General features: G+C 39.6%; 1 protein-coding gene across 3 annotated transcripts; it reads left to right on the top strand.

The window, feature by feature from the left end:
- The first annotated feature begins 5,197 nt into the window (after window positions 1-5,197).
- Window positions 5,198-118,268, top strand: TTBK1 (tau tubulin kinase 1). 3 transcript variants are annotated; one of them, XM_081940763.1, is made up of 17 exons: window positions 5,198-5,419; window positions 13,430-13,528; window positions 20,718-20,879; window positions 40,760-40,907; window positions 49,997-50,070; window positions 51,134-51,274; window positions 55,076-55,180; window positions 68,171-68,236; window positions 70,106-70,198; window positions 70,710-70,835; window positions 72,743-72,897; window positions 74,118-74,340; window positions 74,786-74,961; window positions 77,109-77,667; window positions 94,810-95,064; window positions 110,281-111,890; window positions 113,908-118,268. In XM_081940763.1, exons 3-17 carry the CDS (start codon window positions 20,772-20,774, stop codon window positions 114,308-114,310), a joined length of 4,242 nt encoding a protein of 1,413 aa, XP_081796889.1. In that variant the 5' UTR covers window positions 5,198-5,419; window positions 13,430-13,528; window positions 20,718-20,771; the 3' UTR covers window positions 114,311-118,268. The 3 variants fall into 3 exon arrangements, with proteins under 3 accessions (XP_081796889.1, XP_081796890.1, XP_081796891.1); XM_081940764.1 differs by lacking the exons at window positions 5,198-5,419; window positions 13,430-13,528; window positions 94,810-95,064; XM_081940765.1 differs by lacking the exons at window positions 5,198-5,419; window positions 13,430-13,528; window positions 20,718-20,879; ... (2 more) ...; window positions 51,134-51,274; window positions 55,076-55,180 and adding an exon at window positions 66,361-66,434.
- Window positions 118,269-125,182: the final 6,914 nt, after the last annotated feature.

Here is a 125,182-nt window from a genome sequence, read left to right as displayed (position 1 = left end):
ACAACATGAAGAATCTTTTTAAAATAAATGCTTCATCTGAAGAGCCTCAGTGCTATTGTATCTTCTTTTAAATAGCAGAGAATAACGTATACTTCCAGAAAGCCAAATCAATTTTAACAGCATCTGTATAAGTATAGTCTGAAATGTAACACTACAAATAGTGTACATCATCTGTTTGCAGTTTGCTGCAAGGAGGAAAATTGCTGGGAGGCAGAGGCAGATTCCCCCCCCCCCTTGTTTTTCTCCACAAATGCTAAGTGTGTCTTATACTTCAGAGTGTCTTATACTCTGAAAAATATGGTATATATCACTTGTCAGCTCATAAGGAGAGAAGGCATTAGTGATAGGTAAAACATGTTTTTGAAATATTTTAGAGAAAAATATATATAGCTTGCTGTTCTGACCCCCGCCCCCCACACCTATGAATAAACCAGAATACAGGCTTGGCTGTTTGCCACTATTTAATTACTGAGATAACGAATCCTTTGGCTGAGGGCCCAGACAACTCACGTTCAATAGAGTAGCTTTGTAGCAACCCAGATAGTTCAAATGAAACAACGCAAATAGTCCAAACGAACAGACACGGCTAGAATACACAGATAGATTTTCTTAACTACTAATTCGAACGGTTGTTTCCTGCAAATGTCCCCTCCCAACGCCTCACCTATAATCTCTCTTGGAAGGGGCCAATTCACAACCACCTGTGCTTAATCATCTTCTGTGAGTCTGCCTACGGAGTTGCAGCTTCCGTTTCTCAGCCCTTCTCAATCTAGCGTCAGGGACAAACTGCCTTTGATCCTCCCCACTGCTCCATGCCTCAGGTGCCTCCTGGTGGCCAACCAGCCTCTCTGGTCCCTGCTCTGAGTCTGAACCCTGCACAGGGTCCTCCACATCATCCAGGTCAGACTCATATGGTTCCTCGCTATCCAAGTCCATCAGCAGCTCAACCGGATCCTGCTGGGCCACAACAGCTTGCGTACATTAAAAATAAGACATTGTAAAGGTGCTCTTTGTTACCCTCCCCCCTTTCAAAAATGCATATATAGGATATTTGGAGCACAAACCTTTGTTTTGAATTAACAAATCAGATAATACATTTCAAACAACCAACATTGAGAATCATTGGCTAGATTTGCACATGCTGAGCCATTGTTAAATGATGGTTGACTAAGGCACAATTAAGGTTTTACACACCTTATGAAAGCATAAGCCATTTTTATAAGCCACAATACATGGGTTCACATACTGCTCTTAAATAAACTACATTAAATTTGGTATAATATATGAACTCAGCCCCTTAATGGCTTGGTTGAATACCATTGTTCTGATGAAAACTAGAAATGCAGCCTTTCTTAGAAAAATGTCCATAAAATATCAGTTTAAAAAATGGTTCAAGAATGCCCTAATATGAGAGTTTGTAAAGAAGAATCCATGCCTACTAAGAAAATGTCTTGAATACCATCGCTCTGAGGGGTGTGGTTGAAAACCTGGAGGCATGCAGATGTGAAACTATATGCTGGAAGAAGATACCAGCGCATCATATGAACAGTACGGTTTTGAGATGTATGGATTCTCTAACAGCTATATTGAATGACGTGAAATGTACTAACAATGATACCAAGAATGCACATGTAAAAAAAAAAGACCTTTTATTGTGAAGGGAGAAGCAAACATCACCTGTTACAGGGAAAACAATAGACTTCAACCTCTTGTGAGGGGGCAGGATGCCCATTTTGCAGTTGTGGGATTGAATTGGTTGTGCTCTTGGTCACGTACTCATGTCTGACAGGATATGTGGATTGTCTGTAAGGAACCTTGATTCTTTGAATGGTGATAATTAACTCCTTATGTGTACTTTTACGTGTAACTAATTATCTTTTGGTGCTTTAGACTTTCATGTGTATTGAATAAATAGGGTGTGCTGGGCTTTGCTCGGGGCTACCTATCCCAAGGACAATCCTTGTGCCCAGTCTCTTTCATGGGTAGCCGGGAAAATCACCACAGCAGTGATATATCAATCTTTACAATCAACAGTGGACTTGATACCTACATGTCTACTCTAGACAAAACTTGCATTTACCCCCTTGGGTAATTAAGCCCCTTATTTGGGACTTAATTACCCATGGGGGTAACTCTCTCCAGGCAAAAGATTATTGGAGTGGTGGGTGAACTTTTTAAGAGCTGTCAGATCTGAAGTATCAGGGCAATTAAAATGTCCAAGTAGGAGGTTACGCCCCAACAAAGAGAAATTTAAAAGAACTTTCTGACGGTGGTTTAGGAAAATTGAAGAGGGTGGATGTGTCAAAACAAAGAAAAGGGAGAAGGCAGGGACAGAGAATGGGACAAGAGATTTACTAGGAAAAAATCAGACAATTAGAAATTGTTATATGGGAAAATACAAAGCTAAGATAAGGGGTTTATTCCTAAATATGGCAATAAAATGGAGTTGCTAACTGGTTGAATATGATATTGGAAAGATAATTAAACAAAGATTAAAATATATGGAATATGGACAAATATGAAACAGATGGGGAGATTGTGAAGCAGAGGTCTGTGATTCACTTTTATACATGATAATTAAACTGAATTGCTAATCGATTGAATATGACAATAGGACAATTAAGCATGGTTAAAATATATGAAACATGGACATATAGAGAACTTTTAAGATGATGAACAAAGTGAGATATGTACCTCTTGTTATTCTATATAGTAGATTAAGGGAATTGTAATGAACATTGAACAGTAAGGATTATTATTTGAAGACAATTAAGGGTGATCTAAGATATGGTAAAATGGAGAGGGAACATGAAATATACTTACAGTGGGAAACCATTGAGATTTAAAGACAGAAGCACAAATTGGGGGGGTGTAAGGATGTATAATTATATAAATATAATAATGAAAATAGCTAGGAATTGTAACCAGGTCTTCACCTCGGCAAAACTAGGCTGGGGAGGGAGGTGTTAAAGACACAATGACTATATATGTATACTTTTTTGTTCTATTTCTTTAAAAAAAGGAGGAAGATATATGTTAAAATTAAATATGTAAATTGAAAAGGAACTATAAATACCATCAACATAAAATGGAGATCACTCAGAAGCTGAAATACACCAAGCAAATGAGATGGAGAGTGTGAAGCAGAGGAGAGAGGCAAGGGAAGAAGAGAGGGATAGGAGAGAGGGTAGGATGGGGGGAAGAAGAGGAGAAAGGAGGAGTGGAAAGGGGAGAGAGGAGAAGGAGAGAGGAAGGGGAAGTGGAGAAGAGAAAAATGACAGAGGGAAGAAAGGAGGTTGGGAGGGGGAGGAGAGAAGGAGAAGAAAGTGATGGATAAGGTACAAATATGGTGTATGGAGAGCAGAAGAGCCAATAATTGTTTTTGGGAGTTGATGGTAAGATGAATTGATGTAAACATTTAATAATACAATACGATGTTGGCTATGTAATAGCCATGTGATTATATGTTATGAAAATGAAAAAAACAAAAAACTTTAAAAAATAAAATGTCCAAATTTGAGTGGACAGCTAATTAAATTTTTCTATACCTAGAGGCTGTTATGTGTATGTTTCCTGCACTATATTGTAGATCCATAGTAATTTAAAGGAAAGAATGTGTTAGTAAACATGGTTTCAAGAAATATCTGCTGCTTGAATACCATCTATAGAACATTTTGTACAATTTTTGAGTAATAATTTGATGTAAATTTTACAGATTTAGTCCACATACTTATTGCTGTATTGAAATTTTATCGCTAAAGTTTAGCATCTATTTATCATAGATTTTAATGTCTATCCGTCTTCATATCTCTATTCCATAAGCATCTATGATGTCCATTGGCAATGTGATGGGATCAATTTTTTTTTACTACCAGTTCTGTGGGTGTGGCTTGGTGGGGATAGCAGGGGAAGGTTACTACAAATTCCCCATTTCCTCCTGATCAGCTGGGACTTGGGAGGCAGAGAATAGATGGGGGCAGTGCCAGTCAGAGGTGGTATTTACAGGTTCTCCGAACTACTCAAAATTTCTGCTACTGGTTCTCCAGAACTTGTCAGAACCTGCTGAATACCATCTCTGATTGGCAAGGAGGCTTTGACTATTTTACTGCTTTTTAATTTTTTGCAGATTTCATTGATTGTCCTGTTACCCAGTTTCAATGTAGGAAAAACCTTCCAATTTACTAGATAGTCCTCAACTTACAACTACTTGTGTAGTGACCATTCAAAATTACAACAGCATTGAAAAAAGGGGTTTATCAGTCTTCACGCTTACAACCATTGCAGCATCCAGTCATGTGATCAAAATTAGGACGCTTGGCAACTGACATGTTTTTATGAGAGTTGCATTGTCTTAGGGTCATGTGATCACCATTTGTAATGTTCCGGCCAGCTTCTGACAGTCAGTAGAAGCCAGATTTCCTTACTGATCGCATGACTCATTTAACAACGGCAGTGATTTGCTTAATAACCATGGCAAAGAAACATTGTAAAATGCAACAACTCACTTAAGAACTGCCTCAGTAACAGAAATCTGGGGCTCAGTTGTGGTCCTCGGGGGAAGACTTGCCTGTACAAGTACAGATATTGGGGACATAATTCCCATAATTAAAAATAAAATTAATAAATATATGTGCTTTATTTTTAAGGGCATTTAATAATGAATGAATGAGTTATGAAAATACTTGAGGGATAAAACAGAGAAATAGGTTGAAAGAAACTTTTGTTCCTTCGGTCACCTCAGCAAGCGAAAGCCCTAGTAGGAGTGAGTTGATGGAACTATTAGCGCATGGTGTGCTGGAGCATCAGGATTTCCCATTTATCAGAGGCTAATCATATCCGGTCAGCAACAATCCCAGATAAGAGCAAATAAGTACAGACAATCCTAACGGGTTGTGATGTGAGGTTTGGAGTTTTGCAGTCCAGACATACTAGCCCTAGTTACTCTTAAAAGGCAAGGCAGAAAAGGCTCGGAGGGTTTGAAGGAGGGTTCATATCGGTGCCCCCCGCACGAGGCACTTCGTGCAACGGCGCGCCCGCACCGTAGAGAGGCAGCCCTGTCGTGGCGCGTGGAATCCACGGGAGATCCCGAAGGAAGCCGGCAAGGTAGGGCGGGGCGACGCTGCGGAGGCTGGAGCTGATGTCAGGCACGGCGGCGGCCGCTGCTGCTTCTGCGCGTAGTGCATTGTGGGCGAATCCCGCTAGCGGAGCCTCCTCCTCCTCCTCCCTTCTGCCGCCGCGGACCCATCCCGAGGCCGGTGCGGGAGGGAGGAGGATGCTCACCGGGCGGCCCCCACAGGAGGAGGCAGCAGCTTTCCAGACGGTCCCAGGCAAGGCAGGGAGCCACGCGCCGGTGCCGCACTGACCGAGGGCAGCTGGTAGAGGATGCACCACCCTCGCCAACGGCTGCGGCAAGGACCAGGTGAGCGCCGAGGGGACGGGCTGGCCTGCCCGGAGATTGGGGGATTTTTGAGGCGGGACTACGGCCCCGCTATCCCCCTAATCGAACACTTGGGGGAGCAAGGAGGGGGCTGGGGCCCAGGAGGTAGGGCCGTGCCTGGACCCCTCCTCTGAAGTGTGGCCTAGTGGTGCATTTTGGGAGTTGTAGTTCTCTCTCTCCTTCGAGGGGGTGGGGGGCAGAGACGGAGACTGGAGGCTCGGCGTGGCGGGGATCTTAACCTCCCAGGATGCCTCGGGGTTGGATTGACGGTGTGTTCGGCCAGTCGCGGTTCGGAGCAGCCCCTGAGTGGGGTGGAAACGGCCGAAGGCTGGAAGCGTGTTTGGACGAACTGCAGTGCAGGCAGAGGGTGGAGTGGGAGGGGGGAGGCGAGGGGGCGGAGCTTTTGAAGGGCGGGCCTCGTGGTCTACCTGAGATGCTGTGGGCGGGGCTCTGAGGTTGACTTTTGTCGTCCTGGGAAACGCTTAGACGGTGGGGTGGAAGTAAATGGAAGCGCCTGAGCATCTTTTTTTAAAAAAAAACAATGATGGGTGTGTAGACGGAGAACATGAGTCATTGGTCTGAGTTGGGACCGCTCGGGTGAAATAATCATATAAAGTTTTTGTATGGAAGATCTGCCCTTTTCCAAAAAAGTGGAACTGTTATTTCTTTCTTAGTGGCTTTGGAAATTTTCAGACATTCCAGAAATCTCTACTTTTTGGAAAACTTACATTAACTTTATGAAAAGAAGAAAATGGTGATGTTCAGATTGCTGGGTGTGCACACACACTCACCTTTCCTCAAATTTGCTTGAAGTAGATATGCCCCTGTATGCCATTTCAAACGTAACCCAATTTGTTAATAGGAGCATATTTTTAAAATGATTATTCCTGGACGGATGCACAGACTGCTGCTTTAAATAAATGTTGAAAGATACGATTGGATTTTGCAAAAAAGGCTGGGATTGGAGATTAGGAAATTATGGTGGAGTATTAATGGCAAATTTACTTAGATGTGGTGACTTTTTCTCCCTGATTCCTTTGAGTTGTTCTTAGGAGGGGGGATGCAGATATGACAGAAAGGCTTTGCAGCTTGAGCTGAATAGATAGCATAGTTTTGTTTGGGATGAAATTTCTGATTATCTAATAACAAAACTTTTATGTGACAGTAACAGTTTAGTCTCAGGTTCTTCATACTTTTAGATTGAAGTTTTGTATTTGCAAATGAGAACATTTCTTTTATTATTCCATTAGGTACTATAAACCATTGTTATCTCCTTTTTTTAGATCAATTTCTTTTTATCATTAATCATCTGTTCTTATTTTTATACATCAGTTTTATTTGGAGTGGTTTCTAATCTGTTATCTCTTCTAAAATACAATATTTCACTACACATATGTCTTGCAGATACAGTTGTCTGCAGTGATACACAATCTTGTCACTTCTTAAGTTTTGAATGTCATAGTTCTGCGTTTGGGAGAAAGTTATGTTAAATATTTGTAATTTTGTTGCCAGCTTCATATATTTCAAGGCATAATCTAGAGATTTGGTCACTGTGAGAATATAATTGGATCCTGGATCACCCTGCTCAGTGTTTTATTGTGACAGTTCTGATTGAGAAAGAAGTTTAAGTAATCCAGGAAATTGAATTTTCATTTCAAGAAATTTATGTTTTGTTGTGGGTAGATATTATGATATAGAGACATTAGAACATTTGAAAGATGATTTGAACCAGACAATTTAGGCCAGGATTTCATACAAACCTTGATTAATTTGATGATTTCTTAAATTTTTATGTTAGATTATTAAATACAGAATTTAAATTTGTTTATTTAAATATGCTAGGGACTGAATTTGAGATAGCAGAAAATATTTGTCATTAAAATCAGTTTTTTAAAAAAGATTCTGATACTGTTAAAGGAATTATTGATGCTATATGCAGTGATTGGCACGTTTATGCTAATGTCCCAGTATGGTATTTCCAGACACTAAAGTAATTGAAAATTAAACTGCAAACTTCATAGTGTTATATAAACCTCAGGTTATTAACATTTAGACTACAATGCCATTCTGAGTGTGCAATCTCAAAAATAATTTTGTAAAACTCTAATAGCATTCTAAAATGATTTACAAACTAAAAATGTTTGATTAGAACAATATTTTTCCTGAAATTATAAGAAACTGTGTTCTATAGAGGAATATCAAACACAGTATTTTGCCTGAAGGTGGCCTTCTAAAATTTTGGGCAGAGGTTTTCCTAGCTTTGATGGCAAAGTCAAGGGCTGAATTTGATCCCTTTAGATATGAAACACTGTATATTATATCTCTGACCTGCAACTTCTAATAACTGGAAGCTTATGCATTAGAACATTGTACTAATATTAATGTGTTTACAGCAAACATAGACACATTTTCTCTTGTTCCTCTAGAAGGCCGGTCCAATCAATATAATTGATTGCTAAGGAGCTTATATCAAAAGAAAGTGCATAAATAACGCATCAAATTCATGTCATTTGGTGATATTCATTTAAATAGATGGCTTAAAAAGATTGGCCAATATAATAAAATGTATGGTATCATAGAGCCAGCTTACCTAATGAAATACTCCAGTTTTTATCCAAAAGACTATTGGTAGTATTTTAATTTTTATTATTTCTAATATGAAATCATCTGCCAAAACGTCTATATAATGCTACAAGGTGTTATATGTTTTCTTATGTTTTGGGAATATAGACATACTCCTCTTCTTAAAAATACGTTTCTCAGTTTTTATATTTTTACTGCTTTTACTAACCGTCAAGTTAAATTACCGTATTTTTTCAGAGTATAAGATGCACCGGAGTATAAGATGCACCAAGATTTTGAAGAGGCAAATTTAAAAAAAAGTAGGTAGGTAGATAGAGGGATAGAGAGGGAGAGAAAGAGAGAGAAATACAGTAGGTAGGTAGGGAGAGAGAGTGTGTGTAGTAGGTAGGTAGATAAAGGGATAGAGAGAGAGAAATGGAGAGATAGAGAGAGTGTAGGTAGGTAGGTAGAGGGATAAGGAGAGAGAAATAGAAAGAAATAGAGAGAAATGCAGTAGATAGGGAGAGAGAGAGAATAGGGAGGTTGGTAGGTAGAGGGATAGAGAGAGAGAAATAGAGAGAGAAATACAGTAGATAGGGAGAGAGAATAGTTAGGTAGGTAGATAAAGGGATAGAGAGAGAGAAATAGAGAGAGAAAGAGATAGAGAAATACAGTAGGTAGGTAGAGAGAGAGAGTGTGTGTGTAGGTAGGTTAGGTAGAGGGATAGAGAGAGAGAAATAGAGATAGAGAGAAATACAGTAGATAGGTAGGTGTTTCTACTGGCACAGCACTTGATCAATGTAATTCTCATCAATCAGTGAAAGAGGTTTCCAAAGGGGGGAAAAAGTGTTTGCACTCTGTAAACCTCCCAAAAACAGCCCGTTTTTTTTCTCCCAAAAAAGGAATGAATATGAATATCGGGAGGGGGGGGGCTTGCAATTTTTATTTTTATTTTTTAAAAATTGATTTTTATCCACCCTGGAAACCATCACTTGATAACAATTTCCAAAGCATATGAGCAGAAAGATGCTGTTGTGTGGGCTTCTATTAACATTTAGTCATCCATTCTAGAAAGCAGAATCCTGGGCTAGATCTGCTTTGGTTTGAACTAGGATGGTTGTTACAATCTTGTCACTGCTTTTGGAAACAACCCCATCAATTCAAAGCTGTATTCAGAGAGATAAATATAGTAACAAGTAGCCTGTGTAGAGACTTGAAGAAGCAATTCACTTTGTGCATTTGATGAAACTCCTTCAGTGTTCCTTCACAAAGTGGAACCTTCTTGTGAATATTGCATTCTGCAATGATTGAAACAACCATTTTGCTGGCTTTGGACACTTTTCTGTGTATTTCTGTGTTTTTTTTCCTGGTAAGAAAGCCACCCTCTTTGATCCTTTAATTAATGGTATTTGAGGTAGAGTACCTTCCTTTCCCACTTTACAACACTACTTTACTTAAGTGATTGCAGCTGAAATGGTTCTGCAATATTTTATTCATTTATAGTACATTTTATCCTTCTTACTGTAGAAGCATTTTGAAGTGTTATACTATAAGGCAGTGTACACTTTGAAAATGATCTGGAAGGAGTGCTTTGGACTAGAACTGTGAACTGTTTTCTTACAATGGTTCCATTTTTTTCCCCAGGCTTGAATCTGGTTCAAGAATATTTTGGCATGTTTTAGATAAGGACTGTCAAATTCAAGGCCCGGGAGGGGGGGGGTCAGACGCGGCCTGCAGGGTGTTTAGATCTGGCCACGGGGCCACCCTGGAAACAGCAGAGGCCTGTGGTGCCTCCTGAGCTCCATTTTAGCTGACAGAGGGTTGCAGGAGCTTGTTGCAGTCAAAAACGGAACTTGAGAGCCCATTTTTGCTGGTAGTGCTTGGACCTCCACAGGTGCCCCGACACAAGTGACATTGTGCTGGACATGTCCACCTTGGCGGTGCCCACCCGGGGCCCCCAAGGTCAAACACAACCCTGATGTGGCCCTCAATGAAATAGAGTTTGACACCCCTGTTCTACTTGTTTCCTTGCACAGATTATTTTTCTTGATGATTTTCAACAACTTGATATTATCATATCTTGCTTGAGCATAGGAAATTTTTACTGAATTTAAAGAGTAATATACATGAATAGGAGTAAATTGTTAATCTTATCGAGGCTTATATTCATTAACATCAGAGTAGGATCTCATAATTTACAGAATTTCCTTTTGATTTTCTCACACTGATTGTTTCAGTGATAGATTTGATTGAAAAGTCATGTTTAATTTCACTTAAAATTAATCTGTGGGAAAAGCCAGGTTAGTTATTAGACAAAACAACAATGCTTTTCACTAATATTTTTCATTTCTTGAATTACCAGTTCTTAATGATATTCTGATCCTGCTCTTGATAGCCCTCAATGAATTATTTGTCCATGATTATCTAGGAAAATTATATTTTATGACCTTCGGCCAAGTAGACGAAATATTTTTATCAAACAAAGCAAACATTGATTAGCGGGTTTTGGAAATTAATAAAAGTGATGGTGGAAATGGTAAGCTTACATTGTTTACCAGAAATGCCAGCTTCATAGCCTATTTCTTTAAAGCTGCAGTTAGGTGCATGAGGGAATATGTTATATTTCTTTCTTTATATAAAGCTCATACAGTATGTGTGGGATGCATGAGGAAGGCAAGCATCCCCTTTTCAATACTACCAGAAATGTCAGAGTAGTTACTTGTAGCAACTAAAAGATGGAAAATCTTAGTCATGAATTTCAAAATTCTGTTACTTTACCCTACAGGAATAAAGGGTATTTTTGGAATTCATGCTACTTCTCTTTTTTTGGTCTTGCCCTACCACAAAAAGCTGGGAATAGCATAGCATAGCATAGCATAGCATAGCATAGCATAGCATAGCATAGCATAGCATAGCATAGCATAGCATAGCATAGCACAGTGGTCGGCAAGCCGCGGCTCGCGAGCCACATGCGGCTCTTTACACACTTTAATGCGGCTCTTCTGTGTGCCGGGCGCCTGCTCCCCTCCCTCCTCTCGGGCGGCCGCCCCAAAAGTCAGGACTCTGCAGCTAGCCTCTGTCAGTGCGCGCCCTGTGTGCAGCCCCGGCGGCCGGCTCCACACAGCTCCAGTCGGGTCAACTGTTCCCTCTAAGGTGCGCGTCTGCGCGGCCGCGCACGTCCCTAGAGTACGCCGTGCAGTAATTTCTAAGTGCCGCACAGCGCCAGCGTCGCGTACGGTCTCCAGCCAGCTCCAACTAAAAGCAGTTCATTGCCGCCTGACTAGTGACTTCAGGATTCTCCTTAATCAGTGTAGGTCAGAAATAAAAAAGGGAAAGGGGCACTTCAAAACAAGCGCCCCTTTCCCTTTTTTCTTTTCGACCCACAATGATTAGGGAGGATCCTGAAGTTGGGCGGGGACGAGAAGCAAGGAGGGAGAAAAAGAAACGGAGGCTAAGGAGCCCCCCGCCCCCTCCCAGCAAAAATCTAACCGGGGAGCCGGGCGGGCAGTAGCAAATTAGCCGATCACGCCGCGTGATCGGTTAATTTGCTACTGCCCACGCGGCGTGATCGGCTAATTTGCTACTGCCCGCCCGGCTCCCCGGTTAGATTTTTGCTGGGAGGGGGCGGGGGGAAGCTCCTTGGCCTCCGATTCTTTTTCTGCCTCCTCGCTTCTCAGCCCCGCCCGACTTCAGGATCCTCCCTAATCATTGTGGGTTGAAAAGAAAAAAGGGAAAGGGGCGCTTAAAGTTTCAAAATATTGGAGCAAAATATCGCTTCAGAGGCAACAGTTCTCATGGGGAGTTAGCCCTGGAGTTTCACTGCCCCACCCGGTCAAGCCTCGCTTTCCGCGCATGCCGCGTGATCAGCTAATTTGCTACTGCCCGCCGGCTCCCTGATAAGATTTTTGCGGGGGGGGGGAGAAGCTCCTTGGCCTCCGTCTCTTTTTCTCCCTCCTCGCTTCTCAAAAACTTATTGAAACTAAAAACAGTGTACCATCCTATGTATTTTCAGTTTTAAAAATGTGGCTCTCAAAATAAATTTCAATCGTGGTTTTGGCGAGATTTGGCTCAGTTGAAAAGAAGGTTGCCCACCACTGGCATAGCATAATAATAAAAACTTGTCAGAGTGTCTGTCTGCCCCGCTTTATACTAAACAAAGTTAAGGTGCAGCTATTTTGAGTTTCTTATGCTAGTGTACCCTTTTTCAGAACCGAATTGTCTTTTATCCTTTCAACAATTCTTTGGTCCCTTCCAATTGCTAGATCTACATTGTGCTTGTTATACTCATTCTTATAATTCCATCCAGTAACATTAAGTCCACTGGGACCTACATAATCAAATCTGTTTCCCTAAATTCTGAAATCAACAGATTTTACTGAGATGGTCTGATCCCTGATGACTATATGAAATTTTTTGTTTTATGTTTTTAACCATGTAGTCGTGTCCGACTCTTGGTGACTTTATAGGCAGTGCTCTCCAGTTTACCCTGTCAAGCACAGCTTCTTTCAATTGTTGAATGTTCAACTTCCTATCAGTTACCGAGTCAGTGTGTTCTTTACTTGCCCCTAATTTGTCCATTCCTAGTATCATTGCCTTCTCCAATGAATTTGGAATTTACCTTGCCTTAAATATTTAATTTCTCATTCTAAAATAAAATATTTCATCCAAAATGTTTCAGGAGGATTTTGGGGAAATCATTCATAGATGTTTCATTAGGATCTCTCATAAAATCCTATGTATGACTCAGCATTTGCCAAATAAAATCTTGCTTGACAGCACCTATAAATGCTGTGGGGAAAGGAGATGCAAGCATTGTATGTTATTTCTTTGTAGCACTGGGCAGGCAGGCAGAACTGAAGTGGGAAAGCTGATTTCAAGTGAGTGAGGGTGCACATGTTGCAATTAGGTAGCACCTCCTTAAAACTGAATAGATCTTTTTGTGTGTTGCAGCAACCTTGTGGGTTGCAAATTCTTTAGGAGTTGTTGACAGGTGCTGTGTGAATGCCCTGGATATGCTGAATATTTTTTCCTCTTTAGATCTAGGCTGTTCCTCAGTTCTTCTTTGCTTTGGGTATATCAAAGCAGCTGCCAAGATTCTCCTATGTTGCAGTGGGATATAAATTCACTAAATAAATAAAATATATGTCTTGATAATCAGCTCTGATTAATATTTTAGTGGTTTAATGGAGAATTCATGACACCCCCCCCCCCAAAATAAAATAAAATACTGATATTAGGAAAGGATCTGGAAACAGTGTTTATTAATACTGGAGATTCTGTATCTTCAATACTTGTTATGTATGTAAAAACAGATATATTTCAATGTGTGATGTGACAGAGCTAATGATGATAGTACTATTTGAATGTAGTATTCCAAGTTTATACAGGCTAAAGCTCTTTTCCTGATCTGTGAATTCTGCATTTTTCCAGAGCTTGAATCCTGTGATGTAAGAAATTTCTAAGGGGAAAGTCTTTCCTGAGTTCAATGAGAAGCAGACATCCCAGAGGACAGGAGGCCAAACAGCAGAGGTAGGAACTATAGCTGTTATTTGATCGGAATTTTGTTATTTGATTAGAATGTTATTTCATTGGAATTTTGAGAGATATTCAAATATTTTTCAATATTTTTACTTGAGAAATAAATATATCAAGATCAAGATTGAAATCGCTGCTCTCCTCCTGTTTCTACGACCTAATGTTAAGATTTGAAATATTTTATTGGTTGTCAGCTTTAGAGGTTTTTTTGTGAGGGTTACATTTGTTCTTGTGACCTTTAAAATAATGTGTGTGTCAGAAGACATAGTAATAGTAGGGACAGAAAATATAATTGTGCTATGGTGATGCCAAATGGTAATTTCAATGAATTTCATGTTGATAATTGATACAATATGGTAGCTTACATAAGATTTGGCAATGTGGCAACAGCCAAAGAGTCTGCAGCATCTGTAGATGGCATCTCATGTAGAGAAGGTGTGTATATATGTGGATGTGAGGATTAGATTTTGTCCCACTTTAAAATCATACTTGTATGTGCCCCTGTTTTTGCATAATGGTGCCTGGTACTGAAAAGATTGCTGATTCCTGAGGTAGTTTGGATTTAGACTGAGGATATTTGATTTTAAACCTTCACTTGGCTTTAAGACTACCTAGGTTCCCATAACCATTCAGCTTACCATATAAGGAAAAGCTGAATAAAAATATGCTACTATGTGTCTAAAGAAGGCTAGCATGTAAATGTGAAATTTGTCTTGCAATGTGTGTGTGGTCAGTGAAAAGTCATGATGATTGCTGGAACTGTAGTTGAGGGTTTGCTTTTAATCCTCATCTTCAGAAGCTTTCAGAATATTTTAGTTTTCTTTAAACCCTTTCTGTTTTTTATATTCTGGGCAAGTAGAGAAAGCATTGCTTTGCATTTTGGGAGGATGACTTAGATCCTTGCAACTTTCTACTGTTTGTCCCCTTTATTCTGAGAGGGAATAAATCTTATCAAAATCCTTTCAGCATGCTGGGAATTTTCATTCTGCTCTACAAATAGGTGTCCAGTATAAGGTTTGTATTAATTATTACATACTTTAGGAATACTATACTCCTTTTAAATGGTCAAATAACAGGTATGGTATACAATCTGTGATAGTGGTAGAATCATGGTTTCCAATAACTTGAATAAATATTGCTTATTCTAATTCATAGGCTTCCTGAGGTGAGGATGTATCCTGAAATAACCTGGGATACTGCAGTTCTCCAGCACAAAGCACTTTAAAGTGTTTCACAGGACCTTTAGTAAGATGGTGAGAGTGTTTTCCGTAGCTTTTGTTTGATGAATGGAGGCCATAGAGCATTCTGAAGAGATTTTGGATGTTACTGTCTATATTTTGGCTACAGCAGACTTCATCTGACAGAGTCTTTAGTGCTGAACGCCGTAGACTCCATATTTAAAGCTTTTTTTTCCTTAAAGATACAACGTGGAACAATTTTCCTAGGCCCTAATTGTTCTGAGTTTATAATTAAGTGATTTATGCAGCACTTGAATTTGAATTACAGCGTGACTTGACAGAGAGCTACTAATTATATAAAACAGGGTTATAACCTGCATTTGTTTAGCTGTCCTCCATGTAGGGGGCATCAGCTGATTGCTGTACTGAAAATAATACTCTAGAGGGTTTTTTAAAAAAAAACTCAACTTTTTTTCCTGCCTGTTCTATTCAACTGCCTGTTTTAACCTAATTATTTCTATTGTATATGGTGTTCCAATTTAGTTCCTAAAGAAGCAGCTGCTACTGATAATCACCAATGGTGTTAGCTTTCTCACTAGGACACCAGAAAAGCAAACAATTTTAATACCTCAATGTTTTGGCTTATTGTAATACATGAGCTTGATGCCAGGTAGAGAAATTCTTCTGACATCCTATGAATATAGACAAGCAAATCAACAAAAGTAGTTGCAATAAAAATGGAAAACCAAAATTATACTGAAATGTCCCAGACTGTGTTCTAATATAGAAAAGGAAAAGTCAAATGGGATTGCATTTTCTAGCTAGCTGATGACAGAGACCATATCCATGGATAGTTTCCTAAAAATTAATGATATCAGTTTTCTAATGTCTACCTTCCATTACCTCTATTCTCTGAAAGTATTTTTGGATTAAATCTATATATCTTAAGTTATGGAAAACTAGAATTAGTGTGTCTGAGAGAAAGGTTTTAAAAGACTTATTCTCCAAATTCTCTTCTCAATGTTTGCCTACTTTTCTTTCTGACTGCAAGAAATATTTTTCAATCTGCAAGTTTAGCTTTTGAAATGGCAGGTGGTTGCTGGGGTGCTTGAAATGCTGAGCTGGGTGAATGAGTATCCACATCCAATCTTTGATGTGGTTAGCTGTGATTATTATAAGAATGCACCAAGAATATAGAAAATCTAAAAAAGAGACAAATATGCCACATCATGCATTAGCAGTCCATTGACAATTCAGCATTTTAACCCTATTCAAGTGTATTGGAATTTCTGGTCCTGAATTGTTGGAAGTTGGTGAGGCTGGAAACTTTGCTGGAGATTTCAAAGGGTATGTTAGACGCAAGGATTAAATTGACATTCCTATATAGCCTAAAGGGATAATGCGATAAACTTGCTAGCTGTTACTGAGCTAAGAAAAAGAGCATACTGCTTCATGCTTTAGTTCAACGGACAAAAATAGTAGAATGACTTAACTTTTTAAATATGCTTAAGTTCTTGAACAGCCTGAAAATGCTGATAACCAAATTGCTTCTAAGATATGGTTGGCCCAAGCCAGTCCTGATTTGTATGTTTATGTGTGAGTGTGTGTGAAAGAGGGAGAGAGTTTAGTAAACACTTTGGCCTAATAAATGCATGCTAAATCAGGATTTTCAACTATTTGGTTGAACAAGGTGTGCTGGTCTAATTTGCATATATAATATGAAGAATCGGTTTACACATCAAGCTAAATCCAAAACAATAAAATCACATTATTGTTTAGATATTAACCAGGCCATTGGGTAATTTTGCTTATGAATCTCATAAGGTGCAGTGCATGTTGCAGCTTAGTTTCATGAATGATTTTGTTTGTGGACATTTAGTTAATTCATAAAGCAACAGAGCCAGCAAAGGGATTTAAAAAAAAAAAAAAGAACTTAAAATTTGTACTTCTTAGTGTTGGCTTACTAACCCTTTTTGTCAATTGGAAACAGAATTGAATGCAATTACTTTGGCTTCACAAGTATCTTTTATGTTGGGAATAAAAATATTTCTTATTCTGCTTTTCAAGTAAAACAAAAACAGGTACCAAAATCATTTCAAGAAACAGCAAACTACAAATATTAAACTCAGTTCATCAATAACCCAGTAAAAATAATGTAACAATATTATAGAAACCATATTATAAAAAAGAAGTCATGATAATTAAACATATGCGAATAGTTGTATTAAAACAGCAAAAAAGGCGTAAGAAGAGAAATTGGCTACTTCCAAAGGGTCTTTTTTGTTTGTTTTAAGCTTCGCATGAGCAGCATTTGGCTGACCTTACTTAGGCTGAGAAGCTGAACTATTCAAGCTTAGTTAATAATTGATTGGGAAACTATCAAGGCATCATCACTGGGAGTTGGGTGTTATTCAACCAGAACATTTTAACCACTTTTTAATTTGTTCTTTTCTTAAAATTTAGTTTGGTTTAGCCTTGGAACAAGGGCTTCCTTGGAGAAGATTCAGTAGTACCGATGTTGCTACTAGAAAAAACAAGCTCATAATGCCTCTACTATTTACATATTGCTATTTGTAAATGTGGTCTTACAGAGTTGCACTTCAGATGCTTGATTGAGTGATTACTGTATTATGTGCAGAAGGAAATTATACTACGTTGATTAGAGTTTAAAGTAGTAACCAGCATTTGGAATAATTGAGTAGGCAGCTATTGTAGAATAAAACAGTACTGGAGTAAAATGTTCTATAAGCCAGACTCTGTCAAATTCCTCATGGCAGTGCTTTCTATAAGGATGATTCAGTCCTCCCCTCCCTTTTTAGTTTCCAGTTGACAGCTGCAAAACAGCTTGTTGGTGCTTTGCTGTCTTTTGGAATATAGACATTCATGGAGCTTGGGAATCCCAGTAAGTTGCTTGTTACTACCATGTTTTTCTAGGAAACCTATTACAGAAAAAAAGAGGGCTATTGGCTTACTGGTAATGGAAAATTCAATATATTCTTTCACTGTGAGTAGGATAATTTTAATTCCCAAATCACCATTTCCCAAACTCTGATTGTTATTAACTGTAGATTTCTACACAAGTTAAAATCTCCAAAAGTTCATTAAGGGCAGTCATGTGGGAACATAATATAATAATCTAGAGATTTAAAAAAATCTGTATTTTAGCCAATCATTGCATTTTAACTTGTTTGATGAGCAAATTAGGATAACATACTTAATACAATTCAGCCTCATAAACAATAACTATTTTGGAGTTCATTGAGGCACAAAACCATGTAAAACACAACAAAACAAATTAAAACAAAGCAAATTATGATTGCTACATGAATTACCGTATTTTTCGGTGCATAAGACGCTCCGAAGTATAAGATGCACCTAGATTTTGGGGAGGAAAACAAGGGAAAAATATCTGCCTCCCAGCAATTTGCCTCCTTGCAACAAACAGTACAGGCAATATACACTGTTTGTAGTGTTATATTTCAGACTATAGTTGTACAGATGCTATTAAAATTGATGTGCTTTCTGGAAGTATAGTTATTCTCTGCTATTTAAAATAATAGCACTTTTTAAAACAATAGCACTGGGCGTCTTCAGATCAAGCATTTATTTTAAAAAGCTTCTTCATTTTGTTAAGTTGTCTAGAATAATAATAAAGCAGTCTTTAAAAAATAAGTCTAATAATTTGAACATTCTATAGGCATTTATAGTTGTTGACTTACCTCCTTGCAGCAAACAGCCTGATTAGCACAAGAGAAAAAAATCTGCTTCTGCCTCCCAGCCTCTGCCTCATGGAGCAAACAGCAAGTTTCACTTTCAATTTCTCCCAATCATCAGCTGTTTCAGGCTGCAATGATCGCTATAGCTTATTGAAGCCTCCGCAAGCACCGCTTGCTGCAAAGAGGTAAATTGCTGGGAGGCAGAGACCAAAGGGTTGGGCCGGTGGGTTGGTAGGGCTACATTCAGTGTATAAGATGCACCCAAATTTTCACCCTCCTTTAAGGGGGGAAAATGTGCGTCTTATACTCCGAAAAATACGGTAGTATGAAATTCTGAGGAGCTTAATGAGAAGATGAACAGTTGGAGAACTGGTTCCCATCTCCATTATTAATAACTTGCATCTTTTTCATCCATTCTTCCAGTCCGTGCTGAAGATACTACACAACTAAATTTTGAAAAGAAAGTTAAATGCAGCAACATATTTCAATTTATGGAAAATAATTACCATCCTTAATTGTTCATGAGTTTCTTTAACAATTCAGAAAGCCCGTTTACGCTAAAGAGTTTTAACTTCATTTAATTTATTTTCAAAATGTAATATGCCTAGTTGCTCTGATTTTTTAAATAAAAAAATTGAACATATTAATTTTAAGCCATTCATGCCAAACAATGCAAACACATTTGGTTGAACTGGTAGACTCTTGCTTTCTGGATTATCATCTCAATCCAATTCAAGAAGAAGCAAAAATAGGAGAAATGTGTGTTTCTGTCATTCAAAGGATAGTTTCCCTATTATTTTTGATGAACTAACTGCCCCCCCACTGAAAAGATGGGGAATCCCACATGCTAAAAGAGTCTGCATATATGATAGAGGATATTTAGTTTTCCAATTGAAAAACAAAGCATTTTTAAAAATTTTGAAACCAACAATTCTTGCAAATTTATCCAGTTATATTCTGGCTGTTTATTGCTACAAAACATTTTATGATACACTCTTCCATACATTATGATTAGTATGAGAATTGTAACAATCAGAAGAGATGAACTATAATTTTTCTTTTGCACATGCAGTTTAACTTCATTTGTTTTTTTTTAAAAACACCAAAAGTTTATAATAATCTTGAATGCAGTTACATATGTAATAGAGGAAGAAACAGATGAGATAGTGCAAGATCACCTTGCTGTAAGGAATGATTTGCAGTGAAATTGTTGCAGTCCTAATGCTCTTTACATTTATTACCTGTTTAATCCGCTGCAGTCGTAGTGCTCTTTAGATATATTACCTGTTAGCACATGTGAATTTTGGGAATGGAAAATGTAACATTGCAAGACTATTTTCTTATTTATTCATTGACAATGTATTTTTGATAATCCAAATATATAAGGTTGTATTAATTAATATACTCTAACAATACCAGTAATTAAAAAACAAGGCAGCGTGAAAAGTAATGCAATATAATATTAAGATACTTGATGAGATCCAGGCTCATGTTCCCACTCAATTATAGAGCTTGCTGGATAAATTTGGGAAAGCCTCTCTGGCATATTACATTTTAATATCCCGAGTATCCCAAGTTTATCCAGCAAACTCTGTAATTGAGTGGGGACATGAGCCTGGATCCCATCATCTTAATCATTATATTGCATTACTTTTCCCGCTACCTTGTTTTTGAATTCTTGTTTTTAGTATATTATTAATATAACCTCATATATTTAGATTATCAAAAACACATTGTCAATGTGTTTCATGGTTGCCTCGTGAAAATAATGTTTTTTAAACTTGACAATCTGCAGTACTCTGTGGCTCTTCTTCAATCCAGCTGTCTGTGGTATCTGGCAAGTCTTGAGCTAAGTGTTGTTTAAAGTATCAAACTCTGGTTAATTCTACAATATTCTACAATATTATTAAGATAATTATGGCTCTTGCATTGTTGCTGGCCTTGTTATCACTGAGTTACTGAGTTGCTGGCTTTCAGTTTTCCTGTCCCTGAGCACTGAAAATCCTGCATGGTAAAAGCCAGTACCTTGCCACTATTTTTAATTTTGTGCCGCGTCTCACAGCATGGTTGCTTCTGCTCCTTTGTGCATGAGGACAGATGAAGCAATATTTAAAGAGGGCAGTTGCTTGAGCCAGCCAGGCTTATTGCAAGCTGTGTTCGATCTTGAGGTGAGTTTACCACCTTCTTTAATGTTACTGCCGAGTGCTACCCATTTGAGCCCTTATAATCTGCATTAACTCTTTTGTGTTTCTCCCATCCCCTTTTGTGTGCATTTTCTCTTCTTTCTAGATAAATGGCTCATTTAAATTGGGAGCTGCTACTAAACTATTTTCTGGCTGGCAGATGCAGTGCCTAGCACCTGCCATCAAAGACGAACCAAACATGAGTGGAGGAGGGGAACAGGTTGACATTTTGCCGGCTAACTATGTGGTAAAGGACCGTTGGAAAGTGGTGAGTCTATGTCTGTATCTCTATTCCGCCAATCCTATCTGAGGATTTGAGATGTGCTCTAAATTAGCTGCTACCCTGATAGAGACAATGTCTTCAATACAAGATGAGCAAATCTCAAAAACTGAGGACTTTATGTACCCTGAAATTGTCTTTGCAGCCCTCAGAATCTCTACCTCACCAAAATCCAGCAGCACGGATTGCCACTGTTTTGAAGCAGGAAACTCATAAAAGCTTTAGTATATTAGCAGATTAATAAAATTTATATAAACAATCAAAAACTTGCAAAACTTGGGGGGTAGGAGGCGGGGTAGAAAATCCAATCCCTATTCAATATAACAAGCTCTGCTTACTTTGAATAATAATTTTGTTCACCAGGGTTATTGTGCTCCTAAACAATGTTATATGAATTTTTCACTCATGCACAAGATGCTTATAGATGATGTGGTATCTGGTTTCCCTGATGTTTTTAATGAGACTTTGTGAGAACAAAGTGTAAGCTAGTGTTCTTATTACATAATGCGTTCTGGATGAAGTCATTTTGAATGATGAGCTTTAGTAAGTGCAAATAGATCAGTTTTGTTAATCCTTCCACCCTAGAACTGGAGATATACAGCAAGGCTGGGAGATCATCTGGTGTGCAGTCACTTTTTCCCTGCTATCCTGTGACAGATTTCAAGATGCTCTTTTATACTTATTCAGCTAAGTTCTTTGTTGTATGGTTACATGTTTTCTATTTTGCCTAATTATTCTCTCATACTTGAATAGTATGTACTCAAGACTGGCTTTAGGCTAAGGCTGAGTAGACAGTACCTTAGGCTGCAAAAGCTTAGGTGGAGCCAATGCCATTCCTCTTTCTAAAACATTCTAAAAAGTTTAATCTTCACTCAGCAGGAGTTGGTGCCATTAGTCAATGAGGCCTTGGGATACTTGTGTGCCCTTAAACTTTAATGTAGCATTAAGTACCATATATCAATCAAAATAGAGCTGGAAGGAACCTTTGAGGTCTTCTAGTCCAACCCCCTATTCAAGCAGGAGACCCTATACCATTTCAGACAAGTGACTTTCCAGTCTCCGTAAAAACCTCCAGTGATAAAGCACCCACAACTTCTGATGGCAAGCTGTTCCACTGGTTAATTGCTCTCACTGTTCTCCTTAATTCTAGGTTGCTTCTCTCCTTGATTAGTTTCCATCCATTGTTTCTTGTTCTTCCCTCCAGTGCTTTGAAAAATAAGTTGACCCACTCCTCTTTGTGGCTACCTCTCAAATACTGGAATGCTGCTATCATGTCCCCCCTATTCCTTTTTTTCCTCTAGATTATCTTAACCCAAATCCTGCAACTGTTCTTCATATGTTTTTTGTCTGCAGGGCCTTAATCATCTTAGTTGCTCTCTGCAATTTTTCCAAAGTCTCAACATCTTTTTTGTAATGTGGTGACCAAAACTAGATGTAGTATTCCAGGTGCTTAATAGAACCAGTGCAGTGTAGTGGTTAAGGCATCAGAAACCAGGAGATGGTGAATTCTAGTCCTGCCCTTAGGCACATAGCCAGATAGGCAATTGTAATCTTCTCTCACCCCTAGGAAAGAGTCAGTGGCACGCCACTTCTGAAAAACCTTGCCAAGAAAACTGCAGGCACTTGTCCAGGTAGTCTCCGAGACTCAGACACTGTTGAATGGAAGAAAAAAGTATACAAAATAATGTCACCATTGAAAAATGGGAAAAGTGGGCTTGTGCAGAAATTACTTTAATGTTATTGTTCCATTCTGGGCATTCTTTGTATTTTTTTTATCATTATCTATTTACAGCTGCTTGTAAATTATCAGGTTGCAACTATGTACAGAAAAATATAGCTGCAGCCTGATAATTACACTATGTCAAATTACTGTAAAACATTATTTTACCTATTTTTACCAGCAACAAAATACTGCACCATTGAATGCTTCTCCCCAAGACACTATTTCAGCATTTTATTGCCACAGCTTAGTTCTGTACATTATTTATAATTGTTTCTATATAACAATCTGTTTCTGTATAACAATGCGCTCTTCTGTATAACAATGTGCTCTCTCTGCTAATGTCCTTTATACATAATATCTCAATTTTAAGATTCAGATATTTGAGACATTTTCCCAATTCATCTGCAGCAATGTAATTGTATCTAGATTTGCTTTGCTTTCCTTCCCGGCTCTTTGTGTAGCTTCAGAATACTGAGGAGGTCAATTGCTAATGTGGTTTCCATGCTTGCTATGAAGGACTTGGCAGGGAGTTAGCAAGTCCAGCTTTTGTTGTATTCATTTATCCAATGTCATATTGAATTAAGCATAGTATTTTTGCAGGAGAAGACTGAAGTGCTAAATATAGCATCTTTGCTATTACAAATGATATGCTTAGTAGTTTCCTACAATAATTTAATGAAGATGCCATTTCTTACCAATCTGTGTAATGTATGCACATTTTAATCTTCCTTTCTTTCCTCTTTGTCCTTCTTTCACATTGCTTGTCTTAGTCGTCTTATCTCTAAAAACTTTTTCCACGGTGTCCAGTTTTCAGTGCTATATGTCTATCTGAAAATTATTGTTACCCAAATAGCTGGCAATTTAATTGCCAGAGCAATTTCAGAACTATGGTTAGCTTATTGAAACTAATAATCTTTTTGTGGTGGGCATCTATCATTATAGACAATATGTGAAATCTTAAGGAAGCTGGTGATAATCAGGGCAAACTACGTAGAATAGTAGAAAATAGCCAGGTGGAATATTCATTTATTTTCTCAAACTGTAAACCATGGTATGTTGGGCAGATGGTGTTTTAGTGTCTTCAGTGAGCTCACTTTAAAAATGTTCAAAGAGGTCATGTGAAAATAATCTTCAAATGAAGTCTTGTTGTCGTTTCTTTATATATTTTTCTGGAAGTATTCCCAATATATTGGATCCAATGAAGCAGTGTGCATAGAGGCTGTCACCTACACTAACTCATATTCTAGGGATAGACCCAGGTCTTAAGGGCTCATTTTCTGTCCCTTTTGTGTTTTTACACACACACACACGTTATTAAGAGTTTAATTGCAATAAGTAAAATATAATATAAACTAAAAGAAAACTAATCGAAAGAAAAAGTGAAAGGTGCAAAAGAGAAAAACATAGAAAATAGAAATAAAAAGAGAAAGTATAATTTTGTGTGTGTCTCAGCTTCCTGTCACATGCACTATGTTGTGGCTTCCCTTCACACACACACCTCTTGTTTCCTCCTTTCCTTGTCCTCCCTGTGCTTGCACACATCTGTTCCCCTCTTCCCTCAGATGCTACTACAGCATCTCCTCCTCTCAATTTGCATGTGTGCACTGGGTCTCCCCTACTCTTCTTTGGCACCTCTATGTGCCTTATCTGGGAGTCCCACTGCTTCCTACACAATGACTCATGCATCTTATTTATTTATTTTATTTATTATTCGTATTTATAGACCGCCCCCTCTCCCGAAAGGGACTCGGGGCGGTGTACAGTCACTAAAATGCGTTATAAAATACATACATAAAACAGTTAAATAATTAAATACGTAGGTGGAGGAGGTTACAAGACTCTATATAGAATAATAAATATAGTACATTAAAAACTCTAATAACCCAAGAGTTAAAATATTACCCCAAATTACCCATTAAAATATATCCATCGGGAGGTAAAAACTAAGAATGTGCCAGGCCAGCTAATCGAAACAGGTGAGTCTTTAATTTTTGACGGAAGGAACGGAAGTCAGTGGTAGTTCTAATGTCGGGGGGGGAGGTCATTCCAGAGGGTTGGGCCCATCACAGAGAAGGTCCTACCCCCAGGCGTCGCCCGCTGACACTGCCTAGTGGACGGCACCAGTAGTAGTCCCTCCCTGTGAGAGCGGATTGGTCGTAGGGATGTGTGCGGAAGGATACGATCCCGCAGGTAACTGGGTCCTGTGCCATGGAGCGCTTTAAAGATGGTAATCAATACCTTGAAACGCACCCGAAAAACCACAGGTAGCCAGTGCAGCTCGCGCAGGAGAGGTGTCACATGGGAGTATCTTGAGCTTCCCATAATCACCCGCGCGGCTGCGTTCTGAACTAGCTGTAGTTTTCGGATGCGTCCCAAGGGAAGCCCCATGTAGAGGGCATTGCAGTAGTCCAGGCGAGACGTCACCAGCGCATGAGTGACCGTGCGTAGGGCATCCCGGTCCAGTAGGGGGCGCAATTGACGCACCAGGCGAACCTGGTGGAACGCCCCCCTTGCCACGGCTGCCACATGGTCATCCATAGACAGCCGGGCATCTAGGAGGATGCCCAAATTGCGCGCCCGCTCCACAGGGGGGAGTTGTTCACCCCCTATGGCCAGCGATGGAATTAGCTGGCTGAACCGGGGTGCCGGTAGCCACAGCCACTCAGTCTTGGAGGGGTTGAGTTTGAGTCTGTTGTCCCCCATCCAGACCCCGACGGCTTCCAAACACCGGGACATCACTTCGACAGCCTCGTTGGGGTGGTTTGGGGTTGAGATGTACAGCTGCGTATCATCAGCGTACAGATGGTATTCAACCCCAAAACCACGGATGATCTCCCCCAGCGGCTTCACATATGCGTTGAACAGGAGGGGCGAGAGGACCGACCCCTGCGGCACCCCACAAGAGAGTGGCCTCAGGGTCGACCTCTGCCCCCCTGTCAACACACATTGCGTCCGGTCAGAGAGGTAGGAGCCGAACCACCGTAGAACGGTGCCTCCGACTCCCATCCCCCCCAGCCGGCGCAATAGGATACCATGGTCGATGGTATCAAAAGCCGCTGAGAGGTCTAATAGGACCAGGATAGAGGAACAACCTCTATCTCTGGCCCTCCAGAGATCATCAACCAACGCGACCAAGGCTGTCTCCGTGCTGTGCCCGGGTCGGAAACTGGACTGGCGTGAGTCTAGATATTCGGATTTGTCGAGGTGTCGCGTAAATTGCTGCGCCACCACATCTTGGATTATGATGGCAAGCGAGTCTTTTCTGGGTTGTTGTCACTTAAATACAATCACATGATTTCACAATTTAGAATAGAATAGAGCTGGAAGGGACCTTGGAAGTCTTCTATTCCAGACCCCTGCTGAAGCAGGAGAACCTATACTATTTCAGACAAGTGACTGTCTAGTCTCTTCTTAAAAACCTCCAGTGATGGAACGCCCACAATTTCTGAAGGGAAGCTGTTCCACTGGTTAATTGGCTCACTATTAGGACGTTTCTTCTTAATTCCAGATTGCTTCTCTCTTTGGTTAGTTTCCAACCATTGTTTCTTATCCTGCCCTCTTGTGCTTTGTAGAATAATTTGACCCCTTCTTCTTTGTGGCAGCCCTTCTAATACTGGAATACTGCTATCATGTTGCCCCTAATTCTTTTTTTCTTTAGACTAGCCAAACCCAAAAACTGCAGCTGTTCTTCATATGGTTAGTCTCCAGGCCTTTGATGAACTTACTTGCTCTTCTCTGAACTTTCTCTAAAGTCTCAACATCTGTTTTGCAATATGGTTACCAAAATTAGTTGCAGTATTCCAAGTGCGGTCTTACTATGGTTTTATAAAGCTATGCTAATACTTCACATGATCTTGATTTTAATCCTCTGTTTCTACAACCCAGGATTGTATTAGCTTTTTTGGCTATTGCTGCACACTGCTGGCTCATATTCAAATGATCATCCACTAGGACTCCAAGGTCCCTCTCACAGTTACTGTTTCTGAACCAAGTCTCGCCTAATCTGTATTTATACTTTGATTTTTCCTTGTGTTTCTCCACATTAAAATTCATTTTGTTAGATAGGGCCCATTGTTCAAGTTTGTCAAGATCTTTTTGGATCCTGAGGTTGACTTCTGGGGTGTTGGCTACTACTGCCAGTTTAGTGTCATCTGAAAATTTGATGACTTCCCCTTCTATTCCCTCATTTAAGAAATTTATTAAGATATTGAAGAGTATTGGGCCTAAGACGGAGCCTTGTGGTGTCCCACTGCTTACTTCTCTTCATGTAGATGTAGTACCATTAAACACTACTCATTGAGTATGGTTTGTCAGCCAGCTACAAATCCATCGATTCCACATTTTTCTAGCTTACCAAGAAGTTGGTTGTAGTCTACTTTGTCAAATGCCTTACTGAAATCTAAGTTCACTATGTCCACAGCAGTACGCTGAGGTAATAATTTAGTCACTTTATCAAAGAATGAAATAAGATTGATTTGGCATGATTTGTTTTTTAAAAAACCCATGCTGACTACTAGGTATAACTTTATTTGCTTCTAGTTTAAACCCATCACTTAGCAATGGCATGTTCACTGTATTGCTCTCCAAATCGTCATGCTGCAGTGCCTATTCGTTATCACAAATTGCTATTTTTTGAATAAGGTATTATACAATGCTTATGCAACTTCTGAATAGTTACTAAATTTTTAGAAATATGTTATTCTTTATGTCCGCATGTCTTTGTGTCAGTTTTGATTCCTGGCAACTACTTGGACTAGTCCTTGTAATGTCTTTGGCAAGGTTTTTGAAACTGGTTTGCAACTGCCTTCTTCCCCGGCCTGAGAAAAAATGACCTGTCCCAGATTCCCCCATTTAGTTTTATGCCTAAAGTAGGACTAGATCTCAGTTCCTGGTTTCTAACCTGGTGCTTTAATTGTTCTACTTAGTTTCAATTAATTAAAAGAAATAGATTTACACTGTATGCTCAGTCTTCTGGATGTTTATCCTGGGGTGATTATATGATAATTTAAATACATTTACATGATAAGTCATTTACACCTAGCCCCAAAATAGCCTAATATCCCCTTTTAAGAGGAAGGATACCAACTCAGTTTATTATATTTATTGTATTCCCATAAATGTACGAATTTGATTGTTGAAAGAAGAAAGTATAAACATATTTTGTTTATCTCCTGATACACATTGATTTCCAAAACTGTTGAATCACCGAAAATCCACCAAATACAGGTAGTCCTCAACTTACAACAATTTGTTTAGTGACTGTTCAAAGTTACAATGGCAGTTTCGCAGCTATGATCTTTGCAGCATACCTGTCCTCACATGATCAAAATTCAGATACTTAACAGCTGACTCTTATTTATGACAATTGCAGTGTCCCAGAGTCATGTGATCACTTGTGACCTTCTGACAAGCAAAATCCATGGGGAAGTCAAAATCACTTAACAACCGGGTTATTGACTTATCAACTGCGGTGATGCACTTAACAACTGTGGCAAGAAAGGTCTCAAATTGGGACAAAACTAATTTAACACATATCTCATTAATAACATAAATTTTGAGCTCAATTGTGGTCATAAGTCAATGACACCTGTATTACACATCCCGTGCAATCATACGGACCTTAATACATTACACATGTATTAATTACAGAGAACTTTTCCTAATTCCTTCAGATACAGTTTTTAAAAATATCAGTTTCCATAAATAATTTTGTATTTTGTCAGCTTTATTTTTGCCAAATCCGAGTTCCCACAAACAGTCTGTTTACATTCCTAGATCTTTAATAGAATACTACAGAGTACGTCCCCTTTATAATGTTCCTTTTTCTCAAAAATTATTTCAAAGTTAGTGAGATGGTTTAAGAATATTTCCTTCACTTTTTAAAAAATTTTTAAACATAAAAGACCAACAACATATAACATATAAAACTCTCATCCATTACATACAGCATGTCATTTGGTTACAAGTGCTTATGCATCCATATTTTTAGTTACATATACGATCACAAAAGTTCCATCAAATATAACTAAGTACCTCATTTTCATTGTACATCATGTATTCAGTTACAATTAATATTCCTTCCTTTTCAGCAAACCTAATTCCCTTACATCCTTAATTATCTATTTAATAACAATATACCTTTATATAATCACCTATCTCATTCTATTTATTTTACAGTGTGAAAGAATTTTCCAACTGTTTATTTATTTTATTTATTTATTTATTTAATTTGACTTCTTAGTCGCCCCCTCTCCCCCCAGGGACTCGGGGCGACGTACAATAGCAAAGACACAACAATATAATATGGAGGAGGTGGAAAATAAATAAATAAATTACAGTACTTTAAGACAATTAAAACCCCAATGACAGTTAAAATTTAAAAATTAAAATTAAAATTAACAATTAAAAATGCCCAAGAGGTGGAGAAGCTCTAAATTTAAGCCCGGCCGGCTAGTCGAAACAGGTGGGTCTTAAGTTTAATACGGAAGGAGCGGAGGTCAGTTGTTGTCCTAATGTCTGGGGGGAGGTCATTCCAAAGTTTATGTTTATACATCACTACTTTTGATTATGCATAGTGTCGCCAATCATCCCTCAAGTATGCTTATGTTCATTGTTGTCCTTGTACATCATACATTCAAGCACAAATGTTATTCCTTCATTTTTAAGCAGAGTATTCTAAATATTCACTTCATACATGTACCAATCTTTCATTACTTCCTTATTAAACTGTTTAACTGTTAAACAGTTGTGTAGCGGATATTATTATTGCTAGTCTTTAAATTTTCTGTGTAACACTTCAGCAACAACAATCCACAAGTTTTTGGGAAACTTGAAACTGGACTTCTATAATACTATCACACATTCACTATTGTCATACATTGCAAAGACACAATTTTCCTATGTCTATGATCCCAAAGATCACGAAGGAAAGATCTATTATACAATCTTTTTTCCTTTAATCTCTCAATGATTATCAGAACAGAGGAAGAAAGTGGAAAGTGACCAGTGGAATACTTGCATTGGATGTGGTAATCTATAAAGATTTCTTCTTCTCCTCCCTTCCCAAGATTTGATCATCTTGACAATCTTCAGAAATTGTTAAATGTAGATATAAATGCTTTCACTGATAAGATCACCAACTTCAGGTGTGTGTAAGAACATTAAATCTAGGAAACTTAAATTCAAGTTTATTCTCACTCCTGAAGTGCTGTGGCATTTCTTCTGCTAAGTCTTATATCAGGTCTAGAAACTAATTTTTCTTACAACATTTATGGCCCCTTAGCAGCTTTCTGGCTAGAATTATTGGTTTTTTTTCTTCTTTTGTTCAATCTTTTCCGATTCTTATAGACTGCTTGGATTAGTTCCTGCAGTTTTCCTGTGGCTTCGGTGGGAGGGGCTACAGCCGGGTTTGTTACAGCCTGATTGGTCCAAAGACTGAGAGATTTTTCTTAAGTATCCTCCTTTCCCTCCTGGCCCCCAGTTCCCTCAGTCTTTGGTCCAAGCAACCTTATGTATTGAGCATATTGGAAATAATTGGATTTAATTGGATTAATTGGAAATGCTAAACTTCTAAAATTATTACACAGCGAAATTAATTAGGGAGCAAAGGGCTTTGACTCTAGAGCTCCGAGGAGCTCCCTGAGAGCCGTTGGATCCTCCGGAGCGCTGCGAGGGCTATGACTTAAAATTGGCGAAGCGATGAGGTTTTTCATCCTTTATGAGCCTTGCTGCATCTTTAAGAACAGCCGGAGCGCGCTATCAACCCGATCTCCAGGCGCGGCTCCAAAAGACCTGCCGCGATGCAATCGGCCCGATCTTCGGCCGCAGCTTCAAAGACCGCCGCGGCTCATTAACTGCAAACGTCGAAGGAGAGCAGCGGGGCGCAGGAGGAGCCTTTGAGCTCGGCTCGTTGCGAGGCTAACCCCTCAGAGCCACCATTGTAAATCGCCTGGATCTTCACCCACAAAGTGCGGCAGCCATTTTGGTGTGACCTCATGGGCGGCGGCCTCTTGCCACGTTTCCTGAGCAGCTGAAGGCAAAGCACCGGGCAGAGGCGCACCACACCTCACAACGCGGCTGCAGCGAGGCCAGGGGATCCAGACCGGCAGGCACCACAGCAGGGCACGTGAGTGAAGCATGGCCTCTACAGTCCCGGATCAGCAGGTCCAAGGAGAAGGGGTGGAGGAGACCCAAGGCAGGTTCAGGCCCAGAACAGCAGTCCCCAGGCCTGCAACAGAGCAACGCCCCTCCAGGGCTGCTACCAGAGATGAGTCCAGACGGCAGAAAGCTCTGGAAAAACAGATGGCCAGGGCAGAGAAATTGGCTCAGGCCTCTAGGCCTGAATCCCCCAACAGATCCAGGTCTCCTCTGGTTTCCCGCTCGCAGGCCTCAGGCTCTTCCCCCAGGGGCTTCAGCCCTTCCTCTCCTTCTGTATCTCCTGCCAGGCCCAAAAGGGGGGTGGCCTCTCCTCCCCCCATTTCCCCCAGATCATTCAGGGACAGGGTGGAGGCCCCAGGTGAAGGGGGCTCTAGGGACTATTTTCCACCAGCCCAACTCGCCCCACGAGGGCCACTCCAAGGTCCATCCGAGGAGGATTTAGAAGACCTAGATCGATTACCGGACAGCATTAGGAGGCTCATCTCCGCAGCTATTTACAGAGGTATTTCCTTAGGCTTAGCCCAGAGGGAGCGCTCCCCCCAGGAGAGGTCTAGATCACTGGCAGCTGCCAGGAGAAGGTCCCCCGCTTCTTCTAGGGGACAATACATTCCTAGACCCCCCTCCCCCTCAGTACTCAGCGAGGGTTTCATCTTGGGGGAGCACACTCACCCAGACTTAGGCTTCTCTGAGGATGAGGATGCCGTTCCCCCAGAGGCTCCAGCCTTCCCAGGCCTCTTCCCCCCCCCCCCACCTGCCTTCAAGCCTATGTTACACAAAGCAAAGAAAACCACCCAAATTGGCACGGGGCCTCTCCAGTCTCTCAGCACAGGGATCCCAACCTGGCCATGTTCATCAATCCCAACATGGACAAAGAGGAGGTTCCAACTCCTCCCCTCTTCCTAGAGGTAGTGCAGAATCAGTGGGCAAGGCCGTCTTCATTACTTAATCCCGGCAGTAATGACAAACGTTATTATAACACGGAGCAGGCCTTCGCCAAGGTCCTGCAACTCCCAACAGTAGATGCCCCAGTTGCCCTATTGGCCAATGCATCCATGGTTGTTTCAAGGGACGTGGCCGACAAGCTGAAACCGGAGGATAAGCGTGCAGAGCTTACCCTCCATAAGAACTTCAACGCCTGGGCCATTAAGGCGGCTGTGGCAGCCTCTTATTTTAACCGCACGACGGTGATGTGGCTCAGGCAATTACAGGATCGCATCCCGATTCAAGATTAGAGTCTTCACCAAGACCTCACCAAAATAATCTCGGCCACCCAGTTCTCGGCGGACGCCACCCTGGATTCCATCAAATTTGCATCCAGAGCTCTATCCACTTCTGTGACGGCACGGAGGCTTCTTTGGCTCTGAAATTGGCAGATGGACAATAAGTCCAAATGGAATCTGGCGGCGATGCCCTTTTCGGGTCCCAACCTTTTCGGGGATTCCCTAGACCCAATCCTTGTGGAGAACAAGGATAAGAAGAAGGTCCTCCCCTCTAATGCCAAGAAGCCAGATAATTGTCCGTCTTCGTACCGGAGGCCTTTATCTTTCAGGGCTTTGGACCAGGACTACAGACAACAAAGTATGCCCCCTACAGGTACGATAGACAAAACCAGCGGCCATTTTATCAGGATAGGAACAGGTTCCAGAGCCAATCCAAACGGCCCTTTCGCAGAGGGGGCTGCCGTCCCTTCCGCAGGGGGAAATGACTCCAACCCGAGTCTACCCATAGGGGCCCGCCTGGCATCCTTCGCAGATCAGATAACATCAGATGCCTGGGTCAGATCAACAGTAAGTGAGGGTCTCTGGCTGGAGTTCCTCGCCCCTCCCCCGATGCTCTTCAGGACTTTCGCCCCCTCCAGGTCCCGGAGAGGCGCTGCTTGATGCTCCAAACAATCCAACACCTGCTGGACATTTGAGAGGTCAAACCGGTTCCTCAGGAGGAGTGGGGTCAAGGCGTGTACTCCAATCTCTTTGTAGTCCCGAAGAGCTCCGGGGGATGGAGAGCAATTCTGGACTTGAAGCGTCTGAATTCCTTCCTGGTCTACCGACACTTCAAGATGTCCTCACTCAAGTCAATTCTTTTGGGGATCAGGAGGGGCGACTTCATGACCTCAATAGACCTAACAGAGGCATACTTACACATTCCGATTCAGCCAACTCACCGCAAATTCCTCCATTTCTCCCACGGGGGTCAACACTATCAGTACAGGGCCCTTCCCTTTGACCTAGCCTCTGCCCCCCGCACGTTCACAAAAGTCCTGGCGGCAATGGCGGCTCACCTCCGGTCTGGACCGGTGAGACTCCATTGCTACCTTGACGATGTGCTCGTCCTCACCCAATCTCGGTCACAAGCAGTCCAGGATTTGCAGGTTACCATCCAGACATTACAATCCCTGGGGTTCTCCATCAATTTTCCCAAGAGCCATCTCTCCCCTTCAACAAGGATTCTACACTTGGGCATGGTGATTGACTCGAGGTTGGGCCTTGTTCGACTGTCCCCAGAACGGCTTACAAGCTTGGAGACACTCGCACGACGCGTCCATGCAAGTTGGTCCACATAAATCGTCAAGTGGGGACCCACTCCATGAGCCTGTGGCAGGAGGGTCGGAAGCTCGGCCGTTGGGCGGAGAAGAACCTGGCATCGATCCTGTCAGAACACATATCGGGGCTTGCGAATCACCAGGCAGACTGGCTGAGCCGGGTGACAGTGGATCACGGTGAGTGGCAGCTGGACCCGGAGTTGTTCCACAGAATTTGCTTCAGATTCGGCGAGCCACTGGTGGACTTGTTCGCAAGCCCGAGCAACTCCCAGCTCCCGTGATTTTTTTCCCGTTTCCCGGTGCGCAATGCAGAGGGTCTGGACGCCCTCAGAAGCCTGTGGCCTCCAGGCCTTCTTTATACTTTTCCTCCCCTTCCTCTCATCCAGGGCACCCTGAGGAAAATAGTGTTAGAGGGGGCACACGTCATCCTGGTGGCCCCATTTTGGCCGAGGCGCCCCTGGTTCTCAGACCTTGTTCAGCTGTCAGTGTCCCCGCATTGGAGGATTCCCCAGGAGGAGGTCGCTCTGTGTCAGGGAGTCCTCAAACACCCGGAACCCCAGTGGCTCCAGCTGACCACTTGAGCGGCGCATCCTGTGGAATGCGAGCCTGTCCGCCAAGGTTATCTCCACCATCGAAGCATCTAGGCGCCCCTCAACCACTCGCATTTATAACTCTACATGGTCTGCCTTTGTGTCATGGTGCGGGAGGTTTCAAATTAACCCGGTTTTGGCCTCGGTCGCCCAGGTCCTTGAATTCCTTCACCTCGGTCGCCCAGGTCCTCGAATTCCTTCAGCATAGACCAAGGCCTATCCCATAACATGTTGCCCAGGCAGACAGCTGCCCTATCTTCAATCCTAGCAGGGGAGGGTCACTGGTCGTTAACTCAGTCACCTTTGGTGAAACGCTTCCTGAAAGGAGCGCAGAACCTGTGCCTCCCCCCCCCTGGTCCACAGATTCCAGAGATCTGTCCCTGGTTCTTGGGGCCCTAATGGAGGCTCCCTTCGAACCTTTAAGGACCGTACACCTTAGGTTTCTTACCCTAAAGGTAGTTTTCCTGGTGGCCTTTACCTCAGCCAGACACATTTCCGAGTTGGCCGCCCTGTTGTCCAAGGAGGATTTGTGTCAATTCCACCAGGACAGGGTGGTCTTGAGGTTAGATCTGACCCTCTTGCCAAAGGCCAATTCTATGTTCCATAGGGCGCAAGAAGTCATCTTGCCCAATTTCTGTCCCTTCCCAGTTCACGAGAGGGCGGTCCGATGGCATCGCCTAGATGTCCGCCGCGCCCTCCGCATTTACCTCAGGCGCACATCCACCTTTAGTCAGTCAGAGGCCCTCTTTCTGTCCTTTCTCCTTAGATCCCAGGGGGCCAGGGTTTCCTCTGCCACTATTGGTCGGTGGGTGCGACAGGCCATCACGGAGGCCTACGAGGTTGTCCACAGGGTTCCACTGCAGGGTATCACGGCCCACTCTACCAGGAGCGCAGCTACCACCGCCGCCTGGACTACCAGGGCTCCCCTAGAGGATATCTGTCGGGCGGCTACCTGGGCTTCTCCGTCCCCCTTTATCCGGCACTATTGGCTGGATCATTATGCTTCGGGGAACGTGGCCTTCGGCCGTAGGGTGTTGCAACAGGTGGCGACCACCCCTCCCCCACAGCATGTGACCCGCCCTGGGACTTAGCTTGGGTATGTCCCTGCTGTAACTCCTCCCACCGAAGCCACAGGAAAAAGAGTGTTGGTCCTTACCTGAACGCTTCTTTTATGTGGCGAAGGTGGGAGGGGCTACTTTTCCATCCTGGGGAATGGCTTAGGTCGGGGTGGTCGGTGTATGGTTGCAATGTACTTGGTTTTGTTTCCTTACATATTGCTATCAGCCTTTTCCATTCGACTTCGGAAACTGGGAGCCAGGAGGGAAAGGAGGATACTTAAGAAAAATCCCTCAGTCTTTGGACCAATCAAGCTGTAACAAACCCGGCTGTAGCCCCTCCCACCTTCGCCACATAAAAGAAGCGTTCAGGTAAGGACCAACACTCTTTTTCTTGACAAGTTTTTTTCAGAAGTGGTTTGCCATTGCTGCATTCCTCAGGTTGCGAGAAAATGACTGGCTCAAAGTTACCCAGCTAGTTTAGATTTGTCTGTTACTATTTAGGGGCTATTGCATGTCATTTCCTCCAATAATCATTTAAGTGAGGTGGATGGTGTAGAATATTGGTAAAGTAAAATAGTTTCTTCTCACCCTTTAGTTTGCTAACATATTTCCTATTTCTTGGAAGCCATCCTCTGAACTGTGTGAATATTTGGCAAAATGTAACTGCAGAGACCTGCAGGGACAGAATCTTCTCATTTATTGTCAGAAATATTTCGGCATGTTGCTTGATTTTCATAGCTAGGATTCTAGAGACATGACCCCAAGCACAAAATTATAATGCTGGACCGTGGCTGATATCCCCTCCCCTTTTAATACTTGCATAGTTTCCATAGCAAAACAATAAAATTCTTTTTTACATCAGTTAATGCAAATGTCAAACCTTTGAAATACTGTAGGCTGACAGTACTTTGATAAATGGAGCTGTTAGTAACAAGATGACACTTCAATTTCTAATCGCTTTCTAAACATTTGATGCTCTGCTGACAGTAGAGATTTTAAAAAATGGTTAGGGAATATCATTTTAATTTTTTTAGAACAGTTTTTGCTACTATTCTGAAAGCACTCTCTCAGCAACTATCAGTATTTATTTATTTATTTATTTTATTAAATTTATAGACCGCCCCCTCTCCCCAAAGGGACAGTAAATACTTCGTTCTATCTATACATGTCTCTCAACTGGTTTTACATGTATGGTTGTTTTCACCTGCTATATTCCCAAACAAGCATTTTCTAATCAACAACTCAAAATTATTTCATTTTGTAGTACTAAGAAACCTAAACATTTTAGTTGAATTTATTATTTTGGTACTCATATAGTTTGTCAGTGCACTCTAGTCATTCTTACCATATTTCCTATGAAGAACGAATATGAATGTAAGATGTAACAAATCTCAATCTACTTTAGGTCACAATGTTTATTCCTAGATTGGCAATGGACAATGTTTTATTTGATGCCTCTATTGCATTTATGGATTGTACTTAATACTTAGAAGTAAAAAGTAGGTCAGGTCTTTCTTTTTTGATGCGTGGCACCTACTACGTGCTGCAAAGAATGAAACTGCTGTGTAAAAGTACTTAGTTTAATAAGAAATATTTTCTGTACTTGTATGTATAGATAGATTAAAAAACTATATATATTTGTTAAATATTTTGGTCTGGGCAGATAAAAAATAAATAATTGCAATAATTAAAACAAAAACCCAAGTAAATGGTGCAGTGAATGTAGGTTAAGAAGATACACAATATAACTAAACGAAACTGTGGATAATGTACAAGACATCTTCAGTTTATTTAAAATGGCAAGTTTTTTTTTCTAATCCTGGATGGATTGGTCTATAGAATTATTTGCTTTGAACTTGTGTTTAGTTGTGTGTTTATCTTGGTGTGGTATCTAAAAATTGTCCCAAGAACGTTGGTCATAATTGCATCTATGCCACTCATTTTAGCATACATTCTTTAAAAAATGCAGATATCGTTTAATATATATGAAATTATAATTCAATTCCATTTGTAGGGGATTTTGTAATTTATAATCTTTTCCTTTTATTATAACGAACTTGAAGTAGTTTCTTTTGTTGTTCCTAGTATTCTTGATCCTTGGTTGTTTCTGAGCATTTAGTTTTTCTGACAAAATTGCTACCACTTCATGTTCTCTGCATTTACGATTACCTACCTTTTAATTGCCTCTCTGAGCACTTTTGGCATTCAGATTTTCACTAATTGTATAATTGATTTATTCTAATGTGCTAAAAAAATTCCCTCACTAGAATTGTTAAAGTTTTGTTTCTTTTGGAATTCCAATTAATCTTGAACACTTTAAAATCATTTAATTATTTAAAATCTCTTTTTATATAAAAATCAAAGCTATATGTTTGATTGCAGTCAGATTTAGTTTTCTTTGAAATCAAGAATCCTAGTATTCTATTTATACTATGCTATTTCTATTTTTTAACACTTCCCATTTACTTATCAGTTCAAAGAAGTTGACCCTTTTTTGCGTTCATCCATTCTCTGAAGGAGTAAGTTGACAGCAATACAAGTTAAGAATTTCCTGAAAGAGCCATGCTTGGCCAAATTAATCTCATTAGGAAGGATAGACTTTTAAATAAATAAATAAGTGAAAATTAAAAAATAATCAGTTTTAGGTTATACTAATTTTAAGAAATTCTTCTCCTCTTAGAGACATATCTAAGGCCTTATAATAGGAAACAGTTAAAAGTAATAAATACCTATAAAAACTGTATGCATTTTCATAAGTCAAGGAAAATGGAATAAACAGTCTCATACCGAAATGTTTAGTACTCCCAAAAGTGCTTAGAAAAATAGCAAAATGCCTAAATATTAATATAAAAATATAGAAACAAACATTTTCAAAGATTAAAAAAAACCTAAAAGAAAACTGTGAACTTCAGAGGTATATTCTGCAACATAATAAACACTTATGCTTTGGTCAGGCAAAATTACATTTATAAATTTATTATTTATTCAATCTATTTCTTTTTTCTGATCCCCACTTGAAAAGATACATATTTGCTCCCAAGTCTGGTTTTGATTATTTGATTATATGTTATCAACTTTTAAGACACCACATAGAGGTATTTTTTCCAGATAATCCTCATTTATCATATCTAGCAATAAACAAAAATTGCTGTATAAAGAAGAAAAACTCTTTCCTCACTGAATTTTTGTGTTTGTTAATTATGTACAAGAAGCAGGTCAGGAAAAATCCTCATTGTAGTATAATACGAAGATGATTGTTGGGAGAACTGCAAAATTCTATCTTGCACAATTTTATAATTAATACAATTAATTATAAAATATTAATTAATATAAATATTAATTAATAAAATTAATCCTCCATTTTGAATAAGAGTGAAAATCCCTATATTACCTAGATTTTATTTTCAGATCTCATTCAGATGGTAATGAAAAAAAGTTCAAAAAAGAACTTTTCCATTAATACCTCGAGGCCAGGGCCTACTCTCACTCTGCTTAAAAGAAAATTCACTGTTTTTGAAGAATGTATCTTGCATCCAAATTATTTTGACTTGGAGCTCCACTATTTCTTTGATGTGTTTCTGATTAGCATGTTTAAGTTGGTTATTTCCGTGGTCAGAGGAATACTATATCCTAAAGGCTATTGCATAGTACTTTGCAAAGATTATGCTAGGCCCTTGATGAATAAAATCCCTCAGATTTCTTCTAAAACGGACTCTGACTGGGGTTACTAGGACAATTTTTCATCCATTAACTGGTAGTAGTTTATTTTTGTAAAGCTTGAGGAAGCAGAGGGAATTTTCAGGGCTTTTAGCGTGCTCACTCTCAGTTAGATCCAAGCCTCTTTTACCTAGTCAAGGTCATCTGGGAAAAATCATCTGGAGGGAACTAAGTGGAAGTGATTTCATCTTTGAATAATGGGATTCTCCCTGCCTGAAAAAGTGGTGATGTGCTTTCACCTTAAGAAATAGATCCGGTGATATTAGGCAATTTTTCACTTCTCCTTTTGAGCAAAAATCTTTAAGAAATAGATTATCTTGACCAGGGGTGGGTTGCTTCTGGCATTACTGCTGGTTTGGTGTGCACACAATTTTGGGCGTGCACGCTTGCTTCGCTCACATGCATATCAAACATGGGCTCCGTGTATGTGCGCAGTTGCCCTTAAATAGGTCTGCGCTGCGCAGAATATTTTAACATGAAAAAAAAACGTGCCACGCTGACCAGGGAACCAATTTGAGGGCGTGGTAAGCCTGGGTCTCAGCTGGTTCCGGCGACCCAGGCCGGCAAACCACTACCGGTTCGGCCAAACTGGTAGGAACCCACCTCTGATCTTGACCCTTTTCAGTAAAGTTTTATGCCAGGATATAATACTGAAAAACATTGTTCTTATTTGTGGATACAACTTGTGGCACTGGGACAGAGATAGTACCGCTCTCCTGGACCTGCTTGACCTCTTAATGACCATTACCATCAATCATGGTATTCTTCCGGACTTTGGGAGAAGGAGACACTATTTTGAATTCTCTCAAGTTGGTATCAGTGGAGGTGGAGGGGGTCTGTGTTCTTTCCTCTTCTATTTAATATCTGATGAGACTGCTTGGGGAACTAATTTGATAACATGGATTCAGGTACCATCACTTTACTAGATGATTACCAGTTGTATATTTAGAGCCCCATCTGACCGATTGTGGAAATGATATCTCAGTGTCTGCAGGCTGTTAGCAACTCGAGGAGGAGAAATTGATTTAGTTTCAATTCTAATAAAAACGAATGACTTGGGATCAGGTATGCCTTGGATTTTCCATTTTTATTTCTCCATTGTGTAGCATTTCTGAGGCAGAACTGGTGTGCAATTGGGACTGATGGCTTTTCTTGGAAGAGCAAGGCTAACAATAGCCAGGATGCCTTTTGAATAGAAAATGTGCCATTTTCTACTTTCTCCTCTATTGACAAGGAGAGGTATCATGGTATCTTAAGCGTTAGTTGCCTGCTGCCTGTATGCGCTATAGATGGTGCTGCTCTTAATCAGTCAGAATCTGATAGAGAATATAACTTTGCAAGCAGTTACGGGTGTACCTCAATATGCCCATGTTATACCTATGCTTTCTGACCTGGTCACCAATTCAAATTACTAATTGATATCTGTAACCTAACTTGGAGTATGGTTATCTATGCCTTTCTGGTTGTTTCATAAGATCTAACACAGTAAGCATATTCCAATCTTATGGGATCCTGGAGACATCCTTCTTTGTTCTTGCTGTTTGAAATCCAGTTCTACCAGAAGTTTGTTAAGTCCTATCCCTGCTTTGATTTAAAAAGGCATTGAACATTTAGAAAGGATTTTGAACAGGCTGTAGGCCATGATGTTTTGTGGTTCCATCAAGTGATGACTTATGCAAAATGGTAAAATTGTTTTTATATGCTTCCCGATAATATCATTTTATTTTTATATCTTTTCCATGCTGGTTGCTTTTACTTTTAACACAAGTTGCCTTGATAGCAAAGGATACAAATGTTAAAGCTTTATTAAATGTACATTTAATTTTATTTAATTTTCTGTATCTACTGCCACTTAATATCTTTCCTGGATTTTAGCAGCCCATATTTGCTAAAGCCCATTATTACACGTATTATTCTTAAGGGACCAACTATTTGGTTTTGTATTTGTGTCTTTTAAATACACTTTTTAGTTATATCCAATATTACGATATTGCATGGCTTAGTACTTTTTTCCAAAAGTTTCTAGGTAAGATGTGGACTCTCCCTAATTGCTAAATACTGTGATGATTTTGTGTCCCATTTAGTTGAAGAAGATTGGTGGTGGTGGCTTTGGTGAGATTTATGAAGCAATGGATCTTTTAACTCGAGAGAATGTAGCTCTGAAGGTTGAGTCAGCTCAGCAACCAAAGCAAGTCCTCAAGATGGAGGTGGCTGTTCTAAAAAAACTACAAGGTAGAAGATATAATTATTCTGGAAAGTGTACAGAGGTTTATGGAGTTTGATTGCACTATTATCTCTTTTGTGTTAATACATGACAATATACCATATTTAAACATAAAATACAGCTTTGTTTGAGATCCCAGTGTTTCTTTTCAGTGAAATTCTTATACTGCAATGTCACGTGATTTTAATACAGTTTTAATTATCACTGGTTTTTTTTTACAAAGAGCTACATTAATTGTAGCTTGTGAAGAAAGGGGCGTTGCTCTGATATGCCGCTTCTCATAGGGTGGAAATAGCATCCAGGAATGAGTTGACCTCTCTGCAAGCTGATTGGACTGAGTCTGTCAAAGCTGTTAAGTCACTCCTCTGTTGCTAGGGTTTCCCAGCTTTTTGCAGTGCAGTGACAGACTCGACGCATCTAGTTGCCGTGTGGCTCCCTTGTCCAATGAGTCAGTGGTCCTCTTAGATAGATGGCCAGATGATCTTGTTAGGGTAGGGCTGGATGTTATCTCCACCCTATGAGAAGCGGCGTATCAGGTAAGACCAACACCCCTTTTCCATCTGGGTGGAAATAGCATCCAGGAATAGGATATACCAAAGCTGGCTTGTCCTTAGGGGTGGGCCGCAATCTGGGCCTAAGATACTCCCTTCCTATGGATACTCTGTAGCACCTGTTGGCCAAAGGCAGCTTCGGCCAAGGCAAAGCTGTTCAGTCTGTAGTGCTTGATGAACGGGAGAAAATCATGCAGCTGCTTGACATACGTCTTCCAAAGTTGCCTGCGTTGCTCACACTGCCATTGTGGCTGGGCTTCTGGTAGAGTGTGCTGTAATGCGCCCTGGTCATGCAATGCCATGCAGATTGTAAGCTTTGGTGATGCACGCCCTCAGCGTCCAACCAATAGTGGAACTTGTTACTTTCCTGCCCAAGGACAAAGGCTGGAAGGACAGGAAAAGGGCCTGCCAAGGAAGAAGTCCTTTTTAGATATATTATGAGAGCCCTCCTGACGTCCAAGGTGTGCCACTTCTTCTCCAGGTGATGAGACGGTGCCGGGCAAAGGTTTGGCAGGATCAGTTCCTGGGCGCTGTGTACACTTTGGGAACAAAGGAGGGGTCTAGATGTAACACTACTCTGTCTTTGTGAAAAATACAGAGGTCCTCCCTCATGGAAAGGGCCTGCAGTTCCGAGATCCTCCTGGCTGACGTAATAACCACAAGGAATGCCACCTGGAGGGTAAGGAAATGCAAGGTGGCCTCTCATAATGGCTCAAAGTGGGGACTGGTGAGCGAATTCAAAATCCTGGACAGGTCCCAGGTAGGGTACCTGTGCACCACCAGAGGCCTCAGGTTGACTGCTCCCCTTAAGAAACGGGGCACCATGGGATGCTGTGTCAATGATTGCCAAAGCTCGCAGGACAGCACCGAGGACACAACTGCAACCTGTCTCTTGATGGTGTTGGGAGCTAACTCCTTGTCTCCAGGAGACCTCCTGGAGGCCTGGATAGTCTTAATGACTCTGGAAGATAAATTGTCCTCCCTCAGAGCTCTCCACTGAAGCACCAGGCGGTCAACCGGAGCCAGCGCACCCTGGCTGAGTGAGATCTTATCCTGAGGGATCCTCCAGGGCCAGTCCACCGACAGAGCCACCAGGTCGGCGAACCACAGTCATCGTGGCAGGTGGGGAGCAAGGAGCAAGATCTCCGCCCTTTCTGCTCTTACCTTCTGTATCACCCTCGGGAGAAGGGGAAGAGGGGGGAAGGCATAGAAAAGTCCTGGGGGCCAAGGAGATCACAGAGCATCTACCACTTCCGCTCCTGGGGCCAGAAATCTGGTGTAAAACCTCGGCAGTTGCGCATTGACCAGGGTGGCGAAGAGGTCCATGACTGGGAGGCCGAAACGGTCCGTTAGTTCCTGGAATCATGATAGGTGCAGGCACCACTCCAAGTGGTCCACTGAAGTTCTGCTGAGCCAGTCTGCCTACATATTGGTCACCCCGGAGATGTGCTCTGCCATGATGGATAAAAGGTGCCTCTCTTCCCCAGAGGCCCAGTCGCTTGACCTCCTGCATGAGGGATCTGGAACGGGTCCCCCTGATGATTGATGTGGGCTTTGGTGGCCATGTTGTCCATGAGTATTAGAAGGTGTTTGCCAGAGACTGTCCTTTGGAACTGGCGTAGGGCCAGGTAAATCACCCGCAGTTCCAGCCAGTTGATACTGGGAGCCCGTTATGGCTGGGACCACTGCCCCATAACCATCTGTGTCTGAAGATGCCCCCCCCAACCAAATAGGCTGGCATCCATGATGACCATTAATCTCTCGGGTTCCCTGAAGAGGCTGCCTCTGGAGATGGCTGGGGACATCCACCAACGGAGAGATCAAAGGATGTCTGCTGGAACATGGACCTTGGCTGATGAATTGCTCCTGCCTGCTCTCTGAAAAGGCAAAAGAAACCATTGAAGATCCCTGGTGTGCAGACATGCCCAGGGAATGATGGAGATGCAGGACACCATCTTGCCCAGGAGTTAAGAGAGTAGGGCTAGAGACACATCTGCTCCCCCTTGACCCGGCCTGCCAAATCCATGAGGCTGATCTGCTGCTCCTGGGATAGATTGATGCTGCACGTCAAGGTGTCAATGATTGCCCCTAAATGGAGCAGAAGGTTTGCGGGATCAAAGTGACTCTTTTCTATGTTGATAGAAAACCTGTGGTGTTGCCGTGTTTGGACGGTAAACCGCAGGTCCTCCCTAGCCTGGGTGGCTGAGGATATCATCCAGATAACACTGGACATGCACGGGTAGGTCCCAGAGATGAGCCGCCAAGGCAGCCAGGACCATCGTAAACACCCTTGGTGCAGATGACAGTCCGAAGGGTATGGCCCTATATTGATAGTGCTAGCCAGCCTAATGGAACCGTAGGTATTGCCGGTAGCAATGTTGAATGTGGATATGGAGATTAGCCTCCGTCAGATCAATGTACTGTCACCTCAGGCACAACCTTTGGAGCTGTTAACTCCTCTGGCTCCCCTTCTTCAGGGCTAGTTCTCCTGTCAGTCCTCTGCCATATCAGCCATGTAGCAAAATTAAATTGGCTCTGATGCTGGAGCGCAAACACTCCTGAGACTGCTGCCTGCTGCTCTGGATTAAAGGCCTCCTCTGAGTCTGGTTTGACAATAGTTAATTAATCGTTGGCGCCAATAGATAATTACCCCTGGTGCTGGTGGAGCTCAAAAACTCCTGTAAAAATGCAGGCTCGGACGGCAAAGGCAAAAGCTAGTTAAATGTGGCATTACTAAGCGGGGCGCTGATTTGAGGCTTTGACTAGATCTAGCTGTCAAGCGTGAATGGAGCATGAGATTTCTGTGGCCACACTGCCTGCCAAACCAATCTACAAGTGAAGCACAAAGCTTCTGAAGTCTGAAAGCCGCTCTTTTTAAACAACGGATGAAGTGTGAATCTTCTGGCTGCGGTGCTAAACTTGGCGCTGAGCTCCATTTATCTCGAGACTTCTGAAGCCTGCTCAGCCTTTGGCTATCGGATTGGCTCCTTACAGCCCTGCCCTGGCTGTTTCAGCTATGGCGCCCTGTCAGAAATGACAGTTGGAAAATGACGCGAGTCTCTGAAGCTTATAGAAACTAACATAGTGGAGCCGTGGCTCTGTCTCCAAAGGAGGCATCGCGACTCTACCACGCTGCGGGAGTCTGCGGTGCTTACTCACATTTTTAAAAGTCCATTGGTAGAATTAATGATAGTCAATCCAGGAATTCCAAGAAGGAGGGAATTTCCGTCTGTCCAAGCTGACTACTGAGTCAAAAAGCTGGGAAGCCGTAGCAACAGAGGTGTGACTTAACAGCTTTGGCAGACTAAATCCAATCAGCTTGCAGAGAGATCAACCCATTCCTGGATGCTATCTCCACCCAGATGGAGAATATTATAATTTTCTATTGGACATTTCATATTTCCTATCCAAAGCCCCAATATTTGGGCCCCTGTCAGAAAAAGCAGCTCCTTTAGACAAGGTAAGCTACATTGTGGAGATGCACTATTACTATTTTCTCCTGCACTTCCAAGAGAAGTACATGCTCTGGTTTAGTCTGAAGGGAGAGCTTTTGTTAATGCAGCAAATATTATAATACCAAGAACATAAAACATATCAGTAGTGTCCTATATGTTATGTTCTGCAAATATGCAGTTGGCCAGGAACTTACATTTTGTACTTCATTCCAGATATGTGATCTACAAATACTTGATTTATGGCCATGTATTTCATCAGCTTGGGCAATAAGTACTTATTTGGAGAACAATTTGGACAAAATCTCATTCAGACTCTTAACTGGTGAAGAATTACTACCTGAAGTAAACATTTGCACTTCAATAAAGTTCAAAAAGTTATTTGCTAGCTTTGCATATGGATAAATAAATATTTATGTATGCACAGAAGTAACTATGCCTGTCTCTCTTATGGACTGGCATGCTATTTGAAAATATGAAAATGAGAAAAAAGTAGTCAAATATAACCCAATCTTTATTATGATTATAATCAGCAAAAGCAGGGGTGACGAACAAGTTCGACAAAAAGAGCCAAAATTTTAAACTGTGAGAGTCAGAGAGCCACACCACGCAGTGACCTGCCAAAACAGACCCGGAAGCAATGTTCCCTCTAATTTTTTTTCAATGTGAGCAGAAAAGTATAGTGTTTGAGCGGCACATTTTCATGCCTGAGCACCCGAATTTTTTTCACAGATGTCACCTAAGACAACAACGAAATCAGTATTATTTGAAACTCAAAGTTATGTTTCTTCAAGGTACCCGCTTAATTCAAAGTGTTATATAATATCAGTATCACTTAACAACGCTCCTGCTTAGCAACCAAAATGTTGGCTCAGAAACTCTGGCATTTGAAGCACGCAACTCTTAAAGCTGTCAAGTTACAAGACCCTTGCACCCCTAACCCTTTAGGGAAAAAAACCCCCAGGGGTCTTCAAACCTGACAGCTTTAAGATTTGTGGACTTCAACTCTCAGAATTTCTCCTCCAGTCCTGTTGGCTCAGGAACTCTGGCATTTGAAGCATGGAAGTCTTAAAGCTGTCAAGTTACAAGACCCTTCCACCCCTAGAAAAAAAATGCAGAGGTCTTCAAACCTGACAGCTTTAACACTTGTGGACTTCAACTCCCAGAATTCCTCCTCCAGTCATGTTGCAGCGACGTCATCTGCGTGGATCTGCTCCATCTTTGCTTTCTTCATTGTGGGCAGGGCTTCTGCTGAAGATGCCGACGAGTACGAGTTGCCACCAGAATAACTGCTGCTACCTCCTCCTCCTCCTCCTCCAACAGAATCATCAGATTTGCTCCTGAGCTCAGCGCTGGGTTACCTCTGCCCCCTGCCCCTCCTCCGTGCTTTTGAGGAGCCATGAGGCTTTTTTCCCCCTGCTCCCCCCCACCTTCCTACTGGCTCCTGCAGCCTCATGGCTCCTCAAAAGCACGGCGGAGGAGGAGGAGGGGGCAGGGGTAACCCAGCGCTGACTGAACTCAGCTGCTCCGAGCGGAGGGGAGGCGCCGCTGCCACGTGCGGAGATGCCGGCTGGAGCTTTGGCGGCTTCATCTCAGCCGCAGCGCCGGGCGGCAAATCCGGCAGTGCTGCCTGTTAGAGGAGGATGAGGAGGAGGTGGCAGCAGTTCTTCCGGTGGCGGTGGGGGCTTTGGGGCTTCACAACTAGTCTCAGTCGCCCCGTGCTCCTCAAAGCAAGTCTGGGGAAGTCCTTTGCAGGCGGCCCGTTCTAGCTGCCTGCAAAGGACCTCCCCAGCTTCCGAAAGGGAGCGCGCGATCCGAGCCACAGTATACTAAATAATGATAAGAGGCAAAGAGCCTCATTTATTTTGGCCGGGAGCTGCATGCGGCTCGCGAGCCGCATGTTCGCCACCCCTGAGCAAAAGAGTGGGATATAAACAATTAGTAATTCAAAACACTATAAAATAGACATGGTAAAAAACATTGTAAAAAGCTTATACACATACATACAAACTCCATACCAGTCTTTTAAAAAATATGTAAAAAAGGAGCAAAGACATTAATTTAAAATGTGGAAACATAAAAAATAATATATGGCTCGTTCTCAGAAATCTATCACAATGCTAAATACTCTGAACTAAGAAGTTAAATATTAAGGTTGGTCTGAGGCACAGGTCATCCATCATCTGACACATTTCAATTGCTACTGCACAGAATCTGCAATATTTACGTTGTAACAGGATTACTGTCTGCAACAGAGGTGGTATTCAGCAGGTTCTGACCAGTTCTGGAGAACTGGTAGCGGAAATTTTGAGTAGTTCGGAGAACTGCTAAATGCTACCTCTGACTGGTCCGCCCCCATCTATTCTCTGCCTCCCGACTCCCAGCTGATCAGGAGGGACTGGAGATTTTACAGTATCCTTCCCCTGCCACGCCCACCAAGCCATGTCATGCCCACCAAGCCATGCCCACAGAACCGGTAGTAAAAATTTTGAATCCCTGCACTGGTCTGCAAGCAGTAGAGAGGTATAAAATTGTACTATGCACCCTATTTGCCCTATGTGTGTTTATACAGTATTAGTGACATGAGGGTAGTGCAAATTTCTCTATAGCGTAGGCAGTGGCGGATTAAGGCTCACTGGTACCTAAGCAGTGACAAATCTTGGTGACCCCTCTTTTGTACATGCTGTACAAATCTTCATTGTTTTTTTTTCTTTCTCAACTTTGTGGTGCCCCCCCTGGTCCTGGTGCCCTAAACACATGCTTAGTCTGCTTAATGGTTAATACATCACTGAGCACAGGACTTGTAGAAGCACATTCTCCGTTGATTCTGTACGTCCAGAGTCACAGGGCTTTGCCTTTCCTGGAAGAGAATTTTCCTGTATCAGGTTTCAAGGATTGATGAATGGAGGACATGATATCATGTCATATTATAGCTCCTATGGAAATAGTCAAATAGCACTTTCCGACTAAGAGGAGGGTATTGCTGTGGAAATAATAATTCCAACCTTGCTGATTGGAGGAAACCTGATAGCTGGAGTAATGGGGAGTTGGCAAAAGCAAAAGTTTTTAATTCAGAGAAAAAAAAAACAGCAAGACCTAACTGTAAGTCCAAGTACAGGTTCAACTGAACTATATTCACTAATAATTGCTATTAAAAGATACTAAGTATTCAGGCTACAGTTTACAGTCTTTTTTTTAAAAAAAAAATCTAAATTCAAATGAGCTGAAACACTTGAAGCTGCTTAAGCACAGTTCATTTCATTTCATTTCATTTCATTTATTAGCACTTATATACCGCCCCCTCTCCCGAAAGGGACTCGGGGCGGTGTACAGTCCGTATTAAAAAACACCAAATAAAATACATGTATGCATAGGAGGAGGATAAAATAGGCCAAAACTGTACAGCTAATAAGTAAACAATATAAAAATTTAAAATATCATACAATTTATAGACTATCCCTCTAAAAGCCAGTAAAAAGTATATGCCAGGGGGTAGACGTTGTAAATTATGCCAAACCAGCCAGTCGGAACAGGTGTGTCTTCAGTTTCTGTCGGAAGGAGCGGAGGTCAGTAGTGGTTCTAATGTCGGGGGGGAGGTCATTCCAGAGGGTTGGGCCCATCACAGAGAAGGCCCTACTCCTCGGTGTCGCCCGTTGGCATTGCCTCGTGGACGGCACCAGGAGAAGGCCCTCCCTGTGAGAGCGGATTGGCCGCAGGGATGTGTGCGGGAGGATGCGATCCCGCAGGTAACTAGGCCCTATGCCATGGAGCGCTTTAAAGATGGTAATCAGAACCTTGAACCGCACCCGAAAGACCACAGGTAGCCAGTGCAGCTCGCGCAGGAGAGGTGTTACGTGGGAGTACCTAGTACTCCCCATGACTACCCGCGCGGCTGCGTTCTGGACTAGCTGCAGTCTTCGGGCGCGTCCCAAGGGAAGCCCCATGTAGAGAGCGTGTACATAATTACCCAGAAAAAGACATGAAAGTAGATTTCTAAATGGAAATTCTGACACTGATTTGTGGGGATTTTCAGTAGAGGTTGAGCTTAGCAAGTGGACTTAAGTATGACACTGTTTGGTAAAAATGGAAATAACCAGTATTTAGGATTTATCATTTTGGTAGCTGTTTCCCATGAGTTCCCCTTGCTTGACATCAGATACTGATTCCAGTCTCTGGACAATAAGGATGTGATTCCAATGACCACTGAAATAGCTTAAAATTGATTGAGTAAAAATAGCTGGGATAGAACCAGGTGGAATTGGCAGGTGCTTTCCCCAAAGATAACAATTAAGGCAAACAGCTCATTCCCAGAAAGGAAGATAAAAATAGGGCAAAAAAAGAAGCTCAGGTTAATACAGTATGTTAGAGTAGAGTACTGTGTACGAACTACATGGAATGATTCAGGCAGGGGTGGGTTCCTGCCAGTTTTAACCTCTTCTATAGAAGAGGTTCCACAAATCTACAGTGCCATTTAGAACCGGTTCCAGGTCCCTTCCCCCGCCCACCCACACATCATCAAGATGAAGAGCAAGAGGAGGAATTCTGGGAGTTGAAGTCCACAAGTCTTAAAGCTGTCAAGTTTAAACACCCCTGGGTTTTTTTCTAAAGGGTTAGGGGTGCAAGGGTCTTGTAACTTGACAGCTTTAAGACTTGCGTGCTTCAAATGCCAGAGTTTCTGAGCCAACATTTTGGTTGCTAAGCAAGAGCATTGTTAAGTGAGTTTCACCACATTTTACAAGTTGGCCACGCCCACCCAATCACATGGCTGGCAAGCCACTCCCACCCAGTCACATGGCTGGCAAGCCACTCCCACCTGGTCATATGGCTGGCAAGCCACTCCCACAAAGCAGGCCACACCTACAGAAGAGGTTCTAAAAAAAATTGAAACCCACCACTGGATTCAGGAAACTAAAGAAATCCTGGATGTCTGAGGTTTTATTTGTGTGTGTGTGTGTGAAAGAGAGAGATCCCTTGAGCTTTGTACTTAGAAGTCACAGGGATTCTGGAAGACCCTTTGAAAAACACCTCTTATAAGATGATTGTGGCAGGTTAACTGCATTCTGATTGATTGAGCATGGAATTTATATTTTGCAGGGAAAGATCATGTTTGCAGATTTATTGGCTGTGGGAGGAATGAGAAGTTTAACTATGTTGTTATGCAACTACAGGTAAGCTTTTCTGCTTTTTTTTTAAAAAAAAAACTTCATAATTGTATTTACCATATCCTCAGTGATGATATGGAATCTTATCCGGATGATCAGTTTTTACAGGCAAGCCAAACATGTGGAAAGTTTTTTCTCTTTTGAAATGCCATGGAGATAGAAAAGGATTAGCAAGGAGGAGTTGAAAGTAATCACCTTCTCTTTCCCTTGGGTCACCTGAAAGTCTCAGAAGGCTCTACTAATGTGGACATTTGCCTCTGAAAATAAGGCAGGATGGCTGTTTTTACAAGGATCCAGAGGATGTGGGGAGAGGACTATTTGACTACTCTCCTATCACTTCTTTTCTTTTTCCACAATAATCTTACAGTTCCTTCCATTTCTCCTGCCTCACAATAGATTAATAAAGTTGGAAATGACCATATGGATCATCTAGTTCATCCCTGTATTCAATGGAGGACCTACTACAGCTTCCTTGACAAATGACTATACAACCTCTGTTGAAGACCTCTAGTGGTTGATTGACAGCTTATATAGTCAGGAACGTCTTCCTGATGTCTAGCCTGAATCTTTATTTTTGTAATTTTCATTCATTGGTTCTGGTGCAATAGAGGAAAAACCCCCACTCCTTTCAAATTTTATTGTTGCTATTTGTGTTTCCAAAATCCTTTTGGATTTGCCAACTGACTCTTCGGTATGCTTATTTCATTTTTCAACAGATAGAAGAGAAAAATGTGACTTTTTCTTAAAATGATTTCTAAATTAATTAAATTGCTTACCTGTCCACCTTTGGATGGACAGTCTTAATGCTGATAGCCAAAAACATAGTTCAGTTGTTCTTCCTTAACAGATTTGTTTTCCTTACAACTGAAGGCCAGCATTGATTGAACAGAAGACAGAACTTCCAGCTACATCTTCAGATGATTGTTTGTCAAAATGAGCCAACAAGAATCTGTTTTGACGTAAACATCATTGATTCAAGCAGATCATTTTTTTTCCCTTCCATCTGGTGGATCAAATAATATCTGCTGATAAAATCTGGTATTGAAATCTGATATTCATTTATTTTCAGGGCCGGAATCTTGCAGACCTCAGAAGAAGCCAGCCTCGAGGAACTTTTACACTGAGCACAACTCTTCGATTAGGCAAGCAGATCTTAGAATCCATAGAAGCCATTCACTCAGTGGGATTCTTGCATCGAGATATCAAGCCTGTAAGTAGATTCTGGTGGCTGACCTTTTCTACATAGTTTACTTTACCTGCCATTGGTGTTTATTAAGAACAATTCTCCTTGCAGTTGGGAAACATAACCTCTCAGGGGCAGAGTTTTTAGAGAGAGAGAAGTGCATTCATGAAATGCACATAAAAGCATGACTTTATGTTTTTGGATAGGTAAGGCCTCACTTACAACATGGGCCTGTGCATTTAACTAGTTCCACGTTGCAAAGGCATTTTATCATTTCATGTTTTGTGATCACTTTTTCTATCAATAAATGAAAATATGCGTACGTAAAAAGATCAGTAACAAAAAATATAGTAATAGCTATACTACAATCCTGGTTGGGTGACCAAGTTGTTAATTTTATTTAAAAATGAAAATATGCTTGTGAAATTGACTAGGGTTTTCAAAGAGGATTCCTTCTATGATTCCTTTTTCAACAGAGGGAATTAAAATTCAGATAAGAAATTCAGAATTATTCCTAGTACTTACATTTGAGAAAGCTGAAACAACATTTATTAGATTTACATCCATTTATTTTTGTATAACCTCAAGCAATGTACATAATGCTGCCATCTCATTGTCCCCTGTGAGGTGGGTTGGACTGAGAGAGAGTGACACTGAGATTCATGCCTAAGTGAGAGCTAGAACTTGGTCTTCCAGTTTCTGGGTTAACGCATTAACCATTAAAACAGACAAGCTCTATTTATACTAGGAACACTTTCTCCAGCTAACTTCTTAAACTCCTAAGTTTGTGCGTATATTTATTTCTTGCAGGAGTTGGATTGATATCCTTCCTTTTGCTCTATGCACTGTTGAAAATCCATGGTCTTTGGGGGCTGAAAACATACCTTTAACAAGTCTGGTTTTGAAGAGTACATTTACTAGTGATTGCATGCCCAGTTGCATACTGTTCACCTTCTCATGTGCTTTCAAGCCTCATTTTTCTTATTTATTTTATTTACTGAGCGCTTATAGACCGCCCCCTCTCCCGAAAAGGGACTCGGGGCGGTGTACAGTCCATATCGGAAATACATCATATAAATAACTATAAAATTAAGCAATTAAAATTATTAAATAGATAAATAGATACGAAGGAGGATAAAAAAGGTTTAACAGAACTGTACAGCTGAGTAAATAGTTTAAAACCCCTACAAATATCCCATAAAATCAAATTTAAAAAACAATTCCCCTAAAATACCAGTTAAGAAATATGTTTGCCAGGAGGTAGCAGTTATGATTATGCCAGGCCAGCCAATCGGAACAGGTGTGTCTTCAATTTTTGCCGGAAGGAGCGGAAGTCGGTGGTGGTTCTAATGTCGGGGGGGAGGTCATTCCAGAGGGTTGGGCCCATCACAGAGAAGGCCCTACTCCTTGGCGCCACCCGTTGGCATTGCCTAGTGGACGGCACTAGGAGAAGTCCCTCCCTGTGAGAGCGAATTGGCCGCAGGGATGTGTGTGGAGAGATGCGATCCCGCAGGTAGCTAGGTCCCGTGCCATGGAGCGCTTTAAAGATGGTGATCAAAACCTTGAAACGCACCCGAAAAACCACAGGCAGCCAGTGCAGCTCGCGCAGGAGAGGTGTTACGTGGGAGTACCTAGTACTCCCCATGACAGCCCGCGCGGCTGCGTTCTGGACTAGCTGCAGTCTTCGGGCGCGTCCCAAGGGAAGCCCCATGTAGAGAGCATTGCAGTAGTCCAGGCGAGACGTCACCAGTGCATGAGTGACCGTGCGTAGGGCATCACGGTCCAGAAGGGGGCGCAATTGGCGCACCAGGCGAACCTGGTGGAACGCCCCCCTTGCTACGGCTGCCACATGGTCATCCATTGACAGCCAGGCATCTAGGAGGACGCCCAAATTGCGGGCCCGTTCCAATGGCCAGCGATGGAGTCAGCTGGCTGAACCAAGGTGCCGGTAGCCACAGCCACTCAGTCTTGGAGGGGTTGAGTTTGAGTCTGTTGTCCCCCATCCAGACCCCAACGGCTTCCAAACATCGGGACATCACTTCGACAGCCTCGTTGGGGTGGTTTGGGGTTGAGATGTACAGCTGAGTATCATCAGCGTACAGATGATATTCAACCCCAAAACCACGGATGATCTCGCCCAGTGGCTTCACATATGCATTGAACAGGAGGGGCGAGAGGACCGACCCCTGCGGCACCCCACAAGTGAGTGGCCTCAGGGTCGACCTCTGCCCCCCTGTCAACACACATTGCGTCCGGTCGGAGAGGTAGGAGCTGAACCACCGCAAAACGGTGCCTCCGACTCCCATCCCCTCCAGCCGGCGCAATAGGATACCATGGTCGATGGTATCAAAAGCCGCTGAGAGGTCTAATAGGACCAGGATAGAGGAACAACCTCTATCTCTGGCCCTCCAGAGATCATCAACCAACGCGACCGAGGCTGTCTCTGTGCTGTGCCCGGGTCGGAAGCCGGACTGGCGTGGGTCTAGATATTCGGATTCGTCAAGGTGTCGCAGAAACTGCTGTGCCACCACATTCTCAACAACCTTCGCTAGAAAGGGAAGGTTGGAGATTGGACGATAATTAGCTAGCTCCGTTGGGTCAAGCGAAGGCCTCTTGAGCAAGGGCCTCACCACCGCCTCTTTCAAGGCAGTTGGTAAGGATCCCTCACCCAACGAGGCGTTCACCAGGCCCAGAAGCCAGCCTCGTGTCACCTCCCAGGATGCCAGTACCAGCCAGGAGGGACACGAGTCCATTGAACATGTGGTGGGTCGCAGCCGTCCACGCAACCTGTCCAAATCCTCGGGGGTAACAGAGTCAAACTCCTCCCAGAATGGTCTCACAAGACTCACCGTTGACGGCTCGCCCGGTCCACTGGAGGGGGCCCATCCGCTCCGGATCTGAGTGATTATGTATAGACTTTTGTATGCATTACCACACAATCTTTTATTAGTGTACACAAATATAATATTAATATAAAAATCTTTTAAAAGGAAAGAGGAACTCTTCCTCTCTTAGCAAACATTGGCAAAATATCAGTGTGTTTCTATCCTTCCTCCAGGTCAGAAAATGTAACCACGATCAGCTATCCTAATCTAGAAGAGACAGAAATATGGTCTAATTGCTTGCTTATTCTATCTTGCCAGTATTGCTTTTCTGTCTATTGTATCATCCTCATTACAGTCATCTGTACATCACTTTCTCATCCCTTTTGTTTTTGTTGTACTATAGCTTACCTTATCTTTGAAAACGGCACATATAGCTAATATTCTAGGAGCTAGAAATAAAATATAAGCTGATGTTGGAAGAAAAATGGGTTCAGAAAGATCGGATTCAACCGAAAAAAATATGGCAATAGAAAACATAAATGTATAGTTATAGAATAACTGCATTGGCAAAACGTTATGAAAAAATGGACTGATTACAAACGGAATATGGATTAACAATGTAATGCAAGAAATATGTACAAGGATGTTTCCTACATAATTAAATCAGTTTATTCTGCTTCACTTGGACCTCCCTTCAAATGTTATATTCAGTTTGGATATTAGATTTTAAAATGGGTTTAGAGAAATTGGAATAAATTAGAGAAAGGTAACACATTCTACTTTCAGATGACTAGAAACAGAGATTGAATTGATATATTAATCTGTCAGGAACCCACTGCATTAAATACAAGAACTTTGTTTAATCACAGATGTAACAGCAAAATGATTGATAATGTGAAATACGATAAAAATAGTAACTGGAACAGATTTTGGATAGTGGCTTTATCACCCATGAAGGGATACTGATGTATTAATATCTTCTTATTGTGTTGATCCTGTTTAGTCTAATTTTGCCATGGGACGCCTGCCTTCAACCTACAGGAAATGTTATATGTTAGACTTTGGTCTGGCCCGGCAGTATACCAATACTAATGGTGAAGTCCGACCTGTAAGTGATGTCTTTTCTATTTCTTTTTCTGTCATTGTAACAGATAAAAAAAGAACAATTATATTTTTGTGGGTATCCTTGGTGCTCTCCGAGCTTGGTTGTTTTCTTGCAGATATTTCATTACCAAACTAGGCAACATCAACAGTCAGTGACGTGCAGTCAGGGGAGGGAGGGGAGGCATAGCCTCACCACTGTCATCATGAAAAGAAAAAAAAATGTAAAAAGAAAAAGGCGAGACCTGAGGTCAGGCTGAGCTAGTTGCTGCCTCACCGTGGATGACTCTGTTTAACTGTTTAAAAAAGCCTCTAAAAAGCGTCCTCTACTATGAGGCAGGAGAACTGCATGCCTCATCTAGTCTGATTTTAGGCGTTTTATGATCACTCGAGCAGAGTTAAGCAAGGGTTAAAAGCCTAAAAATTCCTGACGTAGATGAGGCACACAGTTCTCCTGCCTCATAGTAGAGGGCGCTCGTTTGGGCGGGGCTTCTTCAGAGGACCCGAGGCAAGAGCAGAGTTGAAATCCTCTCTGAAACAGCTGGAAAAGGTACGTGTGGGTCGGAGGGAGGGGGAGGAATTCAAACTTCATCCTCCTGGTGCGGGGCTTTGGGCAAAGGCTGGAGGGAAGGGTTAGGGTTTGATTGCAGGCAGAGCCACGTTGCCTTTTCAAACCTGTAATCAGTAAAGCTGGGCTGGATCCTTCCGGGGCTGGGGGAAAGTGTGTGTAGTCCAGTCCAACTTCTGTGTATGTGTGTATGTGTGTTTGAAAGAGGGGGGAGGGGGAGAGGAAGGGAGAAGAAAAAGAAAAAGAAAGAAGGAAAATTCTTTCGCAAAGAAGAAAAACAAATGCTGTCACTTTAAATCGGAACTGAGCATGTCTGGCTATGGAATTCTGGGAGTTGAAGTCCACAAGTCTAAAAAAAATTGAAACCCACCACTGGGTCACTGCCTCACCAGCCATAAACCTCACAGCACGTCACTCTCAACAGTGCACTGATGATGTTACTTAGTTTGGTAATGAAATACCTGCAATAAAACAACCAAGCTCAGAAAGCACCAAGGACTCCATCAAACCTGAGCTATAAATATTTATTCTATCAGTATCATTATATTTTTACACTTTTTATTATTTCCATTTATATTCTGACAATCTTTGTATTTGTCTATTTTTATATTGTCAGTCTGTGTACATGCCAAAGGCACACAGTACACTGTATATTCATATACCGCATTCCGTGTGCCTTTGGCATATAGCCCTGCTGGCCACATGATCATTGAAATTGTCTTTGGATAGTTTGACTCCTTCAGTCAAAGAAGTGGAAATGAGCACCGTGCCCTAGAGTTGGCTATGACTGACAGGGAAACCTTTTATCTTTTTTTACTGCCAGTCTGCCCAAGGGCACCGTTGTATTATTCATGTTTGCAGTGCTGTCACTTTAACATACGTACCTATTTGTTGAGATCAAAACTGAATATGATAGACTCTTCTAATTGGCAAAGAGTTATTACACATGATTTCAGAATAAAATGTTACTTTGCATATGTCTTGTCTCTTTATCAGTTACTTATATCAGTACTAAAAAAAGAAAACACTGTAAATTGTTCATCCTTTTATCCATTAACAACTTTTATAGAAGATTGTGTTTTTTTAAAGCACACTGCTTATGCTGAATTTATGCTCATTCAGAAGAAGCAAATTTGCTGCTGATAATGTTGTGAGTGGTAATGACATATATAACCAATCTTACTTTTTCTCCTGCTATCATCCCTAAAAATCTCCAGAGGGTTAGAAGAAACTGCTGAAGAGCAAGGTTCTACTGCTATAAGATTCTTCTGTTTGATTTCAGTTAATTCAGTGATTTATGATCGCTCTTCTGCGCCTCTCTACAATATTTCAGTATGGTTTGCAGCATAAGAATAATAAACAGATTTTAAACAGTGAAAGCAATAAAGGTACCCAATCCCACTGGTGATAATAACAAAGGTTCTTTGGAATAGGATTGTTTTAATAGCCTTACTAAATGGCATCAGTTTGGGCAATAACTGAACCTCTTAGGGCAGGAAGCCTGTTTCAAAATAATGAGATTGCAGTGGAGAAATAATGCATCGAGAGCCCTCAGACCCTCAAAAAGGAGGGGAACCTTAAGCACCTCATCATGAAATGAGCTGGTTTATTTGAAGGAAAGATTCCTCAAAATACCTAGGAAACAGGTGATGAAGAGGTTCATAGATTAAAACCAGCACTTAGTATTTACCCTTTTAGAAACTAATGCAGCAGGTACAAAAATGGTGTTATGTTTATTTATTTAGAAAATGTATTGCCAGATACCTGGCAGATTGCAGCGATTAAACATTACTGCATCTTCAGTATGGTTAATAATTAAAGTATAAAACAAAAAAAAACAATAACTAAACTGGGCATCCTAATGCTAGTTATAGAGCCTTCTTCATTTGATTTTCAAAAATATTTAAATTACAAAACCAAAATATTGAACACAACTTTACTATCAAGGGGGAGGCTATTCCACTGATAGGTAACCAGTTCTGAAATTCAGCCCCTTTAAGCCTCTGAATCTTATTTATCGTGGAAATTGATGATCATCAGCATTATTTTCTGTCAGAGACAAATCATATGTGACAAGTCTGCTTGTGGACTTCTGAGATCCAGCAGCATTTTTGTGTACCAAATCTTTTAGATTTTATAAATGACAATCACACGGTAACTTTGAATTATATCCAGAAGTTAATAGGGAGCCATATAGTATTCACAGCACCTATACAATATTCCTGATGATGATTACTGGCTAATAACTGGATGCTGCAATCTGGATTAATTGAAGCTTCTAAGAAGTCTTCAAAGGCATCCTCCAAATAGAATGCATTGGTCCAAACTAGTGGTGATGGAGCATGAGTTATTGTTAGGATATCCTCTTGCTCTAGGAAGGCCCATAACTGGTCACCATCCAGCTGGCCAAATAGTCCACTTATCTTTCAAGTAGGAGCGGTGAGTTGAGAAGGACCCCCAATTCAGGGACCCGTTTCTGTCAAAGTCAACATTGGGTTAGTCACAGTATTTGAATGGATAAAGTGCAATTTTATCTTGCTGGGATTCACTTTTAGCCTATTTCATCCTGTCTAACTCCCACAACCTTCAGATACTGCAACAAAACACTAATAGCATTTCCTATTTCATGATGGGATGGGGTTGCGATTCAGCATTGGGTATCATCATGGTACCCTGAATCAATGCTGACTGTACCCATTGGCTTCATGTAGCTTTGAATGGGTAAATATTTAACATTATATCTGAGTTGCAATATTTTCTATACATATCTTTCAGGATTGAATGTAGGCATTGTAATTAATCACTGCATAGACACTGCTCCCAGTATTTGCCAAGATTTCAGTGGGGTCAAATGAGATCTCTCAAGATGAGCCCAAAGAAGAGCTGAATGTTGAAGTTTCTTATTCCAGCCAGTGACCAAAGCTAGGATTAAAGCTTAATGATAAGCTTGAAAGTTTGGAAAGTTAAATTCATCTTGCTTACCAGGTAATTGTACTTTGTGCAGTGAAAGCTCTAAGTACCAATATAATTATTCTCTATTTTTACTTTTCTTCTAAATGTTTTTAAAGAAAAGATTGTGATACAGAGCCCAGTATCACACTATTCAGTATGTTAAAGATTAAAGTACAGAGCAAATCTGCAAACAATACTGTTAAAACCATGTCATCCCTCTTCTTTTCTTTTTTATAGTTACCGCTTAGGTATGCCAGGTAGCTAACTGATTTAAATAAAATAGCCAATATTAAAACTTAACCACAATTTAAAATTAGTTCAATAAATACATTAAACTATATCAATAATAGAAAACACTGAAAGATAGTTTAATACCCACTTATGTTGTCAGACTCTTTTAGACACCAGCATCCAAAATAAAAATGTTTCTTTGAGACCACATAAATGTGCTAGGTTAGTATGGAAGAATGTAATATTTCTCAAAGCTTGGTCCTGTTTATATCTTTGAGATGTGTAATTAATATTTAAAATTGTGTTCTGAGATTTAGACTGGTAGCCGTTGTGCAGTTGTACAATGTTCCTTTATAGCGGGGGCGTCCAAACTTGAGAACTTTAAGACTTGTAGATTTCAACTCCCAAAATTCCCCAGCCAGCATAGTGGCTGGGGAATTCTGGAAGTTGAAGTCCACAAGTCTTAAAGTTCCCAAGTTTGGACGCCCCTGCTTTATAGCCATCACTATCATTGGTCTGACTCTAACATTCTGGAAGTTGATTTTTTAAAAATATTTTCTTAGGTACCCCAACCTATTGTCCCAAATAAAATATAGCTATAGCATCCTTATGGGAGTAGTTGTTTCACACAGAACCCTGTGTATCTCAGAGATGAACCCAGGAGACCAACCAAATAGACCGTATCGGTTTCCAAGGTAAATGAAATAGAAATTGAATCCAGTTCAGGTTGAATTCCTATTATTTGGCTGATCAAGATATATTTCTTACTTTGATTAAAGTTTAGTCCGTTTCCTTCATTCTGTGCATTATTGTCCTCTACCAAGGACTTAAATTTGAAAAGCTTTATTAAATTTAAAGAGAAAGTACATGAATCTGAATTCAATAGCACATGCTGGCAGTGTGTCCCAAAACTCCAGGTGCTTTTTTCTATCAGTTGTATGTGTGTATTAGGTGGTATAAAGAATGAAATAGAATTTTAAGAAATATTGTAGCGCTCATGTCATAGGCCACGACTATCATAAAGATGAGTTCATTCTCCATTATGATGTCTCTTAATGCCACAAGGTGTACTCTATCTGATAGCACTATCAGAACAGCTCAAGAGTCTAAACATCCAGCCAGAAAAGCAGTGGGGACAGTTGGCAGCAGTCATTTGATGAGATTCTACGGTTGCCTCAGAAAATTATGCTGAGGGAACTAAAAAAGATGGAAAAGTTGCCAACTAAATTTTAACTTGAGCTCTTAACTAACTGCTTTGGAAAATTAAGTGATAGCGACATTTTTAAGGAAAAGTACACTCTCAGTTTAAACGGAAGCATTGCTATTGTTGGCAGGATGATAGTTAATTCCAGAATTGTAGACAGAAACTGCTACTGTAACAGAAACTGCTATATTCCATCCTCTTTTTGAAAGCAGACCTAGGATGCAGAGACAGAGGGGACAATCAATTTCGTTGTATTTAAGTACAATGACAATAAAGATTATACTTATAACTGTACATCTGTATCATTAACTGAATTCTGCTTGTCTGGGAAAATCAGACTTTCAAAGAAACTAATATAGTTCTACCTTTGTTATAGCAATAGCACTTAGACATATATACCACTTTACAGTGCTTCACAGCCCTCTCTTAAGCATTTTACAGAGTCAGCATATTGCCCCCAACAATCTGGGTCCTCATTTTACAGACCTCGGAAGGATGGATGGCTGAGTTAACCTTGAGCCTGGTGAGATTTGAACTGCCAAACTGCAGGCAGCCAGCAGTCAGCAGACGTAGCCTGCAGGACTGCACTCTAACCACTGCACCACTGTCCTATTTACAAAGGAAACATTTGTGAATACAATTCACAAGAAGGTTTTGTTTTGTCTTGTCAGCTCTGAAACATGGCAATGCCTTTCCAGATTTTTATTGGGTAAAACTTTGAACAGCCAAAATTGGCAGACTGAAACCTGCCCAGAATCGTCCAACCAATGTTCCGAGTTACCATATGCGTGTTTCTTGCACAAAACAAAATACATTTTCTCTGTTCCATATAAAGGCTTTGGTACCCCAAGTAGGAAAGGTGTGAAAGAATGGTACTGTAGGCACACTCATGGCTCTCCAGTGAGAGTGTGGAGATGGGTGGCTCATCCATGGGGATGCCCCACATCTCTGGCTGCCTCTTTCTGGCTTTGCCTTGCTCTTTCTCTTGAGATGGGCAGAGAAGCTACAGCTATTGCTTCTGCCTTTCCCAGCTAGCTAGGCTGCTAATGGTAGCTGCAACTTCTCAGGCAGAAGGTGAAGAATGAGATGGCAGCCACCCTTTCTCTTTCTCTTTTTTCCTCCTGCCTTATTCTCTATCTTGCTGCATAAGAGGGGAAAAAAACCCACTAGAAAAGCTTCGAAACCGTTAAGAGCAGTTTGACAGTGAAAGCTGTTATCTAAAATACCGCATGCAGTGACACATATTGCCTTAGATTGCCACTGATAATGGGCTCATCTATCTTGATAGTGTGATGCTCCTCCCAGTTTAATAAATCTCCTTGCTAAAAATTATTTGGTTTTCTAGAGAGCATTTCTGAAACAATGAGAAATATGCAGCATTTTATCATGAGAAGTCTCTTTTGTTTGCATGAATTGAAAACTTTGCATGCTGCTGTTCTGCTGGCTCAGCTCTAGATTATTGATTAAAGCTATTTCCTCATGAATCAGACTGCATTGCAGCAGTTTGCAATACTTGGTTTAAGGATATTGCATATATGTGTATATGACTTTCTGGATTTGACTGTATGGCTGAAGCAGAATGTGACAGAAATGTGCCTGATAAGCTTTGTCTAAATCAGAAATTTGAAGAAAAAGAAAACAACAACAACAACCCCGCAACAGAATCCTGTTCATAACATAACCAGCTTTTAAATAGAGCATCCAAATCCAAAATGAAGATTGTTACTGATTCTGGAATTTCCTAATATTGATATAAATGTTTATTAGTCATCATTATCACTCCAGGACATAACAGTATTATGGTGGTAATTAATCATTGTCTCTGTATTTAAAGGCAGTTCACATCATGATCTCATAACCAAGTTAGATTACCAATTCCATTTCAGATTTACTTGGTTCGTAGAAGCTTTCCTAAATTTTGCTTTAAACAGCAGAATTTTTTTCCTGCTAATGGGGCTGGTGTTGGTGGTGGAAACCATCACTGTGTCTTTCTTCTGTTTTGTTTGCAATTATGCCTGGTATGTTTGACCTTATGAAATACAAGGCCTTTATTTCAAGAAGATACTAACTTTGCATTGAATCCCTTCACTTTTCAAGAAATCAATTATGGCAAAACTGATCTGTATTTTATTATTTTATTTTATTTTATTATTTTATTTTATTTTACTTCCCACTTGCAGATCCCTTAGGAATGAGATAACTTTGAAAGCTCCCAGTCCCAGAATAAAATAAGGCCCATATATTTGAAAACCTATTTAATATGGTAGAAAATCCTGATGTGCTTTGTTTGGCTTAGACATCTTGGTGAATGTGCTTACACATCATACTAACTCAAAAACAAGCAAACCAACAATTGAATTATGTAAAAATCAGCTCATCTATATCCACTCTATGATTGCATATTACAGAAAGCTACCTTTTTCCTGGTGTAAATAAATTTTGTTTAATTTAGAATTATCTTGTTAAATACTGGCTTCTTTTAAAGACAAAATCTTAATGTTTAACATCTCACTGCACATAATACATAATTGGTATAATTCAATCACATTTCACAACTTTTAATCTCTTTGAAAGATTATTATTAAAATGATAGTGGAAAACAATGCTATGGAGTTTTTATATTTATGAAAATTAGCCTAGCCCTGATTCAAAAGAATATTCCATTTGGATATGGCCCATATGGAAATGGCATTGTTGTGATCTGATCAAATGTACATTCTGATATCCAGAAAAGGCTCTAAAGAAATGTTTTATAAATTGGCAGCAGAATCGTACTACACATAAAACCTATTTATTACTTGTTTATTAACAGCATTTAAAATCCAAACCACTAGGGAAGGATTCTTAGTGATGTACAACAAGCAAACAAAATCTAAAACGAATAAACATTATACAGTGGGACTTCGGGTGCCAACCGGAATCCGTTCCAGACTTCAGTCAGCACCTGATTTAGTCGCGACCAGAAGCAAGAATGACCGTACGCGGTCATGGTGTGGAAGGGGAAATTGCCACGGCAGTGTTTATTTGGCACCCAAGAATGTGTTTGTGACTCATTACATGCAAAGCAAGATAGTTCAAGCCATGATTAATGAAGCACAGTGGTCCAAAGTCCTCTTTTCTGATGAGAGCAACTTTTGCCAAGAGCACCAAAACCTGGTTCAATGACTGTGGGATTACTATGCTTGATGGGCCTCTCCATTCTTCCTCCATACTCTGGGTCCTTGGTTTCCAAATGAGATGCAAAAGTTGCTCTCATCAGAAAAGAGGACTTTAGACCACTGAGCAACAAGACTTTGGACCACTGTGCTTCATTAAGACCAGGGTCAACGCAGCCGTCTACCAGGAGATTTTGGAGTACTTCATGCTTCCTTCCGCAGACAAGCTTTTTGGGGATGCTGACTTCATTTTCCAGCTGTCCACACTGCCAAAAGCACCAAAACCTGGTTCAATGACCATGGGATTACTGTGCTTGATTGGCCAGCAAACTCACGTGACCTGAACCCCATAGAGAATCTATGGGGCATTGCCAAGAGAAAGATGAGAGACATGAGACCGAAAAATGCAGAAGAGCTGAAGGCCGCTATTGAAGTATCCTGGTCTTCCATAACACCTCAGCAGTGCCACAGGCTGATAGCTTCCATGCCATGCCACATTGAGGCAGTAATTGCTGCAAAAGGGGCCCAAACCAAGTACTGAGTACATATGCATGCTTATACTTTTCAGAGGTCCAATATTGTTCTATGTACAATCCTTGTTTTATTGATTGCATGTAATATTCTAATTTTCTGAGATGGTGGATTTGGGGTTTTCATGAGCTGTACGCCATAATCTTGCTTTGCATGTAATGAGTCTTATCTCATATATTAGTTTCGCCTTTTAAGTTGCATTACTGAAATAAATGAACTTTTGCACGATATTCTAATTTTTCGAGTTTCACCTGTATATGAATTGATTTATGATTTAGTGATTTATCTGCTGAGCCATGAATTTATCCAGTATGCCTACAGGTGTTTCTCGCCTGCCTGACTATAAAAGGGTCTAAATAATTCTGAATAGGGCCACCAGGTGGGAATTTTCAGACTATTGAAATGCAGAGAATTTCACTGCTTTTATCATCACAGTGTAAGTCTAGCAATGCTCACTTGCATTTAGTTCTGGTTTTCTGACTTCATTGCTCTAGGCAAATTTTCAAATATCCCCCCACTTCCTCAGTAAAGTAAGAACTCCACGTGAAAATGATAACATGAAAAGGGTCTCATTGGAGCTATCTCAGGTGCTTTGGCTGCCTCCCTATTTCACAGATCAATTAAAAAGATGGATCTACCTAATACACACAATTTTGTCAAAAGTCTGCCCATCTGGGATTCACATTCTGCAGTAGCTGTTGCAAAGTTTCCTCCTCTTGCTTATGTAGATGAATAGCTACATAAACTCTAAAGTAAATGGAACATGGTTTCTATCTGCCTAAAATATAGGTGAAAGGCCAGAATTGCTGAATAAACCTATGTTTGAATAAGAGTGCATTGTAATTTCTCTTTTGCTGATACATAGATTGATATTTATATCCTTTATCAGGAGACATAGTTATTCCCAGAAAATGTGAGCTCCAATAACCCACAAACAGATTTTTTAAAGTATCTAAAGAGTCTTCAAAAAATTAAAATAAAAACTAATTGCTAAGAAATAGAAACAGAAGCTATCCTTAGTAAATAAGGACCTTGGAGATAAAGAATAGTATGATCCCTAGGGATTCAAATGATGGCCATCCCTAGAACAAACATTGAAGAAGAAATTGAGAAATTATGTCAATCAATCTTACCTCTTATCAAACTACAATATGGGGACCAAAAGGCTGTTGAAATTCACTGCAGGATATTGACTAATTCTATCGCTAAAGACTGGGTCATTCCTTAGAACTGGAATCTGAAACTCAAATTGTCGGGTCCATCTGAGGAGTAGTTTATTGGCTCAGGGGTTAAAACATTGAAGTCTTTGATACAAATCAAAAATGGAGAATATCGTGATATGCCATTAAAGTATATTTTAAAAAATGTACTGCAAAACAGTAAGGTTTCTCGCAAAACAGTCATTTCATTTCAACCAATTAGTTTTCGGTGATTTCATTAATTTTTCAGGATCATATTGAAGGGGAGGATAAGGGAAAATAATCCCATGAAGAGCTGTCCAAATCCCTGCTTTTCTCTTACTTCTTTCTCTTTCCTGAAGAAACAGTTTTCTTCTCTTCTGCCCTTTTTCTCAAGAGATTTTGCTTGCTTGCTTATTGCTTTCTGTTTTTCCCCATTTCTTGCAAAGTTGTGAAAAACTCAAGATAGGGTAGCCAGACTTGCCCCTCTGTCCTTCAGTTACTTTCTCTCTCCCTTCTCTGGGCAGCTCCAGCATTTGTTTTGTTGCCAAATCCCATCTTCCCATTGCTCCTGCCCAAAGAGCCTGGGACTGCTTTGGAAACAGCATGGGTCATGAAGTGTGAGGGTGGGTGGCGGTGGGTTGCTGCGGGTACGGCCGTACCGGTAGTGGCCTGGAGCAGCGGAGAGCATACCGGTATAGTGGCTCGTTTGGCCCGCCCGCCCACCCACCCACGCTCTATAGCTGTATTTAGCCAAAAAGCACACTGCAGATATGTGCACAGTGTGTGGTGCTGGCGCAAGCCCCAGCAAGTAGCTGGTTGTCGCAGGGGCGTGGATTGTGCATGCGTGCGGAGCACAAGCAGACCGCAATCAGCATACCGGTAGCGATGGTAAGAGCAACCCACCACTGGTGGGTGGGATTCCCAGACAACAGTGGAACTTGGCACAAGAGGTTTGTGGTGCTGGCTATGTGGCCCAGCTGATCAGGTTCCGCTGTTGTACTTCCTGTTACTCAGCCTGAGCATTTACATCCACTCAAGGAACTAGCCTTGACGGGCTGTGTCCTTCGTGCCCACAAAATATTGTGGCAGGTGATAGAAAATGATATGAATGTTCTGCCTCTGCCCATAGGCTGTAAAATTGAGACCACTGCTCTAAAATCTGAGCCATAATGCACTACTGTGGATAGGATATCTAGAGCATGATGAGCTTTAGCTAACTAAAGTAAGAGATACAAGGCACTTCTGTAGGGGAAGAGATGATAATAATGTTGATCCAATTTTATATTTGTTTCTGTTTTGTTTCCCTTCATTTTGCATTTTTATTGTCATGGTTTTCTTTGGGTTTCTCTTTGTTTTACAGTTCTTTTGGGCTCGTTTTTTGAGACTGTTTGATGCGTTGGCTTCCCATCTGCTGCTTATAACCATCTCAACCATAAGTTGTGAGTGAGCCATCATAATGCTTCTTATTTTTTTGGTTTGTGTTTGTTTTAATAATGAATATAATTCTGAGTTATTTTCCCCATTTATTTTGTTTCCATGAAATAATTTTTGCTTTCAATATTTTATGCATAGGCCAGGAGCTTTCTGGATTTTGAATTTATGAACGTTTGGCCCTTGTAGAACTGCAGTAAATCATATGTTGAAGATCATTTGGGCCTTAAGAACACTCTATTTAAAATTTGTAATTATTGTGCAAAAACTGAAGATACCAAATCCTGTTTATACACATGAAAATATATTTCCATTAGAAACGTGAAATACAAACGTGAACCCAAAATTGTGAAATCCTAACAATAAGAGAAAATGACAGTTCTTCAAAGTTTTGTTTTAGCATGTGCTAAGGAGACCAAAGTATTTGTTAAAGCCAGTACAATTGTGACATTTATTTATTTTTTATTTATCATAATTTTAAAAAATATATTTTTCCAAATATACTGAAGAACATCTATCTTATTTAATGATTTTTTCCAGAAAGTAGAATATATAACACTGGTGATTTATGTTTCTGTGACTGAAATTTATGTGACTAAACTCAGGGTTAGGAGTTAAGTAAGCAATGGCTCTCTTTTTGCATCATTGCATCCTGTAAATTCTGAAAATCAGGCTTCAATTATTAAATAATTGAAGATAGAAGATTCTGTCCAAAGTTACCCAACTAGATTGTTATCTGCACAACAGAATACCTATCCTTATGCTCTTCATTGTTCCACCTTCCTGTATTTGGCATTCAAATTCTTGGAGCATTTTTGAGGAGTTACAGGGAGCAAAAGGGAATTCACCAATGGTACCCGTTGTGCTGATAGATGATTACCTATCTATACTTTGTGGAATACAACAAAAACATTAGTACAGTGGGGACCCAGTTGCTGCTCTTTGCTTGTTTTTCATAGATAATTTTTTTCAGCACAATAAAAGGAACCTAACTTATTGACACTGAAATTATGCTCATCTATGAATCAAAATCAGTCCTGTTTTTTTCTTAAACAATATATATATATATATGTACAATACTCTATATACAAACACACATGGGTGCACGCGTGCAAGCACCCCCACACACACACTTACAAATTCGTTTCTGATAGTTTTCACATGTGAGATTTTTAAATGTACTTTAAAATATATGGGGATATTCCTGAACTTTTTATTTCCTGGCACCAAAGGGATTCTGTCCATGTGAATTAAGATGGAGCAGTAGAAAGAAACTGAGTTAACAATTGAAGTACTTTGGTAAGAAAGATGAGGTTGTTATCTCTCTACTGTATAGTCAACTGAATCTATTTTTGACCTTTAACTTGCTCTTAAGTTTCTGAAGCCAGTGGTTTTTGTACTGTTTTGTACTGGGGGAAGAAAAACACTTTGCTTATTATAGACCTCGTCCACTGAGGTCTATAGTATTTTCTGTAGAGATCTTATCTTTTTATATATATTTTTTAAAAATGATAATTTCAATTTATCTTACAACGGTGTTTTCCAGTAGGAAGTATTATTATTTCTAAAAGATTTGTTCAAAAATCATCTTTAATTCATAACCAAAATGTCTAATTTGACCATCAGTTCATCTTAATATTTATCATCAAAATGGTTTGTGGACCTAAGCAACGAAGAAAAGGTGGACAGCTTTACATACTTTCACATTAAAAAAATTAAATTTAATGTATCTTCTTTTCATTAGCCTCGTAATGTTGCTGGATTCCGGGGAACAGTCCGGTATGCGTCAGTGAATGCACATAAAAATAGAGTAAGTTTTATCTTTGTGTGTATGGAAGGGGTAAAATGAGAGAGATTAAAGGAAAAGTATCTCTTTTGCTATTGAGTGTGGTGTAGGGGTGTCACACACAGTACAACCTGGTGTGACTCAGGTACAGTCGAACAGGGTATGCATGTTGTATTATAGTGCACATGCATATTTATTTATTTTGCAATATTTTGCACTGCCCAAATCAAACTGATTGTGGGGCACTCAGAAGAGCAAACCATAAACAGAATATTTGCACCATTTAAAAAGAAGCAGTTACCACAAATGATCAGTTGTTCACCATTTGCTAAGAGTCCAAAAGCCTGTTGAAAGAAATTGTTGAAATTATGAGCAATTGCATCTATAAGGACAGCATGTTTCTTAGTCTGCGGACTGCTAGCAAGAACTCCAGTTCCTTTATGCACAGGGTGGGAGGGTCGGTGAGATATTTAGCAAGCTTATCCTAGATGCTTGGAGTGGATAGGTGGAATCATATTTTGTAAGGTGGTCCCTGACTGTCCAGTCTCTTCTAAAAACTTCCAGTGTTAGAGCACCCACAACTTTTGAAGGCAAGCTGTTGATCTACATTCATCTTGTCCATCTGCCTGAAGGAGCAAGGAGAGATGGATCTAATTCCTAATGATTATGTAATTCATATTACAGAGGCTCCTGTCCACTGCTTCAGATTTTCCAGGCTTAAAAGAATCCTGGATTGAAACAGAAAATGCTGCTCTCTTTAGCTTACCTGATAGGCTGTTAATGATTGAGGCATTCTAATAAATTCTCTGCTGTTACAAAGGTCTAGAGTGCTGACAGTCTGCAATGTTAGATTCCATTATCTTGAATATCAGAATTTATATGCATGAAGCCATGTTTATTAATATTTTTTGCCAGCACAGCAGTTTGCCGACTGCCTTACATTGCATTACTAGTGGCTTGACTGTTCAAACATGAAGTTTGTGACATTGTAAGCTAAACAAAAAGTATACCAGGAAGCTTCTTTCCTGCTGAACATGAATTCGATGATATGAAGCTGATGGATTTTATAGGTGTTCTTCTGCTGAGCTTTGCACTTTGAGCAATTACTCTTTGTGGAAGAGATGGGAGACTTTTTAGGATGGTCTGCCCATAGAAGTTAACAGTTTTCATATGAATGCTAGAGGGCTTTTGGAGATTTTTCTGGCTAGTATGAGTGGTGTCCTGTTGAAGTGTGGATTATGTGGGGATAGATTTGCTCTAAAATGCCTCTTCACTGTGCAAAGCTCATTCAGTCACTTAGCAATTAAATAAGTTCAGATATAACTAGAATATAACATGGATTCTTATTCTCCAATACACAGAAGGTTAAAAGATAATCTCCTTCAGTGCAGCAGCTTAGGTATTTAGGCATATTTTAGGATACTGTTTAGAATAAAAGTAAAATCAAGCTAGTTCCAGTACAGTGTGACATACACTACAATGCAGAATCGAGGAAAAAGGACTTGTCTTCATGAAATCTATAAATTTCAACTTTCTTCCAACTATAGTCTTGTTAATGTCTCTTTTGGTATTACAAAATAGTAGGCATGTTCTTTTTTTTGACCTTTCTGGTTCAAACATCATGATGTGCAACATACATCATAGAGTTCCATTACTGATGTATAGGAATTTTTCAACAGACAATACAGAAAATTGCACTGAGATTAGAATGTATGGAAATTACTGCTTTTGATTTTTAACTCTGGCTACATGAACTATTAAGCTTTATTACATACATATGCTGCATATACAATTGATAATTTTGCAATACCTTCTGGGTAACAATAGTTTACTGCCATTGTGAACAGTATTGGCAGCTACAATATTTTGTAACTAATTTTTGTTTTATTGCAGGAAATGGGCCGACATGATGATCTATGGTCTCTTTTTTACATGCTGGTAGAGTTTGCAGTTGGTCAACTTCCATGGCGCAAGATTAAAGATAAGGTAGAAAAAAATGTAGTCAGCAACAATACAATACCTCCCTTTTCTACATCAATAATAAAGCAATAAAAAAAATCCTGCTGGATTCTATAAAAGCCTGCGGGATGTCCACAGCAGTACATCAGATCATTTTCTTGATTGTGTATGCCAGCAGTCAAAGTTTCAGTGCTCAGAAACAATTTTGTTTTTGATACTGAAATTATATATAATCACCACAATGAACAGATGTTAATATGTTAACTTGAGGCCATTTACTGTCTTGTTTTGTTTGCCAATGATATTTATTATAAGTAGTATTCTATGATGGAATTTGGAATTTTCCAGTGGGCTTTTCTGGAGAGCTTTTAGAGTATAATGCAAGTGTTTTATTTTTTTTTAGTTTTTAAAATGTATTTATCTTATATATTATTAGTACATTCATTATTTTTGTGAGTCAGCAAAACCTTGTTTATGATTACAGCATGCTATCATACATGCATACATGCAAACAAATAAATGCATTTGATCTCTCTAGGAACAAGTTGGTATGATTAAGGAGAAATATGAACATCGAATGCTGCTAAAACATATGCCTTCTGAGTTCCACCTTTTTCTGGATCACATTGCAAATCTGGATTATTTCACCAAACCAGATTATCAGGTAAAATCCTGTTTTTATTACTATCTTGAAATAATTAGAAACCAATAATTTCGATTTCCCACATGAAACTGATTTAATAAGAACCACTAGTTTTCAGTATACATTGCAGGACCTCCCCTCAGTGAGCAGACAGGTGTCTAAAGGTGAAGATTATCCTAGCCCCAAACTGTTTAGAGATTTGTAAGACATGACCAAACTTTCCAATACGGCTCAGTAATAATTGGGAGCTAGTTTAGCTGCTTCAAACGTACAATGTGTACATGGACAGCTGTTCACTCAGCAATCTTGTAACATTATTCTGCACCAGGTGCAACTTCTAGAGCAAGGCAAAAATACCCTGCATGTATAATGAATACATAACCAGATGTAGATACTAATACTACTGAGACAATTCCTGCAGAAAGGAAGAAAATCATTCTAACGTAATGCTCCCAACTCACGAAGACCATCTAGAAAAGTATCACAGACAACCAATCATAACCACTTAGAAATCAAGCAGTGTCAGGAGAGATGTACTTGACCCTAACGCTTCCCATAAATCTGAAATATCCTACTTTGAGTTACACTGACAGTGTTCTGTACTGATTCTTTGGTTACCTTACTTGTCTGCAAATGGGCAGAGGATTACTATTGCTTTATGATTAGTTTATTATGTGTTTTGCTGCTGTTTCTATTATAAACAACTTCAGTGCTTTGACATGGGAAGTGATATATGACATTAAACAATATAGAAACCACTTTCATAGCTCCTGCGAGAAAATTGCCCAGATTAACTACAAATAATGGCATGACATAGTAGCAACAATAGTGCATTGGACTATCTGCAAGAAATAACATTTCTCTGCCATTTGTGGTCCCACCAGCAAGAACTTACCTCAGACGTCGCAATTGTCGATAAAGACAAAAAAGTCTGGACGTTGCAATAGCTGGAGACAGAATAGAAGAGAAAGAAATAGAGAAAATCACAAAATATAAAGAACTACAAACAGAAGTAGAACGACTATGGCAAAAGAAAGCAAAGGCAGTACCAATAGTAATAGATGCTTTGGCTGCAGTTCCACACCATCTTGACAACATTGGCACCACTATCAGTCAATTGCAAAAGGAAGCTTTAGTAGGAACAGCTTACATCTTACAACGATAACTTTAACACCATCAAACATTTGCCTATCACAGATCCTTGGGAAGGACTCAATAGGTGGATAAAAAAGGCCAAAACCAATCTAAACATTTGACTGATTGTGTGACCGACCATAATAATACAAACTTACAAGCAGGTCTTTCCTCTCAGTTGTATGCTGATTGCCTTAATTAGGGTTATTTGTAATTAGTGGATAATCCCTTAATGATGCTAACCTGTTTTTAGCTGTGTGTTTTAATATATCAGATGAATAAAAAAACCTAAATATTAGGAAATTCTTTGAAGGAGGAGGCAGTAATTTTGCAGTAAGAGAATATTATAGAAGAATTCCAAAAAACGCCCGTTAAACTAAATTTTGGGAAATACTTTGCCTATTCTGGAGAGCTGCAGCTGATTTAGTTGACAGGTGTTCATGACTTTTACTTGGGGATACTCAAATAATGTTGCAGTTATGGAATAAACTAAATTCCATTTCATCTACATTCATGTTTAATGAAAATATAGTTATACTGCTTACTCTTCTGTCAAGTATATAAAGATTTTCAATTTCTACTTAATCAAAAATTAGACTTTGGCAACAGTTTTTTTTAAAAAAAAGCTTAGAGGATGCATCCAACGATTTGCGAGTTACTTGTGGCTCTGGGGCTCAAGTTGTGAATCTGTGAAGTAGATCATTCTCCATCTCATATAAAGTGACTTTCTATATTCCTATTTCTGATTGTGGATAAACATTTGAACTTTAGTATTCTAACTTGTTTTTGTCTAGCTGATCATGACTGTGTTTGAAAATAGCATGAAGGAAAGGGGAATTACTGAGAATGAGGCCTTTGACTGGGAGAAAGCTGGTACAGATATTTTATTATCTACAAGTACATCCACCCCACCTCAGCAGAACACAAGGCAAACTGCAGCCATGTTTGGGTGAGTGGCAGATCACATTTAACCAATATTGCAGAATCTCACTACAGGGCCTTTTGGTGCACTGACAAATTATTTTACATACAGTCAATATATATTTGTAATTACAGATCTTCCCCCAAAACAGGTATGCTAATATTAATGCTATATATGAGCTCGACATGTTGACTATAAATGATTATCTTTGAGTTGATTGAATTCAAAGGTGTCCTACTGTTTAGGGATAGAATTTTTCAGAAATCCAAAGAATGTTTATCTAGTTTATGCTCCAGTTTATGATCAGTGGTGGGGAAATGCAGAAATGCAGTTTCTCCAACTACGTGTGCTTCATCTTTCTAGAGTGGAGATAGCTAAAGGAAGGACAGGAAAATATCACCTTCTGACTTCCTGTCATGAATAGGAGTAAAAGACAGAGCTCTTCTCATAGAAAAAGTCTCTACTTGCATCATAAAAAATTGCTGCTTCAGATCACATTCTAATTTTTAGATCTTGGGAGATTCTCTGAGTTTGCCAATATTTCCCATTTGAGTGGATCTGGTGAAGACAACTAGAAAGAAATAAACTGCCAATATTATCAAAGATCTTTGTGGGAGTGGCTAACAATTATTTCATGGGAAAATATATATAGAATTATATCAAGACATATAGTTCCGTGGAAATTTTTGACCTTGTATAAGCCACATCTCAAGATTTAAGTTAAAATAAGCAAAAGGTATCCCAATTCTGTTTTCCTATCAAAATGAAAAATAATATATTTTATTATGCTTATTTATTTTAGCAGAGCTACTCAACTTTCTTCCATAGCTAGTGCCATCTTCAGTCATTATAGTAGGTGCTATATTTCTGAATTTCCTCCTGCCATAAGCCATCCTAATGATAGATAACAGTACTTTTTTTTTTAATTGAAGGACAAGAAATTCTGCAGTATGCTAAGTAAATATTATGGAATCCTTATGGTAAGATTTCCAGGCTGCCAATAAAGAATATGCTGTTTTCAATAGTTAAATGCAAGAGGAAAGTTTCAACCATCCATTGAATTTAGTGGTACCTCAAGATGAGATAAGATAATTTGCTTAAAGCTTTATGTTCTGTTGCAATGGGCTTTGTATACATTATCTATAGTATTGGCTGTGAACAGTGAAAAATACTGTGATACTCTGAGAAATAATAATTCTAAAGCTTTAGTTTTGTAATCTGAAGTTTGTACATTATTTCTCCTTTAGTGTGGTCAATATCACTCCAATTCCTGGAGATTTACTTCGCGAGAACACAGAGGATGTTTTGCAAGGAGAACACCTGAGTGACCAAGAGAATGCACCCCCAATTTTATCTGTCCGGCCAACAGAAAACAACTTAGGGCAGGCTCCAAATGTTCCCTTCAATGAAGGAGAAGTTTGGGAAGAGACTGATGTAAATCGCAACAAACTCAGGATCAGCATCAGCAAAGTAAAGCTTTTTGACCATTTTGAATATATACTAATCTTTTCATTTTCTGCCAAAGAATAGTGATTTTGTGAGTAGACAATATAACCCTAAGTAAAATTGCTAATTTTAGACACGGAAGCATGTTTTAATGTAAACTGACTCTGTCTGGCATTCAAATGAGGTGTATGTCTTTACTGGGCTAAAGATATAAAAGATAACATCACGAACGGCAATGTCTCTCTTGATGTTTAACACGAATTCTGTTATTTTATTGGATTATGTCTTCTTAGCCAAAACTTCACTATCACTCTTACACTCTCCTAGGTACAATCTGTCAAGGATTGATGCAGGTGTGAAATCAGATATTTAATTAGCACTGTCAGATGATAGGCTGCATCATGCTCACTACCTTGTGGATTTTTGTGGATTTATCTTATTCTCAGGGGTTTCTCCTTTTCTGTCTCAGACGCAGTGTTTAGCTGAAGAAGATCAGAAAAGTGGCGTGTGCCCCATCTCCCCAGTGCGAGTAGTGCCGGACTCCCCTACAACCCAAGCACGTTCTCTGAGATACCGCCGTGTGAATAGTCCTGAGTCGGAACGCCTCTCCACTGCTGATGGAAAAATTGATCAGCATGAACGAAGGTTTGCTTAGGGCCAATTAAGTGGCTTTTATACATTCTTATTCAAGCTTTGGGCATATAGCTAAGAGTCAAAGAAAGCAAAGCAAAAGCTGAAATAGCATTCCAACAGAGATCTGTATGTAATGACTTTTCAAACACTCTTTAAAAATGTGGTTGTCTTTCCAGGCCTTGGGACAGGATGATTTTATGGTTTTTGTTTTCTTATGATTTTTTTTTATGTCAACTGTAAAAAAAAACACCCCACACAGACATATGTTGTTTCCCACCCAAATTCATCAAGGAATTGGTTGACTGAAGTACAATAAATGAACAAACAAACAAACAAACAAAATATTGAGTTATGATTAAAACGTACCTATAAGGAAAAGCCACACATTATTCCAGTTCATTTTGAATAAGTATTATTCCCCCCCCCTTTTTTTTTTACTCAGATCTATCAGTGTTAAGTGATGGAAAAAAGAAATTTAATTGTGTGTGGTTCATTACTTCAAATACTTGTAGATCTCTATTGAATCTTTATGTTGTTATGATCACATGTTAAAATTACTTATCTTGTCAATGAATAGACTATAACCTGCTCATATAAAACTCTCTAATTTAAACAGTTAAATGGGTTTTATTGAAATGTACAGTATTTATGTAATTCAGTGGATGTTAGTTCATCTAGACCCAGGATGGCGAACCTATGGTACGCGAGGTGTTGCTCTGGTCAGCTGATTTTGATCTTAATTTTCAGCCATTTTTCACCCTCCAGAGGCTTCAGGAAACCTCCTGAAGCCTCTGGAGGGCCTGCGGGGGTGGGATGCCATTTTCGCCCTTCCCAGGCTCCTAGAAAGCCTCTGGAGCCTGGGGAGGGCAAAAAATGGGTCCATCACGGGTCAAAAGCAGGGGGAGGGCAGGACTCGTGCACGCATGCGCACGCAGGGTGGTCACACACATAAAATTATGGGTGTGGGCATGCCAGCGCACGACTCCTCCTTGCGTTCCCTCTGCTTTTGGCGCGGTAGCAAAAAGGTTAGCCATCACTGATCTAGACAAATGGAAAATAAAATAAAAATAAAATTTAAAAGCATAAAATGAAATCAAGGCATTTTAAGTTAAGCAGCCTGAAAATAATATAGTGGATGTTAAAAATTGCTTCTTCTTTTCCTGGAAATCATTCCATAAGTGAGGCAACAGAATGAATAGGATCCCTTCCCCAGTGCACAGGCTACCAAAGGCATGGTGTGGGAGTAGAGTGGTCAGGTACATACAGTTGTTGGACTCTGCTAACATTCTGTACCAAAGAAGCATATGACTAGTGAGTTATACTTGAAGAAAGGCAGCTTTAATATTCAGTTTGATCATTTAAATTTTCAATGAATTTGGAAGGGAACAGATCCTACCGGTATTTCAGGGAAGCTAATTCTCAGAAGGTTCTTTAACTTAGTGTTCTGACCTAGGCTTCCTCAAGAAGCACGAAGCAGATTTCTGGTCCTGACAAAACCCCTTTTATTAAACGAATGTGAATTCCTCCCATTTACATTGAGCAAAGGCCTGGTAAACAGTCTTTCAAAGATGAATTTATGACCACAGACCTTATCTAGCTTGGAAAGCTGTCATGTAAATATTTTCCATGCGCAGTGCTGTGCAAGGAAAGACTTGGCACAGAGTCTCTGAGATTCACAGACAAATCTTCACATTTCTGAAACAAATGAACAAATTGTTTCCTGAAAAAGCCCACTCTCCTTTCGCTCCTCTTTTATTTCCTATGGGAGGGGCCATTCACTGTCCACCTGTGGCTTTACACCCAAGTCGATTTCTGAGCTGTTCTTCTGGCAGTTCTGCGCATGCGCACACTGGGAACATACTCCAGCTGTTCCTCTGCCACACTGATGTCTAGCTCTGAAGGCAGCTGAGAACTGCCAGATGGCCTTGGCCCCATCTCTGCCTCCGATGCAGAGCCTTCGTCCGAGCCCTCCCCAGCCTCCAGGACTGGCCCATGTTCCCCCCTTCCTCCCTGTCCGACTCTGCTGCCAGCTCCGCTTGCCGCTGGTTGGCCACAACACTTAGATTGTAGGAAATAGTCATCTATGCTATTCTTGAATAATCCTAAATTCTTAATTTTTAAAATTAATTTTACCTGGCCTTCTTTGTTTTTATTTTCAGATCCCGAGTAGATTTACCTTGTTCTCCTTCCCGGCTCGTATGCTCTTCTCAGCCAGCACAGATGCTGTCTATTGAGACTGGTCAAGTAGACCGACAGGCAAGTGGCAGGATGGATGTATCTGCTTCTGTGGAGCATGAAGCTCTCAGTAATGCTTTCCGATCAGTGCCCCTGGCTGAGGAGGAGGACTTTGACAGCAAAGAGTGGGTTATAATTGATAAAGAGACAGAACTGAAGGACTTCCATCCTGGCGCTGAACCAAGCACATCTGGGACAACAGATGAGGAACCTGAGGAACTAAAGCCCATAGAAGAAGGGGACGAAAGGAGGCAATTGGGTGCAGAAGCAGCAGTCAGGCCCAAAATACATGATGGGCGACTCCGAGGTATGCAGACTGTGGCTGAGGAGGACAGTTCCCACAGAAATGAAATGCAGTGCCATACAGTTTCTGAGAGTAAACATGAGCAGCAACCAGGAAGCCCATCACAGTGTCCCTTATATTCAGCACCAGCTATCCGGCAGCGGAGACGAGAATCTGAGCCAATGGGTCCCGAGAGACAGGTAAGATATGCAAAATAAATCCATCTCCTTCATATTGCCGTTGTTTTTCATTTTGTGATGTCTGTCTTATTTAGTCACATCACATCTGGGCATCATATCCAGATCGAGGGTATCTAAAGAATTGATACTAGTGTTATTACACCAGCATCGATAATGTTTTATAGTAAATTCCATTAGAAGTGAATCCATGTGAATTGTTTTTGATGCAAGTTAGTCCTGAGGGTCAACAGGGTGGTGGGAAACCTATGGCCCTGTAGATGTTGTTGAATCATTTATTCCATTAGTTTGAACCAATATGGCCAATGATAAGGGATGCTGGAAGCTATAGTTCAGATACAGGTTGTCCCCTTCTGCTATAGGATAAGGTACTGTAGATTGGAAGAATCAAAGTAGATTATGTCTGTCTGCTGATTCTGAAATGTATATGTATTATTATGCATGGAATCAAAAGATAATTTGGCCACAAAACTATTCTTTCCGAGACTGAGTGTTGGCAACAATTTTTCTCTATTATTTCTCATCCAGAGAAAATCTCCTATTCTGAATACAAATAGACCTTGACCTATGACCTTTCAGTCAGCATTTTGTTTACCGCATTCTATAAACCAGTGATGGCTAACCTTTTCTAAACCGAGTGCCCAAAGTGCGGCCGAACTCCCAACATGCAATGCATATGTGCCCCCATGCATGCACGCATGTCCTCACATGCTCCCTGCACATGCATGCACCCCTTGCACCCACCCCCCGCACATGCCAAAACTCAAAGACCAGCTGGCTGGTGGGAGGTGTGCGTGCATGCGTGGCGGAGGTGAACTGGGGCAATGGCTCGCGTGCCCACAGAGAGAGCGCTGCGTGCCACCTCTGGTACGTGTGCCATAGGTTCGCCATCATGGCTATAAACAGTCAGAATGCTGTTTATGGCCAGTTCTCGGAGTTCCAGCCATCCCAGCAGCCCCATGGTCATGTGATCATGATCAAGGTGCTTGGCAACCCATTTCTACCAATGACCAGTTGCCAAGCATTCCCCAGTCACATGATTGCCATTTGCAATATTTCATGCCAGATTTATTTTATTCATTTGTTTATTATTAAATTTATATGCCAGTCATCTCATCATCCCAAGTGGCTCCCGAAAGTTAGCGAGGAAGCTAGCAGGGAAGGATGCAGATCTCTGGGTTAAGATTTCCCTACCTATGTATCCTTGTGCTCTTGCTGGCCACTCATATCCTCTTATGCACCCACCCCAACCTGCACCATACCTATCACACATCTTATATACTGTGTTCAACCTGCACAACCTCAAGTGCTTCTCCTTGCACTCTCCGTGACCCATGCTGTCCTCCTCACACACTCCCGTGTATCCTCCTTGATCCTCACCATGCCTCTCATGCACTCTTTCAACCATGCACACTGTCCCTGACACATACTTCACTGCTTGCGTATCGCTTTGCATCCTTACGGACCTTTCCTGACCTGTTCCACACCTCTCACTTCCCCTCTGCATACCCTTGTGCTGCGTCCCTAACCTCCATGCTACTTCTTGCACATTCCTATCATCTTTTCTGATCCATGCAATGCTTCTTACTCGCTCTTGCACCCATGTGCTCCCTTCCTGACCTGTGTGGTGCTTCTCATGCATCTTCCCTGAGCTGTGCAATGGCTGTTCTGCAACTTCATGCAATGTAATCGTGCTTTATGACTTCATCTCTTGGCAATGGAAAGTCAAGTCCCAGTTGCCATTGTATGTTGTTTGGCTTGGTGACTGGGGCGATGATGTAGCTAATCTTTTTCAAACGAGGGTAAGTCACTGGGTGGGCTTGCTATGCTTTTAGCTAAGAATTATTCCACTTCCTTTTAATGCTGCAATTCCTGTGAACTACTTCTTTGGGTAGTTAAGAAGCATTATCTATATACTACTAAAACTCTTGTGTCTGTTTGATGCTTTGTAACCTTTCATTGGGCGAAACACTGCATCATAAGGCAAAATTTTACGAACAAAGGTATCTCAAATGGGCGAATGTACGGAATGCTGTACCTTTAAGTGCCACTTTGTGCCTGTTGTTCAGTGCCACTGTTGCACTTCTGTGGTTGAGGGGAACCAGAAGGAAATGACAAGAGTGCCAGGCTTCTTGTCACCTTCCCACTAACAAAGTCTTTGCTGGTGGAAAGCTTGCAGGGAGAAAGTTAATGGAGAAATGGTGCACCTTCTACTAGTCCCTCTGCACTTGCACTGTGCTAGTTATTTGTGGATTCACGTACTCCCTTCCCACGTTTTGTTCTCCCACGTTTTGCAGCACTTACTGGGAAGGAAAGGAGGGAGGGAGGAGATACATTTCTGACACTCGCTGCCAACTTCCCACAAGGAAACTCAATTGGGAAGCTGACAGCAAATCAGAAGTTGTTCCTGCTGTCACTGATTTTTTTAACCCGCCGATCATCACACTTGTTCTCTGTTTGAGTAAGGAAATATGAGTCTCATGTTGTCTAGTTCTTTATTAAAATAACCTATGCAGAACACTTTAAGAATGTCATATAAATGATCAGTATTGTAGAAAAATATTATCATTACATGTCAGAAATAGCATCTTAAAAAACTATTATACATGCCCCCTTAAGACAAGCGTAACAATTATACTTCTTCAGTAGTCAATCTATTGTAATTTTGTATTTTTTTTCTCAGTTATACATTTGTAGCTATTCTCCCAATACTTATTTTATTTATTCAACAGCTACAACACCCCATGTATCAAGGTACTGATGGACCTCTTTTGGAAAATATATCCCATAGTTCATATGTTTTGCTTAGATTCACAGTTGTTTTTAAATAATCAGAGAACTGTGAAGAATATTTAGATGTCTTTAATATGCTATGGGTTCACAAATGCATCTTTCACCATAGATGAGGGAATGACAAATGAGAGGGGATAGGAGAAAATAGGGAAATATAAATAGTGATTATAGATGGAAGTAAGTCTAATATGGAAATTATTGTGATAAATGAGAAGATAAATTGGTCTTAAGTAAGCCTAATAAGTCATGTAACAGTTTGCTAGTTTTTCTGTACTATTTACTTGAGAATATTGGAATCAATTAATCATGCAAGAGCATGGCATAGCAAACAATTTGAGAGTCCTCTTAAATACTAATATCTTGTAATTTAAGTAGATTATTTTCTCATCATTGAGCAAATTTCTTAGTGCTTTCTTCATCATAAAAAAGTAAGGAGCCACAAGAGGAAAAGTATGGACATTATTTTCCTATATTTATCTCAAACATTTAGTAAATTGCTTGATAGTCTCTTAAAATGCTTTCTTTATATGTATATCAATCTAAATATATACTGCCTCTTCCATTAAGATGATTCTGAAATCCATGTTAGGCAATTGGCATAATAGTACACCTTTAAATTTTTAACAGGTTTTTGAATGTAATCCTTGGCTGCTCATTACTCTATCCAGCTAAACTATCCATGCCTGTCTGTCTGTCTGTCCCTCCCTCCCTCCCCCCCCTCTCTCCAAATGAACAGCTAAGGATTAAATTAAAAAACAAAACTGTCTCTCTAGCATAGTGCTAGCTACTTAATAACTTATTCTAAATAGGAGCTAAAATATTCTGAAATATAAAATTTAGTTGTGGTAAAATATCCATTTTGATTGCTGAAATTCTTCGTAGCCAAGGCAAATATAATTACTTCTCTCTAGAAATATATGTTGTTATGATTCTAAATTGATAAATAATTATTTTTGAATAAATTCTTTTTTTTTGTAAATAAAGATTTGACTTTTTCAGCATTAAACCAATTAGCTAATGCACAAATTGCTTTTCATTCTCTATCAAATTCCATATCAACCTCTGTGTTTTCATTAATTTGATAATTTGACATTGTCACTTCGTTGCATAAATTCTATCAGTGTTAAAAAAGAGATTCTAAGATGAACAATTGTTAGCAAAATATTCAGTTTGTGTTCTTCTGCAACTAATTTAATTTCTAGGATTGTGGTTTCTTGATATACTCAGATTACTAGAGTAATCAGTAAAGTACATTAGTTTGAAACAACACTCACAATAAAATTTTGTTCTTCATAGCATAATCCCTGGTCTGTTAGAAACTAGGCCAAACAAGTGGTGGGTGGGCGAGCAAAGCTTCAGCTGCACATGCACAGAATCTAGGTTGCACGCCCCCCCCCCCCCCGGTCCCCCAGTCTGTGGAAGAATTGTCTTCCATGAAACTGGTCTCCGGTGCCAGGAAAATTGGGAGTACTGGTTTATAGTACCTTGTATCCCATGTAAATAAATTAAGGCCACAGTGTACTTTTTGCAGATCTGTAACCAAAAAGATCATTTCAGAGGACTGAGGTTTTTTTAGCATTAAGGAAAATAATAATTTACCTTTGGTCTTCTAGTTTATCTTGCAAGTAGCCTTAAAAATGTATCTGATATTTTCTCTCATATATATCTTTGTGACAAAGTCTGGGTCAGGATATATTATCTCAGTTAAAAAAACATTTATCCTCTTAGCAAGATTTGTTATAAACGTTTATAATACCCATTCAATAATAAAACAGGCGGAGCCAAATCCGTTCCTACTTTATAAATCATAGCATTGAAAAGTCTGTTTCCAGGATGTGCCTGAGTTTTGTTTGTTACTTGATTTAAAGGTTTAATCAGAATTTATTGAAAAATCTTATAATATATTGCTGAAATGTCATAGGATCATGGAGTTTTATTCATTTTTAAATGTTTAATTGCTTAATTAAAATTCATTTAGTTTTGTCTTTAGTTATAGGTTGATCAAAAACCTTTTTTTGTTGATCATTAAAAATTTGTAATATACGATTTAAATATTCTTCAGTTTCTGGTCAGATTGTTGCTTTCTGTCTAATATTGAAAAATAATGAAATGCTGACTAATGCCTTTCATTGTAGAGACATATTTGGTTCCATCCCAAAGTTATCATTCTTTTATTCTGCTCCTGCTGCAATTGTAAGGCAAAACTTTGTCTGCGTTATTACGTTGTTCAGATTATCTCTCTGTGATAAGATTCAACTTTTTCTACATTTATTTTTAGTAAATCAGGCTGATTCTGTATTGTTTTTATCTTTTGCACTAAAATCGGCCTGAATTTAATTTGTGACTCGTTTCCAATTTTTTTTTCAGATAATTCAATAGGATATCATTTTGTTTTTTGCATAATTGTCCTAGTTAATATGTGAGAGATGAACAGTCCTGTCATAAATTCTGTAGTTAAAGAAGTTTCAGAAATTGAATTCAGTTCCAATGTGTTCATAAGAAATTTGAGTCTTAACATTTAAATAAAGATGGCTCATCCTCTGAAGAAATTGTACAGGTAATCCTTGAGTTACAACTGTAATGGACCCTGTCCATCACGGTCATAACTTGTGAGGATTGTAAAGTTGGCCAGTCATATGACTGATTGAATTTTATAACCTTTTTGTGGTGAAATTATTAAATGAATGCGACAGTTGTTAAGTGAACCAATCATTCATTAAGGGCATGTACATGCCAGTTTCCAGCAAAACTGTCGTAAAATGTGGCCTGGTGACCATGGGATGCTGCAAATGGCGATAAATGTGGCCTGGTTGCCAAGTGTGAGAAGTGCAGTCACATAACTGCTGGGAGGGGTCAGCTATTGAAACTTCAAATCTAGGTCCTAAGTAATCACCAGGTAGTCCCCTTTCCTTGTTGGCTTCCTTTTCTTTTTTTAAAAAAAATAAAAATATTTTTCACATTTTCCAAATATATCTTATTTTCTACTACCATATTCCATGGTATTTCGGTAAATTAATTGCCTTAATAAAAACCTCAATTGATTTAAAATTCTACTCAAAAAGAAAGCCACGTGAGGGGATTTCCCTAGCACAGAAGAACATTAGTAACTTTATTTTTAATGTAATTAATATACAAGGACTAGTTACTTGGGTTATGTACATCATATTGCATAACCTCATGATAAATACCATGCTATGAGACGTTAATTTGTACAAATAAACCCATTGATTTTCTTCTGCCCTATAAGTACACTTCAGGAGATGTTAAAACAAATTCTTGAAACATATCTTGATATATTAGTGCTAGCTGATTAAAGCCATGAAATGCTGAGCATGTTTGAATGTCTGTATCATTCTTCATATTTTTACAACTGATTAGAGAGGGATTTCTCATCCATACTTTTTTCAAACAAATGTTGTAAACTCATTGTGATGAATAGTTGCCAATGGTTTTCAACCAGGAAAGGAAATGGGAAAGAAGGAAAAGAAAGGAAAAGAGAAGAAAGGAAAAAGGAAAGGAAATGGGAAAGAAGAAAGGAAAGGAAAAGAGAAAGGAAAAAGAAAGGAAAGGAAAAAGTGAAATTAGTGAATTAGTTAATTACATAGTGAAATTAACACCAACAATAGCATCTCTGTCTAGTTGTATTTATCTTTAAGAAACAAAAAAAAAATCAAGCAGGGTGATAGATTGCAGAACGGCTTTCAGAAGTGAGTGTCTTATCTGAGCAATATGAAGATGTGTTCTTGAGCTTTATTTCAGGAAATCAGAAGAAAGAATAATCACTATGTAGTGAGCAAACTAACCCGATTAGTTCACTTCCAAAAACTACAGGAAAAACATGACATTATAGAAAAACACAAAAAAGTTCTGGTTTTTTGGTAGCAATCTGCTGTGCAGATTCATTAGCACTTCCTCAGTTATCCTGCATTAAAAAAAACTAGCAGAAAGCCCTAACATTAGCTGATTTAGGCTAGTAACATCAAAAGGGCTCTGAAAAAAAAATCCAGAGAGATGAGAATTCTGCTTCCATCATTAAAGAGAGCTGTCAATTTGCAATTATCAAAAACAAGATACCATTTAATGCAATACAATAGTAGAGTTGGAAGGGACCTTGGAGGTCTTCTAGTCCAACCCCCTGCCTAGGCAGGAAACCCTATACTGTTTCAGACAGATGGCTATCCAATATCTTCTTAAAGACTTCCAGTGTTGGGGCATTCATAACTTCTGGAGGCAAGCTGTTCCACTGATTAATTGTTCTAACTTTCAGAAAATTTCTCCTCAGTTCTAAGTTGCTTCTCTCCTTGATTAGTTTCCACCCATTGCTTCTTGTTCTACCCTCAGGTATTTGGGTATTTGGCCTCTGCACCAATCCATCCTCAAACTTTTGCCCCATATTCATGATAAGTAGAAATCACAGGATGAAAGGTATGGGACTTGAGTTCATTTATTAGATTTTTATCCCACCTTTATTACTTCATAGGTAACTCAAGAAAGTGAACATACATAATACTTGGGTATGGAGAAAGGAAGGGAAATGGAAAAGAAAGAAAGGAAAAAGGAAAGGAGAAAGGAAAGCAAAAGAGAAAGGAAAGCAAAAGAGAAAGGAAAGAGAAAGGAAAAGCAAAGGAAGATAGAAGAAGGACAGAAAGGGAAAAGGAAAGAGTGGAATGGTACTGCTCAAAAACCAAGTCTCAAGATCCTGTGGACCCCTTTGGCTCAGGTAGTCCAATTCCCCGCTGCTTCCCTCTCTCTGCAAAGTGAAGGGATCTCAGAAAGGCTGCCTAGCCCAGAACGGGGCTTCAGACGACGCAATGCCTGAGAAACCCCGGATGTGCAGGGAAACGCAGGCTACAACCAGCGAATCGCGTTTTCCCAGGAACCGACGAAGCCCCAGAGGACCAATGAGAATTATCCCTTCTGCAGCGTCATCAGTCTCTGGGTAGAGTCTTCCTTGATTTGACCAATCACCAGATGGAGGAGAGAGTTCGGTGCAGAGAGAGAAGGGAGGGAGGGGGATATTTTCAGTCATATTTTAAGACATTAAAAAACACTGCGTGCCGTTTGAAACTTCTGCACGGTGTTTTCTTGTTATGTGCGTGGCGGCGCAGGCGCACAGCTTAGAAGGAACAGTGGTTCCCAGTGCTTTCCATTGTCTCAAAAGCCCATCATAAAGGCAAGAGTCCATCCTTCTACTTCTCAGTGCAGAAATCCCTAATATGTTCCAATAGATTTAAAAAGCATCACTTGGAAGCAGAAACAGCCAAGAGTAGTCACTGCTGTATAAGATTTCTGTACTGCTGTGAACTGTACAATTTAAAGTTTCTGCACACTGCTATCAAGCAATTTAAACAGGAATATACCTCTGAGTAAACAGCTTATGGCATTTGTACTTTACTGCAACAAGCAAGCACTCGCCCTCTAAATAAATTAGACAGTCATAATATTAAAACTTGATAAGTATTCTTAACAAGAAATTCACAATGGTAGCATCACACATACATTCCAAAAATACTTATGATACTTGCACACAACCACCTGCTTTGCAGTTCTTGTCTTCTTAACTGATGGGAGACGGAAACCCAATAAATATATCCCCAATAAAAAAGAATAGTGAAAAACTCAAACTGGGAAAATCCAAAGAAAAAAATATTGGACTTCCTGCTAAGAAGTAACAATTTATATATAGTATGCACAATTTGTTTAGTTAAATTATTGCTGAACAATTTATAATAGTTGCATCACAATATTATTCTAAGATATTTGCCACTACTACCCTACTTCCTGGATGTTCACTATTGTCTCCCCCTCCCAAGATTTAAGGGCATGTGAAAAAGTTTTGATGAAAGTTGCATGATATGAAACTTCTCTCCTTTGAAATAATGTTTGGTTTTAATTCTCCAATGAATCAAAAAGAATGTTTTATGCTTTCTTGTTACACAGCATTTGTTTTAGCTCTCCATAGCTCTCCTCAAAACCAACCAAGGAAGATAAAACCACAGAAATCTAATACTGTTGTGCACGGCTTTGCGCTAAATTATCTGTATAGTAAGCCAAAAAGTAGTTTAAGATTATAATTAGCCCACCTGTTTCCCCCATTAACATTCAAATACATTTTCCTTGTTCAGAGACTGCAAAATATCACATTACATCCACATAAAGGGAGCAGCAACTCCTCTGTAAATGGGGCGGGGTGGAGTTCGGCTTCTCTCTGCCATTTAAAGGCTGCAGCAGGGAGAATCAACTTTTTTCCTCTCCCTCCATTTACAGAGGAGCTGCAGCTCCCTTTATGCTCCCCTGGCCCCCTCTCTCCCGGGGGTCAAAGCACCTGAAAGGGATAGGCAGGCTGCCACAGCTTTACTGAGAAGACATTTCTGAGAAGAGAAACTTCTCGGGTCTGGCTGCACCCGAGCTGGTGGAGTGCCCGTACGATCGGAGCAACCATGTGGCTCACCTGCACTGGCTGTCTCCCTGGCGATGGGCAGGTGGTTGTGGGCGCTCCACCAGCTCGGGTGCAGCCGGACTGGAAAAGTTTCTCTTCTCAGAAATGTCTTCTCAGTGGAGCTGTGGCAGCCTGCCTGTCCATTTCAGGCTCTTCGACCCATGGGAGGGAGGGGACTGGGTGGGGCATAAAGGGAGCCGTAGCTCCTCTCTGAATGGGGGAGGGACTTTGGCTTCTCTCTGCCATTTAAAAGCTGCAGCAGGGAGAATCCCAACTTTTTTCCTCTCCCTCCATTCAGAGCGGATCTGCTCCAGCCACACACACACACACACACACACACACACACACACACACAGACGTTGCCCAGTAACCCTAATCTGCGCTCTCCTCGGCTCCTCATGACTGCAATAGATGTCCAGAATCGGCTTTTGGGGCGAATGGGAGCTTGGCTTTCCAGCCCCCACTGTTTCTGGACGTCTATTGCAGTCGTGAGGAGCCGAAAAGTGCGCGAAGGTTCTTGGCGCTCTGGGAAGCCGCGAAAGTGGCTGGGAGAGGCGCACAGCTTGGTTTAGCCTCACTGGACATCGCAGCAGCAGGCCCAAGTGTGCCGATCTCAGCATTTTTCGCATTGGGGCGTGCTACAAGAGGGAGGGAGTGAAGACCTTTTCCGGCTGGCGCAAATGACTTCCCCGGACTTGCTTTGCTGAGCACGGGCCCACACCTCCACCACCAATAATCCGGAAAAGGTCTTCACTCCTTCTCTCTTGCAGCATGGCCCGATGCAAAAAATGCCGAGGCCTTGCAAGGTCCCCAAACTTGTCAAAGATCTGCGCTGTGTAAACTCCCGCCACCATCCCCAACCCCGCACCTGTGCTTTCTGGCGGCCAGGCATCTTAGGCAAGTCCGGGACCTTGCAAAGGCCTTGCGAGGTCCCCAAACCTGTCAAAGATGCCAGCTGCGCTGTGTAAGCTCCCACCGCTGTCCCCACCCTGCATCCGTGCTTTCTGGAGGCCAGGCATCTTAGGCAAGTCCGGGGAGGGGCTAGGATAGTGCGGACGGGCGGGGGGAGCAAGCAATGGAGCAGCTTCTGGATGGGCGGGAGTAAGCGAGCGAGCGACAGGGCTGGGGCAGGCGTTCCGGAACTTACTTCTGGGTCCACTGGTGGAACCTCTTCTAACCGGTTCGGTAGATTTGACGAACCAGTTCTATCGAACCGGTAGGAACCCACCTCTGAAGGGAGCCCAGTACTGTTGTTTGAGTATACTGGTCTAAATAACTTACAGATTCTCTTTACATCCTTTTATTCTATAAACTTTTATAGAATATTCTGTAAATATCCTGGGGAATACATTTGTTTGATGCAGCTGCATACTATCTGAATTCCTTCGGTAACTGTATTCATCAGGTGGACAGCATGAGCAAGCAACAAATCAAATTTTGTTACTAACAATTTTGCAAGTCTTTTATAACTTACACTCTGACCCTGATAATACTTAACTGAGAAGTAAATATATCTGTTAATATTTGAAATAACGAGAAAGCAGAATTCACATAGTCAATTTTTTATTTATGTTTTCAACATGCACTATGAGAGTTAGAAGACTGTAGTGTTTGCTCACAAGATAAATTAGGAACTCTGGCTTTTTTGGGGGGGGTTAAAATAGCCCCCGAGTTTAGGATTTAATCTTACTAAATAGTCATTATTCTACAGTAAAATTCAGTTGAATAAAAAAATCAACCTGTTTAAAATTAGGAAGATTTTGTGCCTGATTATGGTGCATAAATATCTATGTCTTCAATTTGTAATGAGGTATTTCTGATATTTAACAAAAGATTCTGCCATATATGTTCTGTGTTATTTCTGACTATAGTACTTTTTGCTTAATTTGTAGGATTCTGAACTTCTAATTTCTAAAGAAACATATGATCTGATTTACCTTAGTCTGCACTAAGTTTTTTCTTGAATTCGTATGCCTAAAAGTCAAACAAAAATATCTAATTGCAGTGATCTGAGAGATCATCACTCAAATCACTGCATTTATTTTCCTGTAAAAATTGCACGATTGTGTCGAACAGAGAATAAAATCGTTTAAAACAGTTTCCTTTGGATAACCATCTCACCTCGGCATGTAGAAGGAGACGGTCAAATTCTTCGTTATTCTCAACACACAATTGACGTAATATTCGAGAATTGAGGGGTTGATTCTTAATTTTATTCACTGATTTTACAACAATGCTGAGGGAATTATGAAGACGACAGCTCAAGTTTTTGGCAACCAAATGCTGTCGATGAATTACACAATGTATCGTAAAAACGTCTGGTACTGCCTTTTTTAAATAAGAAAGAAATCCCTTGTGTTTTCCTGTTAATGCGGGAGCACAAGCAATGATGTTTTTCATTGGTATATCTTGTTTTTTGAAGAATTGTTCAACTACTGTAAAAATAGACGCACCTCGAGTGTCTGTTTCCAACTCCTTAGCAAACAGTAATTCTTGCATTACTTCATTATCTTTAATAAAACGAGCATAACCCAAGAGCAGTGCTTCATTGCCTGGTAGCGTAGATTCATCCAGTTGCAGGCCAAATCTTTGTTTTTTCAGAATATCACACAAACTTTCTTCAATATCTTCAGCCATTTCATCAATTCTTCTTCGAACAGTATCATCACTGAGAGGAATAGATTTGGTGATGACACTAGGAGAGCTATGATGTACTACTGTGCGTAACACTTCTTCTACGACAGGTAAAAGAAGCTTCTCTCCAATTGAATGCGGATTCCCTGATTTAGCAATTAGTTTGGCAATATTGTAAGAACAAACGAGTCCATCGTCAGCTTTTTGTGTTTGTTTTGTCAGAAAAGAGACGATAGATTTTCTTTGCCTTAATTTGTCTCTTAAAGCTTGAAAGTACGATAGATCTTGGTTCACCTTATCAGGATGCATTTTTTTAAGGTGTTCAGCGAGTCTTGATGGCTTCATCGCCTCGTTAGAGAGTTCTTTCTCACAAATAAGACACAAAGGCTTTTGATCATTATGAGGAGCAGTAATAAAGCCAAATTTCAAATATTCAACTGAATACTGTCTGCACTTTTTCTTTGATGTGTTCTGAGACATAACTTTGGTAACCAAAAAAATCTGAAAAAAAATATACGGTGTTATCAACTTACTATAAATATTAAGAAACCTTACATGCAAACTACCTAATGTAATAACCTAACAATCCTAATTGATAAATCAAAAAACCAGGGGCTCGTAACATAAAGCCGATCGCAAAAGTCGTTTGCATTTGCAAACTTGTAAGTGGCTTTGCGCCTACTTGCAAATGCTTGTAACATAAAGCTTCTTGCTTTGTTTTGTAACCACTTGCTTTATTGATATAGGAAAGTATATCGATGTCAGCGTCGATGCACTTTAACAGCTGCGATCCAGTGGAAAATTCATAGAGATATAAATGGAAATTCGTTTGCTTTCTATAGAAAAATAGAATTCTATTTATATATCTGTGGATTTTCCCTCTGGGAAGGTACCCTGTGGAAACACCATAGCATAGACAGGTGAAAAATATATTAATTGAATTTTTGATAGAATACAATAGATATTTGATTGAATTCTTTTCATAACTCTATATGGTCTTTTTCACCGGTAGATCTATGAACATGATGTCATAGAAGTATTAGGAAATTCCATTGATAACTCTATGGCTTTTTCTTCATTCTCATCGATGAATCATAGAAAGGTGACTTTGCAAGCGCCTCCAGCTGCATGCAAATTTGCGAACGGCTTTGCAAGCGGATTGGAGGTTTATGTTACATTGCCAAAAGCAAGTGGTTGCATTTTTTACGTTTGCGTGTGGCTATGCAAGCAGTTGCAAGAAAAGACGTTTTATGTTACAGGAATGTTTGCAAGTGCTTGCTATATCCTAGTTTGCAAGCAGCTTAGCTGTTATGTTACGAGCCCCAGAAACAATAGGCCAGCTTTATGACTGAACTCTATTAATTTATAACAAGATATTGAAGCACGGATGTTGTAATCTTGTACATCGACTTATACAAAATATTTATTTAAATTCTATATCAATAACAATAGTTCTAACGGTTAGAACGACCATAGAGGTGGTCAAACACTCACCTTATCTTAGGATGGCTGATAGTACAATTAATTTGAAAATCCGTCGATTAACAACATCATCCCGGTGGAAAAAGCCATAGAGTTATCAATAGAATTTTACAATATTTCTATGGAAATCTATTCATAACTCTATGGTAGTAATTACTGGGCATCTCCGACGTCTGACACACAAATGACGATCTGTAACGTGATTGGCTGTTCAGACAGAAGGGAAGGACGTATCCGAAACTGGCATTTTCGCTCGTCAGATGTGCCAAGGACGCCTAAACTCTAAGGAAGAAGACCCAGCAACCCCAACAGCACAGCCATAGAAATTTAAATAGAATACCGTAGAAATTTGATCACCTTTCTATGAGATTCTATTGAAATTTCTATTCCTTGTGCTACTGGGGAAGCCTCCATTCCTGGCGCAGTGAAAGGAGGCTGACTCACACAGCAGTCACTGCGCGCGGCAAACACTAGACCCCCAGTAGCACATCCATAGAAATTTGAATAGGATATCATAGAACTTTGATCAGCATTCTATGGGATTTTATTGAATTTTCTATTCCTTGCGCTACTGGGGACGCAATGTTAAACCCAAGACTGACTAAGGAAGTGCACATTCGCTCGTATGAAAGCCATGTTTCCAACAGCAACGATCGGTGTTGCAGGTTTGCCCGCGTGCCGCGCGCAATGACTGCTGTGTGAGTCCGCCTAGTCACAGAACAAGTAATAAATAGAATTTGTTCAATGCCCCCTTCTGTACGTTCAACGCCCCCATGTAAGGCGGAACTTCCTACCGCCCCTCTTACACTTCTTTAACGTCCCCCAAGGGGGCGGTACGGACCACTTTGAGAAACACTGATTTAGAGGCTTTTCAAGCTGAACAGCTTCAACTAAAACCTATAACTTAAACCTGTGATTGCTTCTCTACTCTGTTTTCAGTCTAACTATATGCAAAACTTTACTATTTTATAGGGTTTACTTTATTTTCCCCTGGTCAGTTTTAATTGTTAAGGGTTAGGATTCTAATATCGAACCTCTTATAGTTAATATGCAAAAGCACGTGATGATTAGAATTGGACACAATACTTAAGGTACAGAACCTGAACCAGAGTAGAATAAAAATATTGCTTTCTCTGTTTGGAAGCTGTTTTATTTAAATAGAGCCTGAAAATTACACAGCTGATTGATTCTGGCTGACTTTAAAAAGCTAATGGATGAGTCTGATTAATGTTTAGGTGAGAGACCACCATGACATTTCAGGAAATTTCAGGAGAAAGCAGTAGTTGAGCACTTCTGTGTCGTTGCCAAAAAAAGCCTCAGAGAGGTATTCATGAACTCATAGGAGTCAAGCTTGATTCAAAGGAAGCATAGCTTGATATAAAGGAAGCATAGCTTTTAACATTTATATGTACTCTGTTTGCAGCAATTTCATGCTGTGATTCATATTCTGCTCTAATGATTCATATTGTTAAACTAATTCTCCAAGCTTATAGTTGTGCATTTTTCTAAATATAATTGATTTCATTCTTCTAAATATAAGAAATTGTGTTTGTACTGCTTTTCTAATTTTCTAGGATATTAAAAATCATTCTGAATTTTCTTTGTCTTCTAGGTCTTAATTAGAGAGCTAATTTGATGTAGTGGTTAAGGCACCAGACTAAAAATCGGGAACTTGAGTTCTAGTCTCACTGTAGGAACAAATCCAATTGGGTAATGTTGGGCCAATCACTTCCATTAAGTCCTTGGAAGAAGGCAATGGCAAGCCATTTTGCCAAGAAAAATGCAGGGACATGTCCTGGCAGTTACCAGGAGTCAACATTGACTCGAAGCCCCACCCCATTCCACCCCGTCTTAATTGTTCATCTAATCTTGCGATATCTACAGTTTAGTAAGATTTCCCTTTCAAGTCATTAGGAAAAAATATTGAGCGTGAGCCCAGTACCAAACCTAGTAATACTCCATCTAATCATTTCTCTATTTTGGAATCATTAAATAGTCTTTGGAGGTAGTTCTCCAGTAGATTAAGCTAATGATTAAAAAATTGCTCCACAATACTTTATTTCTCACATACTGTATATAGCAATTGTTAATTGATTCTGCAAGTTTATTCAATGCATCTTTTGAAGTTCCTAGATCTGGTTCAACTAGATGCAGAGAACTATACTTATTCAAATCTTTTTAGGTTTTCTTGGTCCATTTTTCTATGAGCCTAAAACCCGGATTTTTTTTATCATGTCTGATTATCTTTTGTGCCATTATCATTCTAGAATCCATATTGGATGCTAGAATCTTGGATATGCGAAAGAACATGGCAAAATCCAGTAAAGCATGCATCAGTCATTCCCACATCATCTTAAAAAATCATTTTGTGCTTGGGCTCTAACCTCATTGTTTTATAGTACTTAGATAAAGTGGCAATATTTGGTAACTTTTAGGAAAGTAATATATTTTTATATCTATTTTGCATAGATTTCTTCTATTCTTTTCAAATTCCAAAAGGGTAAAGTTTTGAAATGAAGAATATTCGTGTTAAAAATAATCTTAAACATTGTATTGTGCGACATGCTCCTGGCTTCTGTTAAGAATGTTAATATTTATCAATATGGCATTAGACAGTGTTTTCATGCTTGTCTTAATTTAACAATAAATTGCTTAATTATCCTATGTGGGCGTTTTATATCAAGATTCATTTATCTGCTTTTAATTTTAAAAAATGTTTGTGAATCTGAAATAAAAAGTGCTCTGACCTTTAATAACATTTATTCATTGCTTTTTTCTAATGATGTCTACATTTATATTAATCTATAATATGACATTTATAAAATATATCAGACATGCCATAGCAATATATTTCTGTGACTTGCTTGTTAGCAGAAATACATTATTTAATACATGAATAGTGGCATCTGTATATAAATCCTAGAATATCATTGTACAGATTTTTAAAAAAATAAATTAGGGTAGGTCCAGGACACAGCAATTAACACAACAGAAGACTTCTAACATTGAAGGAATTACGCACATTTGATTTCTGTTAAATAATAAAGGAAAAAAGGGATGGGATGAACTGCCAGTAAAAGCATATAATAATTATGCAAGCTTCAGTTCTCCCTTATCTAACAGGCTAAGAAAGGCAATTTAAAAATAATCAAAGGCTCAACTTTTAGGGTTATAACTTTCTAGAGTTTACAGTTGTGTAGTTTGCATCTCTATTTAGTTGCCAATCAAGGTATTGTAAGTGGCTTCCCTACAGCAAAATAGGCTTGAGGTAGCCTAAATTAAACCTTCCTATTATAAGATATCATTGTTTTTTTTTTTAAAAAAAGCTCCTTACTTTAAAGTGTGATTTTTAGTTTTAAGAATAATGAAACTATGAATATAGAATATAGAAAAATATAGAGTTATATCCAAGCAGCTATTTTTTCCAACTTGGAAGAGGGTATGGCAGGATTAATAAAAAACTGAGGAGGCAAACAAAATTAATTTCAGAGCTGTTTATCCTCTTTCCATTATTTGATTTTGAAAAACCTGCAATAGAGAAAGTATGGAAGTGCCTCACTCCTGTGAAAGTGCAGTGGTAAGGCCTAGGTGTACCTTTTACTTTTAAAGGGCCCCTTCATGTAACAGTAGGAGATTAGCCTAGAGATGGGTGAACATGGAGGCTATGTTAAGTCCCTGTAAAGCAGAAGTGTTTGCCATCCGCCAGTGAAGATTTCTGCAGCATGCACAGCACAAACCAGGAGTGAGTCAAGTCTTTGCCTGACACCTTTTCCTCCACTCTTCTTGGTCTTTTGCAGTTGGAGGAGGACAGGCATTCTCAACACTCTCTCCCGAGGTACAGCCCCCTAAGAAGACTGGCGTCCTCCGTTTTCTCCTCCTCAACCCTGGAGACAGAACAGTACCCTCACCTTGGCGGCACTTTCATACAGCGCAGCCGTTCGGCGGAGAGCAGCCCTGTGCGCATGCCCCACCGCAGGCACATGCCCCTCACAGCAGGAAACCACAGACTTATGCCTTCTGTCCTCCGCATTTCCAGATCCCAGCTCCAGCAGGTGTGGGCCCGCTTCACACACAAAACATAGCCTGCACTGGGGAAAGCAGCAGCCTTTGTAATGCAATAATAAAGCCCACCTTCCCCATTTGTCACCATTTAATGCAATATTGAATCCCAGTCGACTTTTGGCCTAGAAGGTATTGTAAATGTCTAAATCCCCTGCCAAGAAAAGGACTCAGAACACGTGACTCTCTCTAATTCTCCACTACATGGTTGAGAGGCTCATCAAAAGTACAGCTAGAATTGCATATAGCTTATTAAATGCTGGTCACCGTAGAGTACCGCAAGGGGATGGTGTGAAACAGTGGGGTAGCAAGTATGAGGCTGTAACAGTGACTACAATTAAGATACGGTAGTGAGGCTTGAGCAAATAGACAACACAGACATGAGAGAGAGTGAGCTATCTTTACACTAAGATAAAATCACTGCAGAGTTTTGTGTTGATCTGCGCAGATGTTGAGGCCTTCTTTTCACATTTGACTCTTGTTAATTTAAGTAAACAAGCATGAGAAATTGGAGTCAGCTGGTAAGAAGGATTCACAGATGCATATTTTAAAAATTGCAATGTCAAAAATCACTGCCTTTTTACTACGGTTTCTGTACCACAGTCAAATTGCACATCTCGCTTCCCTTTGAGTTTGCCTTTACTTTGCAACTCACACTGTAAAGCTTGAGCTGAATCCCCAGCTCAGCCTTTCAGGCATGAGGATATAATAGACATGATCCATGATTTTATCTTGATCCATAGTGTCCATGCAATGAATGCTATGAAGGTATCTAATCTTTAGGAACTGTTTGCCTGCCAGTTTCCTGGCCTGGCTTAGTGCAGTCTTGATATTAAAATTATTGTGTTACTGTGTTAAGAAGGAACTAGCTGATTTATGAAGAGATTAATTATATTTAGTTAGAAGATCCCCCCCCACTTTTTTTCTTTCAATACTTATTTCATCTGTCAGTTTTTGGGACAATGTAAGAAAAAAAAGAATTTGTTAGAAACCCACTTGCTTTTAATTAGATAAAATTCTTTTAAATTGTGGTCCTTCATCCATTAGTCAGAACCTGGGTTAAAATTCATATCTGAAATGCTCAAGCATGTCATTGCTATAGACTTTCAGTTAAGCAGAAAAGAGACTAATTGTAAAACAATAATAAAGAATGAAAGAAATTTATTGAGTAATGTACCATTTTGAAATTTCCATTATGGAACTTCCATGGAATTTTCTGGGATTACAGGTATTTGCATTATGAATTCAGTATAACTAAAACTTTTCCACAGAAATTTGGAACTTCAATTTATCAGAAACTTGAAGTAGACTTCCAAATCAGAATTGACTTAAACCTTTTACTTCATATTGAGTTTTTTTTTTAAATAGTCTGGGTTTTTTTTCCAGATATAGCATGAAAGTTCAATTATATTTTCCAATGTTTCCTGTACTTAGGAGGGGTAGAATTGTCTAAGCACAAGCTGGCATGCTTCCCCCATTAAGTTATGTTTATTGTCACAACATTTCATAGTTATTACTCTTAGCTGATGGCAGTTTTGTTGGTCTAGTAGATCTCTCATATTTGCTATATTAGTAAGAATAGAATAGCTAAGGCTGGATGTAGGAAATGTATGTCCTATTTTACAGATAACAGTCCTGCATTTGAAGACATCCTCTGTAAAAAGGGCTATCTCCAAATTTAATGTAAACAAATGTAACCCAAAGAAGGAATAGCCCAGGGTGTTGAAATTTCGCATTAGCACCTGCCCAAAAGACTGTGCAGGCACAAGTCTCTTATCAGTCTTCCCTAATATGTTGAGATTATGTAGTTACTTTTAAATTATGACAATGATTTCTACAGGTGCATACAATACACATAAGCACATGTAAAGTTCATGTAAATTTGTGTTCTTTTTTGCCTCTTTGTTAGTAATATCTAACTGTCAGCTCAGGTGTCAACAACAGTCAAAGAAAGCTTTGCTCCCCATGTAATGCTTTTCCTTCATAGTATGTCTTAATAGATAACAGTCACAATCTTGTGATTTAGTGGAATGGAAACTAAACAGTACAAATTTGTAGAGGGAAAAGTTAGTTACATTATATTTAATCCAAAGATTATGTAATTTCGGTGTTTTATATCTTCAATCCAAAGGCAACATGCATGCTTAAACACAGACCTATCTTGGCATCAACTGGAAAGGATTATTTTTAAAATGCCATACTAACAAATCTTTTTTGGCACCTGGCTTGCTTTCAAGAAGTGAATGAAGTCTAAAATGGTGGCACCAATTTAGAATTTCAGCATACTGGTGCAGGTTATCATTTTCCTTTCACCTCCCAAAAAAGCATATTCAGCAAAAAATTCTGATGTAGATGTAGAGCAAAACAAAAAGCACAAAAGTGGCCCATAAAATGCCCTGCTCTAATGGTTGCACAGGTCCTATTTATGACCTTGTTCAGGACAGGTGGGTAGCCTGTAGATACAACAATAGAAAGCTGATTATGCAAATCAACTTTATTATTGAAAGCAAAATTAATTAATAAGCTTTTTGATACACATATCAGTATAAATGATCAGTGTCTAGAATTTAGAGAGAAAGGATAAAATTACAGTTAACCTGTGGAATGAATGACTTGTGGTCTGAAAGATGATGGAAAAGAAACAATTCCCTATATAACAGTCATGTGGCCATGTGGTCAGAGGCCAACATAATTCTGATATGTGTTTAGAGTCCTTCTGGACACAAATAATAATTAAGATACAGTAAGTCTAATAAAAAATGTGTATTACTTTTGAACGTATTTACAATGCCCTTATTAAAGATAAGCCTTTAAGATGAAAACTTTCAAATCCAAATAAAGAATTTGCGAATTCTCCTAATTAATTAATTAATTAATTAGTCAATCTTATATACCAATCCAACTTTAACTCACTTTGAATAGTTTGTATATTTCTTATCAGATTGCTTTTTAAATGAAAACCATAATACAAGCCCATTGTATAATGTATGAAACGAGCTTCAAAATATAGACATGCGAGAATATTTAATATTCTCAGACTTACTGTTTTCCAATCAAAGAATTTTAAGATTTGTTTATTTATTAAATTTATTGGCCGCCCCTCTTACCACAGGGTAACTGGGCAATTTACAATATTAAAAAGCTAAAACTATACAAAACATATACACAATACAAATAATATACTAAAATATACAAATATAAATACTCAACCCTAACTAAAAGATGGGGAGGTAGAAGTAGGATGAGTTGTGGTGGTGGTGGTGGGGGGAATGGAATCTCTTATTAATTTATCAATCAGCCCCAATGTGAAGTTCTTTCCTCAATTGTGGACCTGAGCCAACTGGCAGGGCCAAGTCTTTTAGCTCTTGGAGAAGGTCAGGAGGGTTAGAACCAACCTCACTCTAGGGGGCAAGATGTTCCAAAGGGCGGGAGCAATCGCAGAGAGGTAATGTTTAAGTAATCTGAACCCATGCCATGAAGGGCTTTAAAGGTGACTACCAACACCTTAAATTGCACCTGGAAGCAAAATAGCAGCCAGTGCAGCTCGCGGAGTAGTGATGTTACATGGGCCACTTTTCGGGCCCCAAAAGCTGCCCACACCACTGCACTTGCACCAGCTGTAGCTTCTAAATACTCTTCAAGAGTAGCTCCATGTAGAGTGCATTGCAGTAGTCCAAATGCAAAATGACTAGGTCTTGAATGACTTGAGTGCAGGGACTCAAGAAGATTGCCTCAAGGTCATTTAAATATGTAATATGCTGTTTGGAATGTTCTGGTGTGGTCACAGTCCCTACATCCCTTTGTAATCTTAATTTTACTTGAGAATTCTACCTGCTTTTAAAGGCTTACAAAATATATTTACATTTTCATCAAGCCATTCATATGTTTTTAAAAGCATTTCTTAAGTGCTGTAAGACATGGTATAAACATTATGGAGCAGTACCGTGAAAAGACGTTATGCATCCCCTTAATGTTATTTCCTTGTAACATGTTTTGTGTATTTGCATGTACACAATTTATAGATTTTAAAAATGACTTTGCACTTTAAGGCACAGATTGGTTGCACCTTTCTGCAGCATAATCTTCACTGAACCCATTGTAGCCTACCTCTCAACTTCCCATCATGTCTTGCCACTCTCATAACCACACGTCATGGATAATGAGTGTTGTGGTTTAGCATATCTGCAAGGGTCCCAGTTGGACAAAAGTCTGAAACTGTACTATAGTACATTCTAATCTCCAATGATATTATATAGTATATAAAGTGGCAAGTGAAATGTCAATGTGAGAAGGCAGTTTAGTAAATTATTAAAAACAAAATAAAGACAAGAATAATTTTGAGAGAGCCTATGAGGGATTTATTCCCTTGAGGTTTATTTCATGAATGATGAAAACAGTTCCATTGATCACAATGTGATATGTTATTAAAATAACCCCAGCTGCAAGATAATAGCCAATCGACTTAATGTTTAAAATACCTCATTGATACAACCTTGAATGGTAATGAATGGAGACTGAACCCATTATGCTGCTCTAATTGAAAACTAGTTTTTTGAGTTCAATTTCTAAGATTTCCAGATCTTAATATAATTTATAAAATCTTTTGTATAGGATTCTTAGCTCTGTGTTTCATAATATATATAACACCTCTTTGTCTATGAACTGATTTATCATGTTATTTTTTTTTCTTCAAAACTGCTGAAAGTGACTGGAGTTCTTGAAATCTAAGACAAAAAACATAGCGCTCTAAGAACCCACTGCCTGTAAAAGGCTATTCCCCTATTGAATAGTAGAAATGAACTCATTTTTCTGCTTTCTTCCTTGTTTCTTTCCTTTTACTTCAGGGGTGTCCAAACTTGGCAACTTTAAGACTTGTGGACTTCCAACTCCCAGCTGGCTGGGGAATTCTGGGAGTTGAAGTCCACAAGTCTTAAAGTTCGCAAGTTTGGACACCCCTGTTTTACTTCATGTTCAATCCATAGATTTTTGCCTAGTTTTCCTCAATTTACATCCTCACAATTTTTGTTCTCTTTTCTTCCTTTATCTGTTGCATACTTTGTTTTCTTTCTTCCGCGTTTCCCTTTTTTAGGGATGTTTCTGCCTCTGTTACATTAATATCTAGAATTCTGCATAAATGTTCCTGAATCTGTTTCCAGACTATTTTTTTCTTATAATCATAGTTCTAATTCCCAACCTCCTTTTAAAGGTGCTTGCTCCTTATGAATCACAATGTTTGTGAAGACAATTGCACAGCCAATGATTTTGGGCTGGAAGGTGATACAATAAGCAAATGATGTATATATGATAATATATTGGCTTTTTATAGTGTGTTTCATCCAAACTGTTCTAAAGTGCTTTACAAAACGTGCACAATATATGCAGTACACACATAGTATTTATTTATTTAACACAGCTGCTCCATAGTGATTTTTAAAAGCTTGGTTCTGCTATCTGTGATAGTAAAATAGGATTACATTCAAAGCTTCTTATGCTGCTGCTAAACACCAATTAGTAATAGATTGTGGCCAGATAGTTAAATTGATATTCTAGAGATGATACAAGAAAGATGAGTACAAACTAGATTTGGTTTAGGCTCCAAGGATGTTATTCTGATTGTAGAGAAAGACATCCAGTCATTTCCAAAGAAGGTCAGGATCTTGTTTTACATATCTATGGAGTTATTCCATAGATCTACTACTGTGAATCCACTAATATGGATTTGTGAACTAGCTTCTATTTTTCAGTCTTTCACATAAAATAGTCAAAACTTTATAATACTATACTATTTTATGTGAATGTCTAAAAATGAGATTATAGTTAAGCACTTTCATTTTTTCCTTACTGAATTGTAGTGAAACTTCCCTCATTTTCCATTATTCTTAATTAAATCCCTTAGTATAAGAATATTAGAATAAGAGGGGAAATGTTTACCTTGTGTATTCATATGTTGTGGGTTTGGGATCAAATCGACTATTAAAAGTAGGTTATTTTTTAGCATAAATATATTAGAAATCCTAACAATCAGGTAATTAATTAAATTAATTTTAACTTTAACCAAAACTTTTCTATTTATTTTCAATGTATGAATCTAGATATTTTCTTTAAAGATGCAATATATGTACACATATATTCCAGCTTATTTTGTATGTTGTATTCCAGGACATAATGTAGTCATTGGATATAATCTATCATACCAACTTTAATTAGGGCTTTGCTTTTATGGTCATTCCCTCCCCCTCCAACGAATTTGTATATTAAAAAAGTACTAATTTTTCTTCTACCAGATATTGGGTTAGATCAGTGTTTCTCAAACTTGGCGACTTTAAGTCCTGTGGACTTCAACTCCCAGAATCCCCCAGCCAGCATAGCTGGCTGGGGAATTCTGGGAGTTGAAGTCCACAGGACTTAAAGTCGCCAAGTTTGAGAAACACTGGGTTAGATAAAAATACTGGACAGCACCCTTTTTCTAAGATATTTTTCCTCACTGGCCCAATATCAAATGTTTGTGGTTATTGATGAAGCACTCCTGCCATTCTGAGTAATTCCTTAGTATTTCAGCACCAAATGACACTTTCATCTTTGATTGTATATCTTGTCCATTATTGTTTCTTCTGGTTTTTGATCTATTGATCAACTGAAAGAGTAGCATAGGATCAAAATCAGAGCATTTTGTGCAGACTTTGTTCTCTTGTTTCTCAGTGACTTAGGCCTGAGCTTATGATAGTGCAAGTTGAGAACTGCCTTACTATGTGAGGTCTCATCTTGAAATTAACACTGCAAAAGAAATTCCATCAAATGGAAAACTACTTTTGGCAGTTTTTAGAAGAAACAAAATAATATACTATTCATGGCATGTAGATCATTTTGCTTCTAAATTTCTTATGAAACTTCCTTTTTATAAATCACTACTATCAAAAGCTATCACTCCCTTAAGCACAGGCCTGTGCTGATAAATGAGCTGAAGTTGTTGTTGATGTGCAGCTTCCCATTGCATTTGGATTTGGATTAAACCGTTTGGCGTTGTACTTGCAGATCAAAGTCAATCGCTTTGAAGGGTTAGGTTATCATAATTTTATTTTTGTGAAGTTTTGTACAGCTTGCAATTTATGTTACCTTATTTTACAAGGATTCTTGATAGAAGCTACGTAGTATTGAAAAATGATTTCCTGATTTTGGCTTTCCCTACAATGATATGAAACTGGTAAAGAATATTTTTTTGTTGCTAGTTTTGGTAAGTAACAGTTGGTCAAGCTCCTTTTATTGTTAGACTTCTGTATATTGAATCATGGTAACATTTAGTTCTGCTTTTGCAGTTTCACAACAGCACAAGGATAACATTTATAGTAAATGGTTTTAACACTCCATTTGGTGTATTGGTAGTCATTGTAGTATTCAAACTATTGAAAAAAATGATATAATGAATGTAACACACACAAGCTGCTATAATTATGTAACTTGGAGTTGAAAGTTGATCTCAATTTTTGCATTAACCTGCATGTAATTTAACATTCAGAATCAAATTTATGATCTATTTTTTTTAACAATGTACTACGCTTTCTGTTGAATCCTGTCTCTTCAGTGTACCTAGCTTAATTATATCTTCTTTGTAATAAATCACAGAGCTTCCTTATCAATAAATCATCACAAATGCAGGCAAACTATCTCTAAACATAAAATGCATCTACATTGCAAAAGCTGTTCCATGTAACAATAGAATAAGAAGGATGCTCAAAGGACACTTACTTGCCCCTTCACTTTGGTCCTTCCTGAGAAAAACAGAGCTTGCTTATACTTGGCCATATCTCTGTACCAAAAAGATACTAATATTTTCAGAATATTTTACAGTTTATTACTTCTCCCCAAGATTGGAACAAATATTGTTAATGAAATTTCTCACCTTCTCTGTCTTCCAATAGTTTCCCCACCCCCTCAAACCTCTGCAGGTAGAACCATAGCAATATATGAAAGAGTTTCAAAATAAAAGGATTGACTGCATGAAAGGCATATTTAATAAGGGATTAATTTCAGTGCTTCTGATTCATACAATCTAGATCGCAGTGTACTTTAGCCTGCCAGTAGTGGTAGCCATGGTTGCTAACATTGTGCAAGGCTACATTGATGAATCAGGAACACAGGAAACATATTGGGACCTATCGCTAACTATAAATGGAAGAACAGCTTTTGAAAGCTATCAAACAATACATGTGTCCAGAATCTAGAATACTAAATTAGTGAGAATGGAGATTACAGTGCAATCCTGCAAGGGCTGGATTTGTATTTTACAAAGCAGATATCCTACAAACTCTTTAACAACATCTTGAAATTCTAGATTTGCCAAATCTGCAAGTTCTAAATGAATAACATATTCTGCCTGCAAAGGATCATACCAGTTTCAGGATATACTAAGCTCATGCTTATTAATTCTTGTGGGAGCTGGATTGTTATTTGTTGAAATACATCTGCATTTCTCAGGACTAAGGCATTTTCTAGTTTCTTATGCCTGAGATCACTTGATGTAACTTGTGTTGTGTTTCTTGGGCTTTCTAGATTTCTCTTATAATCATCAGCACCCTCAGGGACTAGAGTATCTTTCTTTTGCCTTATCCTAAGCCCAAACACTTGCTGCTACTGTTTATTGTGGGTAAGCAGTTGGCAGTACTAAGACTTTGAAGGTGAGAAGGATTGGATAATTTTTTCCCTTCTGTTTACACACTGGTCCCAATATGTGTAGAAATACAACAGTGATGATTTTATAGGATCAGTGTGCATACAAATAACTAATTTCTAACTACAGTTTGACTTAATGGTGGAATCATATTCTTTTTCTCTAGAGTAAAACCCCTCCTTCTCACATACACACACATCTTACTCTGGCTGTGCAATCAAAACCTCTTCTCTCTTGTCCCAAGCATAAAGACCAAAAGTCACATTCCAAAATGATGAGGCTACAACAAGAACAGAATTTTATTTTATTTCCATTTAAATGTAATAAAAAATAAATGTGATTAATATAATTATTCCCCAATCATATAGTTTTCTTATAGTATTTGAGGCTTTTGAAGAAAGCACTGAAAACTTGCAGGGGTGAAAGTGTGACACACTGTCCTGGGGCCTCAATTGTGCATATAACGGACTTCTAATGTCTATTTTTTAATTTTAAGGGTCATCACTTCTCAGCTAAACCAGAGTGTCAGTCAGTATTGATGTATTTGTTGGATGCTCTTTAAAAAGAAATTTAGAAAGAATGGAATTCATGTTAGAAAATGAATGCTTGGTCTAGCAGTGAAGATGTCATATTACATTTGCACCAGTTTTTTGTCCTATGGCAGCATACTATCTTGGTGTGTTTTTCCAAACATCCAAGTTTGTTTTGTGTTGCTTTTTTCTTATATGGAGTGCCAATTCTTAATATTTTAAATATCTTTTTAATGAAAACCTCAGGAATTTGAATCATCCCGGTGTTACTGCAGACTGATACATATATATTTAGCATCGACTGAAAAAGGCCTAAAACCCTTCTTGGGAGAGTTATGAGGTATAACTTTATTGTGGCATAGCAGGAATTAATTTGGAAGGACCAAGTTACCAGAAGGGGTTCAAAAGTTTGTTTTCCCTGAGCCTTTTTATTCTTTGTGTGTGTTGCCTGTTAGAACTGAAGATAATTTTCTGCGCCCCTGCCTTTCACCTTTTTGTACTGACATTGTATAATATGCTTGCACTATTCCCCTGGGCAAACCAAGCATGTAAGAAAAAAAAATGAAGCTTCTTCTTCTTCTTTTTTTTTTTTTGATAAAAGCACTGTATTACTTATGTATATAGAGAGATTAATGGCAAGACAGAACTTGAAATTCTATCTTATGTATAAAAGCATGCACTGAATTACTTGTATGTAGAATATGCTGTAAATGCTGCAGAGTACTGTAAGATCCTACACTTGAAATCACAAATAACAAGCAACTTCATATTTTAAAACAAAACAAGAAACAAAAAAAAAAACCTAAACCGAAGCTGTGCAATGGATTTTGTGCCTTTTTTAAATCCATGTATGTTAATCCAGACAATCGGGGAAAAAAGCTTGTATACTACCAAAACCTTATTAAAGAATCAAAGGCATAACTTGTTGCAGTGTTTTTTTTTAATTTCATTTTTCACCTGACCGTCGCTCTTCTTGTAATGTAAGCTTCAAATCCCAATGCAAACTCTCTTGTTAACACATTGCATTAGCATTGTGGAGGATTTTTATTAGTGAAAGGGAGGGATACATTTTGGATTTAATAGTGAGAAGGATATATCTTATATATCATCATAAGAGGACAGATTTTTATTATGATTTCGGTAATGTTTTCTCCCTTCCTCATTTCTCTGACTTCCTATTAGGCCTTGGGACAGAGAGAAACCAGTAGAGTAAAGTGTCAGCCTAAGAAAACAATTAATGGTTTGATGCTTGTGGAGTAAGCTACTCTTTCTAAATGGGGAGGGCAATGAAACGCAATACTGACTAAGGCAGTGATGAAGAGAGCAACAACAACTAGACGTGCCAGGGTATCAAGTATCTGAGTATCTGAGTTTGGTACTTGTGTAAAGGTAAACATTCTGGTCAAAAGCATAATGAAGATCAAAGTTCCATCTTTAACTGCAAATTGCACATTTCTCAAAAATATCTTTGCAATTGAAGACCCCACAGTTATTGATGAAAGTGTGTCCCCCTTGTTTCTGTGGTTGGCATCAATTGTGACCTCAGGATAGGAGAAAGGAATGGTATTATCTGAGAAGCTCTGATAGCTTTCAGAGCCCCTGTGCTGTAGATAACTAGATACCAGATATTTATGGTTGAGGTGGGGTTCTAGACAGCAGCTGGATTTGCTGCTGCTATACTGGCCTTTGTGTTGTAAAGTGAACACATATCTGAGCTGCTGGATTCCATTGCTGGTCTGACAGTTGAATTCCTCAAGCTGATGCAAAGCTGCTTCCAGTTAGCATTTAATTTGGGGCTCATCAGGAATTCATGGTCACCATGCCCTCCATGAATCTGACCCAAATTATTGACCCAATGCATGCTGAAGATCACATGCTAGATTTTTTTTTGTCTTGAGATATTCGGGGGCGGGGCGGGGTTGGCAGTGTCATCAGTCCTTTGTCATGATCAGAGCAATCAGATGGCCTTTTGGTTTACTGCTGCTACTTTTCCCTGGAAGAAGGTAAGACTTGTCAGATCTACCTGCCCCAAGTGTTTAAGAGACTCTGGAATTTCAGAGGGTATACACCCTATTATTTTTCTTACTTTGCTTTAGAATTATATTACTGAATATTGTTCATGTTGTCTGATCATGTAGATTTCAGCAACTAATTAATTCTTTCTCTTTTAAATGTATAAAGTACACTTAAGTATCTTTGCCTGAACTATGACCTTCAAAACCCATGCAAAAATAATTTGAAGCTTATTCAAACGCTGTACAATAAGTTCATTGGTTTACTTTCTATCAAATCTCTTATGTAACTTATGACCATTCTCATATTATTTGGCAATGAACTCCCCAACCATGTTATGTGAAGGTGTACTTTTTGTTAGGATATCTGTGCGTCACAGATATGGGGATATGGTTTTGTAAAAGAGCCCTTCCAACCCTCAGTTCTTTTTCAACAGCCACAGGATTAATGTCTCTATCTCTTTTATGAAAACCTAATATGTTGTTGCTTTTTGTTTTATTGTCATATCTCCGTTGTCTAAATTTGTTTGCTTTTTTCCAAGCAAGCTTTCAGTGGAATTTTCTGCAGCCCATCAAAAACTCTCTTTTCAACTATATATATGTTTATATTTTATGTATTTATATATAATTAAATATGTAACAACATAAGCAAATTTCTTATTCCTTTAAACTATCTTGAAGCCTATCTTGCTCTCATAAGATGCATGAAATGTATCTATACATTACATCAATCCATGCATACATTAAATGTATCTATAAATTAAAACATGGGAAACCAACACAGAATATATTGCTGGGTTCCACTGTTTTATTATACATACATACAAACATTTCAGAACAGACTGACCACAGCTATGATTTCTTCCATTGCTTCCATCTATATTAGTTCAATATTGAAATTAATAAACTGTGATACGTGTTGGTGCCAATCTTTCATATGTATGATTGCTTCATTGTTCAAACCAATGCATCTTTTGGACAGGGAGATGCTTTATATAACTTTTTGCTAAAGCATCTGCCCCAACCCCAAATTCTATTTGGTAATTGTCAGGTCCAAGGAACTAGATCTGCATGTGAAAGGTTCAAATTGACCAATTTATTGCGTAGAAGAGTCTTCCCAGATTGCTTGCCTACCTTTGGGAACAAACAAACAAAAGTCCCATAGAACGTAGGGTGTGTGTATGTGTTTGTGTGTTTGTGTCTGAGTCAGTCCTAGGTCTCTTGTAGCTGCGCAATGACTAGAGTCCTCCTTGATCTTTCCTCATCTGACTAGGGATTTCACATGGGATAAGAGAACTGTTTGTTAACTGTGTTTTTCAAGTGGTCACTGTACATTCATGTTTGAAAGTTACATATTTTATTGCACCTCTCTGCCCAAATTTTAAATAAATAGTCTTTTCACTGCACTGATAAACGTGTCCGTTTATTCAAAGTACGTTACTACAGGTTGATAACAAAAGATGCTATATTTGGAAGAAAACTGCTTGTCTAACATTGAATTATTATACTATTTGCTGTATGCTATTCACAGTATTTATATAATTCTTAGACAGTATACTATGGATTCCAAATATTTTTATATAATTCAAGAGCACATTCATATTTTAAAAAAAGTTTTGTTTTTAAAATAAAGAGAGAAAAGAAATTAAATTGAACAAAATTCAGTGATAATACATCACTAGATTTAAAAAACCACATGCTTAAAAATAAGTGAAAAATACAAAAAATAAAGTATAATACTTCATTACAACAGTGAACAGTTACAATTCTATATATAATTATCTCATGCAAACATTATGCAAGGTTATCATCTATCAACTATCTGTCTTTTAGAGCTACTGTATTTTGTATAAATAAGACAAATATTTCATTATATTTATATAAACTCCATGTCTGTAGGCAATCTACTCTAGTAGCTAAACAGTTTATCTAGGAGATAAACTGTTTATTTAGGAGATAAACAGATCTTCATTCCATTGAGTAAATAGGGCTATATATTTATTTTTCCAGAGCTATAATATCAGTTCTTTAGCTATAATAAAGGCATGGAAAATCTACTTACACTCCTCAGTACAGTGGTCGGTTCCTACTGGTTTGGACTGGTTCGGCCGAACTGGCGGGTGGTTTGGCTGCCTGGGTTGCTGGAACCGGCCTACCATGCCCCAGAACCAGTTCTCCGGGCAGTGCCATAGGCGCCGCCATCCTGTTTTTCGCTTCTGCGCATGCACAGAACAATTTTATTGTACTGCGCATACACAGTGCGCATCAAGCGTGCCCATAGCGCACCCACAGTGCACCCACAAGCAAACCGGCAGTAGTGCCTGACGGACCCCACCCCTGCCTCAGTTGTCAAATTCCATATATTTACTGTATAATTCAAGGCAAAATTTGCCCAACAGGCAGGGAATCTAAGTGAATACCACCCCTGGTCCAAAGTCAATATTCTCCGTTTTATCCAATTTCTCTACATCATTATCTTCTTCCCAATTTTTAATGTCAGATTTCCCCTTAGAGTCATGAGAAAAAGGATTTTTAAAAAATGTTAGACATTCCATTCCATATCTTCCTGATATAATTATTTCTAGGGATACTAGAATTCTATTATATTTAAATCCTAAAACTGTTCATCTAACAAAAGGTGTTATGTATGCATATTCTTAATCATTCATATCTGCTCTCTGCATTAATATGATTAATTCACCTCCTTTGATGCCTGATCTATCAAATACTTCGAGCTGCTGGAGTGACATGTCAGTAATATGACATGAAAAGTATAACTAGAGCCACTGCTTGGAGCATATGCAATGCAGGGCACACTTCCATAAAATTTTGAAGAAAGTAGCTGTAAAACGTTTCAGGCATTAATTCTACAGAAGTGTATCCCCTGTACATGTGAAAACACAGATAATCACTTGAAGAATCACAGTTACATTAAACAATTTTTGTTACTGTCTGATGTTTAACAAACTGTATAGAAATCTAGTTCTTATTTCTCGTGTAACACTTGCTTCCTACTCATTTCATGAAATATTCATCCATTTTCAGATAGCTTTTTTTTAAAAAATAAAAGTATTTCCACTTCAAAATAATGTCATGTTTGTCTCCCCTATTTCCTGGACATCTGTTTTTTCCTACAGCTTTCCTTTTATTAAATGACCTTTCTGCTACTCTGTGTTGCTAGAAACCATATAATGTTTATCTTTACTGTGTATATTCTCTTTTTAACTGGTTTTCTTTCTGTTCCAGTTACGTTTTTCTTGTTTACAGGATGACCCATGGGCTTTGCTAGGGTATTTACTGAATAATAAGCCTTTTGCATTGTTACCTCTTAGGAGTGTTAATCAGACATCACACTAGTAGGAGGTGAAGGGCAAGTTTTGTTTTTAGTAGCAGCAGGATCGGATTAGTGGGAGGCAGTTGCCTTTCCTTCCTTCCTAAATGTATTAGATCTGGATATTGAAGATGGAGTACTGAAAAAGAATGAGGGGGAATTCTACCAACTGTTCTTCAGGCATCCTAGTAGATACCCTGGGGCTTTAAAGCAGGGTATTGATATCATGTGGTAAGGAATTTGCCATTATGGTGAATACCATTTTTTTCCTGCAGAATCTTTCTTCAAACATAACTTCATTAATTCTTGTTATTTGACAAAACTGGGAAGGGGCATCCTGTGTCTCTGCATAATTTTGAAAGCCCTGCATAAGTAACATTCACATTCAGGACAAATGTTTCTCCCTCAGAGAGCGAAAGATATAAGACCAAGACGGGGTGAAAGGAGACAGTCCTTCTACTTTCCACTCTGATTCTACTTGTTGCGGGGGTCCAAACAGATGCTGTTTCCCTTTCCTCAAGTGATGGGAAGCTGACAGGAAAGGGTCCCCACCTCTTGGTCTCCATTCATTTGTGGTTTTAATTCTCCTGGCTAATTTCAGCTATTACAACATTGCTTATATAGTTTTTAACATTCTGGATAACCAACTATTTTTGTGTGTCTTTTTCCAGGTATTCCCACTGAAACCTTTTGAAATGAATGGTCTCCCCAGGGTGGTGCCTTTAAATTTGCCTTATCAAGATTTCAAAAGGGATGTATCAGAAAATAGGGAAAGATCCAAAATTCTCCAGCGAATAAAAAAAGTGGATTTCTCAAATGTTGTCTTAACTGCCCCTTGTAAACCACCTAACGCTCATCTTCAACTGGCAAATGGCAGATACAAAGAAAAAAAGGAGGAGGAAGAAGAGGAGGAGGAGGAAGAGGAAGAAGAGGAGGATGAAGAACTTGGTAATTTAGGAGAAGAACTTGATATGCAGAGTGATTCAAGCAGTGAAGTGAGTCAAAAAAGTACTGAGCGTAGTCAGGAAGGTGCTCCATCCACTCTTTTAGCAGATGACCAGAAGGAATCCAAGGGTCGAGCATCAGCTGCAGAAGGAGACTTGGAGCTTGAGGAAGGCTCAAAAACATTAGTTCTCTTTTCACCAGGTGACCTGAAAAAGTCTCCTGTGAATACAGATTTGGCTCCTGATGCTGATCTTGGAACTCTTGCTGCACTGACTCCTCAAAGTGAGAAACCTCAGCCTATGGGAAGCCAGCTTGATGTATCTGAGCCAGGAACTTTGTCTTCCATCCTCAAGTCTGAACCAAAGCCTCCTATGTCTGTGGCCACAACCTCCTCCCCTTTTACTAAAGTTGAACGCACATTTGTCCATATTGCCGAAAAGACACATCTAAACATCATGTCTTCCAATGGCCAGCTTATGAGGCATGAGGAATACTCTAATACAGGGCAGTTTGAAGAGATCATCGTTGAGGAAGAATTAGAGGAAAATCAGGTATTGATAGAAAACGGGAGTGTGAATTCAGCGTTGGAAGGGGGAGAAATGGAAAGTTGTGCTTTCTCAGTGAATCATATTGAAACCACCTCTGAAGCTGCAGGAGAACTGGTATTCCTGAATGGTGTTAAAATGGAAGAAGAAGAAGAGGAGCTAGAACTTAAGGACAAACTTATTCCCGAGTCAGATGTGGAAGAAGATAGTAAGTTGATTTCAGAAGAACCTGGCTTTGATAATAAAACCCTTGAAAATGAATCACTTAGACAGGCAGAGTTGCTTCCACATATTCTAGCAGAAACTTCCAAAAAGCCATTGAATGTAAGGTATAGAAGCCGGATTCCTGTCTTGCTGTCTGAAGAAGACACTGGATCAGAAGTTTCAGCTTCACACTCCGGCAAAGAAAGGCTATACAAGAGACTGAAACAACAGGATTTGGCCCGCCTGGTGATGGAGAAAAGGCAAAGCTATCTGTTCAGGTTAGCTTCTGGAGCTTCATCTTCTGCTTCCTCTAGTGATGAGAGGCAGCGGGCTTCAGAAACCTTGTCGGCCACTGGTTCTGAGGAAGATACTCATGATTCAGATGATTTCACCCCAAGGAAGATTGGAAATCAGGAGAGAATTTCCCTGGTAAAGATGGAGGAGAGAGGTTTAAATATAAGGAGCAGAATCCCTCGCCCCATTGTACCTGTAAAGCCACCTGTGATAGAACTAAAATATGGGAGCCCTTCAGCCCTTCCGCCAGCAGCGCAAAGTAGAAGTACCGGTGATGCAACTGGGTCCATAAGGTATGTGGTACTTCTTTCTGATTCAGCAAGCAGTCGGATTTAGAGAGTTACGCTACTTTTGTCCTTGCTGTCACCTCAGCTCCTTCTTTATATTTACCCAGGCTATCTACTAGACTGTAATCGACCAAATTAATATTGCTCTGATGTTAGACATAATTTTAAAATAGGCTGCCTACAGAGCCTTCCCAAACATCCCATGCTTTGCCTTCAAGATTAGATGGAAGTTGGTATTTTCGCATTTAAAAGAGATTCCTTTGGGGTCTTGGAAACTTTTTAAAACCAGATTGGGACACAATAAATTTCTACAGGGGTATTTAGAAATAAAAGATATAAAAAGGACATTTTAGGCAGGAATCACAACTGAAGGAGTAAGTCTACTTTATGGCCTCTTAGTTTAGTATTCCCTACTGCAGATTTTTTCAAGCTTAATGTTGTATACTAGAGGTTCCTATATATAAGGTTGGGGGTAACAATTCTGACATATCTATCAACTGTCTATGACTTTTATTATCTTAGTTACAGTACCTAGCTGCATCTATGTTCTCTAATGTTTACTTTCCTTGCAGGTAGTCTCAACTTACAACTGGTCATTTACTGGTTGAAGTTATTACAGTCTCGGATGGGATGTTTTACATCCTGTAAAATGTCATGGTGCATCCACTCCTAATCACATGATCACAATTCAGGCACTTGGCAACCTTTTCACAATTATGATTAGTTTCCAAGCACCCGGTGATCATGTGATCACCATTTACAATCTTTTCTATTGGCTTCCCCAGAAAGTCAATGGGGAAGCCCTGCAGGGAAGGTTGCAAGTTGTTGCTGCCTGCTGAGAGGACTCCCTCTCATCTCCGGAGACTGGCTAAAAGAGTTGCTTGCCAAGTGGAGCTCAGCCCCTCTGCTGTAGAAACAAGGAAAGAAAAATCTATTTCTTGTTCATTTAATGTGTATCCTGTCTTTCTTCCAAATAACATATACTGTGCAAGGCAGGGAATTAGAAAATAAACACAAAATATCATTTAAATACTTCAATAAAAGAAACCAGTATCTTAATAGAAATTCTCTATCTTTAAATACTCAGTATGTAGTGTTTGCTTTTTAACCGAAGTGGCTTATATGCTTGGTTTATGTGACTTTCAGCAAAGATGATGCTGTGCCTGCAAAAACATAACCTGCATCTCACCTCTATCATGCAAATAGCATCTTGGCTGAAGCAAACACTGCATAAACATGTCCAAATATGGGTATCCACAGAGAAGGCAAGAATGACAAAATATACATAATCATGTCACAGTACAAATGTCAGTCACAGACTAACAATAGACATTAGGACCCCAAAACACTAGAATTTTTTGTATTTGCATGATGACTCTGCATGCATGTCACTGTCTTAATATCACTTTGAATATTGCCATGTCAGTGTTAGAGTTTGCAGCCATCCAACCAGCACACGTAAATAATTTGGCACGATTCATGTATAAAAGAAACTTCTTTATATACAGTAATATAAAGCATGTTGCATGCATACAATACCCATGCAGTAGAAGCCAGGAGCAAAATTCAGAATCCAGATCCGAACTGTCTGAGATGGCTCTCAGTCACCAAACAGTTCCCATTGGCTGATTTGTTGTTATGAGTATCCCAGCTCATAATTACACTGACAATGTAGCCCCAGTGTAGGGACTCTTTCGTTAAAGGAGAAAGAAGCATACATTTGTGCATCAGGGCTTGGGTACATTGTTCAACTCCCACAAGACACATAATGAAATGATAGCCTTGCTATCCTACCGTATGAAGTTGGTATTGATATGTAAAAACAATGACTGAGTATGTTGATAGCCAAATTTGTCCTCTTCTTCGTTGTGGCATGTGGTAGCACTTGGCCACCATATGTTTCCTTTTTAACCTGTTACAGACTATTAGTTTCTATCATATGTTGTAAAGTTTTGGAGTAGGATACCTTTGGTGACCTGGTTTCAAAAAAAGGTTGTGCTTCCTCCTTCTTTTCTTCTTGTAGGATTCAGGGGCAAAGGCCATTTGGGAATATATCTGGTGATCCCCGGATGAAAGCTACCCCAACTCCTGCTACCCCTTCCTTGAAGAGCAGCCCAAGGAAACCCTCCCATCTTCCAGCTAAAAGCCCTGTTCTCCCTCCACGAAACCTCAGTGCTTCCCCCAAAAGCCAATCCCTATCCAGAAAGGAAAGCCCATCACCATCTCGACCGCATAGGCCTGGGACTACATTTCCTCCATGGGGTCAGTCTTCTCCCAAAGCTCCCTCCAGGGCTCAGGCTATAGGTCTACTGGGAGAGATCCCTGTGTCACCAGGTACGCTCAGAAAAGGACCAAAAGGGAAAACCTATCCTCCAGGAACCAAAGGAAAACAGGTATTCCAAGAAGGCAAGTCTGCTGCTAGATAATGATCTGCTGTTGCCAGTCCATTAGACCTACCGACCTACCATCTTGCCAGGCTGGAAAAACCTCTGCGTATAATATACACTCGAGATGCCGCAGCACAGCCTTATGTGTCGGAAATATATGCCTATAGCAGCTAGTTGTACTTCAGTGCTTCACTTGCCCACACATGCCCATGCTGTCTCAATCCCAGCTCTCTATCTGGCTGAGAGCCTCCTGTCCACTCATGCTTGCCTTTGCCGGTCACCAAGCAACAACTCAGGCAGCCTGCCTAGTGCCTGATATTCTTTCCTTCATCCTCATTTCTTCAGTTTCTCGGTTAGCAATACCATAGAATCCTGAGAGATTGCTAGGAGGGATGGCTTTTTATAACATATATCAGCCTCAGTCAGTGGAGGAATGAAAGGGCTGTGCAGAATCTGAAAGAGAAATCTCGGTGTGAGCTTCTCGGCGGTCTAGATGTATTGATGTCCCCGTTTGGCACCCATTCTCTCTCTCTCTGAGTCTACTTTTGTGTAGCTACAGTGATGCTGGTGTATTGATAGAAAGAAAGTCACAATCAGTCCCCTCAATTGCTATCCTGCCTATAGTTCTATGAAGAGTCAATGACAGCCCAGAGGAGAGGGGCTGCATCGTTTGCAGCTTCTTTTTGGATGCATAGCATCCCTTAGCAGCAGTCCCAAGAAGGCTGCTAAAGAGAAGTGTTACATTTATGGAGAGAACCTGTTCCAAGGGTGCTCTGAAGTAGAGAGGCACCAGTCCCCGTCCCCCCCCCCTCGGCATTATGCCATAAGCTAATATCCATCAGATGTAGTGTTTTGTGTAAAGGCAGCAGTGAAAGCTTCTCAGGGAGCTCCACTTGATCTCTTTATTGGTAAAAACAGTGCAGAAGTGCAAAAAAAAAAAAAGAGCTAAAGCCTAAATAATGCCTAGGGAACCAATAAGGCTACACTGTATGGTATTTTTTTTCCAAAATCCAAATATAAGGCATTTTAAAACATGGACTGCCTCTCCTTCTGGGATATGTTGGGCATGCAGTTTTTAATTTTTATGGGCTTTTTAAAAAAAAACAGGCTTTCCATTTCTAAACGCCTTGCAATGATAGTACCTGCTTATTTTAGAAATCCAGCTGCCAGACGATCATCGGTGTTTGGCACCTCTCTAATTATTTGGTTTTCAACCTGGCGCTCGATAAATCTCAAAGCTTTTGAAGCCTGCTAATTTGGGGGGGAGGGGTTCCTGGTACCCCCTCCCTTCTCGGCTCTGGCCTGAAAAGTTATATTAACTTGCCATTATGATCAGGAAATACATACATTATAACTAAGTACTTATATCTAAGAATCTAGCTTTAGATATGGAGACTTGCAAAAAAAAAAAAAAGGAAATGTATGAATGCTTGCCTCTTGTAATTGTACTGAATAATATTCTCTCCACCATCTATGTGAATCTATAAATTGCAACGATAGAATGTAAGAAATGGATTTGAGCAGATCAGGCTAATGTATTGTTAGTTCTAGATATCCTTTTCTTGTTTTCTTTTCACCCCACAACTGTCGAGCAGTTACATGAAATATGAACGGAGCTTGTTTCCTTCATTTCCTTCTTTAGACTAATTTTGGTTGCTGTGTAAACTTAATAAAATGACACATGCAGCTTCTTAGTAAGAGATAAATAGATTCTGGCTATTCAACATTACTACTTTTCTGGTGAGAATTCAGAACTCAGTTGATTATTAAAGGAAAATATCTGTGATAACTATTTTTATCAATAGATATTCAAGGCCCAAGATTACTTGTGAATGTTCTTGCATCAAAGAGATGTTGGCTATTTTTAATATTGTATTAGAAGATGACCTTAAAAAAAGATAATATACTGTTAATCCCATGCCCATCTTTTCAACAGAGGATAATTATGAGAATGCCCTATATAATCAATAGAATGTTTGTTGTGACATATACCTGAGGAAACATGGGCCTTGTGGTTCTATGAGAGGATTATTAAGGCTTAGAGCAGAATTCCAGGACAGGGCTAAGAGCAATATAAGCCACAAATCTTTGTTTTGGTAAGATCAAGTTGACGAAACAATGAAGAAACAACAATAGAAGCAACCCAGATTAATTTTTTGGTACATCAGCTGGAGCTGTAGTGTGATTTTAGTTGAGACACAATTGCAATGAGGTTTTGATAAGAAACACTCCGATTTTACAATATTTCTTTTTAATATATATCTAATATATATCTATATCTATGTTTTTCCTTTTGCCTCATAACCTCCAGACTTTTCTATTCTGCAACTCTAGAAACTCATAATATGCAAGAGCCTCCCTGTCCTACTTCAGGCTTCCCAGGCCATGAGGGTGATAGAGTTTGTCATGCCTCTTTGAACAATTTCTGCTTTTTATTTCTTTCTTTGTTTAAATGTTTACACAAATAATTTTATCCTTTCCATTCCCTTCATTAACTTTCCCACCTGCCCTCATTATAAACCTCTTTTCTCAGTCCTCCACTAGATACTCCCCACATCCTAGTGGAAAGGGACTGGGTTTTGTGGCAGAGTACATGTCTTGTATAAAGATAGGCCCAACCTACTTGAATGAAGTTTTTTAAAATTGAATGTATTTGAGAGATAAAAAAAAGAGTAAGATCCCTGAGTGGGACCCTGCATGGTCCCTGTCAATCTGGATGAATAATAATGGTAGATGGACAAATGATCTTATTTGCGGGGTGTCTAGATATATCTGAAAAAGCAGGTAGAGAGCATCTAGTGAGTCATAAGAATATCTAATCCAATTATGGTGAACCTTTTCGGTATTGAGTGCCCAAACCGGAATGTGTACCTGCGCATGCGCTTGCACACATGCCAGAACACTGGAAAACCCAAAGACCAGGTGGCCTGTGCGCATGTCCATGCCGACTAGCTGGTCTTTGAGTTTCTAGTGCCTACATGCGCAGCGGCCAGCTGGTCTTTGTGCACTGGAATTCTTGGCATGCGCACAAGCATGCACTGGTGCACATTCTGGTGTTTGGATTTCTGGTGCCCCGGTGCACATGAAGACCAGCTGGCTGGTGCACATATGTGCGCTGGAAACCAGAAGAGCAGCTGGCGATGGCGTGCATGCCCACAGAGAGGGCTCTGCATGCCACCTCTAGCACACATGCCATAGGTTTGCCATCATGGATCTAATCTAACCTGGTTCTTTTCCTTGGTAATAAAGAAGACTGCCTTAGAATCTGGCCAGTCTTTGCCAGTTGGGAACCACTGACAAGAGCTGAATTAGTGGATTTCATCCAGGATTTGAGGGGACAGTTATAAATAATATTTCTGTAGTCATCAGTAACCCCCTTTGAGATGTAGGAGCATATAAATTATAAGGCTTATGTTGTTTGAATTTATTATTCTGACAGCTATTTGAGATTAATATTATTGAATATCTCATATAAACATTGAGATTTATATTTGCAGAGAAGACTGGACCATTTTATTGAGCTTGGCTCTATTGTTCTCCAAAGACATTATTAGGCATAGAATATCATGTCCTATTCAATTCTAGACCTCACATGTAAAATAGGGATGGGCCAATGCCATTGGAAGATAACTGTCAATCATCGTGATCATCCTTTATGCTTGGTAATAAAAGAATCAAAAGTGGGAAGCCTGTTGGTGCTATCTACAATATTGATTGATTACTTCAAGTGACACACTACTTTAGACCTTTATTTTTATATAAGCAAAGGATGATGGGGCAGGAATATCATGACCTAGTCCATCATTCCTCTTTTTATGCTTATTTTTTTAAAAATCATACTTACATGTTGGCTTCACTCACATATTGGGCTAAGTCATAATATGATTTGCTTGTTTGAATTACTTCTGTGAACCCTCCAACTAAGGTCAGTAAACAATAATTTATTGTTTAGCACAATATATGAAACCAGCCAACCAATATATGCACTCATTCATCCTTGTTTCCCGTAATTCAGAAACATGGATATTATTCAAGGAACATGAATAGGTATAAACTATTCTCTGTGCCAGCTAATTCTTATCCCAAAATCAAGATGCTATGTAAACATTGGGTGCAAATTTGAGCACAAACCTGGACAAAGGAGGCTTTCCCCTTCCCCTTCTGGTCAGTTTTTCAGAGTGTTATGCCTGTGATTTTTTTGACCATATGAGAAATGGGATGTAGGATATAGAAGGCTCCTGATTCCAGTAAGAAAAACAGTTCAAAAAGAAACCTTTTTGGCCTAAAAGCAGGATTAGCAGTCTTTCTCACCCCATTTCTCCTCCTCCTCCTCGGTACCCCAAATGTAGAAAAGGGAAGAAAGAACCTGCATATTACTTTTTGCTTGAACCAGTGGCTGTAAGTTCTTGGACATAGAACATTTTGACATATTATGTCCTTAGACCTCACGAGATAGGAGGCGGGGAGTCATTCATTCTACTCATACACAACCACAATTGAGTCCTGCCCTCCTCCATGCAATGCGATAATAATAGTACTTTCTGGTTTAATCCGGAATTAATAGCTATTCTGTCTAGAGATGCTCGTGGTCAAGCATTACTCATTGTAAATGAAATAGTTACTGTTTGGGAGACCTAAATTATTTTAATTGGGTGATATGTGGTAAGCAGATCTGTTCTATTGATATACAACTCTAATTCTTAAATATGTTTTATATCAGTGCATACGTATAGCAATACTGGAAGAGCAAGAAAGTTTTAATCTGCCCTCCAAGTAGTATTAGTGTTGGGCACAAACATGTTATTATACAGTACCTCTTGACACATAAAAAGAAACAAAGTCCAGAATCAATAGCAGGTACTGTATGCTGTAAAATATAATTATCATGCAGGATGCGGAACTGTAGGAATCGATATTCCTCTAAGACATTTGTACATATTTAGCTGAATATGTATCAAGCATAAGTGTTGATCATGAGCAGAAAAAAAGGCAACATAGGGACAAATAATATTACTTTCATTCGCAACAAATAATATTGCTGTCGTAGCAGCAAGCTGGAGCTCCTATGCCAAGGTGGTGATTGAGACAGCTGTGAATCCTGGTGGAATGTTTTAGAGATCCAAATAATATTCCATCAGGACTATTATCAAATCCCCAGTTCAAAAACGAGATTTCATGGATTGCTAGTTGCTCATGTTACCTATGGTGCCATGCGATACGGTGAGCAAGCATCACTCTAAAGTAAAAAAGCTGCGTAGGGTTACAGATAGTTACATCTACCATACTTCATTGTGTCCTTTGAATCCTGAATACTGTTTTTTTAATGTCCCCAAGAATTCATAGTTCCTTCGTATTTCCTTCTTACAGTATCTTGCTTAAAATTGCTGACTGATATTTTTTTTTGCCCAGAACCTGAACATACGAGACAGCTCCAATTAATCTATTTCCTTAACATCACAGTACATTATGCATTCACCCCATTCATTTTTCAGAGCTAATACAATCTTATTAATTACAAAGGACAAGCTGCGATTATTGCTGCTATTTCAGACCTGTTGATTGCTATACTTTTCTATTACATTTATCATAAATTAAATTGGTATATTAACTAGGGATGGTGTGATCCCTGTTAATGTTATCTACACAGGTTTATAGTGCAGCCTCATTTTTACACTATTTAGTGCATTTCTAACCCGGCTTTTGGGACCAAGCCTTTGCCAGGTAACTTCTATGACAAGTGCATGTTTTTTTTTAAAAAAACAAACAGATATAATAGATCAAACATGCATACCTGAATAATTCTGGGATTAATAAAATGATTGGCAGGTTTTTATAAAAAAAAAACACCTTTGTGCTCTCCTCAGTTCCTCAAACCATCTCCAGCTCCCAAGCCTATTTCTGTCTTTTCTTTCTAATTATTCAGTGAGAGCAGCAGGAACAAATTATTTCCCTTGCTATGCTTGCTCACTTCCTTTCCTGTTGTGCTAATTAAAAATGGGGAGTGTCTTCTGCAGATTCAGTTGGGATGATTTTGGGGAGTCAGGAAGGGAAGTAGAATTGGGAGAGGGGAAATCGGGAAATGTTTGCTACAAGATGAATAAGTAAAGTAAAATAACTTTGAAAACAAGGTGCTTGTCTGGGGAGGCTTTCGGGCTTCAGCACCTCCACAGACCTCACATTTTTACTGTAACCCAGTCAGATCTTTGCCATTGGATTATTGTGTGAATCAGCATGAGCAATGGGGCTAGATTTGGTTGGGGGGGGGGCATTATCCGGCTAAGAGTAGCATCTTTAATATACTGCTTAATGCCCCAGTCATCTGATTATGAACTCATTCTTCCCATCTATTTCAACACAGAGTCAGATTAAGAACCAACTTCGTGTCCTAGGAAGACCTGGTGAGAATTAAATATAAAAAGCATTATTTTTATTGAGATTTCCATGAAAATTAATTTCTATAACCACTTAAGCAAAGCACCTTCTTTATATGACTTTTTAAACAACATAACATTGTGTTTCTGTTCAGAACTCCAGGTACCCCATCCCATCTCCCCTCATTTTCCATTATCTCTTTCAGCGAATCAGCCATCCCTCGTTGTTATTGTTTTCCTTCCCCCATTACAGTATTTTCTTTTGCACTTCTGTTTCCTTGTTGTGTGTGGGTGATGCTTTAGTTTCATGAGCAACAATGCTGATCAAAAGAAATGGGAAGAACACTTCACCATAATGCGATTATGGTGGATGGGTGATGGTGGATGGGGGTGACAAGTGTTTTGAAAACCAATTACTAAGTAATAAAGCTTCCATTACCCCTCTGTATAGACAAAAGCCTTGTAGTAGCTTCATTCAAGTAGATTTGCAATGGGTAATCTTTTAAATGGCACTTGTATAATGTTGTTTTATTATGGAACACTCAGAATTAAGAGGTGCAGTCCAGTGCATACTTGTTTCCCCTCTACAACTCCAGCAATCATCATTAAAAAAAGTTGAAAAGGGAGGTAAGACAGTGGATTCTGAATAAATTCACCCCACTCATCCCTGACATAAGAGTGAAAAACAGTGAATTGAAATGCATTTCAGACCAAGAGCCCAAAGGCTAAATTATAAGGAAGAAAAGATTTGTTAAAGATTATGCTGGCTGTCTGGAGAGTAGACTCATGCAGCTAGTTAGGATTGTGGAGAATACATTTCTGAAGGAAAAGAGCGATGGTGAGGGCAAAGACTTACTCTCTGCTGCCCCAGATCTAGATTCCCTCAGCTAAGGAGACAATGTAGGTGGAGGAACTTCTTAATGCTCAGAGGCAATTTGAGAGCAGATCTGGGACTGCACCTGGGTGGTTGGGATATTCCTTTGCTGGAGGAAACTGGGCAGTAGGCAGCCATCTATCAAGGATGTTCTAGTGTCAAAATCTTTGCATTTATCTTACAGCATTATAAATTTGGTTTCAAATGATAATAGAGAGTTAGTGCTATTGAAAGTAGTTATCTTGCCCCACATCCCTTTCCCCAGAATTTAGCACACACCACAATGTCACCTTTCTCTTTCTATCATTCAACAAAACCAAAAATCTAATGGGTAAGAAGATGTGAAATAGAGTAAAGTAGCAAGAGACACTGAATTATATTAGACCTTATGCAGGGGTTATAGAAACAAAACAATTTCTTGGTGGAATTTTTCTGTAATTTGCAGTTTGGACCAGTACATTTAGCAGAATATGTATTCCTGTATAATACAGTATGCAAATGGAGTTGTAAATATGAGACAAAAGTGATGGTCCCAGGAGGTTAAGCAACTTCATTCCCATGCTTATTATAATCCTCTTTTTCTGTTACTGAGCACCCCGAGACACTAAAACAACCATATTTCCTTGTTTTTCTGAATGGGAGTAGGAAGAATTTGCTAACCCAGATGCCAGAATACCTAATAGACCAAGAAAGAGATTTCTGGGAGCTTTGGGGAAGATTTTGTGGGCTGAATTTTCCCATAGACTGTTCTTAATCTTTGGGTCATTTGGGAATGTATATAATCTCTTACAACTTTCTCAGGCTAATCTGAAATATAGAGTAACTGCAAAACCAGGTGTATTTCAGTCAAGAGATGAAGGATAGCATGAGCCACCTATTCTGACAAATGAAAAGCATAGCAAATCAGGATGCTATACATGTCTCCTGTGAAAGGCAACGTGTTGTGTAATGTAAACAATATGAGTATTTCTTTGGACTGAATTTAATAGCCGGCTGCTGATAACTTTGCATCGTTAATGGGTGATAGGGAGTGTTTTTTAAGATCATAAATCCCACCCAGGAGCAGTTCTGTATTAACACTTGTGTCCTGCAGCCCAGAACCAATGTATCTGATTGGCAGGCAGGATATCAGTTGATGATACTGTTTATTCAAAACATTGTCTGATTCCATGATAAACCACCTCATTGTATTTTCTTCTTTTTCATGGTTTTCTGAAAGCAGGTTTAGAATGTTTTACACATTACAACAAGAATGTACAATTGCAAATGAGAGTAAAAAAAGTAAAAACCGTAAAAAATCTGGTTTAAATGCATGGCAACGTTCTCAGCGCCACAAGTTTGGCATGTGTCACACAGAAGCTGTGTACAGATTCACATGGCATTTTCCTAATTTTAAATCATGACATAAAAATAAAAAAAGAAAAGGAAATCACTTTTTTTGTTTGTATGAAGAATGATGGTCAATAACAGATTTGTTAATCAAAGAGAATTCTTGGTCATGCCATTAAAAAGCTCGCCGGCCTTTTCACCCATGTGTCTTTTACCATTTGTGTGATGAGCTGCTGAGTTGGATGTTAGCCAGGGGCACAGAAGGTTCATATTAAGAATATTTTCCAAATGCCCTCAATCTTAGATGCCTCTAGTAAATTCACGATCTTCATCGCCACCACCCGACACACTCCCCCCCCCCATAGTAGGGATGGAATGAAAAGCGAAATGAATGCTTGGAATTGAAATTAAGAAGAAAACAATGTTGTGGAGAGTGTACTGTTGATTGGCACCCTAAAATAATGTTTTCATAAATACAATCACATCTCTAAAACAAAACACAGAAAAAAAGTAAATTCTGTTTTTGTTTTTAAAAAATGCAGTACGGATCCATCTTGAATAAGGAAATTACTCAAAGTAAGTTTTCTTTTATTGCTTTGAGTAAGTTGATAGGAAAAAATGCCTTGCATGAATTTGCACTTTGAAAGTGCTGTCCAATTTAACATCAAGAACTTTAAGGAGGCAAATGAGAGTATCTTAGATTTGCCCAATCACCAAAAACTGGACATGAGGTTGTGCAGGATTATCAGTTACAATACTCTCCTCGTTCTCGTGGGCTGTATTATGCTGCTATATAAATTTATAGGCAGTATTTCCAAGTTTATATCTCTCATAATGTATTAGCATTTAGTGTACAGATTTTATGCCACTTTTTTGCCAATGTAGAAATGATGATTCTACTACTAAATAAATAACTGCTACATATGTTGGAAAATGAAGTTTAAGTACAATGACTTTCTCAAGTTTGCCATTTGTCAAGCCGGCCTCCCTCAGCAACCAAGAAAGAAACCACTTAACTCCATTTTGCAGAATTAAGAGTACTTTTACTGGTTATGAAAAGATAGCAGCTAAGCAAAGCAAGATCCGAGGCAAAAGCGTGTGAAATCATACATATCAATATGTGAACAAACCCCCTCCTCCTGGTAACCCTCATCCCAGTGTCCAATCTGCAAATCCCTTCGGTGTCATGTGAGTTCCATCTTCAAGGAGCATCATCAAGTTGGTATGCAGGGCGGTTGGCCTTGACCAACACCAAGTACTAATCTACAGCATGCGCAGTAGACGGTGAGAACAAAACTCCCTTTTTACAATCTCTCCTGTGCTTACTTTCCCTCCCAAATACCAGCCCCCCCTCTCCATTTCAATGGCAGCCGAAAGCAAATAGCGAAACAGAGGCTAACATCCGGCCCTCCTTCAGGAAAAGAAGTCATCCCTGCAAGAAAATAAAACAATAGAAAAGACAACATAAAACATGTATGATTCAAATATGATCAAGGCTTATCAGGGTACTTAGCGTAGAACTTCTGTAAGAGTCTAGGAGCTCTAACATGAGATTTATCAACCCACTCAGCCTGGGAGGAGGAAAAATGCTTCCAGGATACCAGATATTGAATTCGATTCCTATGTTTCCTGGAGTCCAAGATTTCCTTAACCTCAAAGTGTTGCTCTCCCTCAATAAGAAGAGGGGCAGGGGGTGGAGGTAGGGGCACACGAAAAGAAGTGTGCTCTGATTTCAACAGGTTTACATGAAATACAGGATAAATCCACTTAAGATGCTTTGGTAATTCCAATCGTACAGAAACAGGATTAATGATTTTCACAATAGGGAAAGGACCGACATGCTTCGGCCCCAGTTTCTTTGATTTCTGAGTGGTTTGTAGAAACTTGGTGGACAAAAACACTCAATCTCCTACTTTGTACTCCCTTTGCTTCACCTTCTTTTTGTCAGCCTGTTTCTTGTACGCCCGGTGAGCAGCCTCCAACGCCTTGCGGGTCTTGGGCCAAATTTGGCGAAGCTGGTCACTCCACTCGGAGAGGGACAAAATTTGCGGTTTTTCTCGAGGCAACTCAGGAATTGGTACAAAGTCCTGTCCAAACACAACTCTAAAAGGGGTCAAACCGGTACTGCTGTGCACAAAGTTGTTGTATGCCACCTCAGCAAGTGGTAACAGTTCAGCCCAGTTATCTTGTTGATAATTGATGAAACACTATTCCAAAACAGAATTAGTCCGTTCACTAGCCCCGTTAGTCTGAGGATGGTGGGCGGAGTCCCTGGGTGGCCCCTGGGTTGATGGTGGGCGGAGCCCCTGGGTGGAGCCAATTAGCTTGAGAAACTCC

The sequence above is a fragment of the Natrix helvetica genome (assembly GCF_964273705.1).
Source record: "Natrix helvetica genome assembly, chromosome: 2".
NCBI classification, from domain to species: Eukaryota; Metazoa; Chordata; class Lepidosauria; order Squamata; family Natricidae; genus Natrix; species Natrix helvetica.
The sequence above is the reverse complement of the archived record's forward strand: the minus strand, read 5'-3'. Positions and strand labels throughout refer to the sequence as shown.

Coding starts and splice junctions, on each gene's coding strand:
- TTBK1 (XM_081940763.1), top strand. CDS start 20,772: ATGCAGTGCCTAGCACCTGCCATCAAAGACGAACCAAACATGAGTGGA. Junction 72,898..74,117: donor CAAACTGCAGCCATGTTTGG/GTGAGTGGCAGA, acceptor TTTCTCCTTTAG/TGTGGTCAATATCACTCCAA. Junction 74,962..77,108: donor ATTGATCAGCATGAACGAAG/GTTTGCTTAGGG, acceptor TTTTATTTTCAG/ATCCCGAGTAGATTTACCTT.